At 40.1% G+C, this 144,179-nt stretch overlaps 4 protein-coding genes across 18 annotated transcripts; 2 read left to right on the plus strand and 2 right to left on the minus strand.

The window, feature by feature from the left end:
• Positions 1 to 778: 778 nt before the first annotated feature.
• Positions 779 to 52,930, minus strand: TOR1AIP1 (torsin 1A interacting protein 1). 9 transcript variants are annotated; one of them, XM_060132244.1, is made up of 13 exons: positions 52,049 to 52,930; positions 50,283 to 50,357; positions 44,422 to 44,481; positions 43,471 to 43,515; positions 18,846 to 18,887; positions 17,714 to 17,800; positions 15,172 to 15,228; positions 12,800 to 12,841; positions 12,200 to 12,268; positions 11,344 to 11,364; positions 6,114 to 6,158; positions 5,700 to 5,756; positions 779 to 3,321 (listed from the first exon to the last, which is right to left on the minus strand). In XM_060132244.1, exons 1-13 carry the CDS (start codon positions 52,539 to 52,541, stop codon positions 2,534 to 2,536), a joined length of 1,881 nt encoding a protein of 626 aa, XP_059988227.1. In that variant the 5' UTR covers positions 52,542 to 52,930; the 3' UTR covers positions 779 to 2,533. The 9 variants fall into 9 exon arrangements, with proteins under 9 accessions (XP_059988227.1, XP_059988236.1, XP_059988245.1 ...); XM_060132253.1 differs by having other exon boundaries at positions 52,064 to 52,928; XM_060132262.1 differs by lacking the exon at positions 11,344 to 11,364.
• Positions 52,096 to 70,989, plus strand: TOR1AIP2 (torsin 1A interacting protein 2). 4 transcript variants are annotated; one of them, XM_060132363.1, is made up of 4 exons: positions 56,808 to 56,853; positions 63,944 to 64,023; positions 67,915 to 67,945; positions 68,408 to 70,989. In XM_060132363.1, the coding sequence occupies exon 4, from the start codon at positions 69,077 to 69,079 to the stop codon at positions 69,470 to 69,472; it is 396 nt and encodes a 131-aa protein (XP_059988346.1). In that variant the 5' UTR covers positions 56,808 to 56,853; positions 63,944 to 64,023; positions 67,915 to 67,945; positions 68,408 to 69,076; the 3' UTR covers positions 69,473 to 70,989. The 4 variants fall into 4 exon arrangements, with proteins under 4 accessions (XP_059988375.1, XP_059988365.1, XP_059988355.1 ...); XM_060132372.1 differs by lacking the exon at positions 67,915 to 67,945 and having other exon boundaries at positions 56,800 to 56,853; XM_060132392.1 differs by lacking the exons at positions 56,808 to 56,853; positions 63,944 to 64,023; positions 67,915 to 67,945 and adding an exon at positions 52,096 to 52,223.
• Positions 52,163 to 90,602, plus strand: LOC132510365 (torsin-1A-interacting protein 2-like). Of its 3 annotated transcripts, XM_060132328.1 has the most exons (6): positions 56,840 to 56,853; positions 63,944 to 64,023; positions 83,599 to 83,777; positions 85,772 to 86,287; positions 88,483 to 88,584; positions 89,627 to 90,602. In XM_060132328.1, the coding sequence occupies exons 3-6, from the start codon at positions 83,744 to 83,746 to the stop codon at positions 90,385 to 90,387; spliced, it is 1,413 nt and encodes a 470-aa protein (XP_059988311.1). In that variant the 5' UTR covers positions 56,840 to 56,853; positions 63,944 to 64,023; positions 83,599 to 83,743; the 3' UTR covers positions 90,388 to 90,602. The 3 variants fall into 3 exon arrangements, with proteins under 3 accessions (XP_059988332.1, XP_059988321.1, XP_059988311.1); XM_060132349.1 differs by lacking the exons at positions 56,840 to 56,853; positions 63,944 to 64,023 and adding an exon at positions 52,163 to 52,223; XM_060132338.1 differs by lacking the exon at positions 63,944 to 64,023 and having other exon boundaries at positions 56,766 to 56,853.
• A 19,920-nt stretch (positions 90,603 to 110,522) lies between these two features.
• On the minus strand, positions 110,523 to 118,163 carry LOC132515807 (protein FAM163A). 2 transcript variants are annotated; one of them, XM_060142159.1, is made up of 4 exons: positions 118,072 to 118,163; positions 114,420 to 114,440; positions 113,298 to 113,607; positions 110,523 to 112,692 (listed from the first exon to the last, which is right to left on the minus strand). In XM_060142159.1, the coding sequence occupies exons 3-4, from the start codon at positions 113,388 to 113,390 to the stop codon at positions 112,276 to 112,278; spliced, it is 510 nt and encodes a 169-aa protein (XP_059998142.1). In that variant the 5' UTR covers positions 113,391 to 113,607; positions 114,420 to 114,440; positions 118,072 to 118,163; the 3' UTR covers positions 110,523 to 112,275. The 2 variants fall into 2 exon arrangements, 1 of the variants encoding a protein (XP_059998142.1); XR_009539191.1 differs by lacking the exons at positions 110,523 to 112,692; positions 113,298 to 113,607; positions 118,072 to 118,163 and adding an exon at positions 115,490 to 115,624 and having other exon boundaries at positions 114,211 to 114,440.
• Positions 118,164 to 144,179: the final 26,016 nt, after the last annotated feature.

Genomic DNA, 144,179 nt, shown 5'->3' on the forward strand with positions numbered 1-144,179 from the left:
AACCTTTTCTAAGTTTCACTTCTCTTCGTAGAATGAAAGTCAGGTTTATTTCCTATCATTGAGGACTGGAGGTTTAGAAAACCTCCTTAAGAGTAATATAAGTAAGTCATTAAAAGAACGGAAGCAGATTAAGTTTTTAGAAATTTGTAAGGTCAGTTTTGCACTGTGGTTTTCCCTGGGCCAATGTTGTCACTCAAAGTCACAATGTGCCTAATTCCTAGAGGCCCAAGTTCCTATTTTCAAGCCGATGATTTATTAAATTTTCCCCTCCAAACGGATTATGGTAACATGAACAAAACAAAATGTTTTAAACACCAATGATATAAAATACAGATGTCCGTGAGCATGCACTTTCAATGGGGGCAAAAAAATCTTATTCTTCAGGTATATAAAGCATAAAAATATGCAGTCCATAAACAGATATAGAGTATATATGCAGTATTAAAATTTCATGGGAGTAGATGATTAGAAAACAAAAATCTAAAAAGGTTCTTCAGAGAGGTGAGAATGAAAAATTTGAGAAACATGGTGTGGATTCTTTTGCCAACTGGGGAATACCTAAACTAATTCCATTTTAGTGATAATTCAAAATCCCTGGATGAAACAGAAAATCACACGGATTATATTTCCTACCAGTGTACTTGTGAGTGGCTGCAATTCTTTGTTTGGCCTTTGTTTCTCCTAGCAGAAGTCACTAAAATTGTTCAAGTGTAAAGAAAACTCTAGGAATAATTTCTTTTAAAGGTATATGAATCATTAAGTTTATGACACACAAGAGTACAAACCAAGAAAGTAAATTTATTTAAATTACTAAAATAGCTTTTAAAGTCATTTACAGATCAGCTGCTACAATTATTTTTCCTGATATAAGTAATATTAATTACTTTAAAATTATTTTGGTCAATGAAACATTTAAAAAAAACATGTTTCTCCATATAATATATATAGGTATAAAATAAGTCTTTTCAAAAACTCTTGTTTTAGAATCCTCTATAAATCAGAATATTTGACTTCTGACAGTCAGGAACAAATTACAATAAGGGGTATAAATTTATGAATACTGGTAGTCCTAGTGGGAAGAAACGAGACTGTACTCTACCACCAGTCATGGGATCCTTAAAAGGTAAATGATGAAGCCATTGACAGGCTCTAGTATTCTAAAAACAATATTTTCATTTAAAGGTTTGTAGACAATAAAAAAATAAAGTGGATCCAGAATTTTAAGCTTCTAAGAAAACCAAAGCAGTTGACGGATGAGAAAGCTGTTAGTGATGCTATGTTAAAACTGAAATTCTATAGTAGTACAGTAATGTACAGTAGTACATTTTAACATTCTTCATATATGGTAAACTTCACTTTCTTTTTCGCCTGAGGCACTCTTAGTAGAATTTATCACGTGCATTGTAAATCTTTATTCTTGTTACAAGAGTGTCATTAAAGGACTCAGAATGCAACAAGTAGACATGCAGAAAATCAAATCCTTCTTCAACAGCCCAGGAGAGCTGGTTAACAAATGGTTTACCAATTCCTGAAATTGTATTTCTTAACAAAACTTTCAGGATATGACCAAAATAAATGGCTCTGAACTTACCCATTCTTAAGAGCCAAGTGAACAAATATACTAAACCTCATCATATACATGCTTCAAAATCTCTGGGAGGAATAAAAATTTCTTAAAGGAAAAAAAAGGACATGTGAGAAACAAGTCCCAACAGAATTCACTGAGAATGCAGTTCATATAACTATGTTTGACTAACCCTAAGCCTCAGTGGCTTTCTTTTTGGCCACGTGGGGCGGCTTGCAGGATCTTAGTTCCCTGACCAGGGATCAAACCTGGGCCCTCGGCATTGAAAGTGTGGAGTCCTAACCACTGGACCGCCAGGGAATTCCCTCAGTGGCTTATTTTAACATTTCACCTTGAAGACTTTTTCCCCCCTTTCTCTCCCCGTTCCACAACTTTTCCCATGTCTCCTTCTCCTTGCTCTCCAAAATCAAAGGAAAAAACCAAAAACCAAAAATCCCAAACACACACTCGGATGGTCTTTCATTATTTTTGTTCCTATAAGCAGAAGCTGACTACGGAATTCACATCTAAATGATGTAGAAGAGGACAAAAGGGAAAACCCACAGTTATGTTCAGGGAGCTGTCTTACTAGTAACTCGACAAACTGTGAAAAAAATCTAAGTTAAAAAATTGGGTGGATTCATAGGAAGGAGCCTAATCCCTCCCACTGGTCATACCATAGCAATAATGATTCAACCCAGAATCTAAGCAGATCCTCTATGGGACTGCATATAATTTACAGTCCTCAGATATCATTAACACAGATCTCAATGGAAACAAGGAAACAATTCTCTCAAAAAACAGATAATTAGGTTGAATAAACGATTTAGATATTCCACGTTTACTTAAGAACTTAACCTCCTTTAAAAAGAAACCAGTTCTTTCAAAAAGAGCTCTGGATCCTGTCTATGGTTAGAAAGTTTGAAAAATTCTCAGAACTTGAGACATGATTTTCTCTTCTGTCTCCTCTTATAAGCAGATGCCCCTTTTCAGGTCATTTTCAGGTTGTACTGGCAGGACTAAGTGAGAAATACGGCTCCAGAGCCCACTCAATTTGTCTGGGTCCATATGTTTGTAGGAGTTGGGTGTATCAGAGTTGGTGAACTTGAGTTTGAGGAAATCCCTCACTTTTTCTTCAATTTCCTTTAGGCCTAGACTGGTTCCAAGTGTCTCCTCCTCTAACAAGACAGTTAGGACTAAGGCTACATCTTTGAAGGCTGCATTTTCATGATCACAATACTTATAGAAGATCAAAGTAGAGCCTGCAGGCAGTGACTCAAAGCGGTGGACCACAGCTGCATTCTGGCCATTTCGGAATCCGTTGCTCAGTTCCTCATCTACCTCTTGTTTGACAAGATCACTGTCTTGAGTTGCTTTGCCCGTCCCATCAATCCGGATTGCAGGAACACTTTGGAAGGAAGAATAGGCATCGGCAATTTGTTCACTCAGACACTTGAGTGCTTCTTCAGCATCTCGGGCAGCAGTGAGCAGCAAGATAGCAGGCTGAGGCCGAGGGTGGGAGCTATTAAGATGTTTTTCCAGGAATGTTAGGCTCCTTTTCCACAGCTTCTCATCTTGACCTTGGTACTTATTCATAAGTTGTTTCATCTGGTTCTGGAACTCTTGAACAGCAGTGGTTTCTGCTTCAGGAGTACGAGTGTACAAAAAACACCCAATGAGAAGAGCAGCTATCAGAACAAGGGGCCACCACCACTTCACCTTGACAAAAGATGCACTTTGGGGTTGTCCAGTCACTTCTGCTCAGGAAAAAAAGAAATGATAGACACAAATATTATTTTCTTAGATTCAAGAGCAAGTGACTTTTAAAGCCAATATTAATCTTTATAAACATTAGATGAGAGAGGAAGGAATTTAAAGAAGGGAGCTGATAATTTACTTTCTTAAAGAAATAATTTAGCACATGTGTTTTAAGTTACTTGTATGAGTATGCACATGTCTCTTCAATGTCAAAATGATAAAGAGACTTAGAGGAAAAAGTAGAATTTAAGTATATGTAATGGCATGTGCAAGTCAGAAAGAATACAATTTATAAAGCAAAACTATTATTACTACTGCTAATATTTGGGAGGTAAACAATATTAAAAGACACTTTACAAAATAGTTTTAAATTTAGAAACTAACATGGATTATTATCCAAGGTGGAATGTTTATGTATATAAAGGAATAAAGAAAAGGATGCATTATAAGTGAAATCTTCCATATAATAGCTAGCTGTCCCTTTAATTGCACTGATGCCTCTCTTTTGCTGTATGCAAGTTAACACTGGTAAAACTTAGTTTGCAATTCATTCCTAATTATTACTGGCAATGATGATATGAATTTACATTTACCTAGTGCTTTTCAGTTTAAGCACTTTCTCATATACCACATCATTTAATAATTTAATATGACAGCAACAGTATTTTTACACTTCCTATTTATTGACTGCTTTAGACTAATAATTGTACCATGGACCCTCTAGAGCAACAGTTCTCAAAGTGTGACTGGTGGGGTATCTCAAGATCTCTTCAAGGGGGTCCTTGAGGTTAAAACTATTCTCCCGACACTAAGATCTTATTTGCCTTTTTCCACCATATTGACATCTGCACTGATGGTGTAAAAAGCCATGGTAGGAAAAATAACTGATGCTTTAGATGAATCACAGGGCAGTAGCACCAAACTAGGACTGTCTTTGTATTCTTCATGGCCATGTATTCCAGGTTATCAGTTTCACTTAAGGACATCCTTCATGAAGCATTTAAAAGAATTTATCTTATTAGAACTCAACCTTGAGTAGAAATCTTAACATTCTATGTGAAGAAATGGGACATATATATAAAGCACTTCTGCTACATAGAACAGTATATGGCTGTCTCAAAGAAAAGAACTTTGTGCAACTGAGTTGTGAGCTGAAATAGTGCTTTTTTCATAGAATTTTTACTTGAAAAGACAAGTGACAAACTGGTTAGTCAGACTTTCATATTTGGGACACTTTTTCTGGAAAACAAACAATGTGAGCCTGTTGTTTTCAAGAAAACAACTGACTGGGACTTCCCTGGTGGCTCAGCGGTTAAGAATCCGCCTGCCAATGCAGGGGACGCGGGTTCAATCCCTGGTCTGGGAAGATCCCACACGCCACGGAGCAATTAAGCCCGTGCGCCACAACTACTAAGCCTGCGCTCTAGAGCCCGTGAGCCACAACTACTGAAGCCTGTGCACCCAGAGCCCGTTCTCTGCAACAAAGAGAAGCCACCGCAATGAGAAGCCTGTGCACTGCAATGAAGAGTAGCTCCCGCTCACCGCAACTAGAGAAAGCCTGTGCGCAGCAAAGAAGACCCAATGCAGCCAAAAATAAATTAATAAATAAATTAAAAAAAACCCAAAATCGCCAATATATTGTAACAGTTTGAATACAGAAGCAGAATGAAACTCCAGCTCCATTTTATTAAGCCAGGCATTAGAGATCAGAGAAAATACAAAGCAATCTACCACTCTCCTTACTAAATTATTTAAAAATAACTAACAAACATTAAATTTTTTTTTTACAATTTTAATCTCTAGGTAAATATGGACAGGTATAACTCATATATATTTTTTTAAGTCTCTTTTTAAAAAAGGTCTCTGGGGTTCTTATTAATTTTGCTAGTGGAAAGTGGTATTGAGACCAAAGAATCTGAGAATCACTGTTACTTTCTTAGTACTCTTTCAAGATAATAAAAAGGCTTAGAGAACTAAAGAAACTTGCTCCAAGGCTATACAGAAGGTAAGTGGTCCAAACTAATTCAAATTCAGGTCTGTGAACTCTAAAAAACTATGGTATTCCCATTATGTCATGCTATGTGCATCTTTCTTTTGACAACAAGGTTCACTTGGTTAACAGTATTAGTTGCTTTACTTGTTAACTTTCACTTTTGGTCTTATGGATAATAAAGTAAAGGGGAAAGCCAGATGTTTTTTCACAGAGTTTGTCCTTAAAGACTTTTACTGCTGGTAAAATATATACTTTTTATTTTGAAGTACTTAAAATATAATTCTTCAAATAGCATGAAGTTCTTTGGTGTCAAAAAAATTAAAAAATCATTATGTTCACCAATTTTAGAGACTCGTTTAATGAAAGCTGAATAGACAAACTTACGTTGGCTGGAGGCTGATGGAGATTGGTTTCCAATCACTGATTTCTGAACACCGTCATCTAATGATAGAAGTAATAAAGACTATCAATTTATGTTTCATAATTTCAGTATTTCCAACAGAAAAAGAGAATACAAATTTCACCAAGAGAAAATAAGGCAGAGATCTGTCAGAAACAGAAGAAAAAGCAGAAGATTCAAGTGTCTATTAGATTGACAGCTGCTTGAGATACAAGATTGATTTCTTTCATAATTAATGTAATGCTCGAGTACAAAGCATACTCTTAACACATTAGTTTTGTGAGAAAGCCTTGAAGAACTTGACCCAAATTATTTAATGGGAGTGGTGAAACTTCTGGGACAAAGTTAAGAGGACAAAGAAAATAAGCACAACTATAATAAAAGGAAACAAACAATACCATCTGAAAAATTGCCATATATCAAACACTTGCCTGGTGATGATGCTGTAAAGAGGGAAAGAAGGACAAAATATGATTATGGATTACTGAGCTCTCTGGATAAGGGGTTTTAAGGTAAAACTCAATCTTAATCTTCACTAATTTCTACCTCAATCGGATTCAAATACGTCCTCTGGTGCTTCTGACCATTTCAAATATCAGTAATATTTTAGAAATTACACTGAAAAACTTTTCACCATTTCTGGTAATAGACAAGTAATTGTTTTAGCTTTGTGGTTAAACAACAGATTTCAAAAATAATTTTCCCACAACTCCATCAAATCTCTATTTCCATCATACTTTAGAAAACAAATGAAAAGCTCTTTCCTTTTCCTCTCCGTCCTCCTTGGCATAGACATCTAAGAGAGAGGAAATGGAACGACAGGGTTCAGGAAGCGAAGAGGCTGAGTTACTCATTTGTATGATCTATATTACCAATACTGTCATCTAGCACTTGCCTGGAGTTTTATAACTTTATGTGTATAAGTGATCTTCCTAGTATTTATCAACAGTTTTCATTTGAGAAACACTGGACTAAACTGGAGGAATAAAATTAGCATTGCTAATTTATTTATTTTATATATATTTTTACAGAAATAGCCTTATTTCTGGTCATATGACAAAAAACCTCAAATGAAACAAAATGACATCAACCTTAACTCTAAAGGCATATTGTTTTGCAATTACTAGGTTAGTCTAGGAAATGGCATCATTTAGAAGCTTCAAAGTTAGGTAACCAAAGTTAAAACTGTCTTACTAAAAAAAAAAAAATTTCCATCAGATAATGTTTATCTTAAATACCTCATTCCATGGTTGCAAAGATCAAATGATATAATATATGAAAATGCTGTGAAGTGCATGATGATATTAATAATGGAGAATAGCTAAATAACAGTTATTATGAAACATATGTAACATTCATATAACTCATAAGAACATAAAATTAAGAAAACAAAATTAAGAAAAACTCCCATTTACAATAGCATCAGAAGAATAAAATATTTAGGAATAAGAGTAACCAAGGAGGTAAAAGCATTATACACTGAAACCTCTAAAACACTGATGAAAGGAATTAAAGCAGACATAAGTAAATGGAAAGACATCCCATGGTCATGGAATGGAGAATTAATATTCTTAAAATGTCCATACTACCAAAAGCAATCTACAGGTTCAGTGCAATCGGTATCAAAATTCCAATGGCATTTTTTACAGAAACAGAAAACAATCCTAAAATTCATATGGAACCACAAAAGACCCCAAATTTGAAAGGCCAAAACAACTTTGAGTAAGAAGAACAAAACTGGAGGCATCACACTTTCTGATTTCAAAATATATCACAAAGCTAGAATAATCAAAACATTATGATACTGCCATAAATACAGACATATAGACCAATGGAGGAGAATAGAAAGTCAGAAATAAACCCATGAAGATATGGTCAACTGATCCTCAACAAGGGTGTCAAGACTACACAATAGCAAAAGGATAGTCTCTTCAGTAAATGGTACTGGGGAAACTGGATATCCACATACAAAGAATGAAATTGGACCCTTATACCATACACAAAAATCGACTCAAAATGGATGAAAGACTTAAATTAGGAATTGAAACAATAAAACCCCCAGAAGAAACATGGGGAAAAAGCTTCTTGAAGTTGGCCTTGACAATGATTTCTTGGATATAACAACAAAAGCATGGACAACAAAAGTAAAAATAGACCATGGGATTACATCAAACTTAAAAAGCACATGACTTATGTGATCAAAATCACAATGAGAAACCACCTCACATTATCAAATGTATTGTGGCTATTATCGAAAAAACAAAAGTGCAAGGTGTGTGGAGAGGATGTGGAGGAAAGGGAATCCCTGTACACTGTTGGTGGGAATATAAATTGGTGCAGTCACTATGGAAAAGAATTATGGAGGTTCCCCAAAAGGTTAAAAATGGACTACCATATGATCCGGCAATCCCACTTTTGGATATATATCCAAAGGAACAGAAATTACGACCTTGGAGAGATATCTGCACACCCATGTTCATTGCAGTAATATTCACAATAGCCGAAACAGGGAAGCAAACTAAATGTCCATTGACAAATTAATGGATAAAGAAAATGTGATGTATTTATACATATACATGTATACACACACATACACACACAATGGAATTATTATTCAGCTTTAAAAAAGAAGGAAATCTTGCCACTCTGGACAACATGGAGAACATTATCCTAATGAAATAAGTCAGATACAGATATGCAAATGCTTCATAATATCATTTATGTGAGGAACCTAGTCAAAGTCATAGAAACAGGTGGTTTCCAGGGCCTGGGGGAGGGGGAAATCAGGAGATATCAGTCAAAGGGTACACAGTTTCAGTTAAATGAGATGAAAAAATCCTAGAAATCTGTAGAGCATAGTACCTATATTTATTGTCCTATATATTAAAAATTTGCTACAAGGGTAGATCTTAAGTGTTCTTATCACACACATAATAATAAATAAAGAGGGTGGGAGAAAACTTTTGGAGGTGATGGGTATGTTCACGGCATAGACTATGGTGATGGTTTCACAGGTATATACTTATCTCCAAACTCATCAAGTTGTATACAGTAAATACGTAAGTTGTATACATTAAATGCATGTCAATCACAGATAAATTGATAAAGAAGATGTGGTATATATATAATCAATGGAATATTAACCGTAAAAGAGGATGAAATAATGCCATTTGCAGCAAACAGATGGACCTAGAGATTATCATACTAAGCGAAGTAAGTCAGAGAAAGACAAACACCATATGACATCACTCATATGTGGATTCCAAAATATGACATAAATGAACATATCTATGAAACAGAAACAGACTCACAGACACAGAGAACACACTTGTGGTTGCCAAGAAGGTGGGGGTAGGGGAGGAATGGACTGGGAGTTTGGGATTAGCAGATGCAAACTATTATATATAGGATGGATAAACAACAAGGTCCTATTGTATAGTACAGGGAACTATATTCAATATGCTGTGACAACCCATAATGGAAAAGAATATGAAAAGTAATATATATATGAATAACTGAATCGCTTTGCCATACAGCAGAAATTAACACAACATTGTAAATCAACTATACTTTAACAAAATATTTTAAAAACCAAAATGAATGTATGTCAATCATACTTCAATAGTTTAACCTACAGTTAAAGAGTATGTGAAACAATTTAGAAAATAAATCCATCAAGATAATGTTTATCTTTTGTGTTTTTTTTTTGATAATGTTTATCTTGAATACTTTAATCCATGGTTGCAAAGATCAAATGAGACAATACATAAAAATGTTAAGTGCTCTTCTATGATGATTTTAATGATATAGAATAGATAAGTAACAGTTATTATATACCATATGAAACATTTATATAATTTGAAGAACTCAAACTTAGTAGGGTATATATACTGCTGAGGCAACACACTGTCTAAAAGGTAAATTTTATCCTCATTAAAAATATTTTTAGAGACAGTAATAAAAATTCCGTTAAAAAAGATCTTTTTAAAAAGATAAAGCTCAGAGTTTTTCTAGTATAAAGAGTATGGTAACAATCAATCACTCTATAAAGTCAAAAGCAGAGGGCATGAATCTTTCATAGTTATTACTACTGATTATTACACAATATATTGTTAACAATAAATAAGCATTAATTATTTATGTGGTACATTTAGACTTAAAAAATTGTGTTCACATATATAATAAGCTCATTAGAATAACCTAGTTATAGGCACTATTGTCCCAACTTTAAAGTTAAGAAAATTGAGGTTCACGAAGTTTAAGAGACTTTACCAAGATGACTCAATTAGTAAGTAGAAGATCTGGGACTGGAACCCAATAGCTCTAACTCCAAACTCTCCTCTTTTCTCTACACCACTTTTAGAGACAGGTTCCAAAGCATGTATATTAATGAAGCACAGACTCAGAGGCCTCACTGTTTTATCATCTGGGACACAGCAAAAGTATAGACAGTGGTTCTATCTTTCCCCAAAGATCTGGATACAGGCAGAAACCTGAACTGGGACCTGTCTATCCAGAGAACTGGTACTAACATAGGGTGATAATGATCTGAAATCCAGGTTCTTGAACACCTAAATCTAAAAATGAATTTTTTTTTCCTCACTGAAGCAGGCAGAAGTGTATAGTTAAGACAATAAGATATGAAACTTGGAATGCCAAGGAAAAGTTTTTTTCAAATGATGTTAGATTGAAGAGAAATCTATAAGGCTGTTTGGAAATCACTGCAATCTTCTACTCTGACTGAAAATTCTTTCTTCCTGCAATCATCTACTCTGATTGAAAATTCTTTTATCTTATCTTAAAGTCCTTCTGTGGTCAAAAATCTAAAAAATTTTGTTACCAGCACCCGAATGTGCAAATTTCTGCTATATCGTTTCTCTTTAACTCTGGAAGTTCTGTATATATGGTAGATGTCTATCAACCAGTATACAACTATTTAAGCCATAACAAATATACAAACTTAAGACAAAATAGGAATACAGAGAAAATACTATAAATGAGCTATCAATTTAGCAACCATAAAGATCTATTTCTACATTCCAGCTAGACCTTCAATATAATTATTTTCCCTTCTGCATTGCATTTGTACAGTGTCTTAACAGAGGACAATGCAAACATTTTTTGACAACAATATGTACTACACTTCACTTTTCTGGAAGTAATTTATCTGCTATTAGTTACCCAGAATATATAGTTAAGAACTAATAACATCATAAAACTCTGAGCTTTTCATAGTATATACACTTAAACTCGTGCAGTTTTGCTTCCAAGAGTAATTCTTAGATCTTCAGAATGTTTTAATTTTTGATATTGGCTATAACCATAATCTTAAAAAGCTGAATTAATATTTGTTTTCCTAACTATAATAGGTCAAGAAGAACAAATTTTAAGAGGAAATGGTCTTCTAATAGCAAGTATATACAGCAATAAGAAATGACAGCCAGGGAATTCCCTGGCGGTCCAGTGTTTAGGACTCTGCGCGCTCACTGCTGAGGGCCCTGGTTCGATCCCTGGTTGGGGAACTAAGATCCCACAAGCTGCGAAGCATGGCCAAAAAAAAATAACAGCCAACAATAAGGCGAGGGCAAAAAGTTATTTCAGTTTTAGACAGCTGAAGAACTCACTTACGTGTACGGTAATACTTCACTGCTGGGGAAAAAATGAATTGCAACCATTACTACTTTACTGATAGAAAAACAAAGCCACAGAGGTTATCTTGTCCAATTACAGTTAGTTATTTTGTGAGCAAGAGCTATATGATGGGGATTTTTATATTATCTAAATACAAGTAAGGGACACCTGATGACCTCAAGACCTACTGCGGCTACAGGAATAAGGAAGGGATAGAGGTTAAAGGTCACTTAAGGCATGGCATGGATTTTTTTATACAGTCAAGGTTTAATGTGGACACACTGCTATAGAAATTATGATAGACACTGAATTCAAAGTATGTTTTATCGCACCTACTTATTTCTTAAATATTTCTTAAATTCTATGACATTTAATCCATCCTAAACCCAAACATGAAAATACAATTTGAGCATTTCAGCATTTATAACTTAAAATAATGGGTATGCAAAGCTGCTCTAAGTGGTTATTTATATAACGGTAAACAACTGTTAAAAATAAAAACAGGTACTATCAAAAGATTAGAATTTCATTTTCATGTGCAGATTGTACTGCTGCTAGACAGAACTGACAATTTGTCAAGTACAGACCTATCATCCACTGGTTTTCTCACACCATGATTCTACATTCTACACCCAGTCCATCTCCTGCCACTCCAAGTAGATGGAAATAACTAAACTAGCAATCATAAATGTCCTTTATTAATGAGATCACAAGCAACCCAAATGCTTATCTGATGAACTAAACAGTTTTATATGTTAAATAGTCAAAGAAACGGCAAATAAACTTAAAATTACTTCAATAACAGGTAGTAATTTTAAAATTTCTTCAATAACAGGTAGATTTATCAACTTACTTTGCATCCTAGTCCTTATTCTTGTGATTTGTTCAACCCATTCCTGAGGATTTTTTTGATATCCCGAGCCTGAGACAAATATATATATCAAGATATCATTTCACATACTTTGAAAATGTATACTATACCTCAGTGTTATAAGGTAAATTTATCAGAAAGGCAAAACAAATTTGGCGAGGAAAACAACCAAAGCAATAGGTTCAAAAGTAAAAGATAATGTCAAAGGATCACATCAGTGAGGATGAGTTACTTCCCACAGCAAAAAAGGCAGCAAATAAATACATAATCCCCTAATAGACAAAACTATGTACAAGTCCTTTGCTATGGTCTATGACTGCATTTATTAACACTTGAACTTCATTAACACTTTGGTGTTAATTAAGAAGAAAAAGGTTAACCATTTACTTTTGTAAATAAATTATTTTCAGTAAAGTAGTCCTAAACACATTTCTACATCATAGAGTACCAATATTACATACAGTATCAATCTGTGGTGGATTAAAAGGCAAAGAGGGTAAAATGACTTTGAATTCTATTCAAATTTTTGTTGGCTAGTAAGACTGGGTTGATTGATAAAAGAATAGACAACCAACCACTTACTTAGCACTAATGGTTGCTTATCAAAAGCTGTGAAGTCGGGACCTGAAACAGAAAACAGAGATAAGGTCATAGAAAATAAAGAATGGAAATAAAAACAATGAAGATGTTGCATAAACATTTTACTTGTTTACTACTGACACCAAAAACAAAAACAATCAAACCTTTCTTTCATCAGTCCCAAACATATACAATATATATGTATTTTCCCTTTTCTAAACTTCAAAATGTTCAGTAATTGGATAATAAGAAGCCAGCTTTAAGAGCAACGCCATCAAAATAAAAGCTAAATGTACTGAATGCTTACCAGGTACCAAGTATAATTTTATCAACTCTCACACTTTATGTGGTAGATACTATTATTCCTATTTTACAAATAAGTAAACTGAAATTGATAATTTTCTCCAAGATTACATATGTAAAAGGTAGTAGGACTGAGATATAATATAAACCCAGGCAGTTCATATATAACGGTATATACTATATAAGCAAATTTGTGAACACTGCAAAGCAGTTATGCAGTGCAAGATGCTACTTCATGTTTTGGGATGGTATTTAAGGACAACTATAAAATGATACAATGGGATAATTAGAAAATGTTATTACAAACAATTATAACATGGTAAATTTGCAAATCTGCCCTGAAGAAACAAGTTACTTCTAGCTACTGATACAAGTACCAATATAAATTTATGTTCGACTTATTTTCTGACTAAAAATGCAGTATGTGCTGGCTGTAACAGAAATACACCATTCTAGAAATGCATAACCTAAAAATTCATTAATATCTATTAAGTGCCTATTACGTGCAAAACATTGTAGGAAAACCGTGGTGAATAAGACAGATAGATGTACATTCCAGATTTGTTTTCAGTCTACACTAACAAAGAACTTTTTAAAAAACTAGACACACTTTTTTGTATTGTCTTTCACTGACTCTGTGAAGTAATTTTTTAAAAACACCTTTGCTTTAGGGCTGCATCTTAGAATCAGTGATATGACACAGTTTAACTGGATGTTTTTCTTTCTCAGTAATACATAAAAGCAATGGCATTTTAGATTCAAGGAACTATATACCTAATTGTATACAAACAACTCATTTTCCATAACTGAAAAGTATACCATTGCATAAGTATAGCATAATTAATATAGGGACACACATTTCAGAGCTTCCAAAGATCGAAGATTTAGAATAACAAAGGGCAAACATATAAGATAATCCAGAGAGTAATTTTCCATAAATGACTGATTTTTGTTTCACCTGCTTTTGTTTGTCTCAGTTTTAATTCCAAACCCAGAACCTACTAAAAACTAAAAAAAAATATATATATATATATATACACACATATATAAAGTGGAATTCTATGAACACAGTGATTAGAAAACAGATTTCCAAAGACTTTTTCTTTAAAAATAGTCTCATATTTTTAAAATGGTATTGTGGAAGGAAAAAAAAGTTCTTGAAGATTTTACATTCCAGGATATTTCTGGTTGACTAATAATTAATTTGAATTCTGGGACTTGATTTAAAAATGGAAAAAGAAAAAACAGTGTAATTTCTGCTTAACCTAAGAGATACATATCCATTGTAGATAATCTGCAAACTATAGAAAAAAAGTAAACGAAAAATGTCAACAATTCTACCATCCTGAACAAACACTGTTAGCATTTTAGCATACTACTTCCCATTCTTTTCATGTGTGTTACATTTTCTCAATATTTTATTATGAAAATTTTCAAAGCTGTAAGCTGGGCTGTAAGACTTTTATATACACACCAACTAACTTACCATTAACTTTTTACTTTACCTGATTTACCACTTATTTATTCATCCTTCCAAACTTTCGCAACACAGTTTAAATCATACCATATAAGTAGGTTCAAACTACTACAATCAACAAATTTATATTGCAAATGAGGACATTCAACAAATCAAAGAAGGCAGTAGTTTTTTTTTTTTTTTTTACCCGGTACGCGGGCCTCTCACTGTTGTGGCCTCTCCCGTTGCGGAGCACAGGCTCCGGACACGCAGGCTCAGTGGCCATGGCTCACAGGCCCAGCCGCTCCGCATCATGTGGGATCTTCCCAGACCGGGGCACAAACCCGTGTCCCCTGCATCGGCAGGCGGACTCTCAGCCTCTGCGCCACCAGGGAAGCCCTTTGTTTTTTTTTTAATTCAAAATCAAGGTTGGGTACAGAGGTGATTAACTCAAGAAGCAAATTCAAGATGCAAGATGAGGGTTTTTTTAGCATTCACTATACCTCTTTTTCAACATTTTACATTAAACTGCAAAAGAAGATCTTCAAAAATAAGAATAGCATTTGACCACACCCACAGGTAGACTTTTAAGAGTAAAAATCATGGTTTTACTTACTTTGTGATGACTGCCAAAATGATTCTGGATATTGACTTGATGATCTGGTGGTTTGGTCTAAAAACAAAAAAGAAATATAGTATACTATAAAGCATATTTAACTTTCTAAGTGCACATTTAACCAGAGAATGATGAATAATCAAAAGAGCAAGAATATTCAGATAAACCCCAGGGAATTCAACACTTGAATGTATAATTTATTTTAAAAAATAGTTTCTAAAGGGTCAAGTTATGTCTAAAAAATTAATTATCTGTCTTTTCTTTTTAAAGAGAAAAAAAGATATAGGGCATGGCATGAGGCAAAGAAGATAATGAAACCTTTGAGCTGGGGAAAATCTTGAAAGTTTACAATAATGGATCTTCATTACTATCCATTTTGTCTTAAATTCTTCTTGCAAGTGGTCGATATGTTATGTATTTTAGCCTTCCCTTCTTAAAAATCTTAATTTTTTTTCATTTAAAAGTGGAATTTATAACAAAGTATGTCTAAAAGCAGTCAGACTGCTATCTTGGAGGCAAAAGCATTTGACACAACCAGGTGGTGGTTAAGTATTTTTGTTGGTGTACTCTTCTAAAAAAATTTTGAGCATCTATCTCCAAAATATATTTTTAATATTATATACAAGCATTACTAAAATAATATATTAACTAATGTGTTGTATATATTATAAAACAAACTAAAATAGACATTTTAAATGGATGAAATAAAAGATGTATATAACTAAATTCTAATATTTTCCTCCTGCACTCCAGTGGACCTTCTAGTACCTCTTCGGTAATAACTGGCCCAGAAGACAATCTAGAAAGATCAGTATTCTTCTGAATATGCCTCACATCTTTGTTCTTTAGCTAGAGTTTTCTTCTGTATGGGGTATGCATGCTTCAATAAGAATTTATTAGAATTCAAAAGGGATCACAGAGCCTGGGGTTTATGTAGCATCAAAGAGCCACACTGGTAGCAATGGCATCAAGCTACTGGCTATATGATTCATGAATTAATTAGTCTCTAATTTTTAGAGCTGTATGTATGCATATATGAAAACTAACAACAGCACTCAATTTGAGTGTTTACTATGTGCTAGGTACTCTCTAAGTAATTAAACCTCACAACAACCCAGATGAGGGAACTGAGGAACAGAGAAGTTAAGCAACTGCCTGAGGGCACAAACCTAGTAGTGGAAGAGTGAAACCCAGTGAAACTCCAGAGCCCAAGATCTTAACCACTAGGCTACAGTGTTGCATATCTCCTTTGGGATTTCTGTATCAAGAAAGAATGGTGAGGGACTTCCCTGGTGGTCCAGTGGTTAAGACTCTGAGCTCCCAATGCAGGGGGCCCCGGGCTCGATCCCTGGTCAGGGAACTAGATCCCGCATGCTGCAACTAAAGATCCCACATGCGGCAATAAAGATCCTGTGTACCGCAACTAAGACCTGGCATAACCAAATAAATAAATAAATATTAAAAAAAAAACAAAGAAAGAATGGGGAAAAATGAGGAAGGGTGGGAAATATGTAGAATAAATGCCCATAAACCAGCTTCTGAGCTTATTTTTAAAATGGAAGGATTTAGTAAAACACAGGAATTACAGAAATTCTCAAAAGGTGGTGAGGGGTAAGTAGAGACTTACTCTATAATGGAACTAAAATATAAAATTATTTATTATTTCCACTGCTTACAAATTTAATCAGCACCCTCATAAGTCTCAAGTTGGTATTTTTTTCTCTTCAGTCAGTTCTTTCCTTGAATAAACTTAAACATCAATTCACAGGAACAATCAGAAATTGTTATTGCTAACTGGATGTGAATTTCAACAATTCAGAGATAAAAGGAGTAATCTAAGTTTATTAAAACTTCCTAAAAGCTAACTAATACTCCTGATAGTGTAGTGAGTCAATGCCAGTGTGATCAGTTTCTCTATAAACATTTTTTTTAAATTTTTAATTTAATTTTTAATTATTTATTTTTGGTTGCATTGGGTCTTTGTTGCTGCACGTGGGCTTTCTCTAGTTGCGGGGAGTGGGGGCTACTCTGTGTTGTGGTGCACAGGTTTCTCACTGCAGTGGCTTCTCTTGTTGCAGAGCATGGGCTCTAGGTGCGCGGGCTTCAGTAGTTGTGGCATGTGGGCTCAGTAGTTGTGGCTCGCGGACTTAGCTGCTCTGCGGCATGTGGGATCTTCCCGGAGCAGGGCTCAAACCAGTGTCTCCTGCATTGGCAGGCAGATTCTTAACCACTGTGCCACCAGGGAAGTCCCTCTATTAAATTTTTAAAAAAATCACAAATAACTCTTCTTTTGAGCACAAAAATATCTTATGTTCCATAAACAACAAAGCAAGGTAAAAGTGATTTGTTTGTTTAGATATTACATTACTAATCAGATGTATACATGGAATCAGTAATTTTAAAAAATGTTTAAAAGCACACAACTTTTTAAAAAGTAATTTTAATAAACACTTTAAAAAAGCAAATTCACAGAATACCTTTATACTTTAACTAAAAATACAGCTCCTAAGATAAGAGTCATATGTACATAAAGCAATGTTACCTCCAGACTCAACAGAATCCCCGGATCTGACCTTAACAACCGTAACATCACTGTCAGAACTGTCTTGATCATTTTCCTCCGTTTCCCCTAAAAAGAAATAAAAATATACTAGTATAGTCTTTATTCTAAGGCTCTAAAGATCTGGATTAAAAAATAAAAACAAGTAATTCAACATTAAAATGAAGCCTTTTAAATAATCGGATATAGAATTGCTATTTATTATGCTTACTATCCTGAGTCACAAAGGTCTAAATAAGCTAAAATTGAGCTCATTTATTTTATTTTCTGTGAGGTAAATAATTACATCTGAAACGAATATTCAATAAGATTATATTCTGAGGCTTTAATGTGGAGTTGACAAGTAAACAAATGAACATTAAATAGAAGAAAAGTTTTAACTTATGGGGAGGAAAAGTACATATACTTAGTGTATAAATTCACACAAGATTAGTATATGCATGCATATGTGTTTGCATATATGTGTGTGTGTTTGCAAACAGGGTGTGTGGATACATACACCCGTACACAAAGATTTCTGTATGCAGGTGACTAATCTCAGATTATGGTGAACTTAAAAATGGACTAAATTTTACCATACTATTCAAACATAGACTGGTTATGAGAATTTGAAAACTGATTATTTGAATACCATAATCAAAGGCCAGCACATGCCAGAAACAGAAAATATTAGCTTTGCTTAAATTAACTCAAACAGACAAAAGATGCTTAAAATGCACAGGAAGGGGGCTTCCCTGGTGGCGTAGTGGTTGAGAGTCCGCCTGCCAATGCAGGGAACACGGGTTCATGCCCCGGTCCGGGAAGATCCCACATGTCGAGGAACGGCTGGGCCTGTGAGCCATGAGTCGCTGAGCCTGCGGGTCCGGAGCCTGTGCTCCGCAACGGGAGAGGCCACAACAGTGAGAGGCCCTCGTACCAAAAAAAAAAAAAAAATGCACAGAAAGGCTATCATTCTATCCTATTTTACCTTCCATTTAACAGTTCAGATAATCATGAATTTTTTTTTCCAAAAAGACACTATTTTCTGCTCTCTCTCTTAAGTACTTAGCAAAATTGCTTCTAATCTTAACAAAAAGATTTAGAATATATTGCATGATATTTTAAGAGAAAATACCTTCTTCTGAGAAATTGACCTTCTGTTGGACACTGGTGGCTTCTAGAAGAGAGAAGCATACATGCTGTATGTAACATCATAAGCCAAAGCTCAGGAATAAATAAGAGCATTTAATTTAGGGAAGTGAACATTACATCACACCAATTAAACTTTTTTTTGTTAAATTATAAAAAAAAGAATCAATTAATTCCCTTTACATTATTTCAGGAATAAGTCTGCTACAAACTAGAATCAGAAAGAGTTTACTGTTCCTTCACCCAGAGGTCTGTTTGTATTATAAAATGTAACCTTTGTTTGCAGAAAACATGAAACTCTATGTTGATAAATACAGTCCCTATAGGTTTACTGTATTCTTATTCTCATATCTGCTAGATTCCCTATACTCTTTTGAAAAGCCAACCACACCAGTAGAGTTGAAAAACCAGTTCTTTAATGAATCAGTGCATCCAAAGATGATGTAAGAAAGGTAAAGAAACTCTCCTAGTTCCAGCAGGTCCACATACACCACTATTTCTAAGAGCCAGAGAATCTGGACAAAGATAAACGAGCAAAATGTGTCAAACAAATGCTGTATTTTTACATCGGCTATTCTGACTTTTATTTTTGTATTTTTGGCTGTGCCCCGCAGCTTATGGTACCTTAGTTCCCCAACAAGGGATTGAACCCAGACCCTTGGCAGTGGAAGCGCAGAGTCCTAACCACTGGACCGCCAGGGAATTCTGTGATTTTTTTTTTTTTAATAAAGGAAGATATGCCCAAATGCAAGCATTGCACAATTGGGCTAAAATACTGCTGAATGATCATATGAGAAGTAGTATGTTCCACAAAGCTGAAAACTTGTGTTTGCTTTCAGATTTTCTTCTATTGATTTTAACCCCCATTTGCTTTACAAAAGAAAAAAAAACTGTACTGTAGAAAGCAACTACCAAAACATCATATGGTGAATTTGGAAATACTTTTTAAAAATCAGTTTAATTAGATGGTATAATACTAGTCAAACTACTCTTAATAGTGGCAAGTGCAAATCAGTATTTGCCAACATTTCTGCTATAAAACTAATTAACCCTGAGAAAATTGCTAGTAATACTATGCTACTCTTTCCTTAGAAAGACTGTCTTTTCAGTTTATCTTTTTCCTCCAAGCAGAAAAATGGAAAGTCAAACTTGTCTTAGTGCTATTCCCTTAAAATTTGTTAATATTTCCATTCACATAAAAAGGTATGGTTCCCTTTTTGAAGTTTTGTTTTCTAAGTGCATAACTATTACAGTATTTCTTTTTTGGACAGCTGTTTTGCTTTATTCATTTATATAACTATTCACATAGCATGCAAAAAATTTTTTTTCTTAAGAGTCAATGGTCATGTCTTAGTTATTATTTTAATAATAGTAAGTCCTTAATATTTTCATGTTGCTAGTTAGTTTTCAAAAAACTTCATGTCTGTTATCTGATTCCCATAATGTCATAAGGGAATACTATCATAGGTAAGGCTCAAAGAAACTAAGTGACTTGTCTAAGGGTGTCAGGACTAACAAGTGACAAAAAAGGACTTGAATACAGACTCTTCTGATTCCTAGTCTACTACCCTTCTACCACTGCATCAGTTTTGTTCATAATGGCACATAGTAAGCACTCAGTAATTTGTTTAAATTTATTTTTAAATTCATTTTTAAAATTCATTTTTAAAAGCAGTTTAAGATTCATGAAACTGAGGGGGAGAGAGATTTCCCATATGCTCCCTGTGCCCAGACATGCATAGTCTTCCCCATTACCAACATTCCTATCAGAGTGATACATTTGTCACCACTGATGAACCTATACAGACACATCGTAATCACCCAAAGACCATAATTTACATAACAGCTCAGTCTTGATGTTGTACCTTCTATGGGTTTAGACAAATGTATAATGACATGTATCCACTATTATATCAGAGTATTTTCACTGTCCTAGAAATCTTCTGTGCTCTACCTATATTCATTGCTCCCCCAACTCCCACCCCCACCCCAAACCCTTGGCAATCACTGATCTTTTCATTGTCTCAAGAGTTTTGCCTTTTCCAGGATATCATATAATTGAAATCATACAGTATGTACCCTCTTCAGATTGGCTTCTTTCACTTAGTAAGATTCACTTAAGGTTCCTCCATGTCTCTTCATGGCTTGATAGCTCTTAACACAATAATATCCCATTGTCTGGATGTTTATTTATCCACTCACCCATGGAAGGACATCTTGGTTGTTTCCAAGTTTTGGCAATTATGAATAAAGCTGCCATATGTGTGTGTAGGTTTGTGTGTGGACATAAGTTTTCAACCCTTTTGGGTAAATATCAAGGAATGTGATTGCTGGACTGTATGGTAAGAGTATGTTTAGTTTTGTAAGAAACTGTAAAACAAACTTCAAAGTGGTTGGACCATCTTACGTTCCCAACAGCAATGAATAGGATTTCCTGTTGCTTCACATCCACATAAGCATTTGGTGTTGTTAGTGTAGGTATGTAGTGGTATCTCGTTTTCAATTGCATTTCCCTGATGACATAAAATGTAGAGCAACTTTTCAAACGTTTATTTGCCACCTGTATATCTTCTTTGGTGAGGTGTCTATTACGGACTTCAACCCATTTTTAAATCAAGTTGTTTTCTTATTGTTGAGTTTTAAGAGTTCTTTGTATATTTTGGATAATAGTCCTTTCTCAAATAAGTCATTTGCAAATATTTGCTCACAATCTGTGGCTTGCCTTCTCATTCCCTTGACATTGTCTTTTGTTGAGCAGAAGTTATAATTCTAACAAAGTTTGGCTTATCAGTTATTTCTTTCATGGATAATGCCTTTGGTTTATACCTAAAAAGGCATCACCATACCCAAGGTCATCTAGATTTTTCTCCTATGTAATCTTCTAGGAGTTTTATAGTTTTGTGTTTACATTTAGGTCTATGATCTATTTTGAGTTAATTTTTGTGAAAGGTGTTAAGGTCTGTGTTCAGATTTTTTTTTTTTTTTTGCATGTGAATATCCAGTTGTCCCAGTACCATTTGTTGAAAAGACTCTCTGTTCCATTGTACTGCCTTTGCTCCTTTGTCAAAGATCAGTTGACTATATGTGGGTCTACTTACAGGCTCTTTATTCTGTTCCAATGATCTACTTGTCTATTCTTTTTTTTTTATTATTATTTTTTATTTTTTTTTGCGGTACGCAGGCCTCTCACCGCTGTGGCCTCTCCTGTTGCAGAGCACAGGCTCCGGACGCGCAGGCTCAGCGGCCATGGCTCATGGGCTCAGCCGCTCCACGGCATGTGGGATCTTCCTGGACCGGGGAACGAACCCGCGTCCCCTGCATCGGCAGGCGGACTCTCAACCACTGCGCCACCAGGGAAGCCCCTTGTCTATTCTTTTGACAATACCACATTGTCTCAATTACTGTAGCTTTAGGTTTAGTTTAGCTTGAGGCTGAGTACTGTCCTACTTTATTCTTCCAATATTGAGTTAGCTATTCCGGGTCTTTTGTTTCTCCATACAAACTTTAGGACTAATTTGTTGATATCTATGAATTAACTTGCTGGGATTTTGACTGGTGTTGCACTGAATCTACAGATTAAGTTGGGAAGAAATGACACCTTGACAATATTGAATCCTCCTATCCATAAACATGGAATATCTCCCCATTTATTTAGCAGTTCTTTGATTTCATTCATCAAAGTTTTGTAGTTTTTTTCATATAGACCTTGTACATGTTTTGTTAGATTTATATCTAAGTATTACATGTTGGGGTATGCTAATGGTAATTATACTGTGTTTTTATTTTCAAGTATCTCTTGTTCACTACTGGTATATAAGACAGTGCTTGACTTTTGTATATTAACCTTGTATCCTACAACTTTGCATAACTGCATAAGTTCCAGAAGGTTTTTTTGTCCATTCTCTTGGATTTTCTACGTAGACAATCATGTCATCTGTGAATAAAGACAGTTTTATTTCTTCCTTCCCAATCTGTATACCTTTTATTTCCTTTGTCTTACCGCATTAGCTAGAACTTCCAGCACAATATTGAAAACTGGTGAGCAAGGACATCCTTGCCTTGTACCTGATGTTACTACAAAAGCTTCCAGTTTCTTACCATTATTACACATGTTAGCTGTAGTTTCTGTAGACAGTCTTTATCAAGCTGACAAAGTTTATCTCTATTCCTAACTGAGGATTTTTATAATGAATGGGTGTTGGACTCTATCAAATGTTGTTTTCTGCATCTATTGATATGATCATATGATTTTTCCTTAGTCTGTTGATGTGTTGGATTATATGAATTGATTTTCAAATGTTAAACGGGCCTTGCACACCTGAGATAAATCCTATTTGGTTGTAGTGTATTAATTCTTTTCGTACTTTTAAAATTTTGATTTACTAGCATTTTGTTGAAGGTTTTTGCATCTGTGTTCATGAGAAATATTTTTTAAACATCTTTAAAAAAATTTAAGTAACATTGATCTGTAAGTTTCATGTGTACAGCATTTTATTTCTACTTCTATATACCCTACAATGTGCTCACAACCACAGACTTATTTTCTGGGACTTCCCTGGCGGCGCAGTGGTTAAGAACCCGCCTGCCAATGCAGGGGACACGGGTTCGATCCCTGCTCCGGGAAGATCCCACAATGCAGTGGAGCAACTAAGCCCGTGTGCCACAACTACTGAGCCTGTGCTGTAGAGCCCGTGAGCCACAACTACTGAGCCTGTGTGCCACAAGTACTGAAGCCCATGCACAATGAAGAGTAGCCCCCACTTGCTGCAACTAGAGAAAGCTCGTGCGCAGCAACGAAGACCCAATGCAGCCAAACATAGATAATAAACAAATAAATTTATTTAAAAAAACCTTATTTTCCATCCATCACGCAGTTGATCCCCTCTACCCATTTTCCCTTCCCCACCGCCCCTTTCCCTCAGATAACCACTACTTTGTTCTATCTACATGTTTGTTTTTGTTTGGTATGTTCACTTATTTTTAAATGTTTATTAGTTTTTTTACATTCCCCATATGAATGAAATCATATCTATGTCTTCCTCTGTCTGACTTAGCTCACTTAGCATAATGCCCTCAAGGTCCATCCACACTGTCACAAATAGCAAAATTTCATCTTTTTTATGGCTGGGTAGTATTCCATTTTATACATATACCACATCTTTATCCATTCAACTGTTCATGGGCACTTGGGTTGTTTCTGTACCTTGGCTACTGTAAATAATGCTGTGATGATTATGGGGGAGGGTGGTGGTGCAGATATCTCTTCAGATTAGTATCTTCATATTCTTTGGATAAATGCCGAGAAGTAGGATAGCTGGATCATATGGTAGTTCTATTCTTAACTTTCTGAGGAATCTCTAAATAGTCTTCCATAGTGACTGTACCAACTTACATTCCTAACAACAATGTATGAGGGTGTCCCTTTTCTCCATATCCTTGCCAACACTTGTTATTTCTTGCCTTTTTGAGAATTCTAACAGGTGTGAGGTGATATCTCACTGTGGTTTTGATTTGCATTTCCCTAATAATCAGTGATGTTGAACATTTTTTCATGTGCCAGTTAGCCATCTGTATGTCTTCTTAGGAAAAATGCACAATTTTTTTTTTTTTTTTTTTTTCGGTACGCGGGCCTCTCACTGTTGTGGCCTCTCCCGTTGCGGAGCACAGGCTCCAGATGCACAGGCTCACCGGCCATGGCTCACGGGCCCAGCCTCTCCGCGGCATGTGGGATCTTCCCGGACCGGGGCACGAACCCGTGTCCCCTGCATCGGTAGGCGGACCCTCAACCACTGCGCCACCAGAGGAGCCCCTATGCCCAATTTTTAATCAGGTTGTTTGGGGTTTTTTGTTTTTGAGTTGTATGAGTTCTTCATATATTTTGTATATTAACCCCATATTTGATATGTCATTTGCAAATACTTTCTCCCATTCAGTAGGTTGTCTTTTCATTCTATTGATGGTTTCCTTTGCTGCAGAAGCTTTTTAGCTTGATATAATCTCACTTGTTAAATTTTGCTTGTGTTTCCCCTGCATGAGGAGATGTATCTAGGAAGATACTGCGAAAACTGATGTCACAGAGTATATTGTCTCTGCTTCTTCTAGAAGTGTACGCTTTCATCTTATATTCAAATATTTAGTCCATTTTGAGTTAGTTTTTGTGTATGGTTTGGTCTAGTTTCATTTTTCTGCATTTGGCTGTCTAGTTTTCCCAATACCATTAATTGAAGAGACTATCCTTTTCCCATTTTATGTTCATTGCTCCTTTGTCATAAATTAATATCCATATGTGTGTGGGCTTATTTCTGGGTTCTCAGCTGTGTTCCATTGATCTATGTATGTTTTCCTGCCATAGCAACCATGCTGTTTCTATGTCTTTGTAGTATAGTTTGGAATCAGGGAGTGTGATACCTCCAGCTTTGTTCTTTTTTCTCAGGACTGCTTTGTCTACTTGGGGACTTTTGTGGTTCTACATAAGTTTTAAAATTTTTTGTTCTTTTCTGTGAAAAATGTTTTTGGGATTTTGATAGGGATTGCACTGAATCTGTAGTTTGCTTTAGGTAATAAGTACATTTTGACAATGTTAATTCTTCCAATCCATGAGCACAGAATATCTTGCCATTTATTTGTGTCTTCTTCAATTCAACAGTGTCTTGTATTTTTCACTGTACATGTCTTTTACCTCCATGATTAAATTTACTTCCACATATATTATTATTTTTATTGTAATCGTAAGTGACATTGCTGGCTTTCTTTCTTTTTAACATTCTTACTGGAGTATAATTGCTTTACAATGGTGTGTTAGTTTCTGCTTTATGACAAAGTGAATCAGCTATACATATATCTCCATATCTACTACTTCTTGCGTCTCCCTCCCACCCTCCCTATCCCACCCACCTAGGTAGTCACAAAGCACTGAGCTGATCTCCCCGTGCTATGCACATTGTTTCCTTAGTCACTCTGCAGCATGTGGGATGCTCTTGGACCACGGCTCAAACCCGTGTCCCCTGCATTGGCAGGCAGATTCTTAACCACTGCATCACCAGAGAAATCCCCAGATTTTTATATATTGATTTGATATCCTGCAACTTTACTGTATTCATTTATTATTTCTACTTCTTCCTTTCCAATTTGGACGCATTTCATTTCTTTTTTCTTATCTAATTGCTCTGGCTAGGACTTCCAATACTATATTGAATAGGAGTGGTAAGAGTGCACATCCTTGTTTTATTCCTGATCTTAGAGGGATAGCTTTCAATTTTTCACCATGGAGTATCATGTTGTCGTGGGTTTATCATATCTGGCTTTTATTATGTTGAGGTGTGTCCCTACTATTCCAAATTTAGAATTTTTATCATAAATCAGTATTGAATCTTGTTAAATGCTTTCTCTGCATCTACTGAGATGATCTTATGGCTTTTGTCCTTCATTTTATTAAGGTGGTGTATCACAATGATTGATTTTATAATGTTGAACCATCCTTGAATGAAATAACTCCCACTTGATCATGGTGTAGGATCTTTTCAATATATTGTTGAATTCAGTTTGCTAATATTTTGTTCAGGATTTTTGCATTTATGTTCATCAGAAATACTAGACTGTAATTTTTTGTTGTTGTTATCATCCTCTGGTTTTGGTATCATGGTGACATTGGCCTCTTAACACATTATTGACCAGGGGATTTCTGCAGAAACTAACTCCTGTGGCATCTCTGGTCAATAATGCGTTACAGTGAGATAGGAAGTATTCCCTTCTTTTCAGTTTTATGGAACAGTTTGAGAAGGATAGGTATTAAATCTTCATCGAATGTTTGGTAGAATTCACCTGTGAAGCCATGTGGCCCTGGACTTTTGTTTTTTGGGAGTTGTCTTATTACTGTTTCAATCTCTGTACAAGTGATCAGTCTATTCAGATTTTCTATTTCTTCCTGATTCAGTCTTGGAAGGTTGTATGATTCTAAGATATTGTCCATTTCTTCTAGGCTGTGCAATTTGTTGGTGTATAGCTGTTAAAAATACTCTCTTATAATCCTTTGTATTTCTGTGGTATCGTTTTTTTTCCCTCTTTTGTTTCTAATTTTATTTATCAGAGCCTTGTTGCTTTTCTCCTTAGTGAATCTAGCTAACAGTTTGTCAATTTTGTTTATCTTTCCAAAGAACTAGCTCTTATTTTCATTGATCTTTTCTACTGTCTTTTTAGTTTCTTATTTATTTCTGCTCTGATCTTTACTTTTTCCTTAATAATACTAACTTTGGGGTTTGTTTGTTCTACTTTTTCTACTTTCTTTAGGTGTAAGGTAAGATTGTTTAAGATTTTTCCTTTTTCTTGAGGTAGACCTTATTGATACAAACTTCCCTCCTTGTAAAGCAACCATACTCCAATAAAAATTAATTTAAAAAAAGAAGACATGGATGTACTCTGTAATGACTCATATGGGAAAAGAAACTTAAAAAAAAAAGTGGATATGTGTATAACAGATTCAATTTGCTGTAAACCTGAATCTAAAACAACACTGTAAGTCAACTATACTCCAATAAAAATAATTTAAAAAAAAGAAAAAAAATGACAGGACGAGGGGAAGATGGCAGAAGAGTAAGACGCGGAGATCACCTTCCTCCCCACAGATACACCAGAAATACATCTACATGTGGAACAACTCCTACAGAACACCTACTGAATGCTGGCAGAAGACCTCAGACCTCCCAAAAGGCAAGAAACTCCCCACGTACCTGGGTAGGGCAAAAGAAAAAACAGAGACAAAAGAATAGGGACGGGACCAGCACCAGTGGGAGGGAGCTGTGAAGGAGGAAACGTTTCCACACACTAGGAAGCCCCTTCGTGGGCGGAGACTGCGGGAGGCGGAGGGGGAAAGCTTCGGAGCCGCGGAGGAGAGCACAGCAACAGGGGTGCGGAGGGCAAAGCGGAGAGATTCCCACACAGAGGATCGGTGCCGACCGGCACTCACCAGTCGAGAGGCTTGCCTGCTCACCCGGGGTGGGCGGGGCTGGGAGCTGAGGCTCGGGCTTCGGTCGGAGCGCAGGGAGAGGACTGGGGTTGGCGGCGTGAACACAGCCTTAAGGGGCTAGTGCACCACGGCTAGCCGGGAGGGAGTCCGGCGAAAAGTCTGGACCTGCCGAAGAGGCAAGAGACTTTTTCTTCCCTCTTTGTTTCCTGGTACACGAGGAGAGGGGATTAAGAGCGCTGCTTAAAGGAGCTCCAGAGACGGGCGCGAGCCGCGGCTAAAAGCGCGGACCCTAGAGACGGGCATGAGACGCCAAGGCTGCTGCAGCTGCCACCAAGAAGCCTGTGGGCGAGCACAGGTCACTATCCCCACCCCGCTTCCGGGGAGCCTGTGCAGCCTGCCAGTGCCAGGGTCCCGGGATCCAGGGAGAACTCCCCGGGAGAATGCACGGCGTGCCTCTGGCTGGTGCAACGTCACGCTGGCCTCTGCCGCCGCAGGCTTGTCCCGCACTCCGTAACCCTCCCTCCCACCGGCCTGACTAAGCCAGAGTCCCCGAAGCAGCTGCTCCTTTAACCCTGTCCTGTCTGAGCGAAAAACAGACGCACTCCCGCAAGCTACACGCAGAGGCGGGGCCAAATCCAAAGCTGAGACCTGGGAGCTGTGAGAACAAAGAAGAGAAAGGGAAATCTCTCCCAGCGGCCTCAGAAGCATCGGATTAAAGCTCCACAATCAACTTGATGTACCCTGCATCTGTGGAATACCTGAGTAGACAGCGAATCATCCCAAATTGAGGAGGTAGACTTGAGAGCAAGATTTATGATTTTTTTCCCCTTTTCCGCTTTTTGTGAGTGTGTATGTGTATGCTTCTGTGTGAGATTTTGTCTGTATAGCTTTGCTTCCACCATTTGTCCTAGGGTTCTATCCGGCCATTTTTTTTCTTAATAATTATTTTATATTTTAATAACTATTTTTTATCTTACTTTATCTTTTTTCCTTTCTTTCTTTCTTTCTTTCTTTCCCTCCTTCCCTCACTTCTTTCTTTCCTTTCTTTCTTTCTTTTCCTCCCTTTTATTCTGAGCTGTGTGGATGAAAGGCTCTTGGTGCTGCAGCCAGGAGTCAGTGCTGTGCCTCTGAGGTGGGAGAGTTAACCTCAGGACACTGGTCCACAAGAGACCTCCCAGCTCCACATAATATCAAACGGTGAAAATCTCCCAGAGATCTCCATCTCAACACCAGCACCCAGCTTCACTCAATGACCAGCAAGCTACAGTGCTGGACACCCTATGCCAAACAACTAGCAAGACAGGAAAACAATCCCACCCATAAGCAGAGAGGCTGCCTAAAATCATAATAAGTCCACAGACACCCCAAAACACACCAGCAGATGTGGATCTGCCCACCAGAAAGACAAGATCCAGCCTCATCCACAAGAACACAGGCACTACTCCCCTCCACCAGGAAGCCTACACAACCCAATGAACCAACTTTCGCCACTGGGGACAGACACCAAAAACAACGGGAACTACGAACCTGCAGCCTGCAAGAAGGAGACCCAAAACACAGTAAGATAAGCAAAATGAGAAGACAGAAAAACACACAGCAGATGAAGGAGCAAGATAAAAACCCACCAGACCTAACAAATGAAGAAGAAATAGGCAGTCTACCTGAAAAAGAATTCAGAATAATGATAGTAAAGATGATCCAAAATCTTGGAAATAGAATAGAAAAAATGCAAGAAACATTTAACATGGACCTAGAAGAACTAAAGATGAAACAAGAAACGATGAACAACACAATAAATGAAATTAAAAATACTCTAGAAGGGATCAATAGCAGAATAACTGAGGCAGAAGAACGGATAAGTGACCTGGAAGATAAAATAGTGGAAATAACTACTGCAGAGCAGAATAAATAAAAAAGAATGAAAAGAACTGAGGACAGTCTCAGAGACCTCTGGGACAACATTAAACGCACCAACATTCGAATTATAGGGGTTCCAGAAGAAGAAGAGAAAAAGAAAGGGACTGAGAAAATATTTGAAGCGATTATAGTTGAAAACGTCCCTAATATGGGAAAGGAAATAGTTAATCAAGTCCAGGAAGCACAGAGAGTCCCATACAGGATAAATCCAAGGAGAAACATGCCAAGACACATATTAATCAAACTGTCAAAAATTAAATACAAAGAAAACATATTAAAAGCAGCAAGGGAAAAACAACAAATAACACACAAGGGAATCCCCATAAGGTTAACAGCTGATCTTTCAGCAGAAACTCTGCAAGCCAGAAGGGAGTGGCAGGACATATTTAAAGTGATGAAGGAGAAAAACCTGCAACCAAGATTACTCTACCCAGCAAGGAACTCACTCAGATTTGATGGAGAAATTAAAACCTTTACAGACAAGCAAAAGCTGAGAGAGTTCAGCACCACCAAACCAGCTTTACAACAAATGCTAAAGGAACTTCTCCAGGCAAGAAACACAAGAGAAGGAAAAGATCTACAATAACGAACCAAAAAAAATTAAGAAAATGGGAATAGGAACATACATATCGATAATTACCTTAAATGTAAATGGACTAAATGCTCCCACCAAAAGACACAGATTGGCTGAATGGATACAAAAACAAGACCCATATATATGCTGTCTACAAGAGACCAACTTCAGACCTAGAGACACATACAGACTGAAAGTAAGGGGATGGAAAAAGATATTCCATGCAAATGGAAACCAAAAGAAAGCTGGAGTAGCAATTCACATATCAGACAAAATAGACTTTAAAATAAAGACTATTAGAAGAGACAAAAAGGACACTACATAATGATCAAGGGATCAGTCCAAGAAGAAGATATAACAATTGTAAATATTTATGCACCCAACATAGGAGCACCTCAATACATAAGGCAAATACTAACAGCCATAAAAGGGGAAATCGACATTAACACATACATAGTAGGGGACTTTAACACCCCACTTTCACCAATGGACAGATCATCCAAAATGAAAATAAATAAGGAAACACAAGCTTTAAATGATACATTAAACAAGATGGACTTAATTGATATTTATAGGACTTTCCATCCAAAAACAACAGAATACACATTTTTCTCAAGTGCTCATGGAGCATTCTCCAGGATAGATCATATCTTGGGTCACAAATTAAGCCTTGGTAAATTTAAGAAAATTGAAATTGTATCAAGTATCTTTTCCAACCACAACGCTATGAGACTAGATACCAATTACAGGAAAAGATCTGTAAAAAATACAAACACATGGAGGCTAAACAATACACTACTTAATAACGAAGTGATGACTGAAGAAATCAAAGAGGAAATCAAAAAATACCTAGAAACAAATGACAATGGAGACACGACGACCGAAAACCTATGGGATGCAGCAAAAGCAGTTCTAAGAGGGAAGTTTATAGCAATACAATCCTACGTCAAGAAACAAGAAACATCTCAAATAACCTAACCTTACACCTAAAGCAATTACAGAAAGAACAAAAAAACCCCAAAGTTAGCAGAAGGAAAGAACGCATAAAGATCAGATCAGAAATAAATGAAAAAGAAATGAAGAAAACAATAGCAAAGATCAATAAAACTAAAAGCTGGTTCTTTGAGAAGATAAACAAAATTGATAAACCATTAGCCAGACTTATCAAGAAAAAAAGGGAGAACACTCATATCTTTTCATTTCATTAGAAATGAAAAAGGAGAAGTAACAACTGACACTCCAGAAATACAAAAGATCATGAGAGATTACTACAAGCAACTCTATGCCAATAAAATGGACAACCTGGAAGAAATGGACAAATTCTTAGAAATGCGCAACCTGCCAAGACTAAATCAGGAAGAAATAGAAAATATGAACAGACCAATCACAAGCACTGAAATTGAAACTGATTAACAATCTTCCAACAAACAAAAGCCCAGGACCAGATGGCTTCACAGGCGAATTCTACCAAACATTTAGAGAAGAGCTAACATCTATCCTTCTCAAACTCTTCCAAAATATAGCAGATGGAGGAACACTCCCAAACTCATTCTACGAGGCCACCATCACCTTGATACCAAAACCAGATAAGAATGTCACAAAGAAAGAAAACTACAGGCCAATATCACTGATGAACATAGATGCAAAAATCCTCAACAAAATACTAGCAAACAGAATCCAACAGCACATTAAAAGGATCATACACCATGATCAAGTGGGGTTTATTCCAGGAAAGCAAGGATTCTTCAATATATGCAAATCAATCAACGTGATACACCATATTAACAAATTAAAGGAGAAAAACCATATGATCATCTCAATAGATGCAGAGAAAGCTTTCGACAAAATTCAAAACCCATTTATGATAAAAATCCTCCACAAAGTAGGCATAGAGGGAACTTTCCTCAACATAATAAATGCCATATATGACAAACCCACAGCCAACATCGTCCTCAATGGTGAAAAACTGAAAGCATTTCCACTAAGATCAGGAACAAGACAAGGTTGCCCACTCTCACCACTCTTATTCAACATAGTTTTGGAAGTTTTAGCCACAGCAATCAGAGAAGAAAAGGAAATAAAAGGAATCCAAATTGGAAAAGAAGAAGTAAAGCTGTCACTGTTTGCAGATGACATGATACTATACACAGAGAATCCTAAAGATGCTACTAGAAAACTACGAGAGCTAATCAATGAATTTGGTAAAGTAGCAGGATACAAAATTAATGCAGAGAAATCTCTGGCATTCCTATACACTAATGGTGAAAAATCTGAAAGTGAAATCAAGAAACCACTCCCATTTACCATTGCAACAAAAAGAATAAAATATCTTGGAATAAACCTACCTAAGGAGACAAAAGACTTGTATCCAGAAAACTATAAGACACTGATGAAAGAAATTAAAGATGATACAAACAGATGGAGAGATATACCATGTTCTTGGATTGGAAGAATCAACATTGTGAAAATGACCCTACTAACCAAAGCAATCTACAGTTTCAATGCAATCCTTATCAAACTACCACTGGCATTTTTCACAGAACTAGAACAAAAAATTTCACAGTTTGTATGGAAACACAAAGGACCCCGAATAGCCAAAGCAATCTTGAGAACGAAAAACGAAGCTGGAGGAATCAGGCTCCCTGACTTCATACTATACTACAGAGCTACAGTAATCAAGACAGTATGGTACTGGCACAAAAACGGAAAGATAGATCAATGGAAAAGGATAGAAAGCCCAGAGATAAACCCACACACATATGGTCACCTTATCTTTGATAAAGGAGGCAGGAATGTACAGTGGAACAAGGACAGCCTCTTCAATAAGTGGTGGTGGGAAAACTGGACAGGTACATGTAAAAGTATGAGATTACATCACTCCCTTTCACCATACACAAAAATAAGCTCAAAATGGATTAAAGACCTAAATGTAAGGCCAGAAACTATCAAACTCTTAGAAGAAAACATAGGCAGAACACTCTATGACATAAATCACAGCAAGGTCCTTTTTGACCCACCTCCTAGAGAAATGGAAATAAAACCAAAAATAAACAAATTGGACCTAATGAAACTTCAAAGCTTTTGCACAGCAAAGGAAATCATAAACAAGACCAAAAGACAACCCTCAGAATGGGAGAAAATATTTGCAAATGAAGCAAATGACAAAGGATTAATCTCTAAAATTTATAAGCAGCTCACGTAACTCAATAACAAAAAAACAAACAACCCAATCCCAAAATGGGCAGAAGATCTAAATAGACATTTCTGCAAAGAAGATATACAGACTGCCAACAAACACATGAAAGAACGCTCAACATCATTAATCATTAGAGAAATGCAAATCAAAACTACAATGAGATATCATCTCACACCAGTCAGAATGGCCATCATCAAAAAATCTAGAAACAATAAATGCTGGAGAGGGTGTGGAGAAAAGCGAACACTCTTTCGCTGCTGGTGGGAATGTGAATTGGTACAGCCACGATGGAGAACAGTATGGAGGTTCCTTAAAAAACTACAAATAGAACTACCATATGACCCAGCAATCCCACTACTGGGCATATACCCTGAGAAAACCAGAATTCAATAAGAGTCATGTACCAAAATGTTCATTGCAGCTCTGTTTACAATAGCCCGGAGATGGAAACAACCTAAGTGCCCATCATCGGATGAATGGATAAAGAAGATGTGGCACATATATACAATAGAATATTACTCAGCCATAAAAAGAAACGAATTTGAGCTATTTGTAATGACGTGGATGGACGAAGAGTCTGTCATACAGAGTGAAGTAAGTCAGAAAGAGAAAGACAAATACCATATGTTAACACATATATATGGAATTTAAGGAAAAAAAATGACATGAAGAACCTAGGGGTAAGACAGGAATAAAGATACAGATCTACTAGAGAATGGACTTGATGATATGGGGAGGGGGAAGGGTAAGCTGTGAGAAAGAAAGAGAGTGGCATGGACATATATACACTACGAAACGTAAAATAGCTAGCTAGTGGGAAGCGGCCGCATAGCACAGGGAGATCAGCTCGGTGCTTTGTGACCACCTAGAGGGGTGGGATATGAAGGGTGGGGGGGAGGGAGACGCAGGAGGGAACAGATGTGGGAGCATATGTATGTGTGTGGCTGATTCACTTTGTTGTGAAGCGGAGAGGGACAAGCCATTGTGAAGCAATTGTACTCCAATAAAGATGTAAAGAAAAAAAACAAAAAAAATCTTCCCTCTTTTATTCCATCCCATAGATTTTGGTATATTGTATTTTCATTGACGTTTGTTTTCAAGTAATTTTTTATTTCTCCTTCAATTTCATTGATCCAATAGTTTTTCCGTTTCCATATATTTGTAATTTTTCTAGTTTTCTTCTTGTAAGTTGATTTCTAGTTTCATTCCATTGTGGTAAGAGAAGATGGCATATGACTTCAATCTTCTTAAATTTATGGAAACTTGTTTTGTGTCTAACATATCGTCTATCCTTGAGAAAGTTCCACGTTCCCTCGAGAAGAATGTATATTCTGCTGTGTTTGGATGGAACGTTCTTTAAAAATCTATCAACTCCATCTGGTCTAATGTTTCATTTAAGGCCAGTGTTTCCTTGTTGACTTTCTGTCTGAATGATCTGTCTGTTATGTTATCACTGTTACGTCTTCTTGATAAATTGTCTCCTTTATTATTACATACTGTTCATTTCTGTCTGTTGTTACCTTTTTTGGCTTGGAGTCTACTTTTTCTGATATGAGTATGGCTATACCAGCTTTCTTTTGGCTGCTAGTTGCTTGATGTAACATCTTCCATCCTTTTACTTTTAGCCTATGTTTGTCTTTAGAGCTATGTCTTTTAGAGGAAACATATAGTTGTTTTTCAATCCATCCAGCCACTCTGTGTCTTTTGATTGGTGAGTGCAATTCATTTATATTTAGGGTGATTATTGATAGATAAGGACATAGTACTGCCATCATATCTTTTTTTTTCTAGTTGATCTATACCTTGTTTCTCCTAGTGCTTCTGTCTGGCATTTTTTTTTTCTTCTTCTTTTTAGATATGGACCATTTTTTTCAAGTCTTTACTGAATTTGTTACAATATTGCTTCTGTTTCATGTTTTGGTTTTTTGGCCATGAGGCACGTGGATCTTAGCTCCCCAATCAGGGATTGGACCCGCACCCCCTGCATTGGAAGGTGAAGTCTTAACCACTGGACCACCAGGGAAGTCCCCTGTCTGCCATTTTGGTTTGGTGGTTTTCTAAGATATTTTTCTCAGGCTCTTCTCGTTATGTTGTGTGTCTCTGCTCTATGTTAATGTTTGTGTTTACCCTGAGGTTTGTATAAAACACCTTAGTTAAAATAGTCCTTTTTCTACTGATATCTTCATTTACCTATACAAGTTCTGTCCTTTTCCCCTTTTATGTTTTTGTTGTCTTAAGTTATTCCTTTTTATATTGTGAGTTTGTTATCAAGGTGAGATAGTTATATTATTCTGCTTTTTTTCTCCCTTTAACCTTTATGTGATGATAGAGGGTTTAAAAAATCTGACAGACCGTTGCAATTTTCTAGTTCTATTTATCACCTTGCTCAAAGTTTTGTATATTTTGGCCACTTTGTTTCTGGTTGAAGAGCTCCTTTCAATAGAGCTTGCAAGGCAGGTTTAGTGTTGATGAACTCCTTCAGCTTTTGTCTGGGAAAGTCTTTTTCTCCTTTATATGTGAATGTTAACTTTGCTGGATAGAGTATTCTTGTGTGACAGTTCTTATCTTTCAGTATTTTGAGAATGTCATTCTACTCCTGGCCTGTAGGGTTTCTGCTGAGAAATCCACTGATAGCCTAATGGGGGGTTCCTTTGTATGTAGGTCACCATTATTTTTTCCCTGGCTGCCTTTAGAATACTGTTATTGAATTTTGAGAATTTTAATATTATGTCTTGGAGGAGGTCTTTTTGCATAGAGGTAATTAGGTGTTCTCTTAGCTTCATGGGTTTGTATATGCAGCTCCTTCCCTAGGTTTGGGAAATTCTCAGCTATTATTATTATTACTATTTTTTTTCGGTACGCGAGCCTCTCACTGCTGTGGCCTCTCCTGTTGCAGAGCACAGGCTCCGGACACACAGGCTCAGCGGCCATGGCTCACGGGCCCCACCGCTCCGTGGCATGTGGGATTTTCCCAGACCGGGACACTAACCCGTGTCCCCTGCATCAGCAGGCAGACTCTCAACCACTGCGCAACCAGGGAAGCCCAGCTATTATTTCTTTAAATAACCTCTCTGCTCCCTTCTCCTTCTGGGATACCCATTATCCTAACGTTGCCCTTCCTAAAAGAGTTGGACTTCTCTCATAGGATTTCCTCGTTTTTAAAACACCTTATTTCTCTTTCGTCTTCTACTTGTATCATTTCTAGATTTCTATTTAGAGGTCACTTCCCACCATCGGGGGAAGGGGAGAGGACGGAGGGGGCAGAGGGAGCTGGAGTCATGCAGGCAACTCTACCTTGTCTGTTGTAAGGTTTGCAGGCTCTGCCACTGTGAATAAGAGGTGGAGGGGGCTGTGGATGTGGGCACCTCAGCAGCTGTTGTGATGGGGTCCTAGGCCCCACTGCTGCTACCCACCAGTTACTTGTGGCCATGGGTGCTGGTGCAGTCAGTTGGCTCAAGTCATGCATGTAGCCTTTCTTGCAGTTACTGCGTTCTCTGAAGCTGTGGGCTCTGCTGTCCCATTAAGGGACTCAAATTGTAGGCCCCATCTCTACTGTTCCCTCAGTTCCACTTCCACTAAGTGTTAAAATTCACCCAGCTTTAGATGTACAGCTGTGTGGAATTCTCCAGCATCCTGTTGTTTTGGGCAGAGGCACCTTTGTTAAGTTGTGGATGTTTCATTGGTTGTACAGTGAAGGGGAGAGGCAAAGGTAGATGCTTCACTCTGCTGTATTTCTGACATTGGTCTATAGTTTTTTCTCAGGATGTTTTCATCTGGTTTAGGTATTAGCATAATGCTGGCCTCACAGAATGAGTTAGGAAGTAATTCCTCTGCTTCTATACTCCAAGAGATTGTAGAGAATTGGTATAATTTCTTCCTTAAATGTTTGACAGAATTCACTAGGAAACTCATCTGGGCCTGGTGCTTTCTGTTTTGGAAGGTTATTATTTATTGATTCAATTACCTTAAGAGATATAGATCTATTTGGATCACCTATTTCTTCTTGAGTGAGTTTTAGCAGATTATGTCTTTTAAGGAGTCAGTTCATTTCATCTAGGTTATCAAATCTGTGGCATAGAGTTGTTCATAATATTCCTGTGTTATTCTTTTAATTTCCATGGGATCTGTAGTGTCCCCTCTTTTATTCCTGACATCAGTAATTTGTGTCCCACTTTTTTTCCTCCCTTTTTTTTTTTCTTCTTTCCTTTTCTTTTTTTCTTAGTTAGCTCGGGTAGAGGCTTCACCTCTGAAGGATAGTTTTGCAAGGTACAGTATTCCAGGTTGGTGGGTTTTTTTCTTTGAACACTTTAAATCTTTCACTCCAATCTCTTCTTGCTTGCATGATTTCTGAGGAGATGTTAGACGTAATTCTGACCTTTATTCCTTTACAGGTCATGTGCTGTCTTCCTCTGACTTCTTTTGGGATTTTTTTCTTTATTTTTGACATTCTGTGGTTTAAAAAGGATATGCCTAAGTGTATTTTTATTTTTTGGCATTAATCCTGCTTGGTGTTTGTCAGCTTCCTGGATCTGAATTTAGTGTTTGACATTAATTTGGGAAATTCTCAGTCATTATTATTTCAAGCATTTCTTCTGTTCCTTTCTTCTCCTTCTATTATTCACATTATGCATGCATTATTACACCTTTTGTAGCTGTCACACAGTCTAGGATATTCTGTATTCCTCAGTCATTGTTCTCTTTGATTTTTGGTTTCAAGGATTCTATTTTTTTTAATTGAGATATAACTGATACTTAACATTGTGTTATGGGTAAGGTGTACAATGTGTTGATTTGATACATTTATATAGTGCAATATGATTGTCATCATAGCACTTACTAACACATCATGTCACATAATTATAATTTCTTTGAGGAGTCTGTTGATATATCCTGTAGAGATTCTTTCCTTAGCCGTGTCCAGTCCAATAAGCCCACCAAAAGCATTCTTCATTTCTGTTACAGTGCTTTTTTTTTTTTTTAACATGCCAATTTTTATTTTATTTTATTTTATTATTTATTTATTTATTTTTTGCGGTACGCGGGCCTCTCACTGTTGTGGCCTCTCCGGTGCGGAGCACAGGCTCCGGATGCGCAGGCTCAGCGGCCATGGCTCACGGGCCCAGCCACTCCGCGGCATGTGGGATCCTCCCGGACCAGGGCACGAACCCGCGTCCCCCGCATCGGCAGGCGGACTCCCAACCACTGCGCCAGCAGGGAAGCCCTACAGTGCTTTTTTATCTGTAGCATTTCTTTTTGATTCTTTCTTAGGATTTCTATCTCTCGGCTGACACTGTTTTTCTGTTCTTGCATGCTGTCTACTTTATCCATTAGAGCCCTTAGCATATTAGTCATAGTTGTTTTAAATTCCTGGTCTGATAATTCTAACATCCCTGCCACGTCTGGTTGATGTTGCTGTATCTTTTCAAATTGTGTTTTTTGCATTTTGGCATGTTTCGTAATCTTTTTCTTGATAGCTGGACATGCTGTACTGGGTAAAAAGAACTGCTGTAAATAGATCTTTAGTAAGGTGGTGGTCAGGTATTGGGGAAGGGGAAGTATTCTATAGCTCTAGGTCTCTGTTTTTGGTTAAGCTTATGCCTCTGGACCGTGAACTTCAAAACAGTTCCTCACCTTTTTTCCCTTCCCTTTTAGGTGTGACAGGATGTTCAGAGTGGGCTGGCATTGCGTATTTCCCTTCCTTCAGGTCAGTCGGGCTTTAATAATAATAGAGTAGGTTAGGTTCCAGTTAACTAGATTTCCTTGAGGGCTTGCCTTGTTAAGAAGAACAGAATGCCCTTGCATATTTCAAAATGTTTCCTTTCTCCCTTTACCTTGCATAAGTACGAGGGGATTTTTTGCTGATATTCATTATGGGAGCCTGGCTGAGCTTCTGGAGGTAAATTTCACAATACAGTAGGGGCCCACCTTTGACTGGGTCCTCCTGGAATTTTTAACTCTTCAGACTTGTCCACACTGAGCCTCCAACAATTCACCAACTGCAGCTCAGATCTTCCTACCCAGCACTACCTCCTGCAGAGGCTTCTGCTTGTGAATCTTGGCTCCAGTAAGCCATGACTTCCTATGTTTGTCTGTTTCTCCAATCTTGGGGTCAGTGGTTTTACCTGTGTCATCTCCTCTGTTATGGATCTAAGAGTTGTTGATTTTTCAGTTGTCAGTTTTTGACTTGTTATTAGGCTGAAGTGGTGACTTCCAAGCTCCTTACACGTGGAACCAAAAAGTCTTCCGCAATAATTTTATTTATTTATTTATTTATTTATGGCTGCATGGGGTTTTCGTTGCTGCGTGCAGTCTTTCTCTAGTTGCAGCGACTGGGGGCTACTCTTCATTGCAGTGCACAGGCTTCTCATCGTGGTGGCTTCTCTTGTGGAGCATGGGCTGTAGGTGCGCGAGCTTCAGTAGTTGTAGCAAACAGGCTCAGTAGTTACGGCACATGGGCTTAGTTGCTCGGCAGCATGTGGGATCTTCCCGGACCAGGGCTTGAACCCATGTCCCCTGCACTGGCAAGCAGAGTTTTAACAACTGCACCACCACCAGGGAAGTCCCTTCCTCAATAATTTTTTGAATAAATGAATGAATGATGGGAAAAGGCTGAGATGTGAATTCCTCCTAAAATGAGAGGTTCCAACAACACCTAAGTGTAAGTCATGTAATACAGCAGCTGGGCTAAAGTTACAATTATATTAGGGCATTACGTTTTATATAGTTTAAAATTTATTTGGTGTAGCAAACTTTAAGGCTGAACTGATTTTTGAGTCTGCGTTAATGGAAAGAAAAGTATATTGAAGATTTATATTCATTCACCCAACTATCAGAAAAAATAAATTATACAGTAATCCTTCCCTTTTTCATCCTGATACAATTTATTTCCATAATACTTTTGAAGTTCCAGGTCAATTTGTCTAGAGCCAATTAACTAATGATCAGTCCATATACCAGGTTGCCTAAAATTCAATCTCCTTTTTTTCTGTTTATGTTAGTGTTCTAATTAGCATGGGGGAGGATTTAAGAATTATTTTTTAACCAGCTTATAAAACAGAGTTCCCCATTTACTTTTAATACTTCTAATATGTTATTATCATATTTGAAGTATTTAATTTATTTTTGAACGCTTTAAAGACTTTTAATCTGTGTCTAAAAATCCTTTCTTTAGAATTCCATGTTCCTAACAGTAAATATTTATCAGCACTATACAAGACATAAACAATAACTTGTCAAGCTAGGCTATCTTGATAACATCACTAAGAACAAAAAACGGTATTATTTTGTGCCTTACAATCCAGTAATATTTTATGAATTAGACAGCTTAAATAATAATAACTCTTGTACATTTGACAAGTAATCATCACTGTAATAGGCTTTCGTCTTGACTGTATATACATTTTTAAACATGTTTCTCACTCTAGAAAATGAAACTCTAGAAACCCAAGTCTACCGATTTAGAATGTCATTCTGAAAATTATTTAACATAAAATATCTCAAAGAGCCACAGTTAATGTGAGTGTTGCCTCTAATGTAAAGGAGTTTCTCATATTGCCTGAACTCTAAAGGTAAAAGAGTGACATTCTATTACAAAACAATTACAAGTATTGGCGATATTTGTAATTCTCCTTCCCCATTTTGCCTGCTATTCATCCTTCAAAATTCAATTCAAATGCCATCTCCATAAAACCTTCCTGACCTCTTCCAGAGTAGGGAGCTTCTCTAGGCTACCATATATATATATATATACCACTATTTTAATACTTAAAACAATTTTCATTTTTTTAACCCAAGCTGCAGAGAATGTACAGATAAATATTCAAATACAATCTCAAATACAATCTCATGGTGAATCAGCAGTATCTATGACTATATAGCTTTTAATTTCATTTCCCTCTTTTGTCATTCAGTTTCGTTTATTTTAAACTTCTTGGCTGCTACATGTGGAAGGTTAGAGCATTTAAAAAAATTTTTTTTTAAAAAGGTATTACTCTTCCCTACACTCATGCAGAAACTTTAAGAAATTAAAATCCCATTTGGAGCAATAATACCCTTAATCAAAAAAAGTTATTAAATTATAAAAGCTGTGGCTTTTAGACAAATGGCAATAATTAAATGTGCTATTAAGGAGGTGTCACTTTTCTAACAACTTCAACCAATTAGGAAAAGGTACTTTCAGAAGTCCCAGGTCTTTATGTCTGCTGTAAACGTAGACTACTTACAACCACTTTCTCTGGTGGGTGGAGCATCCACTAACTGTATCACTTTCTGTTCACTTTCTTTTTCCTGGTCATCGTTTTTAAGAAAAACACAAAGTCCCAGGTATATTTCTACTATAGACTTTCCTATTCCTAGAGACTTATGGAATGTGTTCGTGTGAGTAGTGAAGGGTACTCAAGGAAATATAAACTTCACTTGTGTTGTGTGGGACAAAGACATGAAGATTCAGAAGTGACACTAGCATGCCTTCTCAAAGAGAAGACTAGATAGAATACAGGAGAGTCACTGTGTCTCCTGTCTTTTGTGTTGTCAGGAAAACCTAGTGTGGAATGTTGCAATAAATCTATGTCCAGACAAGTATGGAACTCTCTGAATTTACTTAGAACAAACAAATGCTAATTTGGGTGATATGCTGTGTTTATTTCTGCCACTGATAAAATCAGCGGTTGGCAAACTTTCTCCATCAAGGGCCAAATAGTAAATATTTTAGGTTTCTCTAGCCACATATGGTCTCTGTCATACATACACACACACACATACGTGTGTGTGAGTATAAAACGTAAAAATCTTTTCTTAGCTCACAGGCTGTACAAAAACAAGATTGCAGGTCAGATTTTACTCAGAGGCTGTAGTTTGTGGACCCCTGCTATAGATACCTTCAAGAAAGGTACCTTTTAAGACTATTCAGTGCCCATCATGTTTTGGAGAACAGAGTGGGGCTGCAAGAAAAAGAGAATAAAGAATAGTTTGGAAGTATCACTAGTGCTCAAGCTCCATGAATAGCCATTTTATATACTCCAAGATGTACTAGCATTACTATTAAAAAAAAAAAAAAAAAAGAGGGTGTCATTCCCTATACTGATCTCACAGAAATTCCCTTTAAGCTGGAAAGCACTTTTTTAAAGTTAGTTTTTATTATAAAGTACTTGTAGAAATGATTTCTAAATCTAGCATACAAAGAACATAAAAGTGCTAGATTATTTCAGCTCCAAGTTCTCTTCTAATTAAGATTCTGTGACTTAAAAAATTTTTTTTCTAAGTTTTTAAATAGAGCATTTGAGAAACTGGTGGGTGAAAGTACACATGATAAGTTGCATACTACAAGGATCATTTTCAGTACCCAGACACTATAAGTGCTGAAGTCTCTAAAAAAAATTAGCCTGAGCTTAAGTGAAAGAAATTTAAAACAAGCTGCAACTATTTATAAAGAAAAATGAAGCTTCCCTCCTTTTGACTCATCTCCAAATTTAGAAAAGAATTGTAACCTAAGTCCAACCACAATCAATGTAAATTCACTTAAAGCTGCAGATCTTGGTAGCTCATGTCTTACACCAAGGCAAACACTGAAAAGAATATAAACCACTTCAACAAACATGGCAAAGAACACTGAACTTACCTTGAAAAAGCTCAAATTCACTTTCTAAATCAAGGAAAAACCTTAATTGGTAAATTGATATCCTTTTCTCCCAATAGTGTGAACTTGACTACTAGTAAAAACTAAAATATATGTTCTTATATTTTCTTACATGAATTTAAACAATAATATAACAAAAGACATAATTTTAGAGAGAATAAAAACCCAGGTGATTAAGAAAGTTTATGGTCATAAGGACACTGCCCCTCAAGCTGAGATAATGAACAAAGTAATATTCTCAAGCCAGTGGCCAAATGAATGTACTCCTGTATTCTACTGATAATTAGACACCTCAAAGAGAACCTACAAGAATTAGAGATAAACAAACCTAATTCACTCATTTTAGTATTTCCATTTGTTTTATATGACGAATCTGCAAGAGAGATAGCAAGAAAATGATTAGAGCTGAAAAGGAAATGCATCATATGGTTCTTTACCACAGGTTCATCATCAAAACCTTAACAGATTTTTATCATTTATAACACTTAAAAGGACAGCCATCTATCAAAAAAAAAAAAAATCAACCGAATTCTTTTTTAAAGGGAATGATTGAGGAGTAGAAATCTCATGTGAAGATAAATATGCTTCCTTTTTAGTTCCCATGATAAAGCACCCTTATGGGTCTGTAAACTCTAAAAATTAAGTAGAAGTAGACCTCTTGGAATGACATTACTAGTTTTCTTTCACAGTCATGAAATCAATTTAAGGGCAATACTCTTTTAAGGTTTTAGTCAAAAAGAAACGTAATTAAGGCAGGGAAAATTTATAGCCCTGAGCCACAAAGCCTCAGTCTTGAATTTTTTATTAGCATTATACTGGGAAGAATAAAAAGTCCCTGACCCTAATTTAAAACCATTTTGCTAACAAAAAGAATCATAGCAACATATAAGAAACAACCTCTTAAAAAGAATGAAGAAGTCCTTTATACACTTGTATAGAAAGATGTCTCAATATATTTTAAGTAAAAATAAATAAACAATAAGACAGTACAGAAAGGAGTATTTATTGGGCTAAAATTTGGGTTAAAAAAAGAGAGGAAAATATCATTTATACATGAATTTCCCTATATCTCCATAAAATACCTCTGGAAAAATACCTAAGAAACTGACAACGTTAGTTGCCTCTGATGAGGAAACTGGGTGGGCAAAGGTCAGAAGGGGCAGGGAGACTTTTCATTGTATATTTATAGAAACTTTTGAATTTTGAACCATATGAATACATGTAGTACTCTATTTAAAAATATAAGAAAGTTGAACCAACAGACAAAACAGTCTCTTACCAGATCTTGAGCTTCTTAGAGGGGGTCTACACAGGCCGATTACAGGATCTTTACTCACCACTAATACAGGAAGAGAAAACATTAAAAAAATATATAAAATGTCAAACATATTAGATTTATTATACAATCATCTATTTAGTCAGCCAAGTTTTTTCTGAGCTTTCCATTTTGCTAAGTATGGGAATACAATAGTGAACTAGAGAAAAGTTTCCTGCTATAAAGAATTTATGGACTTGATGGAAAATTTTGCAGTTTTTCTCACCAGACCATATTTGTATAACAAGAAAGGAATATCAAATAACACTCTTCTAAATTTCTCAATTAAGAACCAAAATCTGTACCATAGCACCAACTCAATTATCTACCCCATTTGTGGCATACCCTAATTGTGGATTATTTATGTCATATTTTAATTTGAGGGTTAACTTCCTGAGACTTAATACACTCCCTCCAATTATTTAACCTTGTGTGTGTTCAGGAAATGCAAACTCCAATTTTTAAAACAATGTTAATGTTAGCCAGGTTTCAGACTGTCTACGGTTCAATGGCATAGGGTTAATGAGGAAGCCAATCCCATTAAATAAAATATTAATGTTAGCCTAGAAATCCAAGGTGTGTTTCCTCAAACAGCCTCACACAACATAAAATAAAATGCAATCTACATCTAAATTTGGGTTATATTATGCTTTGTTTCATTTGTTTCTATAAAAAAGCAGTATGTTTGGCTCTGTATGAGAAGTGCAAAAACCACATTCCGAACCAGCTATCCCTGACCCCTGCCATTACACTGGCTGCCCATGTTTGTTTTCACAAAACTGACTTAATCCAATTTCCCTTTACAGTATCAAGAAGAGAAATCTTGAAGGGACACCCATTCATTTGTTCTAAAAATACTTACTGAGCATGATTTTGTACATCTTCAAGACAGAGATGTAGAGAAACAATTAAATTGACTTTGTGTAGCTCAAAAACACAGAACTAAGATCAAGAGAAAGTTACAGCAAAGTAGCTTTTAGTTCAATAGTAAAACGAAAAACAACCAAATTAAGTGTTGTCTCCAAAACAGAATGGAGAGTGAGGGAGTGATTTCCACATCACTGCAGATGATCAACAATGCACAGATACATGTTAACAGAGGGACACCTACACTGATAGAAACTCTGAGTAGATAACTTCCCTAAATCTTCCAGTTCTAAGATTATTATCAGTTGTTAGAATTTCACATATCAGGTATTTAGAACTTACATAAGCAGCTTTAAAAAGAAATCTTGTACATGTCTGTTACTCTTATTATTACAACTACCTTCCTCTTTTTCTCCTCTGTATTCCCATCCTTTTCAGGTTTAATTAAAACCTAAAACTTAACTTACTCTATAGACATCAATTACTATTTCAGTCCCCATCTTTTCATTTGAGCTTTTCTTGTATGCTCTACCATATATATAGCCCTATGTAAGATACTTGAAGGAGACAGAGTAGCCCAGAGAGGTATTAGAGAATAAAATAACAAGTACCCTTCTTTAGTAGCAATCTCCTTCCTTTGTCTGCTGCTTTTGCTCACCACTGCACCCCCAGGCTCTAGAAAGGGGACTGGTATAAAGTAGGTGCTCAATAATATCTGGAGAATGGATGAATGCTGTAACTACAGGAGCCAAAGAATCAAATGTTGATGACAAAATAGAAGGTATTAAAAATATTTAACTATAATTATTTAGCCAGAAACCATAACTGTTAAAAATATTTAACTTTAGGAAAAGTAAATGAAATTTTCCTACTGTATTTTTAGATTATGAAATTAGTTTCATGAAAGGAATGAACCTGGCCATAGAAGAAGTTATATAGATATTGTGGACTGAACTGACTGAACAACCTAATGGCTATTTCAATGTGAAAATAATGCAATTCTGAAACTTTAAACATTAAGCAGAGTTTAAACCATATCCTTATTCTAAACTAATACAATCAACATTTTTTCACAACTTCAAAAACAGGATGACAAATGATGTAGTTGTCTTTATTAGGTTGTTTTAGAAAGTGGCCCCTTGCTTTACGTCATTAGTTTCAAGGACATTTTTGGATAAAGTTCTCTCAGACCACACCACTGGCCCTATATACAATTATGGCACAACTCTGAATACCAAAGTTAAACTGAAAGTCTATGATTCTACAAGAAGGAAGGGACTATCTTTTTTCTTTTTTAATTGATGTATAGTCAATTTACAATGTTGTATTAAGTTTCTGGTGTATAGCAAAGTGATTCAGTTATATATATATATTCTTTTTCATATACTTTTCCATTACGGTTTCTTATAGGATACTGAATATAGTTCCCTGTGCTATACAGTAGGACTTTGTTGTTTATCTATTTTATATATAATAGTTTGTATCTGCCAATCCCAAACTCCTAATTTATCCTTCCTCCACCCCGCTTACCCCTTTGGTAACCATAAATTTGTTTTCTAAGTCTGTGAATCTGTTTCTTTTTTGTAAATAAGTTCATTTGTATCATATTTTAGATTCCACATATAAGTGATATAATATTTGTCTTTCTCTGTCTGACTTCACTTAGTATGATAATCTCTAGGTCCTTCCATGTTGCTGCAAATGGCATTATTTCATTCTTTTTAATGGCTGAGTAGTATTCCATTGTGTGTTGTGTGTGTACACATACCACTTCTTTATCCATTCAGCTGTTGATGGACATTTAGGTTGCTTCCATGTCTTAGCTACTGTAAACAGTGCTGCTATAAACATATGGGTGCATGTATCTTTTCGAATTAGAGTTTTCTCTGGATATGTGCCCAGGAGTGGGATTGCAGGATCATACGGCAACTCTATTTTTAGTTTTTTTAAGGAACCTCCAAACTGTTTTCCATAGTGACTGCACCAATTTACATTCCCTCAAACAAGGAAGGGCCTACCTTAAACTTGCACTTAAAGCAGTTTTCCATCAAAGTTGACTCCTGTTTAAATAATTCCTTTGCTAGAAAGACTTTATAACCATTCATTTAATGACTTCCCTAAACTCTTTCTCCTTTTATTAAGAGGAATGATACAGGAGCATGCCAAGTGCTAGATGCAGTATAATTTTTAAAAGCACCTTTTAGAGTAAGAGAACCCCGAGTATCTCAAGTCTCCCAAAGATGCACATATCCTTATTTCTAGTTATATTGTAGCACAGTATGATATCGATATATTCCAGGTAATCTATGCATGAGTTCCATCGATCTATCATCTATACTGGGAAATGTTTTGTCTTTTCCGTTACCAACTATAGCATAAGCTTCTTGAGAAAAAAGAAATGCTTAAGCAAAATTTTATGAACTTCATATCTCCTGTAAAGTGCTGTGAGGAAAAAAACCCCACCTTATATCTGTATGTTTTACTGGGTACAAACTGACTTGGCAAGTACTATATCATTTTTGCAGTGGCCTTGTGAGTTAGGCTGGGTAAGTCATACAGATAAAGGCCTGAGGTTCAAGGTGAGTAGCTAATTCAACCAAGGTCCAGTGCTCTTTCCACAACATTATGCAGCCATGTACCTCAACAGCAGTCCTTAAATACAGGCCTAATGTGAACTCCAAAAGACTGTATGAGACATTGTATTTTATAATCGTTTTATAATGGTCTATAGGCTGGTGCTCAACAGTCTTCATTACGTCAATTTACTTAACTCCATAATTTTTATAAATTTACTGTAGATTTTAAAAATGAGAGATTTTTGTTCCTCCCGGTATAAGGGACATGAATTAAATCTCCAGTAAATAAAATTTCAAGAATATGGTTTTTCCACATGGCCTAGAAGGACTTCCCTGGTGGCAGAGTGGTTAAGAATCTGCCTGGGGCTTCCCTGGTGGCGCAGTGGTTGTGAGTCTGCCTGCCGATGCAGGGGATACGGGTTCGTGCCCCGGTCTGGGAGGATCCCATGTGCTGCGGAGCGGCTGGGCCCGTGAGCCATGGCCGCTGAGCCTGCGTGTCCGAAGCCTGTGCTCCGCAACGGGAGAGGCCACAACAGTGAGAGGCCCGCGTACCGCAAAAAAAAAAAAAAAGAATCTGCCTGCCAATGCAGGGGACACGGGTTCGAGCCCTGGTCCTGGAAGATCTCACATGCCACAGAGCAACTAAGCCCCTGTGCCACAACTACTGAGCCTGTGCTCCAGAGCCCGCAAGCCACAACTACTGAGCCTGAGTGCCACAACTACCGAAGTCTGTGTGCCTAGAGCCCGTGCTCCGCAACCAGAGAAGCCACCACAATAAGAAGCCCATGCACTGCAACGAAGGGTAGCCCCTGCTCACCACAACTAGAGAAAGCCCACGCACAGCAATTAAGATCCAACGCAGCCAAAAATAAATAAACAAATCTTAAAAAAACAATGGCCTGGAAAATCTGTTTATAGCACCTATCACTCAAAGCATTTTCCTAAGGTAGTTTATAATCTTAATACAGTACCATAGGCTATTCAAGGAATTAAGCATAAAGGGTGTGTTATTTGGAACTGAACTTGAACCAGATATTTATTCATTCTAAACTGAGAACAGAACAGTTTAAATTATAAGGAATAATCTTATTAGAAGCAATGGGTAAGGAAAGAAGTCAGGATTTGCGTTTAAAAATAAAAAGCCAGAGATGATCAGTTTCAATAGCTACAATCATTTATTGCTGTGGACTTTCCTAATATCAAAAAAAAGCAAACTGAAAATAAATGGAACTAAAAACCAAAGGATGTTACGCATTAATGACAACTTAATCCTTTCCCTTGCTTTTCAAAATAGTTTAAACAGGTTTTAAAACGTTAAGTAGACTATCAAATGTACCCTACTGTCATGTTACATTGATACTAAGATGCAAATATTTTTACACTTTAACATCTCTGAAAGTGGGATGTATCATAAAATCTAAGGCATATTACAGTTTAATTGGCAGCATTTCTTCCTCTTAGGTGGTACATAAAACAATGACAGTATATCTTACAACTGATGAGATCTTAGATTTGATGAAATATATTATCAAACTGAGATCGACCATATTGTGTCATGATTTTACAATGCAGACCATTTAATCCATTTTATTTTATTTATTTATTTTTGGCTGCATTGGGTCTTCATTGCTGCATGTGGGCTTTCTCTAGTTGTGCCGAGCTGGGCTACTCGCTGTTGCGGTGCGCGGGCTTCTCACTGCGGTGGCTTCTCTTGTTGTGGAGCACCAGCTCTAGGTGCGCGGGCTTCAGTAGCTGTGGCTCGCGGTCTCTAGAGCGCAGGCTCAGTAGTTGTGGCGCACGGGCTTAGTTGTTCCACGGCATGTGGGATCTTCCCGGACCAGGGCTCGAACCTGTGTCCCTGCGTTGGCAGGAGGATTCTTAACCACTGCGCCACCAGGGAAGCCCTTAATCCGTTTCAAATGGAAAGTAGTGTGACATATTCATTCATTCAACACTTAACAAGCTTTACTGAGTAGTAATTATTACACGGGACAGTGACAGTGAGGTACTTGGGGCAAATGAAAGGGCTTTGGAGAAGACAAACCTGGGTCTGAATTTGGCTCAGTTACAAGCAAGTAATCTTAGAGAAAAGTTAGCTACTCTGAGCTCCAGTTTTCTCACCAAAAAATGGGTACATCTATCCTGCATAGTTATGTGAATGAATTAACATACACCAAGTATATGGTATTTAGTAGGTACTCAGGTATGTGCCCTGTCTTTTCTTGACACATCCTACTATTGCTTAATTCAATAAACAACCTATACAGAAGATTCACTGAAACCCTGAATGAGGTATGATCTGCGACCCTTGATAGACCAGGCTATCATCTATACATAAAAAAAGCAGCCACGTAAGGAAAACAATAAACTCACTCTTCTTACCTGGAGTCTGTGTCCTCCTGATAGTATTCTTTGAGACGGTTGGGCTTAAAACAGTTTGTGAAGGTGGTTCATCCTCTAAAGAAAAGATATGACAATTTTAAAATTCAGAATATGTGAACTGAGTAGAAATTATGTATATTAACAGCAATATATAAACAGAAATGCAAGTAATTCATCCCTTCAGAAATGTGTTATTAGGTTTACCAAAACTTAGGAATTTAACTAGCCAGAACTACTCTTTAAGACAATATAAAAATAAACTATTCACCAATGATGCTTTACAACAAAATTACATTACTTTAGAAAATTTAAAAGATGGGCTAAAGCAGAAGAATGAAAAACGTGTAGATCCTTATAGATTTACTAAAATAGAAGTATATCCTTTATGTGTTAAAAAAAATTAGCTTATACAACTGCACCAGCCTGTGTGGGAGAGTCAATACAATTTAACATATATATTTTTTGCCTTCTAAAGCAGTCTTCCAGATATTGGAGATACAGAATGAACATAAGCACGGAAGTATAACGTGGTCCTTCAAATACATAAATATATATGTAGGGTCTTTGTCTTCAGAAGTTGACAATCTTAAAAGAGAGATAAAACTAACATATATATGGGTTAAACTGTCTTGAATTGCTACTCCCAATACTAATTTACATTATCTTTAACATAGTTTCCAAAATCAACACATCTTCCAATGTGGCAGCACTTCACGTGTTAGCTCGTAAATGTGCAGCCTATTACTCTGCTCTAAACTGAAAATCCACCTCCTCTTCATCATATCCATCAAAGGTCTATCACTAACTATGTAATTCCATTATGATTCAAATCCCCCGATTTTACCTCATAGGTGCCCTACGGGGAGCCAACATGAAACTTCATCTGTGACTCAGTGTTAGATAGGGGAGAGGGGGCAGGGTGGGAGAGGATGGATTAAGGGAGCTGATTCATCTGTGACTTTCCTAAAACTATACAATCACCTTGTCAGTATCCTTGCGGCCCATTCAGACGACAACTAATTAAAAGTCTTGCTTTGTCTGGCTACTACTTAACCATTGACGGTCCCCAACATGCGAATTTTTGCCAGAGACCACCACACTCTAGAAAGAGCGATCAGCTCAAGTTTATCAGGCACTGGGAAGCTTTAAGTTCAGGATAACTGCCTTACCCTATTTCGGTGTAAGTATTTGGGTGGGCCCTCAAATCAATTCATCAACTACACTTGTCCTCAAAACGGCCACTCACAAAATTCCCCTCCCTCTCTCCCCACCTGGGTAGTGATGGAAAAAGACTGGAAGGTTAGATGAGAACCAAAATTCTCAGCTAGGGACTTCTGGCCTCTGAGAGTTAAAGGAGGAAATGGAAGTGGCTTTGGTAGAAACATCCGCAGGACAAAGAGAACCGATATGAAACCCAGCCCGGAGTGATTCAGTGTCCCGCCTGCCGCCTAACTCGCCGTCCCAACGTGCAAGCCTGCAGAAAAGAGGCAATCCTGACACCCCTAAATTGATGCCCAAGGATGCACGCGGCTCCACGGCTCTGCTCAAGTAGCTCCGCACGACTGCCTTCCCTTCCAGTGCCCCCGCCCCTGCCGCTTTCCCGCCAGCGGTCGGGGCGGACCGGGCGTCGGGTCGCACGCCCATCCGGTCGGAGGAGCCCCGAGGGGGTGAGGTCCAGAAAGGCACACGACCGGCCGAGGCGCACACGCCCTCTGCGCGCGCACGCTCGCGGCACTCCCTTCCTGGCTCGGGGCTGAGACTGTTACCTCTGTCGGCCTCACCTTCGGATGAATGGGAGTCCCGTAATCCTCTCCTGGTCGTAACCGGAGACGGCTGCAGCGGAGGCGGCTGTGAGTGCTGCTGCTGCTGGAGGCGAGTAGCCCTTCGCGTCTTCATCTCGGCTTCCTGGAGTCGCGGCTGCCTCCGCTGCCGAGACCGAAGGTAATAGGAGCGTTCTCTCACTTCCTCTTTCGCCGAATCGGGCCGAAACTCTTCTAGCGGAATTTGTCTTCCCACCGGGGCCTTTTCTTTGGCCGCCCGGGGCTCAAAGTCGCCGTACACTTCGGGCGGCTCTTCTGAGAACCTCACTTCCCGCCGGCCGTGGCGCGACGGCGTAGGAGAGCTATACGCAGGCGCGTCACTGCCGCCGCCATTTTGAGGGGCGAGCCGGGGCCTCGCCTCCCGTAGCGGAGCCCTGGGCGTGACGTACAGCCCCCATCCTTCCCTCTCCGGCTCCGCCCGCCACCCCTCGCCTGCCATAGTTGTTGACGTAGCTTGAGTCGATCGAGAAGGTGTTTTGGAGGGCCTGTAGAGTCTCCCGCCGTTGGTGGCGATGGTTTTTCGGGTGTTCGGCAGTGGTGTCGACGGTCAGGGAGGCAGTTGAGAGTCGCTGGGGCTGCCGCCTGCGTCGTCGCTGCTGTGCTGCAAACCCGCCTCTGGGCCCATCGTGTGTTCTGAGGGCTGTGAGAGAGGCAGTGCCTGTGCTGGGTCAGCTGCCGCGGGTCACTCCCGCCTCCTGGCTGAAGGCACCAAAGAGGAGGAGAAGAGGGAGGAGGACGTCGCTGTCCTTGGCCTTCAGGGAGGGAAGGAGGGGACGACGAAGAAGAGACCACTGGTTGGGCAGAGTGCCGGTACTCAGCCCGCTGCTCCTGGCAACTGTTGCCGGCACGCAGGAGACGTCCGGCCCGTCCCCCAGTACCGAGAACCTGGGAAAGGAGGAGTGGAGGGGAAGTTTCGGTCCTCACCCCCAGGCTGTTGCGCAGTTTTCCCGCAGCCTCTGATCGACTGCTGCCTCCGCCGTACCTTGCCGAGTGTTTCTTAGCAGGGGTTGATAAGAAAGATACTTTTGCAGGTGTCATCTTGGAGAAAATTTTAGTTTCAAGGACCTTGGGAAGGCATTTAACCACTTTTTAAGTTTTAAGTCCCTCGTTGAGTGTACGAAATCGGATCTACAGGCATACTGGGGTGGATTAACATTTGCAAAATGTGCGCATAGCAAGCAGTCTTATTCCTGGTTTCGTATAAAAGCTCTAGTCCAGCAGCACTGTTCAGAAAGCTTGCTAGTGCTGTGTTATGGACAGTGAAAAATGAACAAATACTTTAATTAATGACGGCACTGTAATTTTCACTTGTGATCCATTATTTTTACTTTGATTCTGGGCATGACTTGATATACTGCATTTGATATAGGGTTTTCCTGCGTTTAGTTTACTGAATAAGAAAGCATGATAAAAGCCTATGTTCCACCTCTGTGTATCGTATTTGCAGATGTGGATAATCTGCAAATATCTAACCAAATTTAGACACACTGAAGGAATGTTAATTTAGTATAAAGTCTGAACAATTATTGAAAAAAGATTAATCTTGCCTTCAAATATACACACACTTCTTGGACGGCTTTCTATAATTGATTTTAGTGACTAGATTTAAAAAGTTGCAATTTGGATAGCAATTATAATGAATGAACCTGAAAAATTTGAAGGTATTTGTTTATTCTTTCATGTATTTAAAATCACTTTAGAATGTTTTTGAGCAACTCATTTGTCCAAACTGGGGACAGATTTCAATTTAATTAAATCTTAAGGTGTTCAATGTTTTCACTAATTGTCCAAAAATTTGGCCACAGACAAGAGGAATTACATGCTTTAGAGAATCACCTAGGTTTTTGCCTGTGAGGAGATTCATTTAGTTGAGCTTTTGTTTTTACTGTATACAATATAGACAAAGAAACTGAAGGAATAGCAACATGGGAGATGCTACTTTTTAAAAAAATCTTTTGTCTTAAGGGAAAATGAAAAGCATGTTCTCCCTCTTCAGCCTGAGTTAGATAGTATATTTGCAAGATTCGTGGGACTTAGTCTTTTCTGACAAAATGCTGAGAAGTGTTGATACTTGGTTAATACCTGGCTTTTATTTAACTAATGCTTTATGAGGTACCTACTATATTACTCATTATTAACATATAATAGTAAAAGTTCTGTAATAGATGAAATTATTAAAGAATATAAAACTTTATAGTATTAATATACAAAGTTCATATTATGAACAGTAATGCATATATTAAGAGCCTCTTTAAAACAGTTACCAGGACAGGTGACTATATGGAAACTTGGTTACAGATTGTAAAACTTAGTTTGGGGGAACATATTAAAAAAGAGAGGACAGGAGGTTCTATATATTATTGAATATTCAGTACATGTGTTATTTTGTAATTAAAAATGCTTGTAAGAGTTTAGGAATGGTTTTCAAAGAAACAGATCATGAGACGCTTGAAGTAAAATCAGAGGAACGGCAACTTTAATTTAGCATTAACACATATATTTGCTTAGGATTTTCCCTCTTTATCTAGGTAATAAGGATACATAATCCTAGCCCTGCCATACGTGCCTCCCACGCCTTAGCAACTTTACAAATACCAACTTTCATCACTAACTGAGAGGTAAAGGTAAACCCTTGTCAAACCAGATATTCTGCTGTAGATGTTTTCCAAACTACAAGGGTGGCCCAAAAGAGGTGAGACAGAGACAGACTCATAGCTAATATTATAAGGGAATTGCTGGGCTGCCAATACCAAGAGAGGAAGCATGAGCTCCAGATGTTAAACAATTACTTTGGGAGTTTGAGATATGTAGAGGAATTCAGTGAATCAAAACAGAACAAGAGAAGAAATGATTACAACAAAGAATGTACTCATCAATTTAATTCATATATTTATTAAACACAGAATAGATGCTTAATAAATATATGAATTAAATTAATGCGTGTTCTTTACCCTGAGGGAATTTGCCATATACTAGGGAAGACAGATATACAAAAAATTATAATTCAGGCTAAATGACTGGCAATTTAAGGACCTAGCTATTAGACCTAAGTCTAGAAATCTAATGTTCTTGACAATGGATTTCTAAATAAAGCAGCTTTTTTTTTTTTTTTTTTGCGGTACGTGGGCCTCTCACTGTTGTGGCCTCTCCCGTTGCGGAGCACAGGCTCCGGACGCGCAGGCTCAGCGGCCATGGCTCACGGGCCCAGCCGCTCCGTGGCATGTGGGATCCTCCTGGACCGGGGCACAAACCCGTGTCCCTGCATCGGCAGGCGGACTCTCAACCACTGCGCCACCAGGGAAACCCCAAAAAGATAATTTTTGTACATGAGTTTTTTGTTTAGGGTAAGCAGAAATCCTGTTGTTTACTGAGAAAGCATTTATCAATTAATTGTACATAATATCCACACTTTTGATCAGAGAAATAACTTTGGGATTATATCTTAGTAGAAGGAGGAAACATTGTTATTTTTAATAAGGAAAAGATTGAAATATTAAATAAGAGGAAGTAAAGACAGTAGCTAGCTGCATTTATTCCCCATCCTCACAAGTGATAGAAAAAATACTTTAAAGACGGTTAATACAAATGAAAATGTCTAGAAATGAAGTGATTAGAATATAAGTCTTCCACTTATTCTTTGTTGAATTAGAAATTGCAGTCAATTAAACAGCGTCTAAGAATGTTCCCAAATCCCGTGTCTTCTGCCAAAAAAAGGATGGTTGAGAGGTGAAGACACCAAAAAATCAGTTACATGAAGAATCAGTAATCCAGTAAATTATTGAGCTAGTGCTATGTACTAGGCAAGCCCTGTTCTAGGTGCTGGGGATACAGCAGTAAAAGAAGAGACCAGAAGGCAACCCTCCCTGCCTTCTAGGCTTTTATATTCTATGGGAGTCAGATAAAAATCAAAATAAGTACAATAGTGTGTTGGTCAGGAGTGTTATGGGGAAAAATCAGGAAAGGGGAAGTGAGATTTATGTGAGTAGATTTCTTCTATGTTGTATTGAATTGGTGCAGGTCAGGAACAGGACTTTTAGACTTACTTGACTTTGCCCTTAACCAATTATGTGTTCTTGCGTAAATTGCTTGCCATCTCTCAATTTTCATTTTTATAAAATTAATAGATTAAGATAATAGCTATTTTTTATTCATCATTTACTAATGTCGTTTAGTAGACACTGTTATGTACATTAGCTCATTTACTCACACCACCTATGAGGTACTATGTATGTAGCGTTGTCTGCATTTGACAAGAGCAAACTCGGGCTTAGATTAAGCAACTCCTTTGAGGACATGCACCTCGTAATGGTAGAGGCCGGCTTCTAAGTCAAGTCTGACTGGTGCTTGCCAGTATCATTGGCTAGTACCTCTCACTGTGTTGGTTCCATTAGTTCCTCGAGCCTATGAACTTTAGGTCTTTATAAGGGTTTAGGGTCCTCCAGGGTCTTGCAGGGATGCCTGCCTCCGGGTCTGGTAGCAGCCTGAGAACGCGGGGAGGCTTGCGGTTCTGCCGCTGCACTCACCGCACCTCCAGCCTCCAGCCTGCGGGGAGGAGGGGCCGGCGCCTACCAGTCCCAGCATTCCGCGGGCGCCTACCCTCCCCGCGGAGGTCGCGGTCACGTGGGCAGGGACGGGACGACGTTCTGTTCCGCCGCGTCCGAGGGGTGCAGCTCAGCGTTGTGGAGCAGAAAGAACACTCTAAGGGCTCTCCTGACATTGACAGTCGACGATTTAAAACCCCGCTAGAATTTGTAAGTAAAATTTGTATACAACTTTTCCATGTTTTAATATTTGATCTGATACCTTCTTTTTAAATATCTTTCAGAAACGGTCCTTCCCCACCCCCACCTCCTTACCGCAAAAACCTTAAACGGAGCAGGTTGGAGGTATATTTTTGTTTTGGAGTGAAAAAAGAGAAACAGAATCATATAAACATTAAACAGAATAAGGTGGGAATAAATGTTTGGTTTGGACTTTGAGACGAGAAGCAGAATTCCTATAAGGTTCAAATGTAAACGGGAAATCTACCAGTGCAGGTGTTGATTACTCCCTTTACCTTCATGCTTAACAGGATCCCATCATTCGTCTTTTTAATCTTTATAAGATAGTGTCCGTGTTCCCCCGCCGCCGCCCCGCCATCGCTCACTTGCCACCCCTGCCTTTTAGCCTTTATGGTGCTAAAAAGAGAGAAGTTTTAGTAAGACCCTGCAATTACCAATTAATTACATATTATATATGTATTCCCAATTGTATTTCATACCCGAGAAAGTTTACCCCTTTTTCCTTCCTTCAAAAAAGTTTACTCTCTACTTAATCAGTAGTGCTTAATTGTTAGACTTTATACACAGTTACAGAAATCAGTTAATCTGATTCAACACACTGTTTCAATTTTACCTGTCTTTAGGTTTTAAAACATTTTATTTTGGATCTATATGAGAGATCCTTTCTTTGTCTCTGTTTGTTAAGAATTAGGGCTGTGGCTGTTATCCGTATTTATCAGTTTTGTTTTTCAAGCACAGGATTACTATATAAATGGTCAGTGGGAAATAATCTAATTTAAAAAGGAACTTACTGGTAGAGGAACTAAAAATTTTCCTGGAAGCCTTTGTGTGGATTAGAACAGTTTGAAAACTGACATTTGCTGTGAAAACTTTGGGAGTCTCTCCTGAGTAATGCTTATGCTGAATGCAGAGTCCAGAACTTGATTACCAGTTTTACTCTGGTTTATCGTAACCATAAGTGACTCAGTTCAGCTCTACTTCACTTGTTTTTCTTCCTAGTGTAGAGATAATACTAGCCTGAGAGCTTCTATAAGTAACAAATAAAGTAACAAGAATTTAGCTAATTATTTGAGGATTATTGGGTATTTAAATAATGTATAGCGTCTTGTATGTAATTTATTTTTGCGTAGGCAGTAATTTTAAGCTGTATACCATGGAAATCCACATTTCTCTGAAGTGCCACTTGAATTTCCTGAAGGAAAGTTTGCTGAGAGAAGCCTTGTCTGCTTTATGCTGTTTTTCATTTAGAATTTTAATTGTGTTAAAATTTCGTTAATAGTCTATATTTTATAATGACTACTGTGTCCCACAAGAGATAAGTCAATATAGTGATTATACTTTATCGTAAGTTTTGCACAGCAAATCAAGCATTTGTGAATAAAGAAAGATGTCTCCAATATTGGTTATGAGCGTAGACTTCGGAGTCAGAGCTGAGTTTGAATTCCTGTTCTGTCAATTTGTGGCTTGGGCAGGTTGCTTTATCTCTCTGAGCCCATTACCTCATCTTTAAAGTGGAGAGTCATAGGGTTATTTGGAATATTAAATGGGTTTAAGGACTCAATAAGTGGAAACAGTTATTACTAATTGGACTACTTTCTTCTTTACTAATATTAAAGGAAGTGGCACATGGTTTTGATAATCAAAATAGAAAGGAAGAAAATTCACCAATAATTCCACTACCTGAACAAATCAAATTGTTTTTATTTTTATATACTCTTCTTTAGCTCTTGATCATGGGTGTACATAATGTAAATATAATAACATTTTTGCCAAAAGGCAAATTTAAAACATTAATTTGTAAACTTCTGAGGGTTTTGTTTTAATTATATAAATAGAGCTCTCTGGTTCTGCCTTTATTTTGATCTACTAGTGAAGAAACAGCAGAACTTTCCTTTAGCACAGTGTCCACTTGCTTTCCCCATTCCGAAAAATAAAACGTCTAGTTGCACTTTTACTTAACAGTTCAAATAATAATAAACACATCCTGAGACTTCTTTTGTGCCCCCATAGCGGTAAGTGCTGCACATTATCACTTTAACCCTCATAATGCTTCTTTCATCTGGGTAGTTATTCCATTTTGTGGTTAAGAAAACCAGGGAAATAGAGCAGAGTTCACCAAGTCAGGTGCTGGAGCAGTCATTCAGGCCTAGGCAGTCTGACTTTAGAGGACTGTGCTGGGAGGATTTCATATTTATAGATTCACTATATGGATGTTGAGTCATATATGTAGGCAGGAGATGGTCCTGCAGGCTGACTTAAACTTCTTTGTATAAGAGTAACAATATTTGTACTTTATAACTACCATGACCACCACATGTAAAAAAAATTTTGTAGGAAAACAAGAGTAGGGAAGTGTTCAGTGCCTTAACAGATGAGGCATTCACCTTTAGTTTTATTAGTTGTGGCAGTAAAAATATAATTTATGCACAAGTTATTAAGAGTAAATTTTCCCTTTTTTTATTAGGGATAGATATAGTAAACATAGGGTTTATAGTGATGGAAAGCTAACTCTTCTTCATTAAAGCAGTGTTTCATGTTTCTTAAATTTTATAGTGAGCATCAGAATCATCTGGTGAGCCTGTTAAAACAAATTCCTGCACCAGACCCTCAAAGATTCTAGTCTGGTAGGTCTGGGGTGGGTCCCAAGAGTTTGCATTTCTAATAGGTTCCCAGGTGATGCTAATGATTTCCAGCTAATGAGTTTAGTAAGGAAACAAATAATAGTGGGGGTTGTCCAAATTGTTGACCTGATGGTGAAACCCCAGTAGCAATGAGCACCCAGCTCTTGTTTTTAAACACTATCCTCTGATAAAAGGAACTAGGATTTTTTTTTTTTTTTTTTTGAGACGTACTTGATTCCAGGTCTGAGTCAGGGAAAATACAAGGTGAGCCTGGAACATCTTGTGGTGCTTGAAATTAAGTAAATGCTCAAAAAGGTTTGGGAGCTTGTTGAAAGGACACAGGAGGAACTTGAAGGAGCTTGATGGCCAAAGTTGGAACAACCTGAGTAATAAAATGAGTAATGGTAGTACTGGATTTTAACCCATAGAATAAAGTAAAGTAAGTGGCCATGAGTCCATACTGACATAGTTGATAAATAAATAGAATTCAAGAAGGGACAGCTCTTTCTTAGAGAAGAATTCCAATGAGTAAACATGGTAAAAAGGAAACAAAATCACTATTAGACAAACAGCCGCATAGTAATTATTGCAGATAAAATCTACCTATAATACTGGTAGGTGAAATTTTGAGGAAAATCAGGGTATTTGCATAGTCTCAAAATATCTCCCCAAAATAATTATTAGCTACAAAGGAAAAATAGTAACTTGACAGTGGAGATACTGTGTTAACCAACTGATTGAGGTTAACATCACCAGTAATAAGACATACAGACATCATGACCCCAGTGATATGATGCACTTAGAAGGACTCAACATCATTTCTGTGGTGTTATTCTTGCCAAAAATGCATAAACTCTTTATCTTTCTACTCACAAATTGGGGGACATTCTACAAAGTAACTGGCTAGTACTTTTCAAAAGTGTAAAGGTCACAAAGACCAGGAAAAGTCACAGATAATTAGAGACAGAAACTGTCACGGATTGGAGACTCAGGAGAATTGACAACTAAATGCAGTGGTGGATCCCAGATTGGACTATGGAACAGAAAAGGGACATTAGTGGAGAAACTGGTACAATTCGAGCAGTCTGTAGTTTAGTTAATTGACTTGTACCAATGTTAATTTCTTGGTTTTGTAACTGTATTTTATGAGATGTTGACTTTAGGAGAAACTGGGTAAAGGGTATAAGGAACTCTCTGCACTATTTTTGCAACTTTTCTACAAGTTTAAAATTCGTTCAAAATAAAACATTTAATAACAACGTGCTGGCTTCCTGTAGATACTAAAGATGATTAGAGGAGTTGAGCTAAAACTGGGAATCAGTTATGCCACCCACTGTTGGAAATCGTAGCAAACTCTTTGATCTTTGTGTGTTGCTTTTTGCCTCTGCGTGGGTCAGCCTAAATGTGAAATGCAAATCGAGGGAGTAAGAAGGGTAAGAAGGAAAGGAAATTTTTTCTCTATCCTCAGAAAAAATTTATATCTGAACTGTTCCAGACATCCAGTCCCTATATAAGAAACAGTTCCCTAAGAAAGTAAGTGGAGTGCTTTTTGTTTCTAGTTTTTAGTACTTTCTCAACCTCCCCTTCAAAAATATGGAATAAGTACTATTTAGTGAAAACACTGGGAAATGAGTGGGAAATCTTGAAAATAATAATCCTGGCATATTATGACAATGGATATGGTGCAGAGGCGTGGGCAAGACTTAGATACTTAGTTTTCAACACAGACACAAATAGCTGATACAAGTATATAAATACCTAACCTTAGCACTAGGTCTCACTGTTGAAAACTGCATATTAACTTTAAAGGTTTGGCTGCTGGTGTTTTAAATTGAAACTGTAGATAGAATTTGAACCATGGACTTTTGTCCATTAGGGCAAAGTAGATTGAAGTGCACCAGTAAAATTTTAAACCAGTTGTTCCCCTTTATGGAATGCCAGCAATGCACACACACACCTGTTATGTTTGTCAGTTCCTTTTTTTTTTTGTTATTTTTATTTTTGGCTTCGCTGCAAGGCTTGTGGGATCTTAGTTCCCCAAGCAGGGATTGAACCCAGGTCCTCGACAGTGAGAGCTCGGAGTCTTAACCACTGGACTGCCAGGGAGTTCCCTGTTTCTCAACTCCTGGGTGACTCAAGATCATATTTTTTGTTTGGCTTATCTATTTTCGTAAGAGGGAACAGTGTGTGTGCTCAACAGTGTTGAAGATTGTGCCTTCTCTCTGTGATCTCAAGACTGCCAAATTAAAAGTAGTTCCTCACAAAACAGGCTGAAACCTTTTTTCAGGAGCATGTATTTTCATAATATATTTTAAGCAAAGAATTATTTTAGATTATGTGAATTTAAAAAGAAGAGTGATTCTTTTTTTTCATACTCCTTAATCTCCCAACATCTAAATTCAGAACTAGTTAATGAAATATGAAGCTCTTGAGATTTCACTTCGTGTGTGAAACTTATCAGAGAAGCTGTCTCATACAAAAAATAGTTTTGATTATTGAGTAGTGTTAGAATAAATTATTCCATGGGAGAAAATATTTAAAATGGAAATGCAAGAAAATTTAGAGCATTTATATTTTTTCTATGTGTCTGTTCTTTTGATTTTATATATCATATGAGGACTTGGCTGAGGCTGAAGTTTAAGTGATATATTTGCCTGGAGAAGTCATCCCAGTCCTGACTCAATCTGAAACTTATATTATCCTATCACTAAAAAGAACAAGAGGGACTTCCCTGCTGATGCAGTGGATAGGACTCCAAGCTCCCAATGCAGGGGGCCCAGGATCGATCCCTGGTCAGGGAACCAGATACCACATGCATGCCACACCTAAGGAGCCCAGCTGTCACAACTAAGACCCATTGCAACCAAATAAATAAGTATTCTAAATAAATAAATAAAAAGAACAAGAGAATTTTTGTTTATCAGAGGCAGATTTGAGCTAGCTTACTAACATCAATTCAGGAAATAGCGAAGAATGATACAGACTCAATATTTAGAGTTGATAATTATTTAATATGTATTAAGCTGCCATCATTAATAGTGTAAATTTCACTGGTTTGAATAGAACTGCATTTTCTATTTTGATGTTAAAGTGCTTATTTTCTAAATTTTCCTCTAATAAATCTACAGGATGAAACTTAAATTTACTTTAGTTCTCATACACAAAAAGTCTGATCTGGGAAGTTCCCTGTTGGTGCAGTGCTTAGGACTTGCCACTTTCACTGCCAAGGCCCAGGGTCAATTTCTGGTCGGGGAACTAAAATCCCACAAGCCACGCAACGCAGCCAAAAGAAAAAAAAAAATCTGATAGAAAATATTTGTGAAAAAAAATTCAGGAAGTTCCAAAAAGCAAAACTTGAACTTGCTGTGCTCTGGCAGCTATTTACATAGCATTTACATTACATTAGGTATTATAAGTAATCTTGAGATGATTTAAAGTATACAGCAGGATGTGCATGGGTTATATGCAGATACTACGCCATTTTATGTAAGGGACTTGAGTGTCCCTCTGGTCCTTGCATTTTGGTATCTGTGGGTGGTCCTGGAATGAATCCCCCACTGATACTGAAAGATGACTGTATAGCATTTATGTGGTAGGGAAGCCCTTTAAATTTGTTTTTTGCCCACTGTTGTTGGCTGCAAGGTTCGCTTGAAGATAAGGACATTCCAACTTCTGTGGGCCTTCCTGAATTTCCTGTGATCTCTACAGGCAGTCTTTTTATATCTATCGAAAAGCTCTTAGCCTTTACCTAAAGCATTGGTTCCAATCTGGATTCCCTCGACATCTGGAAGCTCTGTAAGATTTTTCTCTCTGTATGTATAGTATTTGGCATTGGGCCTAGTACGTGGCAGTTTCCTCAATAACTTAAACAATAATCAGTTGAGTAATGGTGGTTCCCAAGGTATTTTTTGCATTTCTACCAGCCTGGTGGTAATCATACATTTACCTCAGATCAACCACTTTTTTTTTTTTTTTTTTCCAGATCAACCACTTTTGACTTAAGCTAATGGAGTTGAGGAAGGAAACAAATCCAGAGTAGCCGAAATCTCTCTGACTTTATGTTATAGGCATTTTGAATATTATCTGTAATTTAAAATATTGAAAATTTCTAAATCAGGGCTATTAACACTAGTTTTTTTCTTGTTTTTATTAGAAGTTCTGATTGGCAGACCTACATGTCTAATTAATAAAATGAGAAAACGAAGTTATTACAAGAATGGTAGTTGTTCAGGGATCCTTCCATATTGAGATCTGGGGAGGGAGGTGCCAGGAATAAAAATTGCCTTTGATGGTACAATGATTAGGAAGCATTCATGCCCAATGGTTCTGAACCATTCCTTTGGGAATCTAAAAGTGTGTACAGTTGACCTTTGAACAACACAGTTTGAATTGTGTGGGTCCACTTACATGCAGATTTTTTTCAACAATAAATATTTCAGTACTACACGGTCTGTGGTTGATTGAATCCGAGGATGCAGAACGATGGCTACAGAGGAACTGCATATACGAAGGGCTGACTGTAAGTTACATGCAGATTTTTGATTACTTGAAGGTTGGTACCCCTAACCCCCACGTTGTTCAAGGATCAGCTGTACTCTCTTTCCAGAAAAAAATGCACATGTGTACATAAAAAATTTTATATGTAATTTCAGGGGATTTAGGACTCCCTGAAATGTATCCTGGATTTTTTTGTGTGAAAGTGGAAAATTATGGGAGAGAGTTTCTCCCACCCCCACTTTAATATAATACACACAATTGAAGAGTATCCTGTAGCTTTGCAAATAGCTTATGAAAGGGTTTTCTAAAACTCAACAGTCACTGCTTCAGAAAGGCAGTGTCTTATAGTGGTTAAGAGTACAGGCTCTGGAACCAATCTTCTTGAATTCAAATACTGATTTCTCTACAAAGACCTGTGTGGCTCTGGGCAAGTTGCTCAGCCTCTCTGTTTCTTTAACTATAGAGTGGATTATTGTAAGAATTACATGAGTTAATAGATGTAAAATATATTACATGTATTAGAACAGATAGTGACGCTCAATAAGTATTAGCTGCTATTATTATTATTATCTTGGGGACTTCCCTGGGGGTCCAGTGGTTAAGACTGCAATTCCACTGTAGGGGGCGCAGGTTCAATCCTTGGTTGGGAACTAAGATCCCCATATGCTCCATGCGTGGCCAAAAAAAAAAAAAAAGTATTATTTCAGAGATGGAGTTTTTCTGTTGAATATCTGGCCAAGTGAAGTTCTTTTCCATTAGGTAGCCTAATGGAAAAATTAATTCCATTAATTAACATTAGGTAGGCCTCTTTTACCTTATTTCTTTTTTCTTTCCATAGAGATTTTTTTAAATTGAAGTATAGTTGATTTACAATATATTTTCTGTTACTTTATTTCCATGAAGAGATAGTTGCTTCCAATATTATGAGAAAAACAAAGATCCATGTCTTTCTGTAGGACTTCTGTTTTCCTCAGTCACCCACTTTGCCTCTGAGCAGAGTAACTGCTCCTGGTCTTCTCGTCCACAGGGTGAAAGTTGGTTTTGCCTATTAATCTCTTTTTCTAGCCCACTGCTATTTTCCACTCTTTTTTTTTTTAATTATAAAATATTGAATAGAGATTGGGATTAACGTATACACACTACTATATATAAAATAGATAACTAATAAGAACCTACTGTACAGCACAGGGAACTAACTCTATTCAGTACTCTGTAATGATCTATTTAGGAAATGAATCTAAAAAAGAGTGGATATATGTAGATGTATAACTGATCCACTTTGCTGTACACCTGAAACTAACACAACATCGTAAATCACCTGTACTCCAATAAAAATTAAAAGTTAAAAAAAGTAAAAATGAAGACAGAAGTAGAAAAAAATAAAATACTGAATAGAGATTATGTAAACTATTATGATTTATGATGCATTCTTGTACCTCCAGCCATTCAAAGAAAAAATGTTTACAGTTATCTTTGAAATACTCTGTATGCCTTTCTCAATCTCATTCCCTTCCCTATCCCATCAAAGGTAATAGTTATCCTTGTACTTATCCTTTTCTTTTTAGCTTTATTGCATTTATTCCTAAGCAATATATTGAAACTTTATGTAAATGGAAACTATATAAGAGAGTGAGTATGTGTGTATTCTTCTGCTACTTGCTCTTTATATTTCAGCTCAATATTCTTGAGTTTCATCTATGTCTGTGTGGGACTATCTCAATTTTTTTAATCCATTCTACTGTCTTGGGCATTTTGGTGGTTATTTTGCTGTTATACAAAGAACTACCTTGAATATTTTTATTCATGTTTTTAAATAAACGTGTAATTTTCTCTAGGGTAGTTACCTGAGACTACTCTCAGGTAATTACTGAGTTACAGGAAATGCACATCCTCAGCTTTACTTGATAATGCCAAATTAATTCCAAAAGTGGTTATCCTAATTTATGCTCCTAGTGTTAGGGTATAAGGATTCAAATTACTCTATAGTCTCATTATTTATTCATTCAAGAAATGTTTATTGGGTATGTACAGCAGTAAATAAAAACAAAACACCCTACTCTTGGAGTTTAGGTTTTAGTAGAGACAAATAGCTAAAATATTTAATATCAAAATGGTACATGTTTTATGGGAAAAAAAGTAAAGAAGAGAAGGGGGTATTATCTTACTGTTGTCAGAGCCATATGGGGATTAGAGACTATAAGAGGATGAAGTATAACCAGGAAGCTCTGGGCTCCATGTGGTGATTGACATAAAAAGAGGTACAGGTGTGATGAGATTGGTTGGTCCTCAGGCTTTCAAGCAGATAATGGTAGTGAAGCTTGTGAGGCTGGGGGGGTGCGGTAGTTCGAGAATCTTGCCAGGAGTATTTTCAGGAAGGAATGAGTTAGGAGGCTGGTAATAGGTGATCTTATTCTGAGCATTTAGTGCTTTGGAGCCCTGTTTTGACTCCCCTCTTGCCCATTGTGGTTTGGAGGATGAGGGGAGGGGTGGTCTTGTCGGGAACATATGGAACACTAGATTGCTCTTGATTCAGGAATACTTGGAGCTCTAGTCTTGCTTAACTCTTGAAGATGGAGAAATGAAGGTTGGGGGAAGGCCATCCTTCATTCTGAGCATTTGGAGCTTAGGGAATGGAGCTTTAGCCAACAGAGATGTGGAGTTTGAGGGGAGGGTAGTCTTGCCTAGAGTATATAGAGCCCACATTGTCAAACTTGTTAATTTTTGCCAGTCTGGTGTATGTGAAATACAGTATCTTCTTGTGGTTTTAATTGAATTTCCCCTTTTCTTTCTAAAAACCCAAAATTCTATACCTTTTCAATGTCAGACTTAGTCATATAACTTTACTACTAACTTCTGTGATAAACCCCACAATCATGTGGGTTTTATTCATCATCTATTTGTTTCATGTACTAGACATCCAAGATTTCCCAGTTCAACAACTGAAACTTTTACTGTAGTGGCTCTTGACAGTAGACCCTCAGGGAAATCTGTTATACTCTATGTTGTCACCACAAAGGTCAGGAACCCTACTTTCTGTTCACTCTTCCTGAGGAGCTGAGCTGGTAATCTTCATGCATACTGTCACCTAACCTCAAAAAACACATCAGTGTATCTACACTGATTCTATCCCACCCCATCCGGGGCTCCCATCAGACTATTGACCCCAGGTTGCAGCACTGGCAGAGGCTGCTCTTCAGTTGTCTTTTAAAGTTGCCGTTTTAAAATCTGAGAATCACAGCTGCTATTGATAGTCTGTAAGGAAAATGCTTTGGCTGATCACAGCTAAGGGTTATAACTCCCTCTGCTTTTCAGGCTATATCTTTTTTTTTTTTTTCGCGGTACATGGGCCTCTCATCGTTGTGACCTCTCCTGTTGTGGAGCACAGGCTCCGGACGCGCAGGCTCAGCGGCCATGGCTCATGGGCCCAGCCGCTCCGCGGCATGTGGGATCTTCGCGGACCGGGGCACAAACCCGTGTCCCCTGCATCGGCAGGCGGACTCTCAACCACTGCACCACCAGGGAAGCCCCAGGCTATATCTTTATACAGTTTTAACACTCACATCTTCCCCAGTGTCCCTTAGTGCTCTCACAGGATCAGGCCTCAGAATTCACAAAAGAACACTGGAGAAAGGCAGACTATATATTGTGCTCTGGTGATCTGTGGCACTTCCTAGGTGCCTGTCTAGTTGTTCCATGCATCCTGCTCTACCCTACCTTGTTTACTTGTTACATTCAGTGTCATGAAGGAGTACAAAGATGATGAAAGCATCTGTAAATTCCAACTGATTTACTATATATTTTCCAAGAATAGCTCAGTACCGTGCCTTAATTGCCTTCTTAAACTTAAAATGCATATGAGCCTATAAAGGCAGATGTGGACAATGAGACGTGTCCCTTGTGTTTTCTTTTTCAGCCTTCAAAAGGATTTCATCCAACTTCCTATGGTTAGTTATTAAGAATATTATCTAATAATTTTGTAAGCTTTTCCCTGCATGGATTGAAGTCTGTTTTAGAAGGCTGTCACCATTGTTAATGTTATCCCACCCATTATGGGAGAACTATATATACGGCACCCATTTCACAGAAGAGAGACAAGAAATCTCAAAGTTTTACCACATTAACCATGATTATACAGACCTTATTATTCCCAAAGTTCCAAAGGAGTAGGAAAAAGAAATATATAGTCCTAAAATAAAATTAAGCTAATACAAACCTTAAATGAACCAAAATCCTCCTTGTTGCCCAATCAAGCATAAGAATAACTCCCAACAGATAAATTGGTTTGAACCCATATGAAGTTGTTATGGGGAAACCCATGAGACAATTCTCATCCAAATGCATGTTTCTAATAATATTGTGAGCAACTCAAAGCCCACATGAGTCGTCTGAAGTTTTATTATTTACAGGTATGTGAAGCATTCCCAGACCCTTCAACCAACTCAACAGCAGCTACTTCCCTGTGACTGGGTCCTGATTAAGGTCCTCCCAAGAAAGACTTCATTGGATCCACGCTCAAGAGGACTCTGCCAGGTTTTCCTGACCCCTCTACATCGCTATAAAGTGCCAAGGCCTTAAGACTTGGGTACGTGTATTACAACGGCAAGAGTGCCAGCGCCCACCAAAGACCCATTGGACCTGTCAGCTCCTCTGTTTCACCAAGCAGACATAATAACTTACCAGCAAAGCAGAGTAAGCCAGATGCCTCTGCATGATACCACCAGCTGATAACACACAAGAAAAAATAATTAACTTAGACTAGAACCCTATCTTTTCTTGAGAAGCTGGGATTTAAAGGAGCTATTCTGAGATCTGTGCTGTTAGTAAGTGACTGATAACATAGACTGGATCAGTCCCTGAGTTCAGAGACTGGGTTGCAAGTGAGTGAAAAATAGACAACGAAATCTTGAAGAACTGCACGGAGGTGCAAGCCACATTTTACCCTCTCCAAGTAACGGTGGTTGGACTGAGAAAGTGCTAAACCAAACCTGTAATAGGACTGGTTGTTTGGGTGTCTCTCTTTATCATTGTTGCCTCTTACAGTTACATTGCTTTCTGTGTTGTCTCTCTAGGTCCCAATGTTCTCAGATAATTCACATTGCCCTGACTGTGGACAGCAATGGTTCCCTAGTTTAGAACTAGGCCATTGGTTGTACCAAACTGAACTGGTTGAGAATGAATGTTACCAAGTATTCTTAGACCGTATTAACAGAGCTGATTATTGCCCTGAGTGTTATCCTGATAATCCTGCTAATAGAAGCCTTGTTCTTCCTTGGTCTTTCCCACTTGAGTGGGCTCCCCAAAATCTTACCAGGTGGACCTTTGAAAAAGCTTGCCACCCATTTCTTCTGGGTCCTCCACTGGTTAGGAAAAGGATACATGACTCTAGAGTGGCTGGTTTTAACCCTGCATTACAATTAATCCTGACCAGAACAGATAAAACCTTGAACAAAAAACTTGGCCAAAGCAAATAACTTCTGAAACAGTCAAAATCATGGAGACTCTAGAGGGTTTTGTACTAGTAGCCCAAGGAAGATGGAAAAATGACTCCTTTCTATATCTGATCCAGACTGTCACTACTCTGGGAAACTGCTTAAATTGTTGTTGGATCTGCTTCCAGGCTGTGCATCTCTTCTTCAGCATGAATTTAATCAGTATTCCAAGCCAGATTGTTCATCTAGAACCTGACTAATCCATATTTCCTATGTTTTGGAATTAGCTTACTCCTAAAAATCTCCACAGCCTAATTATTGACGTTATTATGACATGGTAGTCCTGGAGGAGAAGCCCCATACTGTGTGTACTTTCATTATATTCTAGTGAAAACTTTTCTGGGAAAGCATCCTTGTAGCTGAATTCTAGATTATTCCAGTAAAACAACTAGACATTTTAATAATAAACTATATTGTTCTAAATTCCACCTCTTAAATATTAATCAGTGATAATTATATATATATATAAAATTTATTCATATATAACCATTTATTCATCATTGGCTCTATTTAGCTCATCCTCAGTGTGGCTATGACGTTATCCATAACTGGTCACTGTCAGAGGAATCACATTCAGTCAGGCAGCACCTATATAGGTGACAATAAAAACATGCAGAAATGCCTCTGTCTACACCTCCTTGGCGCTACATAAGCAAGGACTATCCTGTCTTTGTGGTGACTGAACTTAGAATGTCCTCCCCTGGCAATGGAAAAGTACCTGTCCTAGGAGATAGGTGACGAAAGGAGTTACCCAGCTTGACTGCATATATATTATGAACAGTTTAGGGGAAGCATTTTTCTTAGAACTAAGAAGGTCTTACCTGACATTGGCCTCATTCTGGCCTTCACTTGTTCATAAGAATCATGAAACTAGAGTTCAGGTTAAGAAACTTAGAAAACATCTCAGAGGCCACTGAACAATTTAAAAATTCCACTTAAGATTCTAGATAATCCAGTGCTTGTGTAGCAACTCAACAATGTTCTCAAGGCCCCAGGTTCTTGCTATCTTTCCCCTCTGGGATCTTTAGCATATTGGCTTTTTGTCCTCATAGTTCTCACCGAGTACAATGTAGCTTGTTGCTGCTCCAGACATTTCAGTCCCAATCAAAGGCTGGAAGTAAGGAGCAAAAAGCTTTCTCCTTTCAAGTCTGTGTCTTTTATTTGGGAAGAAGATCTTTCTCAAAAGTCCCTCACAGATTTTTTCTTACATCCTTGATTCACAAAGGAGCCTGGGAAACCTGGCAGAGGGGAATGGAGTTGCACTGCCTGGGTAGGACACATTGTCTCCCCTAATAAAATCAGGGCTCTTTTAGGAAGGAAGAAGTAAGGAATAAATGGCTGTTTGTATGCAACAAATCATGCCTGCCACATGTTAAAAAGTCACTTGTTAGTCTGCTTAAAGAATGTACCCCAGAGATCTGCCCTGTATCTGCCTTATGTCTGTCATGATGGAAGTTCTCTTCTGTTCTATTGCTGAATAAACTGTGTGGACTGCTAAATTGAGTGAAGACTAATTAGTTTATCATTTACCATTGGTTAAGAACTACACTATCCTAAAGCTCTTTCTAAAAAGTGAAAATTTACTTTGAGGTATTGCTTTTGAGTGTGGTGTTATGATCAATATTATTGTCTCCTAAACTTTTTCAGACACATACCAAAAAGCACTACATGTGTGCAATTTTAAATATCGGCAAAATAGAGAAAGGGTCTTTGTTTTAACCAATCTCATTCTTAAATAGTAAGGACATATTAAATGGATTTATACAATTGGTTTTCAAATCAGTGCCTGGGTGAGCTTGTCAGAAATGCAAATTTTCCGATCTTACAGAAATTTTTATTCCTTAGATTGCTTGTGGGGCCCAGGTAGCTACATTTTACAAATAGTGCCTCAGGAGATTCTTACGCAGGTACTCTATGAACTATACTTTGAGAAATACCATAGCAGCATATCCAGGGTATTTAGTTATCCGGCTTAAAAGAATAGGAAATGAGGGATTCCCTGGTGGCGCAGTGGTTGAGAGTCCGCCTGCCAATGCAGGGGACACGGGTTCATGCCCCGGTCCGGGAAGATCCCACATACCGCGGAGCGGCTGGGCCCGTGAGCGATGGCCGCTGGGCCTGCGCGTCCGGAGCCTGTGCTCCGCAACGGGAGAGGCCACAACAGTGAGAGGCCCGCGTATCGCAAAAAAAAAAAAAGAATAGGAACTGAGTACTCATAATACTGTAAGGTAGTGATAGTTATTGTACTTTGCCGGTGACATATAAAGAGGTTTCACATCAGAGTGAAGGTCACTGCTGATATTTCAGGTTGTAACTCAGTCATTTTTCTCAACTGTGAGGAGGGCTCTATTGTAGCCCTCCTCAAAAACAGTTCTGTGTGTTGTCATTATAAGGTATGTGAGTATATAGGCAAGAGAAAGGAATCAAAAATACTAATTTTAATATTACATTAAGAAGGGTACTTTGCCTTCATACACGATTATCATTACATACCTGATAATATGGTCAGCTCTCAGAACTAACATCATGGGGTAGAGTTCATAAAATTGAGCAAGGGAAAAAATTTAGAAAGCTTTGTAGCTTTTCAGCTTCGGTCTTTTTTAAGTATGACTTTACTTGGCTTAAAATATTGCAGATTATTCTAAAATACTCTACTTCATAGTTATGAATAATGAATTTTAAAGTATAAAATTCTCATGACAATTGATTCACTGTTTTGGATTATATGAGCCATATTAATCTATACTTCTGTACTGTAGGAGAGTTGATAATTACAACACAATTACAATGGTGGCCATTTCTAGACTTCTAGAACTACTCTCTGTTATTTTAATGCAGACATAGGAGTGGAAGTTTAATGGAAACTGTGCTGGGGCAACTGGAAAGTACCTACTAAAGCAGAGTCTGTCTTGAGTTGTACGTGACTAAGTTAAGATTCATCTCTAAGTTGTAGGAGAAGGTAGCCCAGGCAGACAGGCATGCAAGAAAGAATTCCATGACATCCAAAGTGTATGTGGCAATCAGCAGAATACAGATATCTGAAAGTGAGTTGAGCCATAACCCTTCTATCTCTTCAGTCTCCTCTGGCAGCCCTTGAGTCTCCATGGAAGCTTGGGAACACAGCTTGAAAACTACTTGTTATAGAGGAAAAATAATAGCTTTGGAGCCAGCTGACCTAGGTTTGTCTTCTGATTCTGGCACTATTAAATGACCTTGGGCATTTTAACCTTTCTGTATCCAGTTTCTTCATCTGTGAAATAGGTTATGTAGTAATACCTACCTCATACTGTTGTGAGGTTTAAATGTGATAACATATGTCAATCATATGGCATGTAGTACGTCTTTAGGACTAGGAAGGGTATAAGAGAATGAGGCAGAAGTTAGAACTAGGGATAAGGTAGAGTCTTAGTTTTAGAACAGGGATTAAAGCCAATTGTTAGAACTTGATGCTGAATTGTTAAAAACTTCTTAAATCCTTCCTGGTGAAGAACAAGATTAATCTTGGGACTGAGGTCGATCCTGTAATTATGTATGTTAAATGGTCTTAGATGTAAAGATTAAGAGGCCTGGTGGGATGAATGACCCAAGGCAAATCATTGTCACATTTTTTAGGCCCATTTATAATCATAATTGTGGTAGATGTAGTTGCTACATGATTTATTATATCACTTGAGACTTTCGCAACACCAAAATAAGCAATTTGAGAAGAGTTGAAGAATATGTGCAAATTTACCCAGGTCATATGTGCTAGAGTCACAATTCAAATATAGAATCAGGATGCCTTATAGTATGTTTATGATACATATATATATTTTTTTACTAGTTGTGTGTTCTTGGGTAAGATTCTTAACATCTCTATATCTCAGTTTCCTTATCTGTAAAATAGAAGGAATATTAATAGTCCATACATCATAAGATTGAGGTTTCCAAGATGGAGTAGGTTGGGTGAGGTCCTACTGCTCTCCCAGCTCTGATTTTGTTCTCATGGGTAGCTTTTCTTTGTCCTACCTCTTCTCAACTGGATATGACAAAATGTATAGGAGGCTGTGGTTGAAGTGTGCCTCTGTAACATAAGTTCATTGTGTGTGGGCTCAGAGTTACCATTACAGGCCTTTCCTTTTTTTTTTTTCTTTTGAATTTTATCTTATTTATTTTTTTATACAGCAGGTTCTTATTAGTTATCCATTTTATACATATTAGTGTATATATGTCAACCCAATCTCCCAATTCATCATACCACAGGCCTTTTCTTTTGATTTTTACTTTTCCTCACAGAAGCTAATATATTTTATTTGATTACTCATTTAAAAAATATATTAACATCAATCATATAGAAAAGTGCAGGAAATCATTCACCTATGTACCCAGGTCTAAAATACATTAACTTAGGAAAGCTATCCCATGCTCTTGGATTGGAAAAATTAATATTGTTAACATGGACATACTACCCAAAGCAATCTACAGATTTAATGCGATCCCTACCAAATTACCCATGACATTTTTCACAGAAATAGAACAAACAATCCTAAAATTTATATGGAACCATAAAAGACCCAGAATTGCCAAAGCAATCCTGAGGAAAAAGGGAAAAGTAGAAGGCATAAGCCTCCCAGACTTCAGATGATACTACAAAGCTACAGTAATCAAAATGGCATGGCATTGGCACAAAAACATATATGGATCAATGGAACAGAATAGAGAGCCCAGAAATAAACCCACACACCTATGGTCAGTCTTCAACAAAGGAGGCAAGAATATACAATGGGAAAAAGACAGTCTCTTCAGCAAGTGGTGTTGGAAAAGTTGGACAGCCGCATGTAAATCAACGAAGTTAGGACACACCCTCATACCATACAGAAAAATAAACTCAAAATGGCTTAAAGCCTTAAACATAAGACATGACACCATAAAACTCCTAGAAGAGAACATAAGCAAAACATTCTGACATAAATCATACCAGTGTTTTCTTAGGTCAGTCTCCCAAGGCAATAGAAATTAAAACAAAAATAAACAAATGGGACCTAATTAAATCTATAAGCTTTTGCACAGCAAAAGAAACCATAAACAAAACAAAAAGACAACCTACAGACTGGGAGAAAATATTTGCAAATGATGCGACTGACAAGGGCTTAATTTGCAGAATATACAAACAGCTCATACAACTCAACAACAAAAAAAAACTCAATTGAAAAATGGGCAGAAGACCTAAATAGGCATTTCTCCAAAGAAGACATGTAGATGGCCAAGAAGCACATGAAAAGCTGCTCAACATCACTAATTATTTGACAAATGCAAATCAAAACTACAATGAGGCACCACCTTACACCAGTCAGAATGGCCATCATTAAAAAGTGTACAGTGGCGCAGTGGTTGAGAGTCCGCCTGCCGATGCAGGGGACTACGGGTTCGTGCCCCGGACCAGGAAGATCCCACGTGCCGCGGAGCGGCTGGGCCCGTGAGCCGTGGCCGCTGAGCCTGCGCGTCCGGAGCCTGTGCTCCGCAACGGGAGAGGCCACAGCAGTGAGAGGCCCGCGTACCGCAAAAAAAAAAAAAAGTGTACAAATTTTAACAAATGCTGGAGAGGGTGTGAAGAAAAGGGAACCCTCCTACATTGTTGGTGGGAACGTAAGTTTGTGCAGCCACTATGGAAAACAGTATGGAGGTTCATCAGAAAACCGAAAAAGAATTACCATATGGTCCAGCAATCCCACTCCAGGGCATATACCCAGACAAGACTATAATTCAAAAAGATAGGGAATTCCATGGCGGTCCAGTGGTTAGGACTCCATGCTTTCACTGCCGAGGGCCCAGGTTCAATCCCTGGTCGGGGAACTAAGATCCTGCAAGGTGCATGGCATTGCAAAAACAAAAAGATACATGCATCCCTATGTTCATAGCAGCACTGTTCACAATAGCCACGACATGGAAACAACCTAAATGTCCATTGACAGATGGATAAAGAAGGTGTACCTATATACAACAGAATACTGCTCAGCCATAAAAAAGAATGAAATAATGTCATTTGCAGCAACATGGATGGAACTAGAGATTATCATACTAAGTGAAGTAAGTCAGAAAAAGAAAGACAAATACCATATAATATCACTTATATGTGGAATCTAAAATATGACACAAATGAACTTATGTATGAAACAAAGACTCATAGACATAGAGAACAGACTTGTGGTTGCCAAGGGGGAGGGAAGGTGGAGGGAGGTGTGGAGTGGAAGTTTGGGGTTAGCAGACGCAAACTATTATATACAGAATGGATAAACAACGAGGTCCTACTGTATAATACAGGGGACTATATTCAATATCCTGTGATAAACTATAATGGAAAAGAATATAAAAAAGAATGTATATATATGTATAACAAATCACTTTGCTCTACAGAAATTAACACAACTGTAAATCAACTATACTTCAATTTGAAAAAATAGATAAAATGCGCTAACATTTTGCCACATATACCTTTTTTTTCTTTTTTTTAGAGGCTTTACAGGTACAGTTGAAACCGATTCTTGTTCTCATCCTATTCCTGTCCTTTCCTCCATAGAAGCAAGCATATATCTTTTCTGTTCATGTGTTTATTTAAACAATGTACAGAGCAATAAAATAGTTGAACACTTTCAAAATTTTATTACTCAGTAACATTCATATATAAACATGTATTATGCATCAATCTGTAGAGATAACCTTACAACATTTAATTTTATGTGTTGGAGTCTGCTAAACTTGGTTGTATTACTGCAGTGCAAAGGTCATTCCATATACCAGACAATGAACACCTACCAGGCTGACAAAACATTACCACTGGTACATTGAGATGGAGCAGAAAAGGTGCATCTTAAAGACAGAGCACAGGGTAGCCACAACAGAAGAAGAGGCACTGAGGCAAATTTGTGTCCCTCTTCAGGGAGGTCTCAGGATATTGAAATAGTAGGCATCCCTCAGCCTACTATCTGTTGATTTTCTCCAGTTATGGAGAATGCAGCCTTACTACTTTAACCTGGTTCACGCCCTCATGGAGACAGTTAAAGCAAAACCATAAGTTTTGGTGCAGATTTCAGGGTCACAGGGAAGTGGAGATAACTACCAGTGATAAGGCTGTTTTCTTTAAGTGGAAAAATGAATCATAACCTCCATAAATGGGGCACTGAAAACCAACATTTCACAATTGAACTTGAAAGGGATTCACTTCATCAGTTCCTTTTTGCAAAAGATACCATCAAAGGTATTTTTTTTTGGACATTCTTATGGAGTGGTTTTTCCTACAGCTGCAGAAAGTCTCCAACATGCCTATTTTCCATCAGCATGAGGCTCTGCCTCACTTCTATTACACAGTCCAGAGATTCCTAATGTATACATTTCCTGGTATTGATTGGACACTGTTGAAAAGATTGACCTGCCTCTGGAATAGTGGCCTCCAGATCTCCCAGATACCCCACCATGTGACTTTTTGTGAGGATGTGTCAAGAACCTCTGTGTTTGTACCACTTCTTCCTTGTAGCCTTGAGGGACTACGTTTTGGCTATGAACAACGATGTTACAAAGGGTCTGAGTGAAATGGGCTATAGGAATGATGTGTGCCTTGTGACAAGAAAGGTGTATATTGAACATTTGTAAGATTATTGAAATATCTCTCATGATTTCTTTGCAGACTGCTTATTGACCACAACCCCGTTTCCAAGTAATACGTTTTTTAAAGCATTCAGTTGTTATTTGAAAAGAAGTTTTTTGAGGATATTCTACATGCAATAAAATGTACAGATTTTAAGTTTGATGACAAACACTACCTCAATAAAAATATGAAGCACTTTCATTACTCCAGAAGGTTTTCTCATGCCCTTTTCCAGTCAGTAGTCCTTCCCCTAGGAACCTCTGATCTGTTTTCCATCACTGCAGACCATTGGCAATTCTAGAACTTCATATAAATGGAATCATTTGGCATATAATCTTGTGTGTGGCTTTTTTCGCTCATCACACTTTTTAGATTCATCCATGTTATGGTATGTATCAGTAGTTGGTTCATTTTTTTTTCATTCGTTCAATTTGTTTTAACATCTTTATTGCAGTATAATGGCTTTACAATGGTGTGTTAGTTTCTGCCTTATAACAAAGTGAATCAGTTATACATATACATATATCCCCACATCTCTTCCCTCTTGCATCTCCCTCCCTCCCACCCTCGCTATCCTACCCTTCTAGGTGGTCATAAAGTACTGAGCTGATCTCCCTGTGCTATGCGGCTGCTTCCCACTAGCTATCTGTTTTACGTTTGGTAGTGTATATATGTCCATGCCACTCTCTCACTTTGTCCCAGCTTACCATTCCCTCTCCCTGTATCCTCAAGTCCATTCTCTAGTAGGTCTGTGTCTTTATTCCCGTCTTGCCCCTAGGTTCTTCATGAACATTTTTTTTTTTTTAGATTCCATATATATGTGTTAGCATATGGTATTTGTTTTTCTTTTTCTGACTTCACTCTGTATGACAGACTCTAGGTCCATCCACCTCACTACAAATAATTCAATTTTGTTTCTTTTTATGGCTGAGTAATATTCTATTGTATATATGTGCCACATCTTCTTTATCCATTCATCTGTTGATGGACACTTAGGTTGCTTCCATGTCCTGGCTATTGTAAATAGAGCTGCAATGAACATTTTGGTACATGACTCTGAATTATGGTTTTCTTAGGGTATATGCCCAGTAGTGGGGTTGCTGTGTCATGGTCATATGGTAGTTCTATTTTTAGTTTAAGGAACCTCCATACTGTTCTCCATAGTGGCTGTATCAACTTACATTCCCACCAACAGGGCAAGAGGGTTCCCTTTTCTCCACACCCTCTCCAGCATTTATTGTTTGTAGATGTTTTGATGATGGCCATTCTGACTGGTGTGAGATGAAATCTCATTGTAGTTTTGATTTGCATTTCTCTAATGATTAATGATGTTGAGCATCCTTTCATGTGTTTGTTGGCAATCTGTATATCTCCTTTGGAGAAATGTCTATTTAGATCTTCTGCCCAGTTTTGGATTGGGTGGTTTGTTTTTTTGATATTGAGCTGTGTGAGCTGCTTGTAAATTTTGGAAATTAATCCTTTGTCAGTTGCTTCATTTGCAAATATTTTCTCCCATTCTGAGGGTTGTCTTTTCGTCTTGTTTATGGTTTCCTTTGCTGTGCAAAAGCTTTGAAGTTTCATTAGGTCCCATTTGTTTATTGTTGTTTTTATTTCCATTTCTCTAGGAGGTGGGTCAAAAAGGATCTTGTGTGATTTATGTCAGAGTGTTCTGCCTGTGTTTTCCTCTAAGAGTTTGATAGTGTCTGGCCTTACATTTAAGTCTTTAATCCATTTTGAGTTTAGTTTTGTGTATGGTGTTAGGGAGTGTTCTAATTTCATTCTTTTACATGTAGCTGTCCAGTTTTCCCAGCACCACTTATTGAAGAGGCTGTCTTTTCTCCACTTTATATTCTTGCCTCCTTTATCAAAGATAAGGTGACCATATGTGGATGGTTTTATCTCTGGGCTTTCTATCCTGTTCCATTGATCTATCTTTCTGTTTTTGTGCCAGTACCATACTGTCTTGATTACTGTAGCTTTGTAGTATAGTCTGAAGTCAGGAAGCCTGATTCCTCCAGCTCCGTTTTTCTTTCTCAAGATTGCTTTGGCTATTCGGGGTCTTCTGTGTTTCCATACAAATTGTGAAATTTTTTGTTCTAGTTCTGTGAAAAATGCCAGTGGTGGTTTGATAGGGATTGCATTGAATCTGTAGATTGCTTTGGTTAGTAGGGTCATTTTCACAGTGTTGATTCTTCCAATCCAAGAACATGGTATATCTCTCCATCTGTTTGTATCATCTTTAATTTCTTTCATCAGTGTCTTACAAGTTTCTGCATACAGGTCTTTTGTCTCCTTGGGTAGGTTTATTCCTAGATATTTTATTCTTTTTGTTGCAGTGGTAAATGGGAGTGTTTTCTTAATTTCACTTTCAGATTTTTCATCATTAGTATATAGGAATGCCAGAGCTTTCTGTGTATTTTGTATCCTGCTACTTTACCAAATTCATTGATTAGCTCTAGTAGTTTTCTGGTAGCATCTTTAGGATTCTCTATGTATAGTATGTCATCTGCAAACAGTGACAGTTTTACTTCTTTTCCAATTTGGATTCCTTTTATTTCTTTTTATTCTCTGATTGCTGTGGCTAAAACTTCCAAAACTATGTTGAATAAGACTGGTGAGAGTGGGCAACCTTGTCTTCTTCCTGATCTTAGTGGAAATGGTTTCAGTTTTTCACCATTGAGGACGATGTTGGCTGTGGGTTTGTCATATATGGCCTTTATTATGTTGAGGAAAGTTCCCTCTATGCCTACTTTCTGGAGGGTTTTTATCATAAATGGGTGTTGAATTTTGTTGAAAGCTTTCTCTTCATCGATTGAGATGATCATATTGTTTTTCTCCTTCAATTGGTTAATATGGTGTATCACATTGATTGATTTGTGTATATTGAAGAATCCTTGCATTCCTGGGATAAACCCCACTTGATCATGGTGTATGATCCTTTTAATGTGCTTTTGGATTCTGTTTGCTAGTATTTTGTTGAGGATTTTTGCATCTATGTTCATCAGTGATATTGGCCTGTAGTTTTCTTTCTTTGTGACATCTTTGTCTGGTTTTGGTATCTGATGGTGGCCTCATAGAATGAGTTTGGGAGTGTTCCTCCCTCTGCTATATTTTGGAAGAGTTTGAGAAGGACAGATTGTTAGCTCTTCTCTAAATGTTTGATAGAATTCTCCTATGAAGCCATCTGGTCCTGGGCTTTTGTTTGTTAGAAGATTTTTAATCACAGTTTCAATTTCAGTGCTTGTGATTGGTCTGTTCATATTTTCTATTTCTTTCTGGTTCAGTTTCGGAAGGTTGTGCATTTCTAAGAAATTGTCCATTTTTTCCAGGTTGTCCATTTTATTAGCATATAGTTGCTTGTTCAATTATTTTTGAATCACTCTATATATTATTGTGTTTATTAAATTTTATATAAATGCTTTAATATTGTACCTTTATAAATTTTTGATATCTAACTCATTAATTTATATACAATATTATGTTTTAAGAATATACTACAATGGGCTTCCCTGGTGGCGCAGTGGTTGAGAGTCCACCTGCCAATGCAGGGGACACAGGTTCGTGCCCCGGTCTGGGAAGATCCCACATGCCGCGGAGTGGCTGAGCCTGTGAGCCATGGCCGCTGAGCCTGCGCATCCAGAGCCTGTGCTCCACAACGGGAGAGGTCACAACAGTGAGAGGCCCGTGTACCACAAAAAAAAAAAAAAAAAAGAATATACTACAATTTAAAAATTCCACTTCCTTATTTATGGACATTTAAGATTTTCTCATTTTTCCTCATTTTAAACAATGCTGCTACAAACATCATTGGGCACTTGAGGAAAAGTTTCTCTAAGGTATATGTCTAAAAGAATTGCCGATTTATAGAATGTGTGTGTGTCTTAACTAGGTATTGCCATATTGCTGTGCAAAGCTGTAACAGTTTACTTCATTGCCAGTAAAGATCTCTGTATCTCCAAATCCTCACCAACACTTGGTATTGCCTGATTTAAAAATTTTTGCCAATCTGGTGGTTGTGAAATGGTATCTCATCATTAATTCATTTTGCATTTCCTTGACTAAGTTTCTTACCAATTCAGTAGACTTTTAGATGTCCTCTTTATTTAACTGCTTGTTCATCTCTTTTGCCCACTGCTTTTAAAATAGCATTATTTGTCTCTTACTGATTTGCAGTAGTCTTTATGTATTCTAGATATTAATCTCTTAATGATTATATGTGTCGCTGATATCTTTATAGTCAGTGAATTTTTTAACCATGATTTTGATGATTTGTCTAGAGATTAACATTTTTAACGTCATCACATTTGTCAAAGTTCCCCTTATGGTTTGTATATTTTATATCTTGATCAAGAAAACCTTGAGATTATAAAGGTATTCCATGCTTTCATCCAAAAATTTCAAAGTTTTGCTCTTTACATTTAGGTCTCTTATCTGCAATTGATTTTTGTGGAGGTAGAAATCTAATTTTTTTCCCATTTGAAAAGTCATTTGTCCCAAAACTATTTATTCACTGATCCATTCTTTTTCTTTTGTCACTCAATTTCCTTTATTTATGTATGCATATATTTCTTGTCTCTCTATTCTGTGTAATCTGTCTCTTCTTACACCAATGCCCTATTGTTTTTAACATCTTGATATATCTGGTAAAAATATCCCCCCTTCTTCAAAATTCTTTTTTCTTTCTTCAGAATTATCTTGACTCTTCTCAATCCTTTACTGCTCTTTGTGAATTTTAGGGTCAACTTGTTCATTCCATAAGAAACATATAACAATAAAAAAATTGTCTCGAGATTTTGTTTCAAATTGCAATGAATTTATAGATTAATTTGGAAAGAAGTGGCATTAAATGGCTTTGAGTCTTACTGTCTATATGTATTTCTCTATTTAGGTCCTTTTTATGTCCTTCAGTAAAGTTTTATACTTTTCTCCCTAAAAGTTCTTTTCTTAAAAGTTTATTGAGGTATAATTTACATACCATAAACTTCACCCTACTCTAAAATTCTTGCATATGTGTTGTTAGATTTATTACTAGGTACCTTCTAGTTTTTACCATGAGGTACCTTACAGTTATTGTGAATAGCATCTTCGCTTTCTAAAATTTTTGTAACCAGACTTTATTTTTAAAGGATTGGGGACTTTTTATTTTCTATCACAAAATAGGATAGGAGGTAACCCTCATTGCAACATATGATGGTAATGAAAAGGAGATGTATAAGCCTAGTCCCAGGAGTCTGAAGCAGATAAAAGGGTGACAAGGAACCCTCCAAATCTGAGACTTGTTTCTAAGTGTTCACACCAGCAGAAAGGAGGCCTGTTTTTAACCCCTCCCTTCACATTCAGTTTATAGTTGACACCACTCTATTCGTACATTCAAGCATTCATTCACTTATTCATATTCTTTTAAATTAAAATATGGGGTTCTTGCTGTATACTAAGATCTGTGCTAGGCATTTGGGATTAAATTTTTTAACTTGTAAAATTAGATTTTATAAAAGAGTGTTGTGAGAAGGACACAAAAAAGGCTAGTTGACTAACTTCTCAACTAGGCTATCCAAAAAATGTAGCACTTTACAAAGCTCTTTCACATATTTTTATATTTAGTCATCATAGCAATCCTTAATCATTTTTATAGATAGTGAAGGTTAAGTAACTTTGAGTGGTATGGTTTTTGACAAAAAATAAGATTTAACTATAAAATGACATGATTAAGTTTTTATTGCTTATAAATTGCCTCTGATTTTTATTCCTTTTATATACAGCTCATAATCATTTATTTTTTTGTTTTTTCTTACAGAAACATTTAATTAAAGACTATAGAGTAAACATAATGTCTTAAGATCATAATCATTTATATTTAGTCTTCTTTGAGCACTGTATAGAAGAGCGTTGTATAAAGAGATACCTGTCTCCATATTTTACAAAAGAATACTGTGTGAAAACCACTAAGAAGGCAGTGACTAAACACAAAGTGTGTATTTCCTCTTCCTAACACCAAGACAGCCATCTTAGTTTGTAGGTAGCCCATGTGCATTGTTACTTGTTAATGATAAGTGAAAGCTTCTGATAGGCAAACTCTGAGAAATTTATATGGGACAGAAATTGAAGACATAAAGGAAATCTGCAGTGATTAACTCAACAGTGACTTAAATTTTTACTCTTAGAATTACTTTTCATTTCAGTTTCAAAGATGTTCTCTTCAAGATTCTGATCACTTGGTCTTACTTTTTACATCCTTCCAGACACATTGGAATGTATTAGAAGGCTATGGCATCTATACAAGGTTAATAATCTGAAGCTTTTCTTCAGTTTGTAGTCTAAGATTTGGAATATGATCCTCATGAAAGCCAGAAAACACTTTCTCTTCACTAGAAAAGTTTCAGAGAGGAAATATTACTCAAACTATACAGATTTAGTAAATAAAGCTGAAATTGGCATTTCTCCCATGTATGAATTAAAAAGTCATTTAATTTTTTTCATTTTATTTTAGTCACTGTATATATGCCTTGTTTCCTGGGTCCACGGGAAACATGAGCCTGTTGGGACTTGGGACAAGAAGAAAACAAGACATCTGCACAAGGAAAACCAGACACTAACAAAAAGTATCCCAAAGTCTGAAGAGATAAAACGCAAACATGACCGACAGAGGACTTAGGGATCCTCCAGAGGGTAAGACTAGTTTGTACAACACTAGGTTTGTGCTGTAGGAAACTAGGGCTGTGCTAGAGAGAAAGTCTCTGGTGACTAAAACTGAAGTTTGGAAGTAAAAAAGAAATTAACTTAATTGCTTAATTTGTTATGATTCCTATTCTTTGATATTTACTGAATTTTACCATAATACCAGACCCTAATTATGAAAAAGAGTTATATTTTAGAGACTCCCATAGTAGGAAGCTATAGTATTGGAAAAATTACAATGCATCTTAAAAAAAGATGGTAGACAGATCTTTAGAGTTACATTTTTAAAAATCAAGTAAGCTATATATATGCTATATATTTAGAGGGGGATCTTTCAGTTATAAGGAAAGATGAAATTTAAATTCTTCATCCTACTTACGTGTATGTGTCTATATATATATATGATATAAAATAGGCAAAATATGAAGTAGGTTTTTCAGAAGAGAAGGGTATATTTAAATATTTTATTAAGGATATTTTTAAATATATGAAAGTAGAACAGTATAATGAAGTCCCATGTACTCAAAATCTAACTTCAACTTTTACCTACATAATAGTACTCTTGCTGCCTGCCTTGGAATAGTTAAATGCAAACCCAAGACATTATATCATTTTATTTGTCAATACTTTAGTTTACATCTCTTAAAGATAGATTTAAAAACTAAAAAAAAGAACCAAAATAGCATTAGCACACCTAAAAAATAAATTAATCGTTATTCCATGCTGTCATCATATATACAGCCAGTATTCACATTTCCCCCATTGTCTCATACTTTTTTTTTTCTTCACCGTTGGGTTTTTAAATTCTTTTTTCTTTACGTTTGGGCCACATACTGCATTTGATTGATACATCTTTTTGGTTGCTCTTTTTTTTTTTAAGCTTTATTATGGAAAATTTCAAACATATAAAAGTAGAGAGAGGAAATGAATCTCATGTACCCATCAAACAGCTTCATCTGCTGTCAACATATGGCTAATGTGGTTTCATTTATACTCCCTTACTTCTCCTTACCCCCATATCATTGAGTTGAAGCAAATTCTAGGTGTCACATAATTTTAGCCATAAATACTTGAACACTTATCTCTAAATGATAAGGATTTCTTTGTAAAAACACTCTCACAATACCTTTATCATAAATAGAAGATGAACAATAATTCCTGAGTCTCATCAAATATCTGGTGTTCAAAGTTTTCTGATTATATCATAAATATTTCTTTAACAACTGGTTTGCAGCACAGTGAATCTAAACAGTGTGGTCCACACATTGTTGATGTATTCAAGTACCTCTTAATCAATAGGTTACTCCTTTTTTTTTCTTGCCATTTATTTTTATTTCCTGCTGTTATTAAATAAACAAAGTCTTTTGTCCCTTAGAATTTCCCTCATTATGGGTTTTGCTGATTACATTCCTGAGGCATAATTTAATGTATCCCTCTATCCCTGTGTTTCTTGGAAACTGGTAGTTAGCTCTAGAAGCTTGATCAGATTCAGATTCAGTTTGGCAAGAATACTTCATAAGTGGTATGGTGTACTTCCTATTGCATTGAATTCGGGAGGTTATAGTAATGTCTGGTTTTCCTTCTTTTTGTGATGTTAAGATTGATCACTGGGTTCAGCAGTTGTCAGTCTCATTCATCTCGTTCATAAAATTCCTCATTATCCTTTTGCATAATGGTTTTAGTTGCTGTTGATGATTATTGCCTAGGTCTGTTATTTCATTAGGGAAGAGGATGTATTTAATACTACCAAAAATTGGTTTGTCATTCAAAATAGTTTTACATTCATATTATTTGTTAGATTAACATGATAGTGAATTTGTTTAATCAGTCACCTTTAGTGAAAATCAAGAGAAGTAATGTTTAGGAGGAGTGCCTCATAAGCCATAAAAATCTATATAAATATTTTTATTAATCAGGGACCTTGTTAAAATACAAAAATATAGGGAAATTTTTTAAATAAAAATTATAAATTTTTATCTCAATAGACCCTCAAAAGGATTTGGAAAATGATCCATCAATAAATTGTCAGGCACAGGAGACTACAGTGACAGCAAGTCCCACTGAAGAAGCTCAGACCCCAAACCCTGCCTCTGGTCTTAACAAAGACCACCAAGAGGTAGCATCAGTTGGTCCAGGAAGTGCAGATACAGATGATCAATCAGAAAGTCCAGATGAAACAGATGATAGGAAATATCCAAAGGATACAGAAGGTGAGAACAGCCAGAGTTTCCAGGGTGGAGAACAAGGGCATCCGCTCCCTTCAGAAAGTCTGGGTGAAGACCTCTTGGATCCAGAACCCAACTGTTCTCCAAGTGACAAGGTGGGAAGAACAGACACACACTTAGTGAGCAGCTCTGCAGCCCTCCCTGAGCATGTGAGCGACAGACCCGGAGCTTTGCAGGAGCCACCTGTCCTTGACCCTCAGGATACCCAGAGTCCTGGGCATTCCAGTGCAGGGCTGGAGAGCCAGGACACACTGAGGAAGCGACTGCCGGCACCAGGTGAGAGAACCCCTGAGCTTGTCCTGTTTTGTACTGTTCTTTTCAGAGAACTTCTCTTTCCTTCATAGGATTAAGGCCTTTGCACCTTGCCCAAAGTCACATAAAGAGATATAACTGACTTGAGATTAGAATGAGGTTTCTCATATCCTAAACTAGCTCATTCCACTACATTAAGTTGCTTCCCACACATAAGCTGCATTTTTTAACAGTTTTTATTTATTTGCTATCTGTATTAATCCAGTATGATTTTTTTTTAAAGGCATGACTTTTAAAAAATTTACCTCTGGCTTTTTCTTTATTTCTAATGAGCATATCTTCACTTTCACTTTTTAAAATCTTTTACTTTGGGGGAAACTAAATGCTACATAAATCAAGAGATAGGTATATTTAAAAACCAACATCAGTGGTATAGGACCCTTAACTCGGTCATCTTTCAGTTTTATAGGACTTTAAGCAGATTAATTTTTCTATACCTGATTTTCCCCACTTGTATATTAAGGAGAACAGCATCGTATCATTCCTTACAAAGATAATAGTTGGAATGTGCAAGGTCTTTACATGGGAACTCAAGAGATGAGGATTCTAGTTGTGGCCCTACCACTTCCTAACTTGGGTGAACTTAGGCAAATCTCTCAACTTCCTGGTACTTCAGTTTCCTATTTGCAGACTGAAGAAGTAGGACAAGATGCTATCCAGCTGGTCTCTTCCAGCTTTTTTTACCTTCTGTGATTTTATGGATTTGGACTGTGTGGATTTGTATTTTATAAGTACTCTGAAAGCTCAGTCTGAAATGCCTATTTGCCAGAGCAAAGAAATATAAGACATTCTGTTCATCAGGGACTTGACTAAGGGCTAGAATTCCATGTTTCACCATAAGTCAATGTCTGGTCTCAAATATATGTTTCATTAGTTAATATTAGAATAGTCTGTAACTTCAGGGAAGGCAAGGGCTATGTCTCTCTCATTTATTGTGTTTCTGTGGCACTTGGCACAGAGAAGTGACTTTATGAATATTTGTTAAGTGAATGAATGGATATGATTTGTATGGACCACTATCTGCCATCAGACTTTCACCGGTATGCAGGGTCACTGAGTAGAGGAAGAAAATACTGTTTTAAAAATGCAGTTTATGTGTGGGAAGCAACATAATATAATGGAATGAGCTAATCTAGGAAATGAGGAACCTCATTCTAATCTCAGCTTGGCCATGTCTCTTTATGTGACCTTGGGCAAAGCCCTTAACATCCCTGGACCTTTTGTCACAATAGGTAAAGTAGGGGGCTACAGTAGGTGATCATTAAAGATCCTTTCAGTCCTTAAATTCTGTGACATGATATTTTAAAAACTCCGTGTTTTGGTGTGATATAACTAAATGAACTATCGTTTATAGGTGAGGATGACTCTACTTCTTTATGTTAATAGAGTATGTTATTTGAGTTATTTCTCCAGTAAGGGTTATGGGCAATAGTCAGCTTTCATTGTTATATGAGGTACCTGGCTGGGGTCAAGCACACATCTAGACTCTAGAGTGACTTAGCTCAGAGTCTACAAAATACTGCCCTCCTTTTCACCCACACATTTTATGATTGGTGTCTCACCCAACACCTACATTTTTATATAGTTCATAACTTTTCTTAACCTTGTATTCCTTGCTTTGTATACCTCGTTCACTAAGTTTCAAGCTTGCTTTTGTAAGCTATTTTGCAAAGGTAAGCTATTACTGTACAGTAATCTCTCCTGTCTCTAAACTTAATGTCTCTGTTATTTGTATATTAGGGGGTCTTCAGGAGCCTTTTGAGATGTGAACACTGGAATTAGAGCATCATTGCCCTGTGATGTTGAGTCTTGTGTACATTATTTCTTAAATCCCTTCTTAAATCACATGTTAGATACGTTTGGCTGCAATATTAGGATGCTTGTTTCTTTGTCCTTGATGTAAGAGCCAGTGAAGGATTGTGGGTGTAGCAACACTATCCTGAAGTGAATTTCACAGCATTTCATTTTATTCTAAGTAGAACAAAGGTAATGGTGAGCTGTAAGGAAAAGACAGGAAGTTAGCTTTGTATAAAACAAAATTTTATAAAGTATGGAAATCCTGTCAGGTAATTCTTTGCTTCGGTAAGAGGTATAAAGGTACACACACTCTCATTAGTGTACTGTCTAAAAATAATGTTCCTTTTTTTTTTTTTCCCCAGAGGTTGAGAGACATCAACAAGAAACACAAAAATTGGAAGGAAACAAGGAGAATGTACAGGATACCATAAGGAAGATTAATAAAAAGGATTTTCGGAGCTATGGTAAGAACAAAACTAGTCTTACTGTAGTGATTCACATTCAGAAATTCTCAGAGAAGTACCTAGAAAACTAGCAGATTTAAATAGTTTTAACATTGTTTTAATATTTTTTTTTAATGTTTGATAGTAATATTAGAATAGAGCAATAGAGTTCTGGGGATTTTTCCCTTAGGGGTGGCAGCCAATATTTTGGCATCCTTAACAAAATGGGAATTCCCACCTGAGGAAGGGCTTTTCATAAACAAGAAACTAAAACTGTTCTTTTTTTAATTGAAGTAAAGTTGATTACAGTATTGTGTTAGTTTCAGGTGGACAGCAAAGTGATTCAGTTATATATGTATATTTTTTTCAGATTATTTTCCATTATAGGCTATTATAAGATATATGAATAGGGCTTCCCTGGTGGCGCAGTGGTTAAGAGTCCGCCTGCCCATGCAGGGGACACGGGTTCGTGCCCCGGTCCGGGAAGATCCTGGAAGATCCCACATGCCACAGGGCGGCTGGGCCCGTGAGCCATGGCTGCTGAGCCTGCGCGTCCGGAGCCTGTGCTCCGCAACGGGAGAGTCCACAACAGTGAGAGGCCCGCGTACCGCAAAAAAAAAAAAAAAAAAAAGAATATAGTTCCCTGTTAAAGCTGTCTTTTCAATGAAAAAGAAAGTATTAACTTCTCAAACGGCATTTTTACATTTTGACTGTTTAGGAAAAAATGGCCTATCTACAGGTAGGTAGTAGATACTTTTGAGATGGTAGAAGAATATACTGATAGTTCATTTCTAAATCACATCAGTAGCTATAGCAAAAAATATACAAACTTAGATTTTACCTTTTAACAAAGATGTTGTTACCTTCAAATTTCTTCTTAAGAAATTAAAGAAAAAGTATTTCCAGTAGATTTCAACAGCTGAAAGTTTAAAGGACTTAGGCAAAAGAAACTCACCACAGGCCAGTAAAATCTGACAGCGTATCTGCCTTTTTTCAGTTTACCACAGGCTTTACTTCTGACTCACATTCTAATTTTGTCTTTTATTTTCTGTTTCTCTGATAGGCTCCATCTTTCTTGGCTTCCTGGTTCTGATTCTTGTTTTGCTAAGTTCTGTTAGTAGCTATTATTCCTCTCCGGCCCAGCAAGTGCCCAAAAATCCAGCTTTGGAGGCCTTCTTGGTTCATTTCAGCCATTTGAAGGATAAATTTCCAGGCCAGAGTTCCTTTCTGTGGCAGAGAGGACGTAAGTTTCTCCAGAAGCACCTCAATGCTTCACACCCCACTGAGCCAGCCACCATCATATTTACAGCAGCTCGAGAGGGAAGAGAGACCCTGAAGTGCCTCAGCCACCACGTTGCGGATGCCTACACATCTGCCCAGAAAGTCTCTGCCATTCAGATTGATGGAGCTGGAAAAACCTTTCAGGACAGTGATGAGGTCAAGCATTCAGTTGACGAGAAGCTGAGCTCTGGATTTGAGAAGGGCCGGAAGGCTGCTGTGGTCCACCGCTTTGAATCCCTTCCTGCAGGCTCCACCTTGATCTTCTACAAGTATTGTGACCATGAGAACGCTGCCTTTAAAGATGTGGCCCTGGTCCTGACCATCCTACTGGAGGAGGAAACATTAGAAGCAAGTGTCAGCCCAAGGGAAACTGAAGAGAAAGTGCGAGATTTACTTTGGGCGAGGTTTACCAACTCTAACACTCCCAGCTCCTTCAGCCACATGGATTCAGACAAACTGAGTGGACTGTGGAGCCGTATTTCCCACCTGGTGCTGCCTGTCCAGCCAGTGAGGAGCATAGAAGAACAGGGCTGCTTTCTATAAGCTAAGCACAGAGTGGTTATGTTCAGCATGGGTTTATTAAAAAGTCAGTTTAAAAGCCTTCCATTTATATGGAAGGAGGTTGACGAATGTGAGGAAATAGCCTGGAAAGCACAAATGAGCTTATTTGAGAAAAGAAATTTTCATTTTTTACTTTTTGTAAAATCTTTCTAATCTAAGCTTGACAAAGCTAAAAGTTGACCTGACTTTTTTTCCTTGCCTTTCAAGCAAATCAGATATATATAACTGAGGAATGTTCTTCAATCCAAAAGTAGAGCAACAGAATCATTACATGGGAAGATAATCTTCTCAGTAACTACAGAGTGATTTTTGTTTTCTTGCGGCTCTAAGGAGCCTTTCGGATAGTATTTGGACTCAGATTAAAGCAATTACAATTATAAAACTGAAAATTTAAAAAAAATTTCTATCACATGTTAAATATTTTTAAAATTCATTTTAATAACCTAGTTGTGGGATTACATCTTATGCTTTTTTGCACTTTTGAATAGTATGAAAAAGGAAATAAGAATTCAAATACTTACTTACCTAAATACTATATGTAAGGCACTGTGTTTTTGTTCCGTTAATGAGCTCTGAGGGAAAAGCAGCTGTGCTCAAGAAGTGTTCTTAAAAATTGAAAACAATGGGGGAATTGTTTATAATCACTGCAAATGAAGAAATTCCAATTGGCTGTGTCTTCGCTTCAATTTTCTTGAATGATTTAGAGCAGTGGTTTTCAGGCTGTCTACTGGCACCCCTCCCCTTTGTATCAAAGAAGTTCTTCTTTTTCCCATTTTATATATTGGGCTCCTCCGTAAGATTTAATTGGATTTAATTGGAATAAAGAGTTCCACTAATAATGAAGTTTGAAAATCACTGATTAAGTGAAAAAGCATCTTGGAAGATAGGAAAAAAATAAAAATATTAAAACTCATGAGTAGGTTGAAAATAAGATACAGGTTTATCAAGAGACATGCTATTTATGAAGAATGAAGACTTACAGATGAATAGCAGAATGTATAAACTAGTATTTACTAGCATATTTCTATGCTTTTGGTTAATCTCTGTTATCATTTCTGTCTCCCCGAATGGAATTTTATAATTGTCTACAATGAGAGTTTGAGTGCTTTAAGCAGAACAGATTTTAATAACCAGTTGAATCATAGATTTTTATACAGGTACATTAGCATAACTTTACCATACTGTTTACTTATTATACAGTGATGGAACGTTTATCTAATGCAGTTCATTTCTTGGCCAGCTAGTTAGAAGTATGATTAGGTTAACAATTAGAAAAATGCAAGAGATGCTATACTTAGTGAGAGGAAGTGGAAATGGTAGATAGATTCTAAGAGGTTTTAATAGCTAGTATGAATTGTTGGACCATGTTCTGTGATTGTAAGAAAGCTTGAGAAAGATGTTTATGGAGACAGTGATTGTTGATGTGCATCTCAACCCCAAAGGCAGAACTTCAGTAAAATGATCTTGACCTAATGAAGGATTTGTCCCATTACATGGCATACCTAGGAACTATTACCATGAACCTGGAATATTTCAGTTAGGTTTTGGCCTCTGAAGTCATGTGACTAAATTATGGAAGGATTTTCGGAAACAGTAAGAAGATATAGGGGTCTTTGTTGATGCCTAAACAGAGAGCATAAAGACATGGGGGGAAGAATCTATTTGAAAGTGTTTGTCACAGGAAAAACAGATCTGTTCTAACCAAGACCTGACATTGTGCTCAATTGAACGTAAGGCCATACCTAAAGGAACTGTTTTCATTTGGGACTTTGTGAAGGACTCTTCCGCTAGATTTGAGGAGAGACCTTCCTGAACAAAAAGTTAAAGCATAGTGAATATAATATCAATCCCATTTAAAATCAGTGGAAATTGAAGAAAAATCTATATGCCATATTCAATATTTTTTGATATTTCTGGATCTCAGATGCTAGCATTACATCACACAAAACCATTGGTGCCTTGTAGAACTGGTGCCTGCTGACCTGTGCTACCTCAGATTTATAAAGAACCAGTATGAAGTGTGCACATCTAATCTGTCAGTGACTCAGATCACAGCTGAGACAAAGATGGTTTCGTCATTCAGTTGAATATGGTTTTTCATCATTTCCTTTCAGTATAATTTAGAAAATATTTCCAAATGTCACAATTTTTTTTTTACTGTTCAGCCTTTATTAAAAAAACATGTCTCCTTCCATGTATAAGTGCAATCAACTGAAACTGTTGTCAGTTTTCTGTCCACTATTTCAAAAATCATTTTTAAAAGAAGCAGTATATTAGCTCTGTGTCCTCATGAATAAAATTATTCTTAAAGCATAAAACTTTATATTTTTTAAATGTACAAATAAAATCTATTCTCTAATGTACCCTTAGGTTAATTTCTATTCAATTGCACCTATTTTTTTTACATTTTTCAAGTTTCTAAATTTTCTTTTGTGTGTCTAGTAGTTCATCTTTCATTACTATAATAGATAGTTTGCTTGTTTGACTTAGAACAATGACTTGTGGGCATTTGATACGATCTATGATACCCAAACATCACCATTTAATTATTATCATAGAACAACTCTAATTATGTTATATATTAATATAAATCACTTCTTGAGTGATACCAGAGTTCTAGAACCAACTGGTAGAATTATAAACTGTCTCTCGACTTGAGTTTTTTCCCCTGTGGGGTAAATTTTAGGTTTCCCAGTTAGCTCCCAAGCAATGCTGTTGTTTCTACTTCTAATTTTTAAATCAATAAAGTAATTTAAATATATTTCATTTGAAAGCTGCCAAGCTTACGTGGTAAGGTTCAGCAGGCCTGTGACCCACCATCCTCCAGGTAATGACACAGTTGAACAGTGTTAGCAGCTGAGGTGGTTTTGACCCTTTCACAGTTTTTGTTTGTTTTATACAGGAAACATAAGGAGCATTGATGATAAAATATAACAAATTCAGCATGTAAAAGTGATACTAATTCAGCAAGATGATCTTCTCCGGGACTATATTTGCATACATCTGACCAGTTTCTATGCAGCATAGTCAGGTGTCTAGTACTTCAAAAACTAATGTTAAGCAGAAGATATAATCATTATAGCTGATTATCATTTATTGGGAATAAAGCTTATATCCATACACAGTTTATTTGTAGAGAAGTACTTTCAAATAGGAACATGATACCTTTTTTCTTTTATCATTTGAAAATAAAATGTAACAATTATAAAAATAAACCAAGACATCTTTGTAAAGCCCTCAATATGTCATTTTATAAAAGCAGTTTTTAGTCTGCTTTTCATGTTGAATGTATGGTTAAATATTAATCTTTTTTAATATTTTGTCCACCAATCTGAGCATAATATATTTCATTTTGAAATTTGTTGAAAAGTTAGTGGTTCTGTTTTCTCTTGTTTTTGTTTTTTTCAAAAATTAAAGTACCTTTAACACTATCACTTGTTCAATGGGAATGTTGATGTTTGTCTTTATATATGTATTGTGAATATTAATGATTATGAATCACTATCATAATCCATAGAAATATGATGAAATGATTATTTTAAAATATTTCTAAGGGTATCTATGAGATTATGAAATACTGAGGCTTATGAGTCACACGGGAAATACTTGCTATGAATAATATATTTGCAAAGAAGGTGTTACCAATTCTAGAGAGAACTAAAGATATCTGTGTAAAACAGTTTTTCCAGATGACTTTAAAATATGCCTTATTCCTATTATGCTAAGTTTTAGGTATTAGGTTGTAAAGTAGCTGATGATGTGGGCCTAAATTTGCCTCATTCAGACTGAGACTGGGCTACTGAAACTCACTTCCAACTAATACACGGCATACAGTGCTTCTCGATCTGTTTTTAAAAATATACAAACTAGTTAAGAGCACTAGCCTTATCCAAAGGGCCTGAGAACACAACCAGTATCCCCTAATCTGTAAATAATTGGTAAAGATATAACTAATTCAGTTTTCAATGCCTTTCCTTTCAGGATTATATGCTGTGTTTACTTCATCTTGTTTTGATGTCTTTAAAAATCCATAGATTGGTTCCTATACTTGGAAATGATCTCCCACTTTTCCTCATTGAGGCTTCATAAACTAACTTTGCCCTTGGCTAAGAGCAGTTACCTGAACTAAAAAGAATATTTTTGGACTTGGGAAGCAGTGGGCTCAGTAGGTAGGGTAGAGCTGGCAAGAAGATGTGAAGGCCCACGGCAGTTCCAGCCTTCCTTCTCCCTGTGCCCGCACTAGCCTCAGCCTTCTCAGCCCAAAGCTCCAGGCATCTGCTTCTGGTTGAGCGGATTACAGGAGATTTAAATCTGTTTGCCATCCCTGTCATAAAAGAAACGGCACATTAACTTTCAAACAACTGCAATTTGCTTTTTTTTTTTTTTTTTACCTAACAAAAAGAAACGGGCTTTGCCAGTATTAATGTCAAAATTCTTGGCATCCCCCTTCTTCCTTATGTAATCATGATTGTGTTTGCATTTGTTTCTTATAGATGTTGAAGAATGTGCCTTATTCAAATTAGTTGTGTGGTTTTACGAAAAATAAATCTCCTTAATTTTTCTCCGTTGACTCATTCTTGATTATAGTTCCCCAAATAGCAAGTTTATAGAAATGGGCATATGGTCATTAATGATGGGAAAGGAAACTGCCCTCCTTTGGTAACAAGTTCAAGAGCTAAAGAATCCTGTGAGTGTCAGGAGGCACCAGGCCATCAGTTGCAGGCCTCATTTAGCATTCTTCATGTGCTCTTTCTACTTAACGAGGTTTTCTTCAGTAGGAGAGAGGGAGGGCTTGTAAGTAGAGCTCTGGGAATTGCTCCTAACCTAGGTGTGCTGATTGGGAATGTGTTAATCTTAAGAGTGGACATCTTTCAGTTGTGTGTCGGGGGTGGGAGAGGACAGTGTGTTAAGAATTTCTGCCGTAAAATGTTGTCAAACCAGAGTTAGAGCGCAGAAGCACCTGAATACCCATCTTAGCCCCTCACCCACCCTTCTCCCAGCTTTCTGTCCCCACTGTTTGTACCCCACTAAAAACAACAGACCTATCGACATTTTATTGAACAATTTTCCACCAAATCTGAATTCAGTTTTGAAAATCTGATTTATTCCTGCAGTTTAGAAAAATAGGAACTCTTGGGAGTCAGCATGTCTTAAGTAAGAGCTTTCAGTGGAATGGGCTAAAGTCAAAGGACAAGATGAGCCTGAAGGCAAAGAACATAGGGTTTTCAGCAACGTGATTTTTTAATTCATAAACTCACAACTAGAGGATGTTAAGATACTTCTCCAAATACGTAGGAACAGACTTAAGCCTCAATACTGTGAAAACTGCTTAATAAGGAAGAGAGGTGCTATGAGTTATTTAGTTACTGTAGGAATTGTAATTTTAAATAGTATACGATAAAAATGATGTCAAGTCTGAAGTTGCAGTCTGGGTCATGGAACGTTTGATGCAGAAGCTGACAATGATTCTTTGCTTGACCAAACTTTAGTCAGGCTCCTGAATATTTTTCTAGGCCTATCTGTGTACTTCTTTGGAAAACACAGTTTTAGCAAGAATCCTGCTAAGTCAATTTAACTAGAACCCCACACCCTCAATATCCTACCTGGCTCCTCATCTTCCAGCATCCCCTAGGTGATGTCTGATCACTCTGGCCTGATAGGTCAGTTTAGCCAGAACCCCCGTTTCCTTGGTGTTTCCTCTTAGTTGTTTTCCATCCCTGCTCCTTGGTTATAAATTCCTCCTTGCCCAAGCTGTATTTGGAGTTGAACCCAATCTCTCTCCCCACTGTGACATCCCACTGCAGTGGTCCCTATACCTATAATGAGGGTCCTGAATCAAGTCTGCCTTACCATTTTTAACATGCGTCATTGGATATTTTTTTCTTTAACAAAGTAGCTTCATCAAGCTAAACTACGGAATGATCTTAGCTACTGAGTGAAGACCTTAGCTACTTAAGGAGATCCTGTTTCATATATGGGCAGGGCACACTTTACTGAAGAATCCACCCACATGATACATGAATTTAGGGCCTCCAGAGGCCCTCATCCACACAAACAGTACAAATGAGACACAAATCGTCTTTTTTGACCTGTAGCCTGACACTTTAGGATCCCTGATTTTCTAATATACAAACCAGTACTTAAGATGAACCATCAACTCTGTAATGCCTTTTATTATTATATTACCTAAGATGCCATTTTAACAACTTTTTGTAACTCCAAACATGTAACAATAATAGAATAAATTCACGGGAAATTGAAAAACACAGCCATCATCATCACTAATCATTAGAGAAATGCAAATCAAAACTACAATGAGGTACCACCTCACACCAGTCAGAATGGCCATCATTAAAAGTCGACAACAGGGCTTCCCTGGTGGCGCAGTGGTTGAGAGTCCGCCTGCCAATGCAGGGGACACGGGTTCGTGACCCGGTCCGGGAGGATTCCACATGCCGCGAAGCGCCTGGGCCCGTGAGCCATGGCCGCTGGGCCTGCGCGTCCGGATCCTGTGCTCCGCAGCGGGAGGGGCCATAACGGTGAGACGCCCGCGTACCGCAAAAAAAAAAAAAAAAAAAAAGTCGACAACAAATGCTGGAGAGGGTGTGGAAAAAGGGAGCCTCCTATACTGTTGGTGGGAATCTAAGTTGGTGCAGCCACTATGGAAAACAGTACGGAGGGTCCTCAGAAAACTAAAAATAGAATTACCATATGATCTTACAATCCTACTCCTGGGCATATACCCAGACAAAATTCTAATTTGAAAAGATACATGCACCCCTATGATCATAGCAGCACTATTCACAATAGCTAAGGCATGGAAACAACCTAAATGTCCATTGACAGATGAATGGGTAAAGAAGATGTGGTACATATATACAATGGAGTATTACTCAACCATAAAAAAGAATGAAATAATGCCATCTGCAGTAACATGGATGGACCTAGAGATTATCATACTAAGTGAAGAAAGTCAGAAAGACAAATACCATATGATATCACTTACATGTGGAATCTAAAATATGACACAAATGAACCTATCTACAAAACAGAAACAGACTCACAGGCATAGAGAACAGACTTGTGGTGGCCAAGGGGGTGAGGGAGGGAACGATTGGGAGTTTGGGATTAGCAGATGCAAACTATTATATATAGGATGGATATACAACAAGGTCCTATTGTATAGCACAGGGGACTATATTTAATATCCTGTGATAGGCCATAATGGAAAAGAATATGAAGAAGAATGTATATATGTATAACTGAATCAATTTGCTGTATAGCAGAAATTAACACAACATTGTAAATCAACTATACTTCAATAAAGTTAAAAAACAAAAATAACACAAAGCCAAGAGATGCACCTTTAAGGATCAGAAACGGTACAAACAAAGTGCCGAGTGGGGCTAAAGCCATAGGCCTCCTGGGCCTGCATCCAGTCAGGCAGAGGCTCTGGTGTGCCCCATGTGAGGCACACCAGTTTGGTTATATAAGCAAGATGGCTGCTAGGCAAGCCCTGCAAAGTTAGTATTGTTATCCACAAAAAGTCAGTAATTCTTTTGTTTCAAGCAGCTTTTTAAAAAAACATCTTGTTTGAATGCCTCCTGTAAGTGTGCTACAAGTTAGTTTCATAATTTCTTATATGCCATGTAGTTTGGCTGGAGAAAGATAATTTGAATATGCCCCACTGTCTTTCTGATTATAGCCAGTAATTTCATCACATGATGTGGGGCTATAATTACTTGTCAGACACATTACTGAACAGTGCAAACATATGCTTCTGGTTACTAAATCACCATGTTGGTCTATTGTCAATGATATTGCACAACATTTTATCAATTTTTCATCCATTTGTTTATGAGTTTCACTGAGAAAGTAAGCTGTATGTAGAATATTCTCCAGGTAAAATCTAGATGAATGGCTTTTAGAAGAATGTCAGTATGCTTACAGGAAACTAACGAAGAAGTAACAAAAAAACTTTAGTGACTGCATTTGATTTGAAAATTTAAGTATACAGCAGCAGCCAGAATAAACAGGAGCCACAGCACAAGAGCTGGTGCCATTTTTTACATTATACTCTTGGTAGGTATAGGAAGAAAAATGATTCTCCCCCTTGTTTTAATTAAAAAATATCACCCCAAATAATCACTACAAGTGAACTCGAGGTAATAGTCTTTCTTCCTATAGAGTTGTCTTTAAACTTAATGCCTGAATTAGCAAATTTAAACAAAGAAGGAAAGTACCTTTGACAAGCGCCATCAGTTCAATGGTTATTATTTAGTGGTGAAAGTCTGGGGCATGATTACCAAGTGGTTAGCTGTTCCAATTACAAAAGAAACAGCATAGATAAGGTGTATATTTCTTCAATCAGATTTTCACCATATTGCTTTCTGAGTGATCAGGAATTCTCAGAAATTTCTCAGAAAGCAAGAAAAGCAGAAGCACAGATGAATTCATCATCAGTCCAGCATGCTGTCAAAACCATTAGTGTTCTTTTCATATGACTAAATGTCCCTTTGTTTTATTAAATAATAATGAATATTATTTAATAAGAGTTGTTAGCATTTATATTGTACTTCTTTTCTTCATACACTCTGTTCTTTATTATATCTGATTCATAGGTGTTCTTATACATAATTTTGGAATTATTTCCTCCCCATGATAGTTTGAGGTGGCAAAGTTGACATCTTTTTTTTTTTTTTTTTTTCTGTTATTTTTTTTGCGGTACGCGGGCCTCTCACTGCTGTGGCCTCTCCCGTTGCGGAGCACAGGCTCCGGACGCGCAGGCTCAGCGGCCATGGCTCACGGGCCCAGCCGCTCTGCGGCATGTGGGATCTCCCCGGACCGGGGCACGAACCCATGTCCCCTGCATCGGCAGGCGGACTCTCAACCACTGCGCCACCAGGGAAGCCCTGACATCTTATTTTTAATGCATCTGTACAAGATTTGAAAAATTCCTAATAAGACTAAAAAAAAAAGACTCATGACCTAAATGGAAATAAATACCTGTTACTGAGTCCAAGCTTGTACTGCTCACCGCACGACAGGCCAGTAAGTCGAGAGACGAGTTGATGGGGCAAAGAATAGCAACTTTATGCCGAAAGCCAGCAGGCCAAGAAGATGGTGAACCCGTGTTACAAAGGACCATCCTGCCTGAGTCAGAATTCAGGCTTCTTTTATACTAAAAGGGGAGGGAGCAGAGTCAAGCATTTCCTGGTTCCCATCAGCCTCTGGGAGGATGTGATAATTTCTTTGCGCCTGCAGTCATTCACAGGTGGGCCTGGTCAGGATGATTCCTGCGAAGCATTTTAGCTTAATGCTCATTACCTGGGAGGCAGGGTTCCCAGAGATGGGTCATTATGTATAATTTAAGCTTATAGGCAACATTCCTTTAGTAATTAACCTGTAATAGAATACGAAGGTTCTTCCCTATTACATACTTAAAAATTAAATACAGTGTTTAAAGATTATTTTGTTAACTAATAGCACCCCAAATAATCATAGGAAGATTAAAATTATGATATCTAATCTCTTATCTGCTTTGAATTATTTATTTTTCCATGTTTATTGAGGTATAATTGGCAAATAAACTAATATATATATCAGGTGTACAACATGATGATTTGATACACGTATATTGTGAAATGATCACCACAGTCGTTAACATATTCATCAACTTACATAGTTACCCTTTTTTGTGGTGAGAACATAAGATTTACTCTCTTAGCAAATTTCAAGTATACAATACAGTATTAGCTGCAGTCACCATGCTGTACCTTAGATTTCCAGAACCTACAGCTGAAAGTTTTGACCAACATCTCCTTATTATTATTTACATTTTAATAAGTGGTGTTTATCTCAAAAAGAATGTAATGTTATTCTCCTAAATGTATCTTTCTTGATATTCATATCAACTGTCAATTTATTTCCCTATTAAGTGTTTTCAAGTTCATATTTTTTTACATAAAATTAACAACTTTCACAAACGTAACTGATTCAGTATTTTACTCTTACAATGATAACTGTTTATTAAATTAAATGATAGATTTTTCAAACCTATCACATATGGTGATTTTAACTTTGAGTTACATTATAGACTTCGTTTACATATTTGAAAGTGAATATTCACATTTAACAAAAAGTCAGAGTGACCTACTTCACTGAATTACTGTAGCTGTTCAAACATCATTTACTGAGAGTCTATCTTTCCCCCACTGATCTGAAGTGCCACTTTGTCACAAACTTAGTTCCCATATGTGTTTGTGCCTGTTTCTGAATTTTCTTTTCTGATCCATTGAGCTGCTCATTAGGCATAAACACCACAGTTTCAATTATTGGAGCTTTAATACTGGTGGTGGTTCATTTATTTATTTTTACAAAGTTCCTACCATTATTACTTATTTTTTCAAATGAACTTTAACATCACCTTGTCTAAAAAAGATTAGAGTTTTTCATGGGGATTGTATTACAATTTTTAATGATCTGGTGGGAAATTGGCATCTTCCTGACATTTACTCTGCATATCCAAGAAGCAAATAAACTGCTTAGTTTGGGTTGTCTTGTTTTTTTGATTACACCGTAGCTAGAAGAGGCTAGAAAATGTGCTTCTCAAATCTAAAAACCTACCGTACGCTGAAGTCCTTAGCTTTTGCGCTATAAAAGCATCAATTTTATTCACACTCAAATATAAGAGTGATCCCTCCGTCCCTCCCCACCCAACCCCGAATAGTGGGAGAGTTTATTCATCTTTGGAATTACTCAGTTCACTGAGGATCTTCACAGAAAACAATACTGCCTGTGCTGCTCGCTAACTACCATGGTTCTCTGTGAAAGGAAGCCCCTCTCCCATGGAATTCTGATTATTTTGCAAATAATGATGAATAACAGAAGTTCTATGAGAATATTTGTTCCTGGCCTAAGGCTGTAAATGCCCTCTTACCAAGGCTATTGGTGGTCTTTAAGTCTTCTCCTAGCACCCCCCCCCCATCCTGTAATGCTCTTTCTCCTCCCCTGACTTTGCTTTCTGTAATCTTAGGCATGAGGCTACCTTCAGTTCAGTGAATATTTCCCAAGTGCCCACCGTGTGCCGAGAACTGAACAGAACATTGGCTATCTCAATGACTTAGGAAAAATCAAAACTTTCACCTGGGGCTTCCCTGGTGGTGCAGTGGTTGTGGGTTCGCCTGCCGATGTGGGGGACATGGGTTCGTGCCCCGGTCCGGGGAGATCCTGCATGCCGCAGAGTGGCTGGGCCCGTGAGTCATGGCCGGGCCCGTGAGTCATGGCCGCTGAGCCTGCGCGTCCGGAGCCTGTGCTCCGCAACGGGAAAATACTTTCACCTGGTTTGGGAGAATATTTTCTTCCACCCCAAAAGTTGGTAATCTTGAATAGGATCTTGCCTCTTCTATCTGTGGGAAGTATGACCAAGAATTTATATTTGGCAGAATGTCCTTCTTGCTGACAGTCGCATACCCATAAACAACATGCTGTCCAAAGTCTGAAAGAAGGAGATTGATATTTGGGGGCTTAATAGCATCGTGGTTTCAAGAGGCTACAGGAGGGGTCACCAGCCCTGCATTAGAGATGATCAACCCCACCAGAGCCTGCAAATCACTCATTGCAGCAGACTATCTTCCCAGTTGTGTTTTGGGGCTGGTTATTCCCTGACAGGGTTTCATCTGACAGCACCCAAACACAAAACACAGAAAGAAAATGCAGAGGAAGGATTTAAACTTCTAGATTTATGTTGTTTAGTGTTTTAAATAACTCTCCATACACCAACCCCACCTGGTAGCATCAGCTGTCAGGAATTTTCATAGTCATATAGCAAAAACACACTATATTAAAAAGCAAAAATAGACAGTTTTTTGAGTTCACAGATATACTTGGGAAAAATGAGTAAATGACTTTTGCTTACCATTTTCACTCTGTTTTCTAATTCCCAGTGGTCTTGGGATCCCATGTTTTGTCTAAAGTTTAGAGCAGATGTCTATGGGAGGAGTAGAAATGCCCCTGTGGGAAAAAACACAACTAGGCATTGTAATTTAAAATTTGCTCTAGTTTGGGCTTCCCTGGTGGCGCAGTGGTTGAGAGTCCGCCTGCCGATGCAGGGGACACAGGTTCGTGCCCCGGTCCGGGAAGATCCCACATGCCGCAGAGCAGCTGGGCCCGTGAGCCATGGCCGCTGAGCCTGCGCGTCTGGAGCCTGTGCTCCGCAACGGGAGAGGCCACAGCAGTGAGAGGCCCGTGTACCGCAAAAAAAAAAAAAAAAAAAAAACAACAAACAAACAATTTGCTCTAGTTTAACATTCTTAAAATATTGAAAAGTGGAGTGAGCGCTGGTTCCATTCATCAGGTGACGCTGCGGATAATCTGTGGGGGAAGGGAGGCTTGCTGAGCCGTGCCTGCCTGGTTTGATCATCCCCATCACGACTGCCCTGCCGAGGTCTACCAAATTCCACACTCCCCTCCTCCTCAAAGCTGCCGAGGGCTGGTTGTGACCTGGCCACCACCATTGCTGAGGCGATGAAATGACAGGGCTTTGGCTCTGTCAGCCACGTGGGGAACAGACACAAACGCATGCATGACCAAGCCCTGTTCCATTTGGCCCAGAAGCTGTAAACATACTTTCTTGTAGAACCACAAAGCTGTAGCAAGTCCTGGATCCTCCATGTCCTTCTTGCCCTTCCTGGAGCCACTCCTGGCTTTCCTAGTTTGGTACTTGTGGCTCCAGTGTCCAAGAAGCTGACACTCAAGGGGGAGTTATGACTCCCTTTTTATTTGTAAGTACCTCCCACCTAGATATTTTCTGTAGCTCAGTCCTTTTCTTCCCCTTGGTAGAGAAGCAGCAGGGGCTTAAGTTTTCTGAGAATGAGAAGACAAATTCAAGCTCTTGCCCTTCAACATTTACCTGTGATTGACTCAATCATAGTTGCCAAGCACCGTCGGGTCATGCTCTGCCAGGGCTGGCTTTGCTCTGTAATGATCACCTTAGACTCCAAAGTTGTCTGGTTATCCCTCAAAACAGGACACTTTTTTCCCCTGTCAGATGGTTTCTAACGGCTGATGGAAGAAATTTTCTCATATTGAGGGATGCGGAAGTCATTCCAGCTTGTACGCGATTTGGCTTGAACTTTATGCCAACTAGGACAGTCTGTCTGTGGCCCATCACACATACATTGTACATCTGCCCTAACCATTAAAGAAGAGGGTGCACTGTGCAGAAGTAAAGAATGTCCGTTTTGAAGATAAAGATAAATGCCTCCCTTCCTGGGACATCAATGCTAGTACTCCTTTGATGATAAGGCTCCCTTCCCAGGCGCCAAGGCCATACTGACTCACTGTGTATTTGCTAATCTTTTTTGGAAAACTTGAAGGAATGTACCCTTGTCATGTTGTTCTTCGTTCTGATAAGATATAAAACTGTGCTGAAAACCATGCTTTCTGGAGGAATTCCTCAGAGCTACTGAGAGGCTGTCTCCAGGGCTCTAGTTCTCAGTTTGGCTTGAGTAAAACTCCTCTCTATTTTTAGATTGGTTATCGATTATTTGCGTTGACAGTGCATTGAGGTGGGGTTGACTATGTGACCTCTGACTGTCTTCTGGCCCTAGGACTCTGTGATCCTGACAGCTGGGATCGAGTCTTAGAGTCTATCTTCTTTCTTCTTGTGTCTCTTTAATTCACCACATTATGTACCTTCACCTCCTCAAGGCCTTTAACCTAGCACATCCTCTGCATGTCTGTACCTGTCTCTGCTTGAATTTCAGTCTCTCTTCGTTGTCTACAAATTGCCTTGATCAATGGTTTCTTGTCTCAGTGACCTGAGACCCATCTGCAATGGATTGAATGCTTGTGTCTCCCCCAAGATTTATGTATTGACATCCTACCCCACAACGTGATGGTATTAGAAGGTGGGGTCTTTGGGGGGGGCAGTGATTAGGTCATGAGGGTGGAGCCCTCATGAATAGGATAGCGCCCTTATAAAAGAGGCCCCAGAGAGCTCTCTCGTCCCTTCCATCATATGAGGACACAGTGAGAAGATGGCCATCTATGAACTGGGAAGTGGGCCCTCACCAGACGTCATATTTGAAAATACCTAGATCTTGACTTCCCAGCCTCCAGAACAGTGAGAAATAAATGTTTGTTGCTTAAGGCACCTATCTATGGTCATTTGTCAGCCTGAGCTGACTTAGCAACTTCGCTCTTTCTAACATGAGGACAATGTCTGGCAGGAAAGAAGTGCTGAGGCTGGTATCAACTTCCTAAAGTAATGGTGCCACATCTGGCAGCCACTGAACACTGCCCCTTCCTGTCTTTGACCATGCCAGTCTGAGGATAATGAGCTCCATCTTCTACCCTTTGAGTCTCCAGTCTCTGTTTTAGTCCAGGGCAAGTGAATACCTGGAGGGTTTAGTATTTTACCTGTGAAATATGTGTTAATTTTCCATCCTGGAGTATAAACCTCTTGAGGGCAGGGGTGGTACTTTTCAGTTATATTTCTCCAGCTCCTAGCACAATGTTTGTTACCTAGTGTTGCATCCCCAGCAAATGCTAGTTGAATGAACAGTTTTGTCTATGTTAGTCCTTCTCTCTCATGGCTGTTTTCCACAATTTGTGCCCTTTGGCCTTCCTGCCTAGCTCAGCTTGGGAGCACTTTGGTTCACCCTTAGAATTGGGTCACATGGCTCAAAGCTGTGGACACGGCTGCAGAGGGAACCACTTGGGTCACCCAAGGGAATGATGGTTTCTGGCCCCTGAACTTCATTTATAACTTTCTGCAACACATCAGTTCCTGAAAGTTACAAACGAGTCAGGTTTCTGACAACCAGGTTGTTTTGTCTTTACTGAAACGTTCTGACATCATTTGATTGGACTTAGAGAACCAATAGGCTCCTTACACTTTGGCTTTGAGTTTCATTGCCTAGAAGCTTCTAAAAAAAGGGGGCATAAAATACCAAAATGAAATGATTGGAATAGCTGTATAGTCTAAATCCCTCATTTTACAGATGGGGAAACTGAGGGACTAAGTGACATCTAAGGCCACGTGGTTATTAGTGCAAAATTGAGACCAGAGCCTAGATCCTGAGCCCTTGGCTACTGCCTTCTCTACTGGAGAAAGCTAGCAAGTGAACTGGAGAAGCACAGTATTAAAAGAACCTACTGTGACAACAAAAACATAGCATGGCGGGGCGGTGAGGGTAAAAAAGTAGCTTTAGAATGTGTTTGAACTTAAGTTGTTACCAAATTTAAAAAAGTAAAACTTGCAGTTATAAGATAAGAAGTCCTGGAGATGTAATGTACAGCATGGTGACTATAGTTAACAATACTGTATTAAAATATATATATATTGTATATGGGATAGTTGCTAAGAGAATAGATCTTAAAAGTCTCATCAAAAAACAACTGCAAATGTGTACCTATATGTGCTAATGGCCTTTAAACTTATTGTGGTGATCATCTTGCATTATATACAGATATTTAATTATGTTGCACACCTAAAATTAATACAATGTCATATGTCAATTGTATCTCAAATAAATAAATAAATCAGTCCACTGCTGAACCAATGCCACTGAATCATACACCTCGAAATGGTTAAAACTGTAAATTTTTGTTACAGATATTTTACCACAACAAAAAATATTCAAAAAATAATGATCTGATAGGAACTTATGCTGGCTGACACTGTTTCTCCCTCTAGCCTTCTGCCTGCTGGCCTTGTGGGGAGAAGACTGCTCCCTACTTGCTGCACAGAAGCCTCTTTGCCTGTGGAGGGTCCCCAGGCAGAAGCTGTGACCCAGCCTCAGGGCTGGGAGGATCCAAATGCGGCAGCATCTCAGGAGACTCGGCCTCTCTTCAGTTAGGCTTCTGAGCACGGGCCTCAGCAGGCTTCCCCCCAAGGGCTCTGCTCACAGCTGGGTATGTACCTGCACGTGACTGCCAGGAAGGTACTCGCTTATTCTCAGGCACAGTTTGGTATAATTTAACAGACGAAAAAACTTTTCAAAATGTAGAGTTACAAAGTCAAAATAATATAACCAGGCATACACTGAAAAGCTTTGTTTCTACCTTCATCTTATTGATTCCCCACTCCCTCCCAATAGGAAGCCATTTGTATTTGTTTTTTATGTATCCTTCCGATGTTCAACCTTTTATATTACCACTTTTTGACCTCATTGGAAATTCTCAATTCTTAAATTTTCTTTTTTGGGTTCCTGCTCATTTGTTGTCACCAGCTCAGGGCTCCTCCTCAGATGGGGGTACCGGGGCCACATATGGTGGGAAGGAGGCAAGAGGAGGGTGAGGGTCTGGTGAGACCCTCGGTGTCTATGCAGGGGCCTGGGCTTTGGGGTCTTCTGACCATGCTGGATTCCTTTGGTTGGGCCCTATATGTTTGGAGAAAGAATTCAGAGGATGTTGTGAGGAGGGTCAGGCCTCTGCTATAATTTCAGGATGCTTGATTAGACCCGGAACACAGATCTTCTCAGGGAATGATCTTTTGATAGAAACAAGGATGGAATTCCCAATGGGTAGAAAGAAAACCTCTGGCCCAAGGCAAAACGCAGCCCAGGAGGATATGCAGATATTGGGATGGGTTGGCCCGGATGTGGGACCCAGCTTGTACCTGCAGGCAGGCCAGCACACGAGCCCTGTGTGCCTCCAAGGCCTCAGGCGCCCATGGCCGGCGCTGGATGAGCTGTGTCATCTTCTGTTGAGACTTGGAGGGGAAGGTGATCTCAGATGTCCAATGCGATCCAGCCACCCGGCTTCTGGATGTTCACCCCTGTGAAGACTGGAACAGTCCTGCCCACTGGGTGGAGCAGGCCTGGGAGCCAGTGAGCTCGGGGAGAAGGCTGCCTCATCTACCTGCCAACTCCTGGCTGTGGCTGTGGTTCCTTGCTGGGGGTAGTGGTGGTGATGGTAGTGTGTGTGTAGGAAGGAGGTGGGGGGGATGACAGGATGGAGAAGAAGTTGGGAGCCAAGTACTTCCCTGGAGGCCTGGGCAGATTGTCCCCGAGAGACCAGCCACCCTTGGAAAAGGACATCCTGGGGAAGCAGGCTCGCCTGGGACTGTGGGGGGCAGTTTGCTTGAGAAAGGGGGACTTCCGCCTTGATTAGGGCAGGGTGAATGTTCGTCTCCTAAGCTTCAGGAAGAGTTCACGGCTGCCCAACAAATGGGTTAAAAGGCAGAAAATATTACCCTTAAGAATATTCATGATAAGTCTGTTATTCTTGAATGTATTTGAATTTGTTTGCTGGACAGTGCCTTCACAGACTGGGAGAACGCGGAGATTTTTCAGAGCCTGTGTGTGGTTGCTTTTGATGATCTTGCCTTTTAGAGATTAGAAGGGGGAGGTGCCATTCTCCACCCTCCTCCCACCCTCACCCAGGACCCTGCCCTGCTCAGGAGTCCTGCCTGAGGAAGAGTTCGAGAGAACCCCCCCCTGGGGGTTGAGTCGTGGCCTCCTCAGCTACACTGTTACTGTGGGGAACAGTGGGTTGTCTGGAGATGGCCTCTCCCTTTGGTTGGGCCCTATGTTCGAGAAGAGTTCAGAAGACTTTGTGAAGAGGTTCAGGCCTCTGTTTAACCTTGAGTTGTGTAGTTAGATCCAGAACAAAACTCAGGATCAAAGTGTCAACATTATACTTACAGGTTCTCTTTCCTCCCATCTAAAAAGCACTGGGAGAGGCAGGTCCAGTTCTCCTCTGGTTTCCTAACTCTGTGAAGATGCAGATCTTCTGTAGAATGTCCTACAGAAGCACATTCCCATTCCTCCCAACCAGACACTGGGACTCCCTCCCTCCTGCTCTTTCTCCCGCTCTCACCTCCCCACTAACACCTGGGAGCAGAGCAGCCAGAATGTCTAGCAAGTTCTGAGTGAGGCTCAGCAGGGCCACGGATGGACAATCTGGGGAGTCCAGGCTCAAGAGGAGGAGCTGGATGTCCTTTGGACCCCTTCTGACCTGACTTTCAAACCCAAGCCTTGAACTTGGAAACCAGTGAAATATGCACAGCACCAAGCTGAGAGCTGAGCTGTTGTACGTACGAATATTCTCTCCCTCATTCGTACAATTTACTGGGGCAAATGTGAGGCCAAAATTCAGTCCTAGGTTGATAGGACCCTTGGTCTCTCAAAGAGTCACAAGCAGTTATGAGGGAGTTTCCAAATGAAGGGGGAGGCAGTAATGGGCAGAGAGGTGGTCCTGGCAGCGTCTGGAACAGGCAGGGAGAAGTGGCGAGGGAGGAGAGGCTCTGGAAGGCTTGGGGGAGAGATGAAAAAGAGCCCCCAGGAGGCTTCCACCCTGATGCCTGAGCAATCCCAGCTGCCTCCACAGCTCAGACTTGAGTCCCCACCAAATCCTACTAACGACAATGGCTACCGTGTGCGCCAGGCTCACGTAATTTTCACAGCAATGGAATAAGGTAGGCATCGTGAGCCCAGTTGTACAGATGAGGAAACTGAGACACAGAGAGGTCCAAAAAGTTCCCTAAAATCACACAGTAAGTGGTGGAACCAGAGTTCAAAGTGAAGTCTAACACAAAACTCCACCCTCTGACCACCAGGACTAGATTGCTGGGATGTTAGGTCACAGGGAAAGAGGAGGCTTTGTGACCCAGCAGCTCTTCCTTCCCTGATTCCTGCGGTGCTCAGCACACCAGCTGTGGCTGGGGGACGAGGGGCTGGACGGTGCTGTGTGCTGGGCACCCTGAGACACCCAGAGGCCTCCTCCGACTTTAGAGCGGGGACCTTGACCCGAATTACAGGTAGGACCCCAGGGGCCTGGACAGTGAGGGTGGAGTGGAGGCAGGCTGCTCCCCAGGGCTCCGCACCATTGACTGAGCTCCTTCCGCCTCAGGGACAGCCGTGGCTACCCTTCAATCCCCTCTCCCAACAAATGACACATCCTTCCCGGATGAGAGCTCCGACGGAGGCAAGGAAAGGGATGGGGGTGTCGGGTAAAGGACACGGTGTCGGGGTGGACATGGCAGAGGGAAGCAGGAAGGGAGAGGAAGCTGGTAGATCTCAGTGTTGAAAAAGGACATGCTGGGCGATGAGAAGGGGCTTTCACTCTTAAATCCATGCCCAGCTGCCCCTTCCCCAGGTAAAGAACGGAGGACCCTGTGGGATTTCTATGTCCAATTCCTCCTTTATTTTGACATTCACTTAGTTGTGACTCCAAGTTATCAAAGATGCAGGGCAAGAAATCTGTAGCAGGAGCAGTGAAGTGGGGGTGGAGCGAAAAGGCGGAGAGAGCAGGGTGTCCCCTGCCTCTCCTCTTCCTGTTTAGGGTGCAGTTTGCAAAGTGTCCACATAGTGTCCCAGAGCACAGATTCGGCAGCTAAAAAGTACAGTGTGGTTGAGTGGGGTGAGCTTCCTCTTCCACAGGCAAGGCCCTTGTGGCTGCAGGGAGGCGGGCAGGCAACCTTGAGCCTGTGCCCTGAGCAACATGCGGCTGTGTGGCGAGGGCCGCGGCCACCATCTCTCCAATGCCCCAAACTCAGATTTTGATATGTGGGTTGATTTAGGCTGGGAAAGCTCTAGGAGGAGACAGGTTTGCACGAGATGCTTTTCACTCAGGGACCCCAACAGATCAGGGCCAAGAAGCAGGTGAGAGTTGACTGGGTCTTGATTTCTCCCAAGGCGGGTGGTACTGGAACTTCTGGGTGAGGAGGGGCAGCCCCTGCTGTGGTTGTGTGACCGTGGAATCCCAGGGCGGCAAGCGAGGCACTGGGGCTGGTCGTCAGGAAGCGGCAAGGATGCCCAGGCCCAGCAACTAGTGTCAAGGGGGCGTGCTTAGCCCAGTAAGGGCTGGCAGTGGGATGGGCATGAAAAGCTGCCGTCCTCAGCTGGTCCCTCCCGGCTCTGAAACACAGCTCATTACCCCACCTAGAGCTGTCTCCTGGTAGCAGAGAAATGTTATCATTTGAGGTCACTCAGTAGGACGGTCAAACATGTCTGCTTTCCACTGATGATTAAAATGGTTTTGCCTGCGAACCCTGTGTTTTACTGTGGTCTTTCATGCATTAACACAAATCTCTGCACACAGGATCAGGCAGTTGGCAAGTGCATCCAGCCCCTGCCAGGACTGCGGCAAGAAAGAGTGGTCTGGCTGGCTTCATGGAGCATTAAAGGGTCCTCAGAGTCCACCTGCGCAAGTCTCATTTCCCTGGAGAAAATGGAATCTCAGAGGAGATAAGAGACTGGTCCTAGAGCTCCTCTGATTCTCAACCCTGTGATCCTCGATTACAGGTTGAGATGCAAGGTGACAAGTGCCCAGAGTGATGCAAAAGGTGCGGCGAATTCTCTTCCCCTTCCCCAGCTTCACCCTCCCTGTCGCAAATGCAAAAATCAAGATTTCAGCAGAGGGGCCAGCTCCCTCCCTGCCCCACGTTCTGCAGCATTCGGTGACGCAAGAGAGTCTGGGGGTTCCTAATGCCCTTAGGAAGTGGGGGGACAGCCACCCCTCACTGCAGAGGCAACTGGGAAACTCATCAGATGCATTCACTCAAGCAGCATAAGGCCACAGCTGAGTTACAACTGGGAGTTGGACTGGGGCTAGAGTGATACAGCAATAAACAGGCCCCTGTCCTGTGGCTGGGGGGTGGGTCAGCGGAGGGAGGGCAGACAGCATGGAACCTGATTGCTAAGTCAAATCCCTCCCATCCTCAGAGCGAGGGCTGCCATCTGTGGTGAAACGAAGGGGTCCTGCTCTGTGGCCTCGTGGCTGATGCCCAGGGAGAACACCAGGTCTCTGGAGGGGCTTCCGTGGCTTCCACGCAGCAGCATTATCCCAGGGGAGACTCCGCAGGCTCTTCCTGTACCAGCCAGCTGGCTGCCGTGGGGATTGGCCGCCACCTTGATCGCCTTTCGCTCCTGCTGTCTGGAGTCAGATTTTTCTTTCTAGTTGGTACATCAGAGACCCTTCCGCCCTGCAGCTCCTGCAGGTGGCAAAGTCCTGGTGTGCACTGTTGGTGACAGGCCCGTGTGCACACACCTGGGAATGCACACGTCCTCGCAGGGCTGCATCCACGCACAGTGCTCAGCGTGGCGGACCAGGGCCCCGAGACCATCAGCAGGCTTTCCTTTGCTAAGCTACTCAAACTTTAGTAACAAAACTTGCAAAAGGTTCTCCAGCCAGGGCAGCTGGTTCCCGAGGCAGAGAAAGAGGATTTGTGGGGAGACATCCATTTTGGGTGCATTTCTCACAAATAACCTTATGCCACAGCCTTTAAAGTCCAGTCGACGTGTTCTGTGAAAACAGAGGCAGATGCAGATGTGATGTGTTTCAGGAAGCAATACCCGTGTTGGAACAGCTACAGGGAGTGCAGTCTCTAGAACAGGCGAAGTACAAAACTAGATTGTGAACTAGCTCTTGGATTCATTTCAGCAAGCAGGTCCGGAAGAGTCCCTTTAACCCCTTCCTCTCCCTTCTCGAGTTCTGCCAATGCCTCAGCTCTGGCCTCTCCCTTTGCCCTACACACCCCCCTTTCTCCTTCCATCCCCCAAGGACTCCGGAGACCCCCAGAGCCTTTGCTCAGCTTTCCTCTGGTCCAGCAAAGCCAGGGGACTGAGGGAAGTGAGAGGGTGGTGGCAGTGCTGGCACTGGCCACAGGACAGTCCCAACAGAGAAACTGTCTAAGCTGCCAACGTGACCTGTCAGGCCGCCACCTGTGGACCGCGGGGCCAGGCCCTGCCCTGGTTCTTAATGCCCTCAATAGCCTGAATCCGGGTGAGCCCTCCACTGTGGGAAAAGGAAAGCCAGGAAAACTGAGACCGTCCCTGTGGGCTGTGCTGGGGGGTGTCGTCCGCTGTCCCCATTGCTCCTGCTGGGGCAGCAAGCGCTGGTGCGTGGCGGGGGTGGAAGGGGTTACACGTCTGTGCTAATAGCCCTTGGACTGGTGAAGGCCTCACGGCCAGAGCCTGGCCACGTCACCGGGTAACTCTGGGGCGCTGCCAGTTGGAGGCATGGGGGTCCCCCCTCCTTGTAGTATGTGGGAGCAAAGGAGAGCCTCTCGCCTCCGCCCCCGTTGGGCAGCATGTCAGCCGTCCGTATGTAAAAGGGAGAGCTGTATAGGGAGCAGGCTGTGCAGTGGCTGGCCGCCACCCCGCACGGCTGGCCGCAGGGCTCTCTGGTGGGAGGCGCCAGGCCGCCTCGGCCGTCCAGGGCCTGGGAGCTGCAGGCATTGCAGGTGGGGCCTCTGCGGTGTGCGGGCAGGTCGTGATCCTCATCCTCCTCCTCCTCCTCGCGTGCATCCTCGGCTCTGCTCCTCTTGCAGCAGTAATACTGAGGGGAGAGTGGGGAGGGCTGCCTGAGGGCTGAATGCCCCCCTCTGGCTGCGCACAGGTGCCCACGGCCCTGCTCCGCTGAGGACCCCGCGCCAGGCGCTTGGTTGGCCCCGGAGAGAAAACTCAACACCAGAGGCCCACGGTCCACAGCGATGTCCTCCCAGCCCTGCAAGACCAGTTCCTTCCCTCTTCCTCCCCCTACTTCCTAGTGCATTGACTGCAGGCGGAGGCTGAGAGAGCGGGGAGGCAGAGAGGGAGGGACATACAGATCCTACTAAGCACAGGCTGGGGTGCGGGGAGCTGCTTTCAGAGTCTGCCCACATGGTGCCCTTCCCAGCACTCCAGAAATCTCAGACGCGCGGGAGACACAACACAGTGACCCGGTATTTTCCCAGCTCACTCTCTTGGGTGCCGAAGTGTGCAGGACGTGAGGGGAACATAGCTCCCTTCTGACAGCCCCCCAACTCCCAGCCCCCTTGACTTACGCCTCCCACATTCCACAGCTTTGGGCTTTGTCACGCCCGCAGTGGGCCTCCAGGTTCTGCCCCCACGTCGGGGACGTGGTTTGCTGGTGGCCTCTGGCCACAGGCCCAGGGGACTGACCTGGAGCCTACAGTAGCACAGGACGGCGATGATGCAGAGGAGAATGACCGTAGCTAGGATTCCGCCAGTGATCACAACCGTTCCCGCTGTCATCCGCCCGACGCCCCATCAAACTCTGCAAAGACGTGTGCGGAGAGGTGAGGGGCAGCTGCCCTCCTGGGCATGGGGCCGGGAGCCCTCCTGGAACTTTCTCAGCTGAAGGCATGGGGGACCCGAGAGCAGGGAGGGCCCTGGGCACTGGAACACCAGGGGCTTCCTGAAGACAGAGGGTAGCTGTGGCCTGGGCCAGCCTAACCTGGGGGGCTTATAGCTGCGGAAGGGAAGAGAGGCGGCACAGAGCTAACTGAAGGTGTGATTCTGCTCCCTGTTTCCATCCAGTTTCAAAGGTGCTTGCTGTCTTTCTGCTTTAATTCTCTTCTCCCTCTCCTCTCCCCTCTCCCCTCTGTTCACATCAGGCTTAACCCTCACCCCTTCCCCTACCCCACGGGGCCGAGACACAGAGAATAATAACTTCTGTTCACTGAGGCCTTAGTCTGTGTGAGGCACTGTGGTAAGCACTCCCCTGGTTATCTCAGTTAACCCTCAAAATAACCTTTTGAGATAGTTCTTGATTATCCTTACTTCACTCACGATGAACTGGGGCTTTGACTGATGTGACTGAGAGTCCACCCAGCCTGGTTCACCCCGGTGGCCATGCTCTTAACCACTGCCCTCTGGGGCACAAGAGCTGACGGTCCCCGAGCCCTTGACCCAGGTGGAGGGGACAGGGTCTGTACCTCAGAAGTTCCACCCTGGCTCCAACTCATTTGAGGGGCGTATCTCCTTTCTTTCCAATTCTTGGGTAAAACAAGGGCAAGGCGAGCTCAGAGGGAGCCGGCAGGCACATTCTGGCCCCTGGAAGGTTGGGGCGAGGCTGGCCAGACGGGTCCTGCTAATGGGGGCTAACAGGTGGAGGCGCGCTCCGGACGTGAGGCTGTCTGAGGGCCGAATCCCCTTTCAGGCCACTGAACGGGGATTCCTGACCCCCCAAGGCACACGGGGACCAAGGTGGGCTGTGTCAACGGAGCAGGAACGTGTGAGGAGACTTGGCATCTTGAGGACAGAATGACTGTAAGCACTTACGTTCATAAAGGGAACGGTGACCTGCAAGACAATGAAAGGGACGGAGATGTTGTTAGAAGAGTGTTAGCCTGAAAAAGGCCCCAAGGGTTAGATTAATCCCTGAGCTCCACCTCACCTCACCCTGCTCTCTCACCATGGGCTCTATCGTCAACAGGCCTAGAGGTCCCAAATCTGCAGCTCCAGCTGTGTCTCCAACTGCTTAGTGGACAGACTTGTCCCTCAGAGGCCCACACTGGCACCTCGAACCCAATTATGACAGGCTGTCATCGCCCTCTCTCCAAGTGGGCTCCCCGCCTCCAACCCCTCTGTTAGTGGTTCCACCAGGGCTGCCACAAAAGGTTTTGCAGGCTGTTGGTTACTCGAAGGGTAAGTGAGGGCTGGAACGCCAGCTGCTCAGGAAGCCGGGCGCCCTGCTGTGCTCACCTGGGGAAGGGGCACCTGTCTTCACCCAGACACCATCTGCTCCTCACCATTGTGTTCCTGGAGCCCTGTGTGCACCTGGCTCCGCTTCTAAATCACTCAAAGTGCTCACAGGGCGGTCTGTGGACCACAGCCTGGCAGCACCTGGAAGCTGGTTAGAAATGTAGCATCTCAGCCCCCACCACAGGCCTAATGAGTCAGAACCTGCGTTTTAACAAGGTCCCGGGTGATTATTTGCATATTAGAGTTTGACAAAGCTGTGGCGTGTTCCCCTAGATGCCCAGACTTTCAAATCCTCAAATTCTTCTTTGGTTTCTTCCAGTCTTCTGTTCTTCACACCAATTATGACTCTGCACCGCATCCCTGCACTAGGGCAAAGGTTTCCTAACAGATCTCGCTGGTTTTGTCTCTGAGCACCCTTCACGTCACCCACAGTTAGCCGTTCGTCATGCCCCTGCACCCCTCTTCCTCTGGAGACTTTTAGACTGAGCTTCAGAGGCTCTGCCCTCTTCCACTTCCCTGCATGCTCACCACCAATTATCTTTTCTTCCTCACCGCCCACTGTCCCCCCTGCATGAATCCTCTGCCCATCAGGTAGTCTCAGTTCTTAAGAAGCTTATAGCCAAGTGATGAAAAGACACTTAATATACCTTATGAACCAGAGATGCACAGACCAGGGGCTGTGGGAACACAGAGGAGGGGGCAGCTAACCACTTGGGGAAAAGTTCCATGGAACATGTTATATTTGAGCTGACTCCTAAAGGCTGAATGGGGGCTTGTCCAGTAGACCAGGTGGAGAGGACGGAATGCACGGTCCAGGAGTGTGAAAGAACACAGAGGCTCCGGGAACTGTAAGAAATCCGGGAAGGCTGGGGGTAGGGATGAAGCTGGAGAGGCTGTAAGGCAGGCAAGGAATTAGGATTTAACTCTCTTGAAGACAGTGGGGGTTCCTGAAGGGTTTCGGTAGGGGAGAGCATGCTCTCACTGTCTCCATCTATTTAAATTCTGCCCATCCTTCAAGGCTCTGAGAAGCCTTCCCTGACTGCCTCATGGTGATGCACTCTCTCCTGCTGGAATTCTACTGTAATGCCTTTCCATGTGCCACTTTTCAAATCCTGTCTTGGTATGATGCTTGTCAACTTTCATGTGGGATCATCTTGACTCCTGTGCTAAATTATGAGTCCTCTGGGATCAGGAGTTGCATCTTATACTGTAGCCTATCCTCCTGCAGCATTATACACAGTGCCTGGCACACAGCGGGTACTTAAAAGTTTGGTAATCATCTCACCATACAGCGTTTCTTTCACAGGCCTGGCAGTAATGACTCTGATCTGCCACCAGAGGGCAGCAAGTTGTATCTCTCCGCTCACATCTGATATGCAGACCAGAGCATCCTTGTTCAAGACCAATTTGACTTTGCCCAAATGCACAGTGAGCCATGCTTCAGGGTTCACTGGGGTATTTGTTGGGGGCGGGCAGGTGAACCTCAGCCTTGGGAGGACTTACACACCATCACAGCCACACCACTCCACCCTCCCCTGCTTCCCCTGCATGCTCACCCCTGAGGGAGACAGAGAGGCCTAGTGACCTGAAGTTGGAAGAGGCAGCCGTGGTCCACTCTACTGAAAGTTTTGGCCTAGTCCCCTGGGATGTGTCCAGGCTGTTTTAGAGAACGGGGAATTATGAAGCCATACAAGAACAGAGCCCTCCCTTCTTTGCCTTCCATGCCTGGCCTCCCTCTTTCAGTACCATGAAGACTGCACAGCAGAAGTGGCCTGGAAATGGGGAGCACTGCAGTGCAGGCAGAGCCACAGGGCTGAAGGCCCATTCAGGGCCCAACTGTGCCGCTTAGCGGACATCCCATCTTGGAAACTGACCTTCTTTCTCATGGTAAAAGAGAGATTACCAAAAAACTCAGGAAAAAGATTCATGTATGTGAGGGCCCCTTGTAACCCCTAAGATGTCCTTCAAACACGGTTATTTGTGGGGAGAAGGAAGGCCCAGACATTCTGTGATCACTTAAGTCTGGCCTGACAGTCAGAAACCAAGAAGGCACATGTGAAGTGCATGTGGTCAACTAGCCAGGTCCCAGCCAGCTTCCCAGAGGGCCCAGTCCTGGTGGTGCAGCTTAGCATTTAAATTCCCACACCCAGTGGCTCTCTATGATTTCAGGGGTGCTTATTTTCTCTTTGCAACTAGATGCAAATGATCACAATAACTCCCTGAATCTAAACAGCATTCACTGTACAGTTTACAACGTGTTTCCATTTCTGTCCCCATTTACGACGGGCAGGTTCTAAGATGGCCCCAGATGAGCCTCTCCCCTGGCAGTCATGCCTTGTGTACTCCCCTCCCCTTGAGGAGGGGTGCCACCTGTGACCTGCCTCTAACTAACAGAATACAGCAAAGGGGATGGGATGTCACTCTGTGAGTAGATTCTCAAAGATTCTGACTTCCCTCTTGTGAGCCAGCTCTCGCCCTGGCTGGTTTTGATGCAGCAAGTTGGATTCTGGCGAGGCCCATGTTGTAGCAAGAAACTGAGGATGGCCTCTGGCCCTCAGTCCAATGGACAGCAGGGTGTTAAAGCTATCAATCCAATGGCCCAAAAGGAACTGAACGGCCACTTAAGTGAGAGTGGAAGTGAATCCCTCCCCAGTTGAGCTTTCAGATTAAACTGTAATCCCAATGGACACCTTGAATGCAGCCTCATGACCAACCCTGAAACGGTGAACCAGCTGGCGATGCTTGGATTCCTAACTCACAGAAACTGTGAGATAATCGATGTGTGTTCTTGCAAGCTGCTAAATTGTGGTAGTTTGTTATACAGCGAAAGATAACTAACACACCTCCTTTGAACCATACAAAAACCCCACTCACAGGAGGGAAAGCCAGACCTTTCTACGATTTGCCTAAAGTCATACAATAGCAAGTGTCTGAGTCAGGACCCAAGGGCCAGTGCTGTGGAGTTTCTGTCGCACCAGTTGCCTGATTAATTTCCTCAGGCCTTGAGAACAAGGTCCCTACGTTCCCTCGCAGGGTCTAGGAGCTCTGGACAGAATGGATTCAGTAGCGACCAACTCAGGGGCTGAGGACAGCCAACAAGGACAAACCTGTTGCCAGCTGCAGACCCCCGGGGCCCGCCCTCTGTGACCAGGACTTTCTGGAGCTCCCTCTCCACCAACACCTCTCTCTACCCAGCATCCGGGCACCTTCTCCTGTGCCTCACACTTACGTGAAACAGCTGGAGCAGCGACGGCCCAGTCACGCAGGCTGTGCCTGAGCAGACAGCAGCTGGGGGCACGTCAGGGCCAAGGGTGTCAGTCCCTGACAGAGAAGAGAGGGGAAGGTCAGTGAGAGCTGGAAAGGGAGGCTGAGAGGACAGACAGGCACACGCTGGCACCTGGTTGTGACCCCAAGACTCTGGAGTGGACATCCCCAAGGGGGCTTGTTTCCTGATCTCCACGGCTGCCTTGGTCTGAGGTCCCTGAGCCTAAGAACCTGAGGTCAGACCTCTAAGGCCACATCGTATCCCGTCCTTGTTTCCCTCCCTCAGTGTCGCTGTCCGGAACCCTTGCCCAATGCACCATCAGGACAAGAGCCTCTCCCTGCTCTGGGAAGCAAGGCTCAATGGGGGAAGGGAGTCCAGCTGCCTCTTTCATACTCCACTGGAGAATGCTGACCTGTTCCCTGGCGGATGTGTCCTTGTTGGCTGCATGGCCGATCCCCCTCTCTCTGGCCCCACACACCTCTTTCCCATCTCCTTCCCCATTCTTTCCTGGGCCTGTCCGTATTCCCAGTGCCCAGAGCTGATCACTCCTTTCTCTTACTCCAATATCCCGACTTCCTCAGGCCAACCCACCAACCAGACAGTTGGATGGGTAAGTTCACGCAGATGTGCTGATTGAGGAGGGGGAGGTGAGACCCTATTGAGGAACCCAGTGTAGTCTAATTACTGGGGGGTCCCTTCAAGCCAAAATTCTTTACCCACTCAACATGGAGCATCTAGGCCTTACACTGGGAATGGGGTGAGGGTGGGGTGGAGGGGGGAAGGACACCCCCTGGTGGTGATGCTGGGCCCCTGCTCACTGTCCTGAGAAGGACGTGCCCCACTGGGTGTATTTGTACTGGGGAGGGAACTCAACCATTAACGGGATGCACTGAGCCACCTACCACAAGGACAGGGCCAACCACTTCCAGGTTCTCTGCCTCAGCCAGAAGCTGGAGGTCAAAGGACAGACATTTTCATGCCTCAAGGACTGGCACCACAACTACTGAGCCTGTGCTCTACAGCCCGCGAGCCACAACTACTGAGCCCGCGAGCCACAACTACTGAGCCCATGAGCCACAACTACTGAAGCCTGTGTGCCTAGAGCCCGTGCTCTGCAACAAAGAAGCCACCGCAACGAGAAGCCCACACACGGCAACAAAGAGTAGCCCCCGCTCGCCGCAACTAGAGAAAGCCCACATGCAGCAACGAAGACCCAATGCAGCCAAAAATAAATAAATTTTTTAAAAAGCAATGGGGCTGGCACAAGTTTTAATCTAGGGGCAGGGGCAGATTTCTCTCACTAAATACATTTTAAAGTAAAGGGATACTTGGATCATACATCATGATCAAGTGGGATTTATCCCAGGGATGCAAGGATTCTTCAATATATGTAAATCAATCAATGTGATACACCACATTAACAAATTGAAGAATAAAAACCATATGATTATCTCAATAGATTCAGAAAAAGCTTTCGACAAAATTCAACACCGATTTATGATAAAAACTCTCCAGAAAGTGGGCATAGAGGGAACATATCTCAACATAATAAAGGCCATATATGACAAACCCACAGCAAACATCATTTTCAATGGTGAAAAACCAAAAGCATTTCCTCTAAGATCAGGAACAAGACAAGGATGTCCACCCTCGCCACTTTTATTCAACATAGTTTTGGAAGCCCTAGCCATGGCAATCAGAGAAGAAAAAGAAATAAAAGGAATCCTAATTGGAAAAGAAGAAGTAAAACTGTCACTGATTGCAAATGACATGATACCATACATAGAAAATTCTAAAAATGCTAGCAGAAAACTACTAGAGCTCATCAATGAATTTGGTAAAGTTGCAGGATACAAAATTAATACACAGAAATCTCTCGCATTCCTATACACTAACAACAAAAGATCAGAAAGAGAAATTAAGGAAACAATCCCATTTACCATTGCCTCAAAAAGAATAAAATACCTAGGAATAAACCTACCTAAGGAGACAAAAGACCTGTACTCAGAAAACTGTACGATACTGATGAAAGAAATAGAAGATGACAAAAACACATGGAGAGATATACCATGTCCTTGGATTGGAAGAACCAATATTGTGAAAATGACTATACTACCCAAAGCAATCTACAGATTGAATGCAATCCCTATCAAATTACCAATAGCATTTTTCACAGAATTAGAACAAAAAATTTTACAATTTGTATGGAAACATGAAAGACCCCCAAACAGCCAAAGCAATCTTGAGGAAGAAAAATGGAGCTGGAGGAATCAGGCGCCCTGACTTCAGACTATACTACAAAGCTACAGTAATCAAAACAGTATGGTACTTGCACAAAAACAGAAATATAGATCAATGGAACAGGATAAAAAGTCCAGAGATAAACCCATGCACCTATGGTCACCTAATCTATGACAAAGGAGTCAAGACTATACAGTGGAGAAAAAACAGTCTCTTCAATAAGTGGTGCTGGGAAAACTGGACAGCTACATGTAAAAGAATGAAATTAGAACACTCCCTAACACCATACACAAAAATAAACTCAAAACGGATTAAAGATCTAAATGTAAGGCTGGCTACTATAAAACTCTCAGAGGAAAACATAGGCAGAACACTCTTTGACATAAAGTGCAGCAAGATCTTTTTTGATCCACCTCCTACAGTAATGAAAATAAAAACAAAAATAAACAAATGGGACCTAATTAAAAGCTTTTGCACAGCAAAGCAAAACATAAACAAAATGAAAAGACAACCCACAGAATGGGAGAAAATATTTGCAAATGAATTGACCAACAAGGGATTAATCTCCAAAATATACAAACAGCTCATGCAGCTCAATATATATTAAAAAAAACCCAATAAAAAAATGGGTGGAAGATCTAAATAGACATTTCTCCAAAGAAGACATACAGATGGCCAAAAAGCACATGATAAGATGCTCAACATCACTAATTATTAGAGAAATGCAAATCAAAACTACAATGAGGTATCACCTCACACCGGTCAGAACAGCCATCATCAAAAAATTTACAAACAATAAATGCTGGAGATGGTGCTGAGAAAAGGAAACCCTCCTTCACTGTTGGTAGAATGTAAATTGATACAGCCACTATGGAGAACAGTATGGAGGTTCCTTAAAACATTAAAAACAGAACTACCATATGACCCAGCAATCCCACTCCTGGGCATATACCTGGAGAAAACCATAATTCAAAAAGATACATGCACCCCAATATTCACTGCAGCACTATTTACAATAGCCATGTCATGGAAGCAACCTAAATGTCCATCAACAGAGGAATGGATAAAGAAGATATGGTACATACATACAATGGAATATTACTCAGCCATAAAAAAGAACAAAATAATGCCATTTGCAGCAACATGGATGGACCTAGAGATTGTCATATTGAGTGAAGTCACTCAGACATAGAAAGACAAATATCATATGATATCACTTATATGTGGAATCTTAAAAAAATGGTACAAATGAACTTATTTATAAAACAGAAGGAGCGTCACAAATGTAGAAAACAAACTTATGGTCACCAGGGGATAAGCGGGGGCGGATAAATTGGGAGATTTGGGATTGTCATATACACATTACTATATATAAAATAGGTAACTAATAAGGACCTACTGTATAGCACAGGGAACTTTACTCCATACTCTGTAATGACCTATATGGGAAAAGGATCTAAAAAAGAGTGGATAGGACTTCCCTGGTGGCACCGTGGTTAAGAATCCGCCTGCCAATACAGGGGACACGGGTTTGAGCCCTGGTCCAGGAAGATCCCACATGCCGTGGAGCAACTGAGCCCGTGTGCCACAACTACTGAGCCTGTGCTCTACAGCCTGTGTGCCACAACTACTGAAGCCTGCATGCCTAGAGCTCATGCTCTACAACAAGAGAAGCCACTGCAATGAGAAGCCCGCACACCGCAATGAAGAGTAGCCCCCGCTCGCCGCAACTAGAGAAAGCCCGCACCCAGCAACACAACCCAGCGCAGCCAAAATAAATAAATAAATAAATTTATTTTTAAAAAAAAAGAGTGGATATGTGTATGTATAACTTTGCTGTACAGTAGAAGCTAACACAACATTGTAAATCAACTATATGTTAATAAAAATTTTTTAAAAATAAAGTGATAGACCTTCAGTGAGATTCTGATCAATATAAGTGAGGGAAAACACAACTACAGACTAGGAGAAATGAAAATGGATATTACCACATATGCTGCAAACATAAGGAAACTAAAGGGTATTAAAAACAACCTTATGCCAATAATCTAAAAATACAGATGAAATGAATGCATTTATGGAATAATGAAACCTACTAACACCTCCTCAAGAAGTAAATTACTTGAAACATAATGTGAAGAATCAAATCATCGAAAATTGACTTTCAAAAAAAAAGAAGAAAAAGAGAAAAGAAAACACCTAGGCCCAGAGGGCTTCACCAGAAACACCTACCAAACATTTAATAAAGAAATCATTCTATCTTACACAGAGCATTCCAATAACAGAAAAAGAAGAAACATTCTAAGTCATCTTATTATCATTTTTCACTAGCAAAAAAACAGTAAGAAAATGTAATTTTAAAGACATATAAAATGATAAAATTATTAGGTCCTAGGTATATACATAACACGAGCTATACAGAGACTTTATGTAGAAATCTATAAAATTTTATTTTTATAAAGACTTTTTTTTTAACATCTTTATTGGGGTATAATTGCTTTACAATGGTGTGCTAGTTTCTGCTTTATAACAAAGTGAATCAGTTATACATACACATATGTTCCCATATCTCTTCCCTCTTGCGTCTCCCTCCCTCCCACGCTCCCTATCCCACCCCTCCAGGCGGTCACAAAGCACCGAGCCTATAAAGACTTTTAAAGGTTACTAAATAAATGGAGGGGTATACTAAAAAAATCAAAATTAAAAAATAAAGGGATACTAGAAGAAAAAAAAATCAAAGTTGCTTTTTGAGCATAAACCATGCAATATGCTTGTTTAACAAACCAGTTACTTACACAAAAATGGTCCATGGAAATAGAAGGACTCTAAGAGATCTGGCCCAATATCTTTACTTTTCTAGATGAAGAAACCAAGTTCAGAGAGGACAAGTGACTTGCTTAACCACACACAGCAAGATAGAGGTGGAGCTGGAGAGGTGCTGGGAGCAAAGCCTCCTGGCCCCAGTCCAGGGCCCTGCCATTAGGATGCTGTCTCTCCTCCTAGAACATCCGCACTTGTCTCCCCAGGAGCTAAGGTGTCCCCTGAAATAGGGTTTCTCAAATTGGCTTGATGGTAACAATCACCTGAGCCACATGTTAAAGCAGAGACTCCAGACCTACTGAAGCAGCATCTCCAGGGGAGGGGCCCAGAATCTGTGTCTTTAACAGGTTTGAGTCTTACTATCTGGCCCTTTCAGGAAATGATGCAGGAATGAAGGTCTTTGGGAGGATTTCAGGCTGGAGGCAGCAGGGGAGGTGGCTGGAGGCAGCAGGGGAGGTGGCTGGAGGCAGCAGGGGAGGCGGGTGACCTTGCAGAGTTTGTGGCATCATCTGCTGCCCATAACAAGGCTGGCTCTGGATTCTGTGTCCTCGGGCCAAGCAGGCCAGAAGGAGGAGGAAGGGAGTGCAAGGAGAACCAAAAGTACATGGTGTCTCTGGGTGGGTTGGAGCCAATAAAGAGGTCAGGATGTGGAACCTTAAGGCCATTCTTCTAGGGGAAGAATGGGGCTGGGGGAGCATTAAAAGCCACCCTGATAGAATGTGCTGGAAATGGGTTTCCCATTCCCCATAAGACCAGGGGTCTATGTTCTCTCTGAAGGGCCCCTGCCCTCAGTGACTTCAGCACCCAGAGGCAGGGTCACCTCCCTCACTGCCTGGACCAACAGTGGCAGAACGCCTGCTGTAGCTGGCCCTAGCACATGTAATTAACGATTGGCTGCCCCCTGCACCCTGCTTGGCCCCCTTAGGAACACAAGTTAATTGAGTGGGGCCTAAGCACCGGCTGATCTCAATTTCTTCCGATGCAATTAAGCCTTCTCCAGTCATTTATTAACTCATGAAATTGACACAGCAGGTTAGCAGCCCCGGAGAAGAGGAACAGTTTTTTTCCTTGCTCCCTGTCTCGTCGGACATCAATGCTCAGGCATGGCTGGCAGAGGGAATCAGAAGAAGGGACTATTTTCACTCTGACTGTACTTATGGCCATCACCAAGCCCTGACCCCGCGGATGAGGGTGGGAAGAGTTGGTGGTCAGATCGGTTCCTTTGCTCCAGATGAGGTACTACAGCAGCAAAGAGAGGCCTGTGCTGTTTGAGAAGGGGCCTCTCTAAGAGATACAAGGAACCTCTGCAAATCATCAAGGGAAAAAAAGAGACCCTCAATATAATAATGGGTAATAGACAGGTGGTTTATAAAAAAAGTAATCCAAAAGGCTAACAAGAAAATGAAGAGATGCCCAAACTCATTAGTAATCTGGGAAACGCAAATTGAAACCACAGTGAGCTATCGCTCTACACTGGTAGACTGGCAAAAATTAGGATGCTGGATAATGTCACGTGTTGGAGCAGATGTGGGAATTTAAGGGCACTGCTGGTGGAGTGTAGTTACGACAACTGTTGAGGGAGAGACCTGGCACTACTTGGTCACGTTAAGTTCAGACCCCATGAAGCAGCAACTCTGTTCCTGGGTCTGTATCCCCCAAATTTCTCAATATATTCATAAGGGGCCATGTGTGGAGACGTTCATCACTGTGTTTTATGGTGGCAGGGAATTGGAAGCAGGCTCAGTGATCATCACTAGAGAGTGGAGGGGTAAAGTCAGGTAGAGGCACACCTCAGAGGATAATGCAACTGCTGAAGGCAATGGACCAAGTGGACCATAGTAACACAGAGCAACAAGGATAAACCTTAGCAGAAGGCTAAGTGAAAAAAACCCCCAGAATTAGATGTATAATACTGCTTATGTAAATTTAAAATACAGGCACACAGACCAACAATTTACATTTTCAAGAACACATACCAAAACAAAAACAACAAAGACAAAAACCCCCAAGTTCATAGATACAGAGAACAGGTTGGTGGTTGCCAGAGGTAGGGGTGGGGGTGGGAGTGGAGGTGGGAGAAATGGGCGAAGGGGGTCAAAAGATGCAAACTTCCAGTTATAAAATAAATAAGTCATGGAAAAGTAATGTACAGCATGGCGACTATAGTTAACAATACTCTATTGTATATTTGAAAGTTGCTGCGAGAGTAGATCTGAAAAGTTATCATCACAAGAAAAACACTTTTTGGCAACTATGTGTAGTGACGGATGATAACTAGACTTACTGTGATGATCATTTTGCAATGTATACAAATACGGAATCACTATGTGGTATACCTCAAATTAATACACTGTTATATGTCAATTACACCTCAATAAACAAAACAAAACCGAAAACACATACCCCAAAATGTATACACATTAAATATGCTAGCATGGCTGACTGTGGAAGGAGGAAAATGAGTACAGGAATAAGAATTAAAGAGAAAAAAAATAAATAATAGAGGAGAGGGGCCTTGCCAAGACCAATGATGAAAAATAATGTGGACTATCTGAGAAGTAACACTGAGGAGTATAATTAACTTAACCTTCTATGTCTGAGGTCCAACTCAAAAAAGAAAGAAGGGGTCTCTCACCACCCCCAGGAGGCCTTCCATGATTGACTCAATGCTGCACATTTCCATTTGACCTTCCTATTTGTTCTCAGGTAACTGTATTGTTGACACACTGGTGTCAAGGGGCTGTGTTTTGCTTCCATCTTAAATTCCAGACCATTTGAGGGCACAGACTTGGAATCTTGTGTCTTCATAAAGCTCCATTCCCAATGCCTGGTGTGCTGCACATTCTAGACAGTGGGATGGCAGGTCAAATGGGAAGCTGCTTTGCATGCAGAGTGCTGTCCCAACACACAGCCTTCCATTCTGGTCTCACCTGCTGCATGTAGTGGAAAGAGCACAAGGCTAAGAGTCCCAAGATTTTGGGTTAAATTCTGTTTTCTACACTCATTGCTTGGGCGATTTTGGACAATGAATGATCTCCTTGAGGTTCATCTACAAAACGAAGGTAAATGATTTATCTTCCCTTACGGGGTGAGGATTATGGGAAAGGGTGTGGTTATTTAAAATGCTGCGGCCTTATAAGGAGGGTGGGTATTGTTCCAAGGACTCAGAGTCCCTGAAGTCCTCTGTGCTGCTAACAGGAGAGATGGCCCTTTGTGCTCATTCATCCCTTGATGAATTGGCTATGCCAAGTTTGGGGAGCAGACCCTGGTAAGAGCTGGACCACTCGGTGTAAGAGAGTGAGAAGAATTTATTGGGGTGTAGGGTGGCAGGAAGAGCAGGGAGGGCAGTGTGAGGAAGAGAGAGGAGCCAGAAAGAATGGCCCAGACTGGGTGACCCTGCTGAGCCTCTTGGCCAGATAAAACCCCAGCAGTTAGTTTGAGAGAAAGCCTTTTAAGATTTGGGAGGTCTCTAAGTTTTTTGTATTGTCTTCGCAAACTGTTGGTAACTCACAAATGTGAGGGATATTTTTCTTGTTTGTGGCAATCCAGTGAAGGCACTGAGCTCAGACCTGGGTGCATATCCGTGGAACGCAGATGACACAGGAACTAATTCGGTGTGCGCAGTTTAGAGCCAGAGGTCACCGTGAGAACGATGGCCCTTGGGACAGATTCTGGCTTCCTATGAGCCCTGGAACAGGGGTTAGAGCAAGTCCGATCTAGATCCTTAGAACACATGATCCCAGCTGATATATGAGTTATGCCTGAGGTGTTGCATGTGAAAATAGATGGTCATTCCTCTTTTGTTCTAGCCTAGACCTAGCTCTCAGATTAAATGTGTCCCTAAGGCCCCTGATCATGACTGTGACTAGCGTTCTGGCTGGGACCTTGTTGTCTCAGCATGATACTCGTGGAAACTGTGCTATTCCCCTCACTTATTCTTTATCTGCTATTTACTGAGCACTAAGTAAGTGCCTGGCGTTGAGCTCTGCTCCAGGGACACAAAGATGAACAGGCAGAGCGCTCTCAAGGAGCTCACAGGTTGGGAGACTAGTAAACAGTAGTGGGCACAGTCTGTCCTCAGGTCCCAGGACCCCCAGATGGAAGGCCTGGGGGTGACTCTGCAGTTCCTATCAGCCTAACACAGTGCGTGAGCCTGCAAACTCCCTGGGGCGGGAAGAGCTGCTCATCCAGTGCTCGGGGTTATCAGCGAGTAGCTGCTGCAGAGAAAAAGCAAAGAGGAGACAGCCCTGCTCCTCAAAGCCCAGCGTCACCCCAGAGGTGCTGCCTGTGTCCTTGATGCCTCTGTCAGAGGTGAGGCTGAGCTCACCTCCTCCCTGATGAGGGTGTCCCAAAGATGGGCTGCCCTGTGTGGTCCCCCAATAAAAACCATGCCGATCATGGAAGAACAGTGGGTGCATGTGTGTAGGAGCCCTCAAACCTTCAGAGCCTAAGAACCTGGCTATGGGCCCCTCAAGCTGGGGAGGGGGTGTGACTTTGATCTAAAACCCAGTAAGCACGCTGCTTTGTGTCTGCCAGCGAATCCCCAGCCCTAGAATGTAGTAGATGCTCAATACATGCTTGTCAAACAAAGAGACTAGTGAATAGACACATGCCAGGTTTGTGGGAGGTCTTCCTCGCCACTCCCCCCGCTCACCCCCACTGCCCACTGCCCACCGCCCCTGCCACAGAGCATCTCACGGCACCTCCAGCCCCACCTGCCCCACCTCTCAGCCTTCCCTGAGCTCTCTGCCTGCCAACTCCCACTGTGCTAATAGTCTAGAGGGCACGGAGGGACTTAATTATGTGTCATTTTAGATGGGTGTGGGCTATTTTGTGCAGATGACACTTGTCCCTGCAGCTCTTGGGGTCAGGGTTCCTGATCACGGATCTGTTCTTTCTGCTTCAGAAAGACGGGTGCAGAAGCCAGTAAAAGTATCAAGGGCTTTGTTCACCTTGGACTTGGCTCTCTTTCCGTTTCTGCCTTTCAAAACAACGTTCATTACTGCTGATAGTTTTCTTATGTTCATCTTGTTTGATGTTCAGGCATGGCAGTTTTTTGATTTCTCTTATTTCACAGAAAGCAAAAAGTTCAGAAAGGCCAAGTGGTTTGGCCAAGGTCACACGGCTATTTTGGGAAGAGCTGGGACACCCTGCCCACACCATTCTTCCATGACTAGCATAGTTCTAGCTCTGCAGGGAACATGTGCCCTGTGCCATGGGTCCCATCTCTGTCCCACCCCAGTTCTGACTCCACGTTCTATTTCCTGACCTGACCATTTGCAGGAGGCTCAGGGGCACCATGGCCTGTGTGTTGGGAAGGGGTTCACTTTTCCTTTCCACAAGGTGCATTGCTCTGTACCACACGCCTGGATTTCTCTCCATTTGATCTCTACTGTTGTTTGGAAGGTGTTCCGAGATCCCCAGGCAGCAGGCCTTCAGCCTGATGACTACTGAACGGGCTTGTTAGGAAAGGCAGAAGCATCTATGGGGTTTGTTTCTCCTTGCTGGCAAGATGTCAGGAGACTGGAAGAGATACAAATAAGAGAACCCAGGCCACTGAAGGGACAGAGAGTTTGATTTCTGAGGCCAGATGGAGATAAGGAAGGGCAAGGCATTAGGCTAATGAGTGGGCCAGAGGGAGCTAGCCTGTGAGGGACTGGTCACAGGACCCTAGAGTCATCTAACTCAGAGTAGCAGGAAGGGGGAGGCTTGCTCAATGTGCTCCAAGGGGACAGGATTTGAAGTAATGGGATAAAAGGAGACCAAGGAAAATTTAGACCAAATCTAAGGCAAATCTCACAGGACACAAACAAATGTAGCAGGAAGATTGGAAAACTGTCAACCCATGTGGTACAGGGAGGTGTGGGAAGCACTACTGAGCTGCCTCCTCTCCTGTCCTCCAGCCCAGAGACCTGGTCCATTCATCCTGCCAGTCGGGTCTGATGCAACCAGGCTGAGGGCAGGATGAGGGTGTGACGAGGCAGCTACAGGGTTTGGGGGCCTTAACAATTGCACCAGGATTTATTCAGGATCCTTAGTCACGTCAATGAAAACATTCTAAAATGGGCAAGAGGGCCCTGAGGAGGACTCTCAAAAGTCCATTTGCAGGTGATGAAGTGATGCAGGCAGCAGACCTTTTGCTACTTGTGCAGGTGGGCGCAGGACTCCACGAAAACCACGGGAGAGCTCCTGGCAGAACCCCGTGGGCTTAGTGAGCAGAATGGGAAATTCACATCCAAATATGCCTCCTATTCTTAATAGTTGACACACACACACACTCAAATCAACTGCATCCCACAATATATATGGTTCCTATTCCACATTCTGGGTTTGCTAATTCTCAACTAATCCCTTGGGTGTCTTCGTGAAGTTCCAAGTTAAACTTTTCTAAAAACTGACCTACTTGACTTATCAACATATTGTCGTCCAGAGGGAGCAAAACTAAGCAAACAGTAGTTATATCTCCATGAATCGTAATTCTCTCTGCATTACATGCTCTAATTTCTCTGGCCATGGGAGGGGCCTGTGATGGCTCTTCCAGCGGAATCTCTCACTTTGCACCCTGTAGATGCGGTGGGGAGGCTTGTGCTGATTCTAAATTGAGCTTCCAACTGCCCCCCAGAAGTGAAGATGGAGATAGGAGTCCCATTTCATCCACTGGCCCCTGAGGGCTGAAGCGGGTGAAAACTGCCATGTGGCCAGATTACCCATCAGGGAAGCCTCCACTATTAGGCTGATCCAGATGAGCCATGCTTTCTCAAAAAACAGGTTAAAAGAGCAACTTTACACTTTTTGGTGCAATAGGAAAACATATTGTGTAATAGGGAAACATATAATGTTTATATCCTCTGCTTTCTGCTAAACTCTGCCTACCAGCTCATGTCCTGGACTGGGGAGAATAAAAGATAAGTCGGGAGATACCATGCTGTTTGAACTGATATGACCTGACCTGAATACACTTAGACAATGAAAGGAGAAAAGGAGAAGTTCAAGAGCTGGCATGAAAGGTACTTGAAAAACATTCTGGAGAGACTGCAGGGAGGAGTAGACTCGAGGTGGCAGCTGTGTGTGTGAGATATTGAGAGAGATGGAAATGGGAAAGAGACTTTTTAAGTTTTTTTGTATATTATGAATGAAATTTATCCCATTGGTACTTCCCCAAAATCTTCAATAAAGGTTTAAATTGCTTTCCGCATATGTTTTGCATATTGGATTTGAGTTTCTTTAAATAAGACACCTTGAAGAGACAGCCCACAGGCAACTTTTCCTGTTCTTTCAAGGGTTGTCATCATAAAAGAGGATGACTTGTCCAAAGAAAAATGATTGGTAGGAATTACCAGTAATTCTCAGAGATGGGAGGATGCCAATTTAGGTAAAGTTGAAAAGAGACAGAGAGATTAGCATTTATGAACTTCCTAAACAGAAAGACACAAAGAAGATAGGGATTTGGTAGGAAACATAAATGATAAACAGTTTCTCAAAATGTTCCTAGTAAGTAGCCCCTCTGGGACCAGCCAACATAAGCCCCAGCCTAGGCCAAGGCACAGCCTGCACCTGGGTCTCTGACCCAGGGAGATCAGGAGGATTTTTTTTTTTTTTTTTTTTTTGCGGTACACGGGCCTCTCACTGTTGTGGCCTCTCCCGTTGCGGAGCACAGGCTCTGGACGTGCAGGCTCAGTGGCCATGGCTCACGGGCCCAGCCGCTCCGCGGCATGTGGGATCTTCCAGGACCGGGGCACAAACCCGTGTCCTCTGCATAGGCAGGCGGACTCTCAACCACTGCACCACCAGGGAAGCCCCCATATAAATTTTAAGATTGTTCTATTTCTGTGCAAAACGCTGCTGGAATTTTGATAGAGATTGCACTGAATCTGTAGATTACTTTGGGTAGTATGAACATATTAACAATATTAATTCTTCCATTCTATGAGCATGAAATATCTTTCCATTTATTTGTGTCTTCAATTTTTTCATTAATGTCTTGTAGTTTTTAATATACAGGTCTTTCACCTCCTTGGTTAAATTTATTTCTAAGTATTTTATTCTTTTTGAAGCAATTATAAATGAGATTGTTTTCTTCATTTCTCTTTCGGATAGTTTGTTATTAGTGTACAGAAGCACAACAGATTTTTGTGTATTGATTTTGCCTCCTACAGCTTTACTGAATTCATTTATTAGTTCTAACAGTTTTTTTTTATTGATGGAATCTTTAGGGTTTTCTATATATAATACCATGTCATCTGCAGATAGTGAGAGCTTTACTTCTTCCCTTCCAATTTGGATGCCTTATATTTCTTTTTCTTACCAAATTGCTCTGGCTAGGACTTCCAATACTATGTTGAATAAAAGTGGCAAGAGTGGGCATTCTTATCTTGTTCCTGATCTTAGAGGAAAGGATTTCAACTTTACACCGTTGAGTATGATGTTAGCTGTGGGCTTGCCATATATGGCCTTTTATTATGTTCAGGTATGTGCCCTCTGTACTTGCTTTGTTGAGAGTTTTAAATCATAGATGGATGATGAAGACTGTCAAATGTTCTGCACCTATTGAGATCGTGATCATATGATTTTCATCCTTAATTTTGTTAATGTGGTATATCACATTGACTGATTTGCAGATGTTGGAACTATCCTTGCATCTCTGAAATCCCATTTGATCATGGTGTATAATCCTTTTAATGTACTTTACTTAAATCCTTTAAATGCTGAATTCAGTCTGTCAATATTTTGTTGAGGACATCTATATTCATTAGGGATAGGGCCTGTAATTTTTTTTCTTGTGCCATTCTTGTCTGGTTTGGGTATACAGGTAATGACGGCCTCATAAAATGAGTATGGGAGAGTTCCTTCCTCTTCTTTTTTTTTTTTTTTTGGAAGAGTTTGAAGAGGATTGGTACCAATTCTTCTTTGACTGGAAGAATTCACCAATGAAGCTGTCTGGTCTGGGCTTTTGTTTGTTTGCAGGTTTTTGGTTACTGGTTCAATCTTCTTACTAGCAATTAGTCTGTTCAGATATTCTATTTCATCATGATTCAGTCTTGGTAGGTTGTATGTTTCTAGGAATTTATCCATTTCTTCTAGGTCATCCAATTTGTTGGCATATAATTTCACAGTGGTCTCTTATGATCCTTTGTATTTCTGTGGTATCGGTTGTAACATCTCCTCTTTCATTTCTGATTTTATTTATTTGAGTCCTCTCTCTTTTTTTCTTTGTGAATCTAGCTAAAGGTTTGTCAATTTTCTTGATTTCTTTCAAAGAACCAACTCTCAGTTTCATTGATCTTTTCTATTATCTCTTTAGTCACTGTTTCATTTATTTCTGCTCTAATCTTTGTTATTTCCCCCCTTCTACTAACTTTAGGCTTTATTTGTTCTTTTTTTTAGGTCCTTGAGGTGTAAGCCTTCACTATTTGAGACTTTTCTTGTTTCTTAAGGTAGGCATTTATTGCTATAAACTTCCCTCTTAGAACTGCTTTTGCTGCATCCCACAAATTTGGGTATGTTACATTTACATTTTCATTTGTGTCAAGGTAATTTTTTAATTTATCTTTTGGTTTCTTCTTTGACCCGTCGGTTGTTCAGTAGCATGCTGTCTAAATGCCATATATTTATGAGTTTTCCAGTTTTACTTCTGTAATTAATCTCTCATTTCATACCATTGTGGTAGGAAAATATGCTTGATATGATTTTAATCATCTTAAATTTATTAAGACTTGTTTTGTAGTCTAACATGACCTATCTTGGAAAATGTTCCATGTACACTTGAGAAGAATGTGTATTCTATTGCTTTTGGGTGGAATGTTCTGTAAATATCTGTTAAGTCCCAACTGTCCTAACATGTTGTTTAAAGCTGATGTTTTCGTATTGATTTTCTGTCTGGATGATCTATCCATTGATGTAAGTCAGGGTATTAAAGTCCCCGACTCCTATTGTACTGCTGTCTATTTCTCCCTTTAGGTCAGTTAATACCTGCTTTATTGTTGTTGTTCAGTTGTTCCTATGTTGGGTGTATAAATATTTACAAATGTTATACCAACCTGTTGGATTGACCCTACATCATTATGTCTGTCATAAATGCCCTTCTTTGTCTCTTATTATAGTCTTGTTTTAAAGTCTATTTTGTCTGATATAAGTATAGCTACTGCAGCTTTCTTTGGTTTCCCAGTTGCATGGAATATCTTTTTCCACTCCTTCACTTTAAGTCTGTGTGTGTCCTCACATCTAAAGTGAGGTAGCATATAAATGAGTCTTGTTTTTAAAAAAATATTCAGCCATTCCATGTCTTTTGAGTGGAGAATTTAGTCCATTTACATTTAAAGTAATTATTGATAAATATGTACTTGTTGCCATTTTGTTAATTGTCTTCTGGCTGTTTTTATAGTTTCTTTCTGTTTCTACTCGCTTTTACCTCACTATGAGAATTTCTTAAAGCATGCGACAGAAACACTGAGTATGCTAGTTTAAAATCCAGATTCCTGGTAACCCCTAGACCTAGTAAACCAGACTCTCTGTGGGTGAGGTCTGGTTATCTGAATTTAAGTAGGGTGATTGTTCAATTTATGGCCCAAACTGGAACACTTCTGAGTAAAAGGGGGCACTATTAATAACTATGCTGGGACAACTGGCATAAACCAGGATAGTCACCCTCATTTCAAGTATTTCCTTTTACAGTGAAGTGTGAGAACCACTGCCCAAGGCTCTAATTCTTTCATGATGGAAACCAGGTATCTTCCCTCCTTTAATTCCCTAGTAGGCCACAGCAAGGACAAGGCCCTGAACTGACAGGCTGGGCAGGCAGCTACAGTACTACCATTGGGGTAGGCAGAAGCAGAAGATGGCTGAGAGTGTGAGTAAGGACAGCTAGTGTCCTAGGTAGATCTTGTCCCACAATGGCCTCCTGCTACCTTGAGAGATGCTGGCTGTGGTCACCGTGAATGAAACGGACAGGACTGGTGCCAGTGTACCCCTCCAGCTATCCTTCAAGGACCAGGCTCTTTTCACCCAGAGATGGGGCTTTAAAGGGGACTTCATTTACACAAATAATGCCCCATATTCAACAGTGAGAATGAACACCATGTTAAGTCAGACAGCCTGGGGCCAACAAGAGCCACCTAGCTTGTGGTGGGGCTCTGTCATCTGCCCGATGCCCAGTGTGATATTTAAGACAGCAGCAGGGCCTCCAGCTCCTGTGGTTGGGCTGTTGTTTCCTTCCAGGGGAACTTTCCTTCTGTTCATTTTGCTTTTCCTTTTAATTTACAATCATGGAAAAGCACCCAGTTCCATCAAAGCCAATTCTGAGAACTTTGAGCCTAAGAGAGTTTTAAAATGACACCTGACCTAGTCTCTGACCTATTCCACCAAGATCCCTTGAGATTTAATAAGACACCATCTAGAATTGAGGTTTTCATTGTCTCCTAATAGCATTAAGCCAGAAGTCCACGAAATCTCTGCATGAGCGTGTACACGTTCTTTTCCTCTTTTTTATATGCCTTATACTCTCTTCACACACATACTTCTTCTATGTCCATGAGACAAGCCCATACACCACTATGTGAATAGATGATGAACGTCCTGATTTGTAGTGTAGCTTACAGACTCCTGGAATTTTGGAAAGTATAAATGGCTTTAAAATAAGGTTTTAATTATTCTATAGCTAATAAACTGGTTATGGTGATTATGTGATATATATAGACCTTTAAGTATTCCCTGCCATTGGAGCATATAGGGAATGGACCATGTTCACAGCCAATCAAGTGAACAATGGTTGAAGAAACTGGGCTTGTTGAGCTTGTATAGAGAAGATGTTGGAGAAAAGATGGGAGGAGAGGCTATGATAACTTTTGTCAAATATCTGAAGACCTGTCTCTTAAAAGAAAGACTTATTTTTGTGCTGTATTTCTGCTCCATTAAATGATGTGACTCCATGCTTTCTTTTTCATAATATTCCCCCCGCTACTGCCTCCACCTCTTTCAAGCGCAACTTCCTCCATGAAACCTTGCCGAGACAGAGCCAATTGTCTCCTCCATCAGGCTGCCAGCATTTATCACACTGTATTATTCTTTTTTAAAAAATTATTATTATCTCTTTGTCTCATTCACTAGAGTGTAGGGCCCTTGAGGGCAGGAGCTGGGGCACACTTTCCTATTTCAGCACCTAATACAGAGTAGACCTTTCATGCATGTTTACAGAATGAAAAACTGAAAAATGACTGTTTGGGTAGGAGCTTTTTAATATAAGAGCTCTGTGAGGTGATGGAGTCATCATCAACTCCATTTCGTTGATGAGGTAAATGAGGCTCAGAGAGAACAGGTGACTCATCTAAGGTCACACAACTAGTAAGTGGTGTTGCAGACTGCTTCTCTGGTCTTCTAGGTCGAATGCCAATGTCTTACCCATGAGAAAAAGTGTAAGAGCACCTAGGCAACAATAACAAGCAAGCCACTATTTATTGGCACTAACTATGTCCTTCCTCACTGGGACTGGACCTTCTATTAAGATATCAAGGCTGGATACTGTCCTCATAGAAACAAAGAACAGATTGGTGGTTGCCAGTGGCAGGGGGTTGGGGGGTGGGAGAAATGGGGGAAGGTGGTTAAAAGGTACATACTTCCAGTTACAAAATAAATTAAAAAGGTACATACTTCCAGTTACAAAATAAAAGGTACATACTTCCAGTTACAAAATAAATAAATAAGCATGGTGACTACCAGTTAATAATACTGTATTGCATATTCAAAAGTTGCTAAGAGAGAGTGGATCTTTTTTTTTTTTAATTGGGGTATAGTTGCTTTACAATGTTGTGTTAGTTTCTGCTGTACAACGAAGTGAATCAGCTATATGTATACATATATCCCCTCCCTCTTGGACTTCCCTCCCACCTTCCCCCATCCCACCCATCTAGGCCACCACAGAGCACCGAGCTGAGCCCCCTGAGCTGTACAGCAGGTTCCCACTAGCTATGTGTGGTAACGGATGTTAACCAGACTTACTGTGGTGATCATTTCGCAATGTATACAAACATGGAATCATGTTGTACACCTGAAACTAATATAATGTTATATGTCAATTTTACCTTAAAAAAAGGAGTGAATAGTGTCAATCATAGATATTTATTAACCATGACAACCCTTTGAAGTGGGAATTATTATTTCCATTTCACAAATGAAGGAACTGAACGTGAGAGAGATTAAGAAACTTGCCCAAAGCACACATCTAGTAAGCGGCAGAGTCAGGACTTGGATCCTGGTCTATGTGACACCAAAGCTCATTGACCTCAGCACCCTATTACTTGGCAGAGTAAGCCTTCAGTTAGTACTACTAGATGTTATTTCCGGAACAGGAAGATGGACTTTCACTCAAAAGAAAGGAGCACTTTTTAGAAGTGAGAAACTGCTGAGGCAGAGTAGTCTAGTGACTCAGGGGGCAGTGAGACCAACGCCAATCATAACTGGAGGTGTTTAAGCATTTAATGGGATCCCAAACTTGGCTGGGTGATTGAAGCAGATGACTTTTATGGTTTCTTTTATCCAAGTTCTTCCTCCTAACATCTGTGGGGCCCAGGGCAAGATGACAAATGGAGACCACAGACAATATGTCTAAATATCTCAAAGTTAAAAATCAAGCTAGCACCTGTAAGATAAAAAGTGTTCTACCTTCCTGCCTTGATAAATACACTTGGACACCTGGACATCCAGTTTCAATTTTAGAATGCCAAGACTACTTGGAGCTCCATGCTGAAATGAGGCAGCATGGGGACAGCTGGTCCAGTTGTTAGCCTGCAGCTCACCCCCCTCCTCTTTCCACTCCAGACTTGCTCCTGTACCCATGAGGGACCTCACGTGCACAGAGTGTGGACACTCCAGCCTAAAAGTCCAGGCTCCATTCACTGTCCCCAAAGAATTGCCTCTTGGCCACCCTGCACAGATGTATGCGTACCCGTGGAAGGACAGACAAGGGAGAAGAGGTCTGAACAGGTCCTGGAAGCAGCTCAGGGCTGTCTGGACAGGGAAAAGGAATGGTTTAAAAGAGAAGGCACAGACACGTCCTTTTGACCCCACAGACTTGTCCTCACAGAGCAGGGGCGTGGCCAAGGAGACCCAGGGCAGAGGCCTCTCTTGCCTAGGTCTAAGGGCTACTTCCAATATGAGAGTCCCATGATGTTAAGTTCCTTGGGTCTTTCCTTTCTTTTGGATGTTTATATTATCTGAGTTTAAGAGCAAAATCCTCTGTCTGGGACAAAGACATCTATGGTGGATAATTCTGAGGTAGGCATTAGGGAAGCTTTGCTAGGCTGTCAGACTTTGGGTGCAGTGGCCTAAAAGGGAATATTGCTGGAGAAACCCAGATAAAATAACTGGTGGAAATGAATTCATTTCCTTTTGTTTTTGCTCTTTTCTCCCTGCCTGGCTGCCCATACAAAGTCCTTTACGTAAAAGAATGTTTTGGGCTTTGGGGAATTTTCCTCCTCTATCCCACAACTTTCTTCCACTGATCTCTTCTCCCTCCTTATTCTGTTTTTCTTTTTTTTATTATTGAAGTATAGTTGATTTACAATGCTGTGCCAATCTCCGCTGTACAGCAAAGTGACTCAGTTATACACATATATAGATTCTTCTTTATATTCTTTTCCATTATGGTTTATCACAGGATATTGAATATAGTTCCCTGTGATATACATTAGGACCTTGTTGTTTATCCATTCTAAATCTAATAGTTTGCATCTACCAACCCCAAACTCCCAGTACATCCCTCTCCCTCCTCCTCTCCCCTTTGGCAACCACAAGTCTGTTCTCCATGTCCACGAGTCTGTTTCTGTTTTGTAGAAAGGTTCATTTGTGCAATATTTTAGATTCCACATGTAAGTGATATCATACGGTATTTGTCTTTCTCTTTCTGACTTACTTCACTTAGTATGATAATCTCTAGCTCCATCCTCTCCTTATTCTCTGATGTTCCAAAGGCCACTATCTTCCCAAGTCTGTCCAGAATCTGAACTGAAGTTGCCTTCTCCCCTCACACCCCCCACCCCCAGTCTACAGTACCCCTTTTCTTTAGCAAATATCTTAAACAGAAATCCCAATTTCCATGAGAACTGACTGCCATCTACCCAGGTCAGTGGAAGGGTGAACTTGGTCTCTTAGGGGTGACAGCAGCTACAGAGGCCAGGTTTGCCTAGCTCACCAAACCAACTCTCCCTTTATCCCAGCTTATATCTGCAGGTGGGTTGAAAGTGCTGTTCAGTGCTGGGTTAAGAATGTGGATTCTAGAGACTGTGAGCCAGACTTGGGTTGAAATACTGGTCCATAGCTTACGAGCTTTGTAATCTTAAGCAAATCATGTAATCACTTTGGGTCTCAATTTTCTACCTCTAAAATCTCTAAAATGGGGATGATAATTTTAGCTATGTTACAGGGCCAATAGGAGGACTTAATGAAAAGATTCACAAAAAGCTCTTAATTTTGCAGTGGCTAGGACATTACAGCGTCTCAAAAAAAATGTCAGCTGTTATTAATAATACTTCCTACCTCTGTTGTTGTTATTCCTTCCATCCCAAAGGCTTGGAGCCTTGGTACTATCTCTGACATCCTTTACTTGTCTCCTGCATTTAATCTGTCTCTTCCTTTCTATGCCTACTGCCACCATCTGCGTTGAGGATCACATTTCAAATAGTTTGTCCCCATTTGCAGCAACATGGATGGACCTACAGATTATCATACTAAGCAAAGTTAAGTCAGAAAGAGAAAGACAAATACCATATGATATCACTTATATGTGGAATCTAAAATACTCCACAAAGGAACATATCTATGAAATATAAACAGACTCACAGACATAGAGAACAGACTTGTGGTTGCCAAGGGGGAGGGAACGGGGGAGGGAAGGATTGGGAGTTTGGGATTAGCAGATGCAAAGTATTATACATAGGATGGATAAACAACAAGGTCCTACTGTATAGCACAGGGAACTATATTCAATATCCTGTGATACACCATAATGGAAAAGAATATGAAAAAGAATATATATATGTGTAACTGAGTCACTTTGCTGAACAGCAGAAATTAACACATTGTAAATCAACTATACTTCAATAAATTTTTTAAAAAAATAAAGAAATCAAATAGTTTGTCCCTTTCCTACTAATCTCTTCTTTCCAACTTTTTTGTGTGCTGCTACATTCACCTTCCTAAATCATTTTTTGGTCATGTTCCTTCCCTCCTCTAAAACATTCTGGGACTCACCACTGCCCACTGCATAAACACAAACTTGGCTCTCCAGCCCTGCAAAATGTAATCCTCATCCTCCTTTTCACCACCATCTGAAATGAGTCTTCAGTTCAAACCAGATTGGTCTATTTGTGAATCCTGCCAGTCACATATCTTGGGTTGAAATCCAGTATGTGCCATTTATTAGTTGTGTGACCCTGGACAGGGCTCTTAATTGCTTTCAAGTCTGTGTTCTCATCCTGCAGAATGGGGGTGGTAATACTACTTTATTATAGAATGACTTTACCTTCCTCCTAGGGCAGTTGTGTGGACCAACTAAGATAATGTGACAGCACTTTGCAAGCTTAAATCACTCTGCAAATATTAAATTTTTAGTCCTTGCAGGTCTGGTCCAGGATACTCTTTGTCCTTCTCTTTTAAGAGACACCTCAAAGCAAACTTCCTCCTGGCTAGATGATCAAAGCCAGGACTTAACAACATTTTAAAATGAGAAAAAGAAGGAGAAAGAAAAAAAGAGGATGGTAGAAGAAGAGGAGACAGAAGAATTTGATCTCTTCTAGGAATGCACTGGAAGATTCTGAGATGAAATAACCAGAAATTTTCACTTATTTTAAATTGATTTGATGACTGACCAGAACCATCTTTGGGCTCACAGAAGGGGGTCTGGTAACAGATGTGTCCACATGGAGACCATACTGTCTGCATGAGCATGGGGCTGGAGGTAGGAGGCTGATATGTACTAACTAAGGAGACTGTTTTAGGGAACATGGGAGGCCAACAGGGTCTGAGGCCTGAACATAGTGTCCAGAGAGGGACAGTTCTCTGTGCCAGGTGAGCACACAGCCTGCTAAGTGAGGCAGGCTGGAGGGTTAGGCCTTGCATGGGAAAGCGCTCACAGAGCCAGAGTGCCTTGTTCACAGACTTCTTGAGCCCTTTCACTTTTTGTGACATCTCTCCTCCCAAAAGCTGCAGCTCTGCATCTCAGTATTCTTGCGCAATGCCATACCCTGCACATGACATGCATCATTTCATTGCAATCTTATAAGATCCCTGGGATATAGGTCTTATTTCCCCCATTCTAGAGGTTGTGAAACTGAGGCTCAGAAATTTAAATTACCTGTCCAAACCCATGCAACTGGTAAGAGGCAGGACCAAGATCGGCACCTAAATTTGCCCCAAAGCATCACACACCACGAGTTTATCTGGACTCAGCCCATTAGAGATCTTGCAAGCTTTGGCCAGTACAAGACAGTAATAGGGTCAGTATAAGAGCAGGTCTTGTCCAGAGCAGGCTTTGCCTGTGAGGCTGAGGTCGAGGAAGCCCCCGGGAAGAGGTAAATGGACTCTGGATGGTTAACAAGAGCAGTCTGCGAATAAAATGGTCTTATTTAAAACCAGAGGAATATCATTTCGATTTCCCAGATATATGAACAGGTGAGTGAGTGGTGGGAAAGAGAGAGGATTATTTACTGTCAAAATTATCCCCTTTTTGTTTCCCTTGGCTGAAGAAGAATTCTGTTTTGCCTGGACTGTTAGAGGCTGGAGGACCAGAGAAACAGATGCAGAGTGTCAGAGACTGAAGGTCAAGCCTGCCACTGATTACACACTGAGAGAAGTGATCAGGTGGTGTTTGGTAAAATTACTTTCACTCAGAAAATCCTGAGAAACATATCACTCATGTTTGCATAACATTTTACAGCTTACAAAGCCTATATATTGACTTGTCTCCTAGAATATCCAAGCTGGAGGACACATGGGCCAGTAGTTCCCAAGCTGGCACTAGCGTCATCTGGGGAGCTGTGTTACCATGCAGGTCCCCAGATTCCACCCAGACCAACGGAATCAGAATTCTGCAGGTGGAAGCTGTATGGTTAAATGCTCCCACGGGGCTTCCCATGGGGAGCTGGGTTTGAGCCCTGCTGCTCTCAGCCAGGCCAGTGTCCACTGCCGCCCATCACTCTCACCTGGGCCCTGCAGTGGGCTCCTGTCCCCAGTAATTCCCCTCCCACTCCCTTCTCCACTCTGCCACCAGACCGAGTTCCCTAACACACATCTGATCCCTCCCCTGCCTCCCTCAGGCTACAGCCTGGAGCTTTGGGGGAGCTATAGAGTGGTGTGCCTAGACCCCACTCTCACCTCCACCCGACTCCTGCAAAGCTCCTCTGGGAAGTGTTTTCTGATTTCGCCCCAGGCCTGTAGCAGGTGCTGTGTGTCTTCTATTAGCACTGCTCTCAGGGATTACAGACACATTTAACTGCACAAGAATTTGGGGGAGGGAGCCCTCGGTGCAGGGGGCTGTGCCTTTTCATTTCCAAATCCTGCATGCCTCGTTAGGGACCGGCACATGGTAGGGACTCTATAAACACCAGCTGAATGAATGAATGCATACATGCATGCAGGTACCTCGAGCTGCCATTATGTTCACTTTAGATCAAGCATGTTTCAAGAATAGATATATTTATGAGCTCTCCTTGCTCAAAGACCTAATCGCACAGCTAAATAGCTTGGCGTATTTAGTACAAATTAAGAGGAGCCTTGGACTAAAGAGATTGCTTAGGAACTGGAAGACTCTGCTTTGGGTTTTATACCACTTGTTCCATGACCACTTAATGTTTCTGATATAATCTCATTTCAAACATTATTAATAATATTGCTTTGTAAGTCAAAGGATGTCAAGGTTTGCCTAATGGACTTTAATCCTACCACAGCCCTGATGGTTAAGGAGATCCCGCTCCCTTTTCCTGGCAGCAGGCCTGATGTGGCCGGGGTGCAGTCAGAACTGGCAGGGAACGGGTGCCAGCGACGGCTCAGGCACCCTGCTTTCCCAGCCAGCACGTTCCACAGCCGGACCTTCGAGAAGGAGTTCCTGGGTCCTGAAACTCACACAAATACGTAAGGATGAGGACAGTACTCCTGGGCTGAGAAATGCCAGGGGCCAGATATGTTATAGGTCACCCTGGAAATGCTTAGTATTTGGAGGTCTGAAGTCTAGATTTAAATCCTGGTTTTCCTTCCAACCCTGGGAAAATCACTCAATCTTTCTGAATCTTGGTATTTTCATTTGTAAATGGGGATAATATTTGTATCTTCCTTCCTGGGTTGTCTTGAGGATTAAATGACACAATTATGTCAAGGGGCTTAGCAGGTGGTTATGTGCTGCACACACATGTGGCTGAAGAGACTGAGCCCCAAGACCCCTCTTTGTTGCTGAACTGAAGGCTCTGGTAGGGAAGCAGAAAAGCCAGGCCCTGGGCCTGAGCCCACAGTCTAGGTAAGGTTCCCATCCAAATTTGTGCTTCACTTTATACGTGACCCTCAGGCCTGCAGCCCAGGTTGGTGGCTGGCCCTGAAGTGTCCTTCTTCTTAGGGATGATCAGGACGGGGGCCGTTGTGCTGGCTCTGGATCTGTCCTGGGGGAACCTGGGGCCCCAGTGCCGTCACTGCCACCCTCCTGAGGGTGAGGACCTCAGAAGGCCTAGCCAAGGGTGGGAGGAAGGGGCATCCACTCCAGGTCAAGTTCCTGGTGGTTCTGGGAGCCTCTGTGATGTGCTAGTAGATGCTAAGTGGCTTTTAGATTAAAACCATATGAGCTCTTTTTGTCAACCCAACAAAGTGGTCAAGATTTTAAAAAATACATAACAAGGGTCAGTTTTTGGCAAGGGTGTGGGCAAATGGTCACAAGCATACACTGGTGAACCAGAAATAGGTTCAACCTTTCTAGAAGGCAACTTGGCAACATGTACCAGTCTTAAAAATAAAGGGGTCCAGCAATTCCACTTCGCATATTTACCCAAAAGAAGTAATTATGGCTATATGCAAACTCTAAGTCAGTAATGTTCACTGCAGCATTATATATGAGAGACAATCTAGGAGCAATCTAAATGCTTAACAGCAGAAGAAGGTTAAATACATTCTGGTACATAAAGAATACTATGGAAAAATAATATTAACATAAACATTGCTGAGTAAGCAGGCTCCAAACAGTATCACTAAATGATACTCTTTAAGCATGTTTTTGTAAAGAAAAACAAATATGGATATATATATATATATATATATATATATATATATATATATATATAGCCTAGGGAGAAAAAAGCCTGGAATAATATATCCTAAAATGTTAGATTTGTTTTAAGGGGTGGAATTATGGGTTCTTATTTCCCCATTATGCTTTGCAGTGTTTTCTAAGTTTTTACCTTGAACTCATATATCTTTTATGCATTGTGAAGAAATGACTGTTACGAAGAAAAACAAAATAAAACGTGGAGTCCGGCTGGGGTGCCTAAGGCCTACAGTCCCACCAAAGTTCAGAATTCACAGGTACACTATAAACAGCAGGCTGCAGAATGAAAACCCAGGGAATGCCTTTCTGATCCTGGGCTGGGTGTGCTCTCCGTTTATCAAAGGAAAGCCTCAGCTGGAAGACGTGGGTGTGGAGAAGAGAATGGGCTTCAGATAGACTTCCATTCACAGTTTAGAAACGCCTGTATTTATAGCCTGTTTAGTGACCTTTCGAGTCCACCACAATGTATGGTTTTTCAATTGGTTTTCTTGAAACAAGCTGTAGTAACTTACATCCCAGGCAAGGGAGGAGCAAATCTGGTCAGAGGCGGGGGTGAGGGCTGGGGGTGAGTGGAGGGGGATGTGGACGGGGGGGACAGCAGGAGAGGGTGAATCTGTTCTCTTCCCAGCCTCCCTGACACACTGAATTACAGCATCTTGAATTGATCTGGTGAATCACAGCAGGGAGATGTTCGAGGAGCTGGGCTCTAAATGAATAATCC

The sequence above is a fragment of the Lagenorhynchus albirostris genome, chromosome 2 (genome assembly GCF_949774975.1).
Source record: "Lagenorhynchus albirostris chromosome 2, mLagAlb1.1, whole genome shotgun sequence".
NCBI lineage: Eukaryota > Metazoa > Chordata > Mammalia > Artiodactyla > Delphinidae > Lagenorhynchus > Lagenorhynchus albirostris.

Bases quoted from the DNA above. Each gene is read 5' to 3' on its own strand.
- LOC132510365 (XM_060132349.1), top strand. From the start codon at position 83,744: ATGACCGACAGAGGACTTAGGGATCCTCCAGAGG. The intron at 83,778-85,771 runs GTAAGACTAGTT...TTATCTCAATAG, and splicing joins ACTTAGGGATCCTCCAGAGG to ACCCTCAAAAGGATTTGGAA. The intron at 88,585-89,626 runs GTAAGAACAAAA...TTTCTCTGATAG, and splicing joins AAAGGATTTTCGGAGCTATG to GCTCCATCTTTCTTGGCTTC.
- TOR1AIP2 (XM_060132392.1), top strand. From the start codon at position 69,077: ATGTTCTCAGATAATTCACATTGCCCTGACTGTGGACAGCAATGGTTC.
- TOR1AIP1 (XM_060132244.1), bottom strand. From the start codon at position 52,541: ATGGCAGGCGAGGGGTGGCGGGCGGAGCCGGAGAGGGAAGGATGGGGG. The intron at 17,801-18,845 runs GTATTTTCTCTT...ATTTCTTTTTAG, and splicing joins GGTCAATTTCTCAGAAGAAG to GGGAAACGGAGGAAAATGAT. The intron at 5,757-6,113 runs GTATTGTTTGTT...TTCTATCATTAG, and splicing joins ATATGGCAATTTTTCAGATG to ATGACGGTGTTCAGAAATCA.
- LOC132515807 (XM_060142159.1), bottom strand. From the start codon at position 113,390: ATGACAGCGGGAACGGTTGTGATCACTGGCGGAATCCTAGCTACGGTC. The intron at 112,693-113,297 runs GTCAGTCCCCTG...CTCTCCCCTCAG, and splicing joins TGTGCTACTGTAGGCTCCAG to TATTACTGCTGCAAGAGGAG.